The 138,531-nt window shown below is 38.6% G+C and overlaps 1 protein-coding gene across 1 annotated transcript; it reads left to right on the top strand.

The window, feature by feature from the left end:
* The first annotated feature begins 16,846 nt into the window (after positions 1 to 16,846).
* On the top strand, positions 16,847 to 127,813 carry PDSS2 (decaprenyl diphosphate synthase subunit 2). The gene is made up of 8 exons (XM_057390136.1): positions 16,847 to 17,299; positions 64,053 to 64,184; positions 87,326 to 87,524; positions 103,794 to 103,868; positions 112,169 to 112,342; positions 114,378 to 114,509; positions 117,809 to 117,844; positions 126,785 to 127,813. Exons 1-8 carry the CDS (start codon positions 17,073 to 17,075, stop codon positions 126,941 to 126,943), a joined length of 1,134 nt encoding a protein of 377 aa, XP_057246119.1. The 5' UTR covers positions 16,847 to 17,072; the 3' UTR covers positions 126,944 to 127,813.
* Positions 127,814 to 138,531: the final 10,718 nt, after the last annotated feature.

Raw genomic sequence — 138,531 nt, 5'->3', positions numbered from 1 at the left:
GTGGCGCTGCTGGCGGGCTGCCGCGGAGGGGGCGGCGGAGGGAAGGGGGAGGCCGGCCCCGGACCGCCGGCGGGCGGGGCTTGCCGGCACCGAATCGGCCGCCGCTGCCCGCCATGGGAGCCGGGGAGGGGGGAGGCGCCGCGCCGAGCACCGGGCGGAGCGGAGCGAGCGGAGCGGAGGGGGCGGTGCGCACCCGCCCCCGCCCCCAGCCCGGCTTGGGAAGGGGGGCTCGGTGCCCCCCGCGAACACCCCAAGGGTCCGCCCGGCCTCTGCCCCTCTGCGCAGCCCACCCGTCCCGTCCCGACCGGTCCCGTCCCGTCCGGTCCCGTCCCGACCCCGCCGCCTTCAGCCGAGGCTCTTCGCCCGATCACTCTCCTGTTTTTCCCTTTATCTGCGGTGGGGAGGTGCGGATGAATGGTTTGGTGGGACGCGCTTCAGCGAGGAGGTGCCGGATTACAGCACACACTGTGGGCGATACATTGATTATTCCTAGGCTCTGCTTTCCCGCTTTCCCTGGCAGTCCCTGATTACCCGGTACAACACATTACGGCACGGGGGTGTCCATTGTTCCGATAGTCAAAATTGTAATCGTATGGGGTTTCTCATTRTGACTGCGGTACACCTTAAAATGGTACATTTTTTATAAGAAMATCCAAACCCACAGTCCAAAGATAAACTGTGTTCCGTGTGGGCTTGAATAGGCTCCCCATAAAAATGTCTGTTTAGCCTGTCGAAGACAAGTTCGGTTTGCATGCAACAATGTCTAATTTACATTCTCTGTTTCCGAAGCTTTAAATCACAGGCATTTTTCAGAATGAAAAGTTGAGCGCAACTTTGTTCGTTTCGTGACTAAAATGAGCCTTGCCTCTCTGCCTGGCACATTTTCCCCCGTGGCTTTGAAAATAAGAAGAAACGGGGATTTTGCACAGTCTCAGCTGTTAGAGCATCGAGCATCAAAAGGTGAGATAGCAACCAGATCGTGCCTGCAAAATCCTCGAGCACATCCGCAGTGATAAGGTCGCGGCCGTTGCGAGGCGAAGGTGCTGCCACTCCCCTTGCTGCCTGAAAGAATCAGGCAGATGTTGGAAAAAAACCCAGCCCTGATCGTTTGTTTTTCACAGAGCAGCAGGACCTCACAGAGACCCTCGAGAAGGCTCTGCTGACAGCAAGGGTTGCAGGAGTTCAGCCGCAGYAGAGCTYGTGCTGTGGGCTCGGTCTGTTCCRCGCACCCCAGGAGCACAAGGTCTGGGCTCAAACCCACCAAGCAGCAAACATGAGAAGAAAGCAAGGTTTATTTATTTCTTCAATGTAATGTCTTAAAAACCAATAATTTCTCAAACTTGCAGAAACTTACTTGTGACTACAGGTAACCTCCAAAGGATGATGCTCAATAGGGTGGTTTCCCTCCTCCTGTGCCCCACCACCACCACCAGCAATCTCACCTCTATGTTTTGCTTACCATATTCTATTACAAACAAATCGGTACAGTTGAGCTCTCACTAAGTACAGCAGATATTCCCAGAATCTCTCTATTTTTTCACACAATAAGGATAAGACAGGCAGCACAAGGGGAAGCTGCTTTTATACACAACCTCACATGGCTCTTTGAAACCTTTGGCTGGAAAAAGCCAGCCAACCTCAGACAAGTATTCTGCTTTGAACAGCCACCACCTTGCTGATACATTAAGTCATTCTAATGAAAAAGGCAAAACTAGTTCTYGTATTAGATATATCACTAGTTTATCTGTAGAGTGGACAGAAGAGTAAAACCTTTTCAAGGAAAATCTTAGAACTTCTGCTAAACAGAGTATTGCCTCAAATGTTTCTTGTTTAGTGAAATATCAGATTACTTCTCAACATTTACTATGTATATTGTAAGAATGCACTGGAACTGTTTCACTGCATAAATTTAACAGGTTTGAGCTGACAATCTGACAAAAAGATTAATCTCAAACTCCCAGCATRAACAGAACTTGATTGTTGGAAGATACTTTGGAGAAGGAATTTGAAAGCCCAGGTGATGTGAATTGACTACAGCAGGTTACACTGAGTAGACCAGAATGAATTGTCTTCAGGATCAAGTCTGCCATTCCAGTTTTCCTGACTAATATCTGAAGGTTTGGCTGCAAACTGAAGCACTTCCCACCCCTCTTGCTACCCATTCTGAATGCTGATTCTCACTTCTTGATCAACAAAAGTAGCAGCTTTTAGTTGGTTTTTTTTCCACAGTATTTTTCMAAATGCTTTTGAATGGAGATGTGAATTTATTTCTCCTGACAGTTGGCTCTTTTTCTCAGTTACTTCTGGTAAGCTCTTTAAAAAGAACCTTCAGTCCCCCAGTACCTTATCAACCACCAGATGAAACCCAGAGTCTTAAAGCAAATCCTGTACATATCCCAGTATTTAATATAGGATTGGGATGGATATAGAAGTTCTACCTCTCTGTGTCCTAATAATAATATTCCCATCTGGCAGCAGGTTATTTCTGCAACTGTCACGATTCCTACTTTTCTAGAGCTGTTATTACCTTTATATATTGCATATTATTACACTGCATATTCTWGGGAAGGTGTTCTTCTAGGGATAGCATATGGAGGACCATCAACTGTCAACACAGAAGTTCATGCATTTAGAGTGCTCAGATGTTATCTGACACACATCGGTGGTACCAAAATAAATTTTGGAAACCGTCTAATTATTCCACTTGTTACTAAGGGGGAGGGAATGACTAACAAAAAGCAATGCTTTCAGGTTTTAGTGCTAGCTCGTGAATTCATWAGGGGAGACAGAATATCAGAATCTACGGAAGGCACACATTTGTCAGCCATACAATGGCATTGATCTGAACATCTCCAAAAAGTTATGAGAAAATAAATCTGCTCTGTACATTACAGGCACCCTAACATTAAACACATTTCCTGAACTGTGGCAGCACCATGTATTTTTTGTGTGAAGACCTGTGGTTTTTGGTAAAGAATCCTGGTTCAGTAGCTCTCAATACGGATTCTGCAAACATCTGACACAGGTGAATAAAGGTGACGGATTGGATCAATAGAACTGCTCAGATTTATTCTACCAGAGATACCAGGATATGTTGGATCAGTAAGCAGTTTGCAGCCAAAGATGAAACCCTGATCCTGTGGGAATCAGTGAAGTTTTTACTTCTGAGTTTAATGAGACCAAGTTCCTAGTGAAATTTCCAAGGTGATTTTAAATCGATCTAYTAGAGTGTGTGCCCTAACCACAGTRCAATAAAGAAAGTTCCACACTGTCACGATGGCTCAAGGGTTTGAAGTTGGTTGGTTTTTTGGTCACCTTTGAAATTGGAAGAAACTATGGGATTCTGGCTTTCGATCTCTAAGTCACCTACGGGACTGAGGTTCAGGATCCGAGTGTCTTCTGTAGCTGGGTTGTGCCAAGAACCTCAGCTTTTCCTTCCATTGCCMAAGCACATGCTTTACACCCAAAGCACTTTACCAAGCTCCATGATTTTATTCTACCATGGATTTGTTTCCAGCTCTGAATTTGCACTTGGGTTTTTGCAAGCACAGTAATTTGGACTTCTGAAAAACAAGTATCGTTGAAATCGTTGGACTTCAAATCAAAACAACGTTGCAACTCGTGCAAATGWGTTGCCTGAAATAAATCATTATTCCATTATTCATCAATATATTCCATTATTCATAGTCCTATTTATTAGTGTTTACATGTTTTAAAAGAGGACCTATCCACATACCAGAGCTGCTTTTTAGGTAACACAAAAGAAACGCTTTGCTCCAGGTTCTTCATTTCGGCCTTTATTAATGCACAAGTCTCTTTAATATTATTAATGAGCTATTTCTTCTCGGATTTTGCCTGCTGGGGAGGACGAGATAAACAAGCAGGCCTGATTTTTCCAGCTGCTAAATATGTAAGCAGCACGACGGCTTCAAAGCGAAAGGTTTTAGAAGGCAACAGCAACAAGCAAACGGTGCTCTGAGGGCACCCTGGAAACAACGTGACGTTTYCAGAGGCAAAACCGGGACAAGCGGGGTCATTCCCGGAGCCGCGGTGCTGCCCGGTGGGCGGCGGGGGCTGCGGGCGGGCGAAGGGGCCGCGATCCCGCCGCCCCCGGTCCGAGGAGCAGCATCCCCGCCCGGCGGCTGCGGCGAGAGCTCCCCCTCCTGTCCCGCTGCTTCCCGGCACGGTGGGAAACGCATCATGGAGCCTCGGACACCGAAACGTGTTTAAGCACCAGTCTGCGTGCGATTATGCACGTATAAACCCACACGTCCACCCACACACACAGGGGGAAAGCTGAAGGTAAAAAGAGAGGCCGTTGTCTCTTTTTTTTTTTTTTTTTTTCCCAAGTAAAAGCCCCAGACTTTGGAGGCCAAAGTAAAGGTGCGGCTCGTAACTGAGTTCTCTCAATATTGCTGATAATTTACCTCATTATTCCTTCTTGCCAAGGTGTTGTCAGCTCTCCATCAGGTTGCTTAGTAATGCCAGTCACCGTGGAAAACATATGTCTATGCAGTCTTTCACCTGCATCCGAGGGGAAGCCATAATAAACAGCAATTTAAATTCAGGTATTTGGTTTGCTGAAGTGTTTAATTAAACAAAGAAATTCATTATGTGAGTTCACAGAAAAGTTCCGTTACGTTGATTTAATTTTTTTTTCGTTTGACTTGAAGTGGAAATGTTCCTCTGACTTTTTGTGTGGCACGCTAAGATGATAGATCATTTATGCCATCAGAAGCAAATAAATGCAGTGAATAATTAAAAAATTGGCTCCCAATATTTTTTWAAATAAGTACACAGCCAATTTCATACACATGGAAAACATATATATGAACTCYTCTCTTGCTTCAGTTCCACCCAATCCCCACTTCCACTTCAGTGATGTTTTTTCACCCGTACCTTTGAGAAGGGGTACATTCCACTCATTCCTGAGCTTGGATGAACGCCCACAGCATTACTCACACACAGTAGTGTCTGTAGATTCCTTTCTGCTGTGGATACTAATCTCAATCCAGAGTTTCCTTAGACGATTAGAGGCTGCTCTGCAAAATGTCAAGAGGTAGCCTTTCCAAAGCAGACGCAGTATGGCAGTTGAAATGGGAGTAGTGGCGGCTTTCCAAGTACAAAGGTCTGGAAATGTTTGGAGATATTTTAATATTGATTAATATTTCATTTTTTGGTGCTGCTTTAGGGTATCAGTGTCAAATCTGTGTGGATTAATGGCAAGAAGATGCCTTAAGACTGTTAACGCTTTKGAAACTTCTGGCAAAAAGAGAGAAACTTTATTTAACTTATTAAATTATTAATGACGATTGCTCTTTTGGCCTGAATCCTCGCATAATTTGATAAACAGAAAGAAAACTTGTTTCTCTGATTCTTTGCTAAATACTTCCAAGTCTTCTGCTAAAATGCCTTTCTGTTTCTTGTTTTATTTCTCATGTTCCCTAAAACAAAAGTAAGCAAGAAGAAGTCTTTAGCATGAGAGAACACCCACACCATTAAAAATCAATCAATATTAAACCTTTTAAAAAGTTAGTAACACATTAAAAAACAAATTAGCAAAAATATACCCCGGACACCAGTATTGACTTTGGGGAAAAATCTTTATCATCTGTCTACTGCTACACTCTATCTATCTACTATGGTTATTCAGTGATTCTTCTGTGATGCCTTCATACTGAATACAATGCCAAAAATAAGGTAGAAAAAAATAAAGGACCCATGGATGAGAAAAAAACTTAAACACATTATACTAGACTTSAACTTGACTGTGACAAACTTTGGGTTTGCAGCTTCATTGTGGTTAAGGACTGAACCTCAGAATGAAGTTAATCTTTTCAAATGAGACTTTGTGAATATTTTAAAGTTTCATTTCATCCAAAATCTAGCTCTACTTGCTCTGTGATACAGGTTGGTAACACAGCAATATTCTATGCCCTAATTTCTTGCAGGTTTCTTCTTTCATTTGGGCTGATACCCAAAATGCTGATCTCCAAAGGCCACTTTGGAGAAGATCTGAGGTACCAAGGTACCCTCTGACTCTGTGTGTGCCATGCCCCCTGTTTCTCATACACCTCAAGAGCAGGGAACTGTCAAAGTCAGAAGCAAAACCAGAGAGGGGTGGASACTTGTGCTCTCTGCTTCAGTCATAAGGTGTAAACTCCTTCTGAGGTGAACTGCAAATATTTATAGCCAAGGCATATTCATTTCTTCACCTATAGTTTCTTGACAGTGACTGTTTCCTCCCCTTCCAATCCTTTTACTTCTCCATACAGAAGGCAGGAGGGGGACTTCTTTTTACTTTAATAAATAGGTAAGTGTCCCAGACACTACAGTGGCAGGAGAAGAGGAGGTAGAAATTGTATGGGATTGGGATCGAGCAGRAAGTTCTCCCTTCTTTTTAACTTCATAATTCTTCTTTAAATAGATTAATTTTGCTGATTCCTAAAAATGCTGTGACGGATTGGATCAATAGAACTGCTCAGATTTATTCTACCAGAGATACCAGGATATGTTGGATCAGTAAGCAGTACTCTACACCAAGTTCTTCCTAAAAAGTATCCCTCTTCTTTTTGTTCTTCTGTGAAAAATAAAAGAATTTTTACAGCAATGATAGTGGTTTATACATTTTCTCATAATCCTGTATTTCCCCTATAAGCCTTGTTGTATGATATAGTATGTCAGTTTAAGTAACATCTGTCAAGGGATGGAAAGCAATTGCAGGTTCTTTTCATTCACAAAGTCGTTCTGGAGTTTCTTCATCCTTAATTTTCTTGTCATTCTTTCAAAAACATTACATCATTTTGTCCAAATTACCCCCTGCATTGCACATGTAAGATACAGTGGGTTATTCATTCCTTTTCTGGACCCAAAGAAACATGTCAAGGTATCTACACTGATATATACTAAATTATTTAGAGTTGGGTAAAGTTGGGCTTTGACATGTCATTACTTGACAATTACAATTCTACAGCGATGCTTGTTTTTCTGCCAGCATCTCCCCAGAATCCTACATGACATGTGATCCAATCTCTTGATCTTCTCAGTTATATTTACATTAATTTTACACATCCTAATATGTAATGGCAATGCCTTCACATTGATGTGGTAAAAMGTCTGTCAAAAAATCCAAGTGTATCTTGGGAATGCATAACAGAGATATATTCAGAACTAGAATGGGGCATGTATTTAGCAAAACAAAGAATGGCTGAGATTGGAAGGGACTTCAGGAGATCACAGAGTCAAACCATCCTACTCAAAGCAGAGCAGGTTGATTCTGTGTCCAGTCATGTCTTGAATAAGTATGGAGACTCCTCAACATATCTGGGCTGCCTCTTCCAGTATTTGTCCACAGTCATAGCAAAAAAAAAAAAAAAAAAAAAAAAAAAAAAAAAAAAAAAAAAAAAAAAAAAAAAAAAACCCCAAAAAATCTTTTCCTTATGTTTACATGGAATTTGGTGTATTTCAATTTGTGCCCATGTGTCTCTTGTCCTTTCAGTGAAAAAAAAGCTTGGTTCCACCTTTTCTACTTGCCTCCCCCCACTCAGGTATTTATACCTGTTGATCATTTCTCCCCTGGGCTTTCTCTTCTCCTGGCTAAACAATCCCAAATCTCTCAGCCTGACATACGTCAGATGCTTCAGTCCCTTCATCATCTCCATGGCCTTTCATTGTCCTTTGTTCCAGTGTCTGTCTTGTATTGGAGAGCTCAGACCCTGACCCAGCAGCCCACGTGTCTCACCARAGCTGAGCAGAGAGGAAGGATCACATCCATCAATCTGCTCTTCCTAACGCACTCCAGCCATCTTTGCTGCCAGGCTGCACTGCTGGTTCATGTTCAGCCTGTTGAATGCCAGGGTCCTTAGGGTCTTCTCTGCAAAGCTGCTTTCTAGCTGCTCCCTCACCTGTATTACTACAAATATTTTTCTGATTTGGGTGCAGGATGTCGTATTTCTTTGCTGACATTCATGACATTCTTGTCAGTCTATTCTTCTGCATCTTATTAAATTTGTTTTGATTTATGATCTATTAGGTAATTAGTAATACTATTAGCTGGAAATATTTTGTTTTCGTGAACTGTGTGGCTTTTCCTAATTAAATCATGCATGTAACATTAATGATAATAATCCATGTCTCTTACCACCATAACCAAAATCAGATTTTTTCTCAAACACAGTCCTGAGAATTCTTCTCCATGCAGGCCTTTTGCCTTAAAATATGACCAATGTTTGCATCCTTCTCCATCCAAAATTCCAGAAGTCAAGTGTGATTATTAATTTCTTTACACAGTGTTACCGGTTAAAGCAGAATTGACATATTCTCACCACTGCCCTTCTGGTCACCAGAGGGTGTAGATGGGAGACAGTCACTACAAGATCCATCCCATCCAGATGGCTCAGCAAAGGCTTGCCATGAGACTTCAGCTTTGGACAGCTTCTGGGAGTAGAGGGTCAGGAACACCATGCATATTTTGACTAACACACATGGAAATCCTGTTCACAAGCATGGCAAACTCTGCCATGCTGGAGTTTATTCTGAATATCACTGGAGGTCCCTAGGTGAAACCACCATTCCAGCAAGCTCAGGCAGCAATGACTTGCAAAGCCAAAGCTCTGTWTCATTTCTCCCTCACAGCCCTCAGGACAATGTGAGAAGTTGCCTCCTGCCACACTGTGTGTCTCTTGAGCCCTGGTGCGTGGTCCTGTAGACTGAAGTTTACTGTCTTTGCCTGAACTGCCGGCACTAAMACCAAGTCCAAAGGCCAACTCCAAAACCTTGTCACCCATATGATTAGTTGGGAATCTTCCTGTCTGTTGCTAACTAATATTACAGCTACCAGTTAATATTACAGCTGTTTCACAGATGAGAAATCATCAGGAGAGAGATAAAGTGACAAAACACATGTACTGGAAGAGACCCGTGGCCTCAACTAGAACTCAGCTCTTATGTCTTGTAAGACAGTCCTGTCACCATTAGARCATGTAATCCAACCTTCTTGGAAAAAAATGAAATGTGAGACTCCCTTTGAACCAGTTTGACTTTGAGCTCCCTCATGAAAGGCCAACAACCTTTGAAAGAACACGGGGATGGCACCTTTGTCAGATTTTACCTCATCTGGCTGCAAATGAAGTTATTTGAAATAGCTGCCAAAGCTGTAATTTATCAGACTTTTTCACAGATTCCACAAAAGCAAGGAAATTCAAAGTTGAAAGGCTTTCTCCAGGCAGCACATGCCAGGCATTTGTGCATGAATTGCAAGAGGGGAAAYGATATGTTTCTTTTAGAGCTGTTGTTGCCATCATGGAAAGCGAACAAGCATCTGTGCTTCGGAAATCAGTGGATGGAAGGTGTTCCGTGAAAGGCAGCATGTGGGAAAGCAGCTTAAAATGGTGAGAGTGTACGAAAGTAGCAGGAGTTCTGAATGCCATTGGGGAGAAGAACTGGAACAAGGCTGACACATAGAAAGGTGGTGAGAAAGCAAAAAGAAATGCAAAGAGGAGTACACTGAAGCGAAAAACCCGCCCACTTTTGGCTAGAGAATAGGTCTGAACAAGTTCCAAGAGAGGAACACAGAAAGAGAAAAAATTATAGGGTAGATGGAAAGTGTATCTATTAGATGATTGTGCAAGTGAAAATGTAAGTTAAGGTTTTGGTGTTTTACTGTGGAAACAGATACAAAGCTGAAAATCAGATGTTCCAGCAGGATTCCTATTGTAACAAAGCTCTCTGCATTTATRGTAAGGAAAACCTGTAGGATGATTCTCCTCTCTAGCATTTGCCACTGATCCTGAAAAAAATGGGAAGATTCACTTTTAGCAATATTTAATTAAAGAGTACTACTTGTCTTAAAACACCATAAGTAAGGGCTGCACTGCCAGTCCTAAGGTTCTTAATTTCACTCCAGGGCTGACGATTTCCCGTGTCACTACATGGTGAAGCTGAATCCAGAGTAACAATTTAATACTTGAGTGCCCAGAGTCAGGCAGATGCTTCACATAAAAGAGTTCTCGTGTGCTTGTAGAGTGCCTGCAGCTCCCCCCGAGAGCTGGTGGGTGCGAAGCACCTCTGAAAACCAGGTCACTGTCACTCAAGGGCTCAGAAAGCAGCCGAGGTGCCAAAGTTTAAGACTAAACTTACAAGTAAGTGACATGAYTGTGGAAGAGTGTGTCTAGGAAGGACGGCTGTGCTTTTGGTCATTTGAATTTTGTTATGTGATAGGCATGCATCTGTGAATCAGATGCCTTATAGCTTGTAACCCCCTCCAGAAATTAGGATATAAAAAAGAGGGCATTAGAGAGGAAAGAAGAAAGGCGAGGGAAATTAATACAATAGAAATGGATGGAGATGTTTTTCAAGACTCTTTTTTACTGTTTTGGGAATGCTTCATTGGTTCTGAATGCAGATAGGAARCTTAAAATAAATTTAATGAAGTGGGGTTCTTTTACATAACACATAATAAAACTGGGGAACACAGTGTCCACAGGATGTTAGGAGCTTCAAAGAAGTGCTTGGAAGAGCCAGACATGGAAGATCTGAGAAACAGCTCCATTTTCATTTATTAAACATGATAGACTTGACAGAGCATCTGGCTCAAGAAGTCTCCAAAGYGCAGTCAGGTGGGAGCTGGGTGGACATACCACAGGACATATTTCTCCATATTTGCGTCATTTCTCATTCTATTGCCTTAATCATTTCATTCTGGCTCTTATGGCAGACAGGATGCACTACTTTAAATGTTCCTTTTATCTGACTCAATGTTTCCATATTCTATTTTGCGTTACTAGCTTATGTTTTCTCTTCTATAGGTTATTTAACTGCGCTGGCCTGAGCCAATTGTTGTTCCTCTTGTCCTCCTGCAGCAGTAACAATAATTGCTGTGATGTACTAATATGAACTATTTTAGASCATGTACTGAAGAGGTAGGCAGGCATTTTAATTATAGGGATTAAAAGGAGAACAGATGCAAGTGAGTCAAGTGCTAGGTAAATATAAATGSATCACCCCTTGTACCCTGAGAGTCATCACTCTTTGTCTCCAACAGATTGACATCAAGATAAACCCAAAAGCACAGGGAATAGCACTGTGAAATACCTATTTTTAACAAAAGTGTTTACCCAGACTGGGGTAAAATGCATAGACAGCACAGCATATTACAGATGGATACCTTTTTAATTTCCCCAAAGCCATTTAGTCAGTACTAATTAAAATGCATTATTTTGTTCACAGAATTACAAGGATGGATTCAAATGGTTTTAACTTGAGTCTTGCATCTCAAATTGAAGAAACATTTTTTCTATCATCCATGTTCACTTTCATATGTTGAGGTTTGGTTCCCAGACCAGCATTACTCTCCACCTGGTAAGAAGCCAGTGAGTGAGCACAGAGGTAGAAAAGTCCCTTAGAAAATTGTTTCCTCCAGTACTCTGGGCTTTAAAGCTGATCAGTAAACAGCAAGCCAGTGCTGAGCCTCAGGTGCAGAGTGCTCATGCTGTGCAGCACTGCTCAGGGAGTGGGTAGTGGCTTTCTTGGGAACTGGATCTTTCAGACATGTTTCAAAGRGGACTCAGAAATAGAAAGGTACAGAAACCCAGGTGGAAGTAACAAAGACACCGGTGACTTCTGCAAAGTTTACTTCAGAAGAAATGTGCAGCCAGCCTTAGCTTTCAGTCTAAGTAATAAAAAGAAAGAGAGAAAAATGTGTCCAAACCCAGGATTACCAGCAGAAAGAACATTTAGAATTGTATCTGTGTTTTGATTATGCATGTGAATAGCAGGCAGAAAAATACATAAAACATAAATTACATGTATTTAGTCCCTGAGAAGCAAGCATTTTAACTGAAAAATGATTCAATTTATTTCTTTAAATCCACATAAAATGTGCACATTGTGTATGTTTGCCAGTTTTCTGGCCATACTAGCACTTTAATCCCTGGGTCCCATCACTACCTGGTAACGGTTTCATGATTTAGGTAGAATTTTTCAAACCATTTTGACCTAACATAAAAAAATCCTTTTTTTTTTTTTTTTTTTTTTTCTGGAGGACCCTTCCAAATCACATAATCTCTGATTTTAATGGATACTAAGATGGAACCCACTGAAAAAAAAATCCATAGAAAATCTAGAAATTTGTGGGTYGGGGAATTTAATAGAGGGTAGATGGGTAGGCCTTTGTTCAGCATGGCTGCCCTTTCCTCTGCTGCATTTTACTCTTGTCCAAACCACGAATTCCTTAGGCAGGGSACCATCTCCTTTGTTCTGGTTTTGAATTGTGTCTGATTGGAGTTTTTCACTGCTACTGTTCAATTCAATTTCACTACTTAATGTTCAATTAAATACAAATAATAAATAGTTAATGGTTTGCCAAGCTGCAGAGGTGGGGCTAATCAGCTAAGACTTCATGGGATGGTTAATGATGGATTAGGAATGGGAGAACTGATAAAGCTGAATATTTAAAGGCTAATATTGTACTGGATGATGGATGTTTTGTCTGCTTCGATTGCATATGACCAGAAACTAACAATGTGCTTATCTTCCTCCTCCTTCTTCTGTAGATTACTCGGCTCCAAAACATTGCTGTTCTGAGAGTCTCTGTCCAAATTCCCCTGGGTRGAGCACTGCCCATCAGAGGAGATGGCATGAGAGGCTCTCACAATCGAAATTGGGTTGGGAGGTGAAGAAACAGTGACTCTATGAAGGAGGTGTGTTATCAGCTGCACACTTGTCTACTCCTGCTCATTCTCAGCTTGCTGAAATGGAGGGATTTTAATTGATTTTTGCTTCTTTTGCAGTGCTGATTGACGAGCCAGGGAGGAGGGAGCTATGTTCTGAGGGCATGTGGCACAGGAGGGGCTTGTCCCACTGCCTGTATGGCTCTGCWGGGACCCACGAGGAGCTTTGGCTTCTCCTCTGTGCCATGCACCGATTATCTACTGTACCCTCGATGAGCTACTGTATCCCTGAATTTGGCATGCAGAGTGAAAAGAGTAACATACGATTTCTCTGTCAAAGGATTCCTTATGTATCTCAGCTATATTTATTTATTTGGAAAAAAAATCTTACACATTTGTTAACATTTATTAGCCAGCTATATTGGTATCTCAGTAGGTATAATTAGGCTTAAAAATTAATACCTCTGAGTGTCAAAATCTGTCCAAGGGACGTGACTCCTACTGCAACCCACTGATGCTAAATGATGGTGTTTTTTCAGAGTCTACCTATAGGATCAATACGGCCTTYGCCCTTGTCAGTACTTCTGTCAGCTGCTAGGAAGACAGGCAGCCTTGTAGACAAGACACAGACAACGAGGTCAAGAGAAGTGGATTCTTTTCTCAGTTTGCCTTAGGGCTTTTGCAAAGCCTTGGACAAATCACACAACCTCTCCRTTAAACCTCCCGACTTCCAAAATGGAAATGATCATAACTGTCTGCTTCCCCAGGATGCCATGGAGTAAATCAATTCTTGGAGGAGGGAAAGGGGGGAATAGGGGTGTGTGGGAACAACAACTACACGGGTGCTTTGGAAGGAACAGACATATTTCTGTTAGCTTTTTTTTTTTTTTATAAACAGCCTTAGTGCATACCTGGGATTAAACATATTAAAAAATTAAGAAACATTTAGAAGATTTGGTTATGTAGACAGGTTATAGTTACTACAATATATTAACGTTGCTAGCCTAATTCTATGGACACTATTTTTTTTGGCTAAGGCCAGAGTAACTATGAAAAATTGAAAGTTCAAATGTCCCCAATCAAAAGAGAGTGCTTTGCAAATTTTTTAGTTTAGATGGCAGTCAGGAAAGTATTTTCATATTTCATTTGCTAGAAAAGATATCCAGAGTTGGCATTAGTAGTGGCTTTTATTCTCTGGCACATTGGTCCAGAGCATGCTGATGTAAACAGAACTGTCTCTTGACCTGTCATCTTTATTCTTCAACTTTGATATTGGSCCCCTCCAGTGGCTTCTTTCTCCGCCTGGGAGGCTTTAAAAAGTCAATTGATACAGAAAAAAAAAGTTTCAGTTTTCTTCTCTGCTTAAGACTCTAAAGAAATAGACATGTCTATTGTACAATTACTGAAGCTCTTGAAATAGTGTGGGTTTTTCTCTCCAATCCTGTGGGGAAAACAGCAAAGGGAAAAAAAAAAAAAAAGCATGTGATTCTGTCCACAACTTATGATATGATAAGTACATCATACTTTTATCTCTGATGGTTGTGGGTTTTTTGTTTTTTTTTTTGAGAAGAAAACGGAAAAGCTCTGTTTCAGAAATAGGCAATGCAAACAGCAATGCCTATGGGTAAGTTGGTCCATCATTGCCCATTATAAGACTCTTGCTTTTGATGCCTGTAACTGTCAAATATTAGCTAATTTGTAATGATTTTTTCCTGTGATTTGTGTGTCAGCCTGAAGCTGATTTTTAAAACAGCTTACTCCATTTGAAAAATGAGGTTAGCAAAAAAATACAYCCTCCTTGTGTTAAAAAATATCACTGAGTTGCATAACTGAGAAATTCTCCATGCTCTAAACCTGAAATTTGGCAAAGATGGGTCCCAGCCATAAACATGTATGATAAGAAGAGTCCATGATTAGGATTCAGGCCATGAAGACAAGAGGGTGATTGGAGGGTGAAATGAGAAGGCTGTGACAAGAATGAAAGAACAGTAGCAGGWAGGGATGGTATGTGGGACTGGAGCAAAGTGAGGAGATAGAGCAGAAAAAATTAYGAACTTGGACCAGAATTCGAAAGCGAACTACGGATGTAAGACTCTTTGCTAAAAGAATGGAAAGGAATGAAGGCATTGGACTGAGAGTAAGAGASAGAAAGTCCATAGGTATTACAGTACAATCTTCTCAAAGAGTCTCTGTGGTCAAAAAATGGTAATATAAATAGCTGGAAAACTACTGTTAAAATGTTTGCTTTATTTCTGTAGTGATTGCTGTTTTTAAAGAACAACAACTTACAGCCAGTGAATCCTGAGGAAGCTCTAGTGACAGTGTGCAGAGTTGTGGTTATTAAAGGTCTTGCCCTAGCTCCAAACCATTTGGACTTGGAAGAATTCTACACAAAGAGTGCAGAGTCATTCAGGTTTTTAGAATGTTAAAGAACAACSATTTTTAAAAGTTAGTCTCACACATTAGAAGATGGTAGGTTTAGTGCCCATAGAACCCTAATTCTCCTCAGTTTATATGTATTATTTTAAGCAGACTTTAATTGTATAATCATGTTAAGTTTTTYACAGAACACTAACCACATTAAGTGCAAGAATGGATACGGCTCAGGAAATGAATCAAGGAACTTGTCACCATTACAGAATGAGGTGCCTTGGAAGCTCCTCTTAAGTGCATCCCTCCGGCAATTTTCATTAACTTAGGCTTTCTGCACAGAAACGTGCCACTGCATTCTGTCATTTCTAAACTGTGTTTATGAGCTGAAACTCCCTATTTAGCAACAGTTTGTTCTGTGACACCAGCTAACTAAACTGCCTCAGTGGCAGCTACTTCAATGCAAAGCTTTATTCTCTCAGATAGGCAGCCCAGAAAGCAAAGATTTGATACCAGAAACTTAACCCTTATGTCATCTTTCCAGTTCTCACAGGTTTTCTCTATTCTAGTTTCTTCCCCTCTCCATTGGGAGAGGCCACTTATGAAACATCACAGGCATGCCCAGGTGTTGCTGACCCCACAGTCAAAGCCCTTCCTTAGGACAGTACCTTTTACAATTTTGGAGTTGTCTCAGGTGTCAGAACAAGAAACATCGTGTCATTGTCACTGAAAAACAGGTATGTGTGCTCCCTTTTAGCAGCTTCTCCCTTGTAACTCCAGGAGTTATTTGTGCTTTCCTGGGCATCCTTCTTCAAGATGGAATTGTTTTCCATTTGCATCTTTTACAGTATCCTTCAATGTAACTCCCTTTAAATCACATGGAATAATGCAAACAAAATAAAGCTAGCTGTATTGTRTCTTGTATTTCCAAAGATAAGAAATGTAACACCCTCATTTTCAACATGAATGTAATCAATAGGAGAGTTTTCTCATCAGAACTTTGCCWGATTTGTTGCAACAAAACCTTGAAGTTATAAAGGAATGAGTGACAGTGACAGTAAACACAGAACAAATCAGATTCTTCCTGAAGTATCTGTGGAATTGAGGAAGTCACTTAAATAAAATTTCTGAGGATGGCCAGTGAATTTTCCTCCTCTGGGGCACAGAAAATCCATTTTCTTGATTCACAAAAGATTTGGCAGCAGATATCTGCAAGGAGGCATCAGTAATGGCTGTACTCAGAATAAATGAAAGAGTACAAGATATACACTGGATCATATTGCAGACTTGCAGGACCCAGAAGTCTTCACTTCAAGCTTAAATTAGACCGTCAAGATCATCCAGTGCAAGCATCAGACCAGCACGACCACTGTCACCTCTACACAACACCACTCAGCGCCAGATCCAGGTGCCTCCTAAACACGCCAACGATTGGTGACTCCATCACCACCCTGGGCAACCCATTCCAAAGCCTGATCACCYTAACAGCGAAAAAATTTCATAGAAATCATGACTGTGTAGCTAAAGTCTACAGGCCGAGCACTTCAGGTGGGACCCTGCCCGCCCTTCCCCGCGGTACCTGAGCGCAACCCTGGGCTATCTCCAACCAGCCAGGAGCGCGGGCCAAGCGCGGGGAGCGCCCCCCCTCCAGTGGGAGCCTYCGCCACGGCTCTGGGAGGCGACAAGTACAGAATGTGGAAGGGAAGCGGCGCCCCTTTACCCTCTGGAAGCCTGAGGGCAGAGGGGAACGGGAGCGGCTCTCTCCTGGCGGGCACCGGAGCACCCGGCTCGACGCCCGCCCCGCCGCCCGCGCTTTACGGCCCGCCGTGTTTTGCGACGCCCAAGATGGCCGCCCCCAGGGCACAATGAGCCCGCTCCGGCCGCCGCCGCCGGGGGGGACGCGGGGCACGGGCAGAGTTGGCAGGAGCACGGCTGGGGCGCTCCTCCGGCAGCGGGACTCGTCAGCGACTTCTCGGCGTGCGGGGCCTTGCCGGCGCTCGTAGCGGAAGAGCGGAGCGTCCCCGGGGAGGCGGCATGTGGGGCGCCCTGCTGCGGCGCGGGGTCCGCGGCACCGGCGGGCTCCGGTGCCAGTCCTCGGGCGGCCCGCCCTGGAGCCAGGTGGTGTCGGAAGCCGAGAAGATCGTGGGGTACCCGACGTCCTTCATGAGCCTGCGGTGCCTGCTGAGCGACGAGCTCAGCAACATCGCCATGCAGGTCCGCAAGCTGGTGGGCACCAAGCACCCGCTGCTCGACACCGCCCGGTAAGCGCCGGGGGAGCCGGGGGCACGGCGGGGCTGGGGCCGCGGGCAGCACTCGGGAGCCTTGGCACAGCTGCTGGGAAGTTTTGGGCTTCCTCCGTGAGWCCCTAGGGAAAGGCTGCCCCGGGGCGGGAGGTTTCGCCTGCCCTCCGGGATCCTGGTTTCCTCGCCGCAACAGGTTTTCCCTGCGGTGCCCCGCTGTGGTTCGGAAGTTGCTTCGTTGTGACGCCACGTGCGGCGCTTCGCCGTACCGTGCGCGGAAAAAAAACCCCCAACATTCTCTTAAAAAGTGCGGCCGCCTCGCTAACAGTTATGTATTCTTTTAATGTTAAGAATTGCATAGCAAGGAAAACATGGGAAGAAAGCAGGGAGACTACTCAGCAGCAAAGCGGAAAATGACACTGCTCGGAACTGTGTATTTTGTTAMCAAGTGTTTTGGAATATCCAGCTGGGAGCTGCGAGTTTTTGTGTATTGAGAATTTTAGGGTTGCTAAGCTGTTTATCCGCTCTTTCATTTTAAAAGTAAACTAATGGAAGTCTTGCATTCTTGCCAATAAGCAGAAGTTGTGGTCGTTGAGTAGCGTTTCCTTTGACTGTAAAACAAGAACTCATTGGCAGAGTTTTTTTTACACAATTAAAAAGTTCTAGGAGCTTACCAAAATGAAGAAGAAACAAAGTGCAGTTTCCCATAGTCTTTTGGTTGTAGATCTGAGCGTTTTGGTTGTAGTTCTTGTTTCGTTTTGGGGGTTTTGCTGGTTTTTGTTTGATAGAACTGTTTGCTGTAACTGCAGCTATAGCAACATTAATAGAATCCAAGTTTAGTMTGCACAGTATTTTTTAACAGGTGTAAGACAAAAATTAGCATTTGTTTAAAGCAGATATTCTGCTTTTCTTTTAAGGAACAGAAATGGTAGCTGTGTAGTTGTGCTTGGCAAATCCAAAACTGTGTTGTAATTATATAAAAACAAGATTTGTTTTTCAAGCTCTGTCTCTAAATCTGGTTGTCTTGAGTGAACAAAATGAGTACAGGGGACAAACAGCTTTTTTTAAGAAACATGACTTCCAGGAAAGGGGATTTAGATATTGGCCTTAAGTAGACGTTTCTGGAAAAAAACCCAAATGAAATTGTTAATACAAATGGGAAATACCTGACTTTAGCGAATGGTGGTGGAGGGGATTTTGTTGAACTTTTTATAAATGAAAGTTGTGATATTGTGATAAATAGAAGGGACAAGAAGAACGTGTTCTTCTGTCTTAGGAAGGTCACTTGATGGAATGGAGRGAATAGGAGGACTGAAGCACAATGTATCTGGGCTTTTGAGTTTGCACTGCAGTTGTAGAAGTGTCACAGCAACCTGCATGGTAAAATGGAACTTTAGAGTGCCTGTTCAATGTGTGCTGGTTACTGGTTTATTTGTGGATGGAATTTAAACACAGTATTTTGGGGCATGATTGGAAGTTTTGTGGTGGAGCTGYGATGCAAGGGTTTGTTGKKKTTTWTTTTTTYATTCTAAGTGGGCTGCTTCAGGCTTAATTCTGTAGCCTGTGGCTTGTGGAACACCAGTAGGAATAGAGTCATGCCCAGGTTCAGCAGGATTAAATACATTAATTTTAAAAATTAATGTATGTTTCAGAGTACACTATTAACCTGATGTGTTGTGCTGGAAAGAAAAAATATTTACTCACATAAAACTGAAACCCTATGCCCTTCCTTTGGATCTTCTTATTTGGTTTCATTGGAATTTCCAAGGGCTTTGTTGCAGATGGATTTCCAATGGCCTTGACCTTTGTATTATAAGAAGAGTTAATATCCCGCTGCCAAGTTTTACTACACCCATAGTAATGCACTAATTTTACCTCACCTTGTTTTATGGTGTGATTTTGCAATAAGGTGAAATTTGACCTTGTTCTTTCTCGATAATCATGGTAATTTATTTCTGAAATTTAAGTGTGGTGTGTTTAATGTAAATGTGAGTGATTTTAGTTTTGGGTCTGAGATCTATGCCCTGACTTACCATAGCAATTTAGGAAACAGGTCATGATTTTTCAATACTAGGGTTTTTTTTTCAATACTTATAAATTTCTGGTTCATTACTCATTYGTAAAAGGCAACAAAGGTTTCCTGTTGTGTGTTCAGACAAATGTTTTAAAACATAGGTATCTAAAATATTTTGTTTGTTTTTTTTAAAAAAAATACTTAAATGATTGATATGTTCTGCAACTCTAATCTTTGAGACTCGTGAGTGAGGAAATGCTATATATATCTGAGAAGTACTCCAACATTTAAGGAGATTTTTGTATTTGGAAACACCTGAAAAATATGTGCTGTAAAATTGATTAGTTGATGTTCTGTTTCTCAAGTTTCTACTCATTAATTTTGACGTTATAAGTAGTAACAATCAAATTGATTGCTTGCTGTCAAACAATTTTCTTTAACCTTCTTTGACTGGTAGCATTTTGTCATCAATGGTTTTGTGTCTACCCTCCCTGCCTAAAGGCTTTGCCAGCTTTTGAAGTCTTCCTGAGACCATTAGGGGTTTCTTAAAGCAGAGGGTTCTCTACCAGTGCTTATCTGMATGGAATAGGTTCTGAGCTGAGACAGCATAGGACATAATTGCCACCACACTGAAAGCCTTTAGTGTAACTGGAGTTCTGATGAATGTTTTTAACATTTTGCCAAGCTTTGGCTCTCTAGGCTGTTGCAATGCAATGCCTGTGCTGAGAGCCTTGAAGAAGGCAGCTGAAAGGTATCTGTGCATGTGAGACAGGCCATGTGGAGAAACAGCTGTTGGGCCACTATACGTTTCTCTGATGATCCCATCCATTTCTTCCTCTTGTTTGGATGCAGCGCTGGCAGCTCCTGGGTGTAAATGCCTGCGGTGAATCAGGACTACAGCAGGTGTTGTTCTGGGATGATGTGTGACCCTGGTACCTCCTACCAAGCTTGTGCCTGGCTAGCAGCTTTAAATCTGAGAGCTACTGCTGACCCTCCTCTTGGGAGGGTAGAGACAGGTGACTGAGCCCTACAGTGACAGATTTGGGAGATCTGTAATCTGTGTAGCAAAGTCGAATTMAYRTTTTATTAAWTTTTGTTTTATTTCTAAGGTTTTGGTTTCTTAAAAGTCAGCCACATGAAGTGARCAGCCCCAGTACTAGCTTTGCAAGATTTGTTAGGAGGGCAAAATGTGAGGAAAAGGTTGCATTTCATTTTAGAAAGGCTTATGTCTAGTGGTTAATGGATCATTGGAAGCTGGGGTATCTGGATTAGATTCACAGCTGTGCTTTTGGCTCTCTGACTGGAGCAAGTCACTTAATTTTTCATACTTGCATTTACCTATCTGTAAAGTGAATAATGTAGCATTTGCTTTCTGGAGTTGTTACACTTTATTCATTGCAGCCTATATTGATCACTGTGATCTTTCCCTGGAAAATGGTGTATAAACAATATTAACAAAGAATACTTGAAAGAAATCCTATAATTAAAATATTTGCCTCTAATGGATACTCTGGAAAMAAAACTGCAGTCTGACTACTTTTGKGTCTTTCTGTTTGTAGTCCTCTATGTCACTGTATGGTTTTTCAGAGCTTTAAGATTTCTTTTGCTGTAATGAAGTGTCTTCAGCAGCTACTTGGAACTAGTTTTGGTTTTGTTTTTTTTTTCTCTCCAGGGTTTGCTGGACTAAAGCAAAATGTTTTCAATACAAGAATGTGTGACCTTCTTTTCACTTGAGAAGCAAAGAAATCTCCTATCTTTTCTCTTTCCCCTCTCCTTTCTGGGCTAGCATGTATCCTTCTTAGTGTAGAAAAGAGTCTTGAATTGGCACAGTGATCTATTTTTCTCAAATACATAGTGTGAATAACGTTTACGTGATTACTTAATCTCCCTTGAGAAGGGTATAGCTTGCTGCAGATTGTAAACAGTAAACGTTATGGCCAATGCATCACTTTTATAATATCAGTAAATGAAATGGAACACTTCATACACGTAAAATTATTATGGGATACCATTTAGCTCCAGCCATTCTCTCATTAGCCTGCGGGAGGAATGATTATGTTTTTGTTCTGTCAGAATTGTTCGTTGGTGATAAATGCTTAAGTATACATAGTTTCAGTTTTCCTRGATTATTGCAGAAATAAAAAGACTGGCTAGACCAAGTTTTGTTCTGTTGCAGCCTATTAACGTGGTGTAGATCTCTAGACATTTTAAGCACCAAAAGTGTGATCCAGAGCACCCTCAACATGATATGCTTTTGTTTAAAATGTCTGATAACGTTGGCTTCCTGATAGTTCTGCTTCTTYATCAGCTTGAGATGGCTTAGTTTGGTAACACATCTTGTAACTCCAGGTGTGGCATGCATCTGTGCTCCTTTGCAGGTGCCTAATTTCAGCATAGACCTAGGCATTTGTTCCAGCCTGTTGTTGATGGAGTTGTTACTGCCAATTTATATTTTGTCTTAACAGAATGGTGACCTTAAAATTGTCTTTTTTATATAAGTGTTGGTGCTGTGAGTGACTACGAGTAGCTTTTTAGCAACTTGTTTCAAATATTAATCAATTTTTATTTTCTGAGCCAGAAAAATGATTGCATCTATTTACTTGACAGTGGCTAATGAGGTACCTTTCCCTGAAAACAGCAGGCAGCTGGACACTCAAAGTGATAAACAGAAGGTCTGGCCAACTTTGAGCTTCTAAAACTAAAATTTACAATAGTCTTCCAAGTTCTACTGCGTTGCTTAATCTGTAACAGGCATGGGGTCATAAAGTCCTTCTCCTGCAATTGCCAGATTAGAAGTTAAAATACATTTGCTTTCACAAAATTTTATTCTATTTTCAGCCTGCTATAACACTTTGTAAAAAATATTATTGCAGTAGGAAGATGTGATTTTTATAATTGTGGTCAGAATGCCTGTGAGGTTAGCCATGATATGGCAGCAGTGTCGTTTCCTATGTTCACTGCATAAATCTGTTTGGCTTCCTGGAAGCACTGGCCAGCCCAGCTGGCATTCAGGGCACTTCTGCAGCAMGTCTAAGTAGTGATGTTAGAAATGCAGAAATATTTGTCCTGCTTGATATGTTTGATTCTATTAAAGTACCAAATTTCATTACCAAAAGACTGATGGTTCTAGGAAGTCTGCCTTTATCCAGGAAGACTATTTCCCAAAGCATTGTGTATAGGTAATGGAAACAGGTTTTTACAGGAGAGCTCCAGTTGATTGAAGTACCAGAACTAAATTCTTGGTTTGACTCACCCCATCAGGAAACTTTTCTCTTTCAAGAATGGCTGGTCCTTCTTGCTAAGTTAGATTTTGAGAATATCTCCCAGTCAGTTGTGATAGACTTGAACGGTAACTTAAAAAAAATCTTTATTATTAGAAATGTTTGTACTCCCTAGGGTTTTCTGTTACCATGCTYACCAGCAAGTAAACCTTTCTTAGACACCAAAACTCTTTTATTGTGTGTTTTGGCTGAAGGAACTCACAAAGAGCTATTGTGGAAARGTTAACTTTGGAAGGTAAAAAGACATGAAAGAAATTAAACCATTGCAGGGTCATAGGACTGAAGTTTTCTTCTGATTACTTCCATATTATTCCTTACTCCTGTGGCCTTCAGTATGGTTCTCRGTCAGCCACCACTTAATACTGTCTTGTACAGTTGAGAGGAAAGGAGAATCCATTTTTGTAGCTCATAATCTTCCTTTATGCTGTAATCAGGTAGAATGGGATGAATAGATATTTCTTTTTGTTCTCTCTTCCACATATTATTTCATTTCTCATCTTGCATAACTTCCACTAATGTATGTTTTTTATTAGTTTTCTCCACCAACAATAAATATTACACTCATATACTTAAATGCTTATAATTGTCAGTTATTACTGCTCTCTTGAAGAGCTGTCTGTAGATGAGAGCAGCATCAAGATTTGTACACTTGGGCTTGAGGTTCACAGTTCATGTTTAAGTTCTTTTTTGTTCTTTTAAACATTACATTTTGTTGGGTTTGCAATGATAATCTTGTTCTGGAAGGTAAAACATACTAGCCAGCTGTGTGTATGTGATATATACATAAATCCTCTCTCAAGAAGTCAAGGTAGCTATTGTCAGGATCATGGGTTTTCAGCTGTATCAGTGTTGAGTTCTTTCTTGTCATTCATTCATAGTATTTGTGTGGAGAAATTTATGTAAAAATGTTTAATTGCATGTTACAACACTTAATTTTGCCAAGTACTTTGCCACCATAAGCAAAGTAGGATTGAGTAGGAAATCKGCAGTATAAATGTGCAAAAGCTAGGCTGCAAATAAATTCTCTTGCACTTGAATAATTGTGGGGTTTTTTTTTTGTTTTTTTTTTGCAGTGATTCTCATTTAAATAACTGTGTTGAACCCAGGTTTCTGTGCTTATGAAGAATGTATTATTTCAGCATGTAGAGGTGGTATTTGTAAACAAGTGTACTCAGTAGGTGGTAATTCTGTTTGGGGTTTTCTGAAGGAATTATTTACAATGAAAACTTAATATGCTGTCATGGTACTGATAATTTCTGGTATTTTGCATAGGGAGTCTGAAGATTTCAGCAGAGTTTGAAGTACAACTTGGTCTGATTAAATAAAAGTCTGTGAGTTCTTAAGCCTGGGTTCTCAAACATGTGACAAAGAAACTGAATATATAATACCCAGGTCCAAGTGCCAGTCAGCCTGGAAAGGATGCAGTATACCACACCTASAGAAAACTTTGCTTTACTTTGGCTATGCAATAGCCTAAAATGAAGGTAATTGTTAAGGTTCACATCTGTTCTTTCCTGCTTTCAAATACTATTGATTTATAATGCATGTGAATACTGAATAGCAAATTTAATGTACTAGTGAATAACTGTTAGGTCAATGTTTGCTCAATGCAGGAAAAGAGTATTGAATAAGTGGAAATTGTTTCAAAGTAATTCTTTCTGCAACACAGAAGAGAGTTGCCAAATATGCCTTTCTATAAAATGAAAATAAAAGCCAATGTCAAAGAGTAATCAAAATTAATATTTGGGTTGCTCGAAGTGGTTTTCACTCAGTGAATCTTCTATTTGGCAATGGTAAGTYAACCTCTTTACCTTACAGAAATAAGGGAAAAAGTACTTTACCCAGGKCTTTTTCTGAGGTCTGTATTTTGTAGCTTGCAGATAGTGTTCTTCCTTGCTGTACTGCCTTCTTTGTTGATGCTGCCTCTGAATTGACTTCTCTTCCTGCTTTGGAGGTCTTGGCAATGTCAGGAGATGTCATTAACCGTGAGTGTTCTCAGAGCTCCTGCAAAAACCATGGGTAACACTGTATCCTCTGCAGCACTTTGTAAATCTATTGAGGAAAATACAAGTTCAGGGAGGACAAATTTAAGCTTAGGAGTTAGTTAGATGTTTCCATACTTACACTGTTGCTTTGTCCTAGGGGTGGSAGACCACTGTCTTAAATTATTAATATCTTTCCTTTACCCCACATCTGAATGTCTTAGTTTCCCTCAGGGTAGGCAGACTGTCTGCAGTGCTTGCCCTAAAGGAACTCCTGCTAGAGACAAACCTGACAGACTATAAAGGAGCACTATGAATTTAAAAATCGGATCTATTACAAAAAATAAGTTTAAAATCTGTAGCAGCTGCTTTGCTGTCCTTGAATTGTCCCTGCCAATTGTCTGACATTGACAATCACTTTCGCTTAATTTTTTTCCTTCTCTGTTGCTGTATGAAAGAGTTTCATTTAAGGAAAGAAAAACCGATCATATAGGAAAGCTGTTGAGAYTCATTATATATATGAGCTTTTATCAAACACATGCTGTGAACTACCTAGATTTTACTTATAWTTATAGATAAGGCATAGAAATTTGCCTCAATACTTTGTTTAACTGACAAACTCTATGACCTGTTCAGACTGCTGGTGGTTCTTCAGGTGAGCCATAGTCACCTTTTCTTCAATCCTCAGCAATTTCTAAAGAAACATTAGGGGTTCCTGCTTTTGCATTCATCTTTCCCATTTCTTTTCCACGTAAATKACAAGTGATGGTTCTTCCCATTTGCTTTCTCATTCCCCCAGTTCCTTTCTTCAGAATAGGACTAGTTGATTCTATTTCATGGCAGCTCTTTTGGGGAAAAACAAAGGAAGGTGTACAGGTAATCTTCAATTTCGTAATAAAATCAAAGTTTATACTTTGTTACATCTAATTTGTTTGGTTCCCTTCCTTTTTCCCAGCTGGGGAAAGAAGTAATGCACCTTGGCACCACTGATTCAGGTTTATTTTTCTGGTTAAAAATATGATCAAGCAAACCCTTTAGCTTTCATGTCCAATTTTTTCAAAAACTACTGCCTTTAGAAGGAGCTTTCTTCAAGATCAAGTGGGAATTATTTTTGATTATTTGTTGGTTAAATGATCTTATAAGCATGAATTGATTGACTTGATGGCTGCCACTAAATATGCCCACTTAATTAATTTTATAAAATCTGAACTCTTTAAAGAAAAAAAAATCTTCCTAACAGCTCCCATTGCTTTTTTCCTAGATCTTCACACTCATGGTGCAAACTTAATGGTATGACAGCTGTCTTTTTCATTTACTGCTTGTTTAGCACACTCCATGAAATAATCAAGAATTGATACATCTATCTGTTGTGATAGCTCCTTGAAATAGCATACATATTGCACCTTAAAAAAAAAATAAAATTCTGTATTTCAGTCATAAAGTAGGACTGGGTTTGTAGCAGGCTGTGCTTGTGTAGACCCATTCTGCAAATGCATAGTCCCAGTTCAGGCATTTTGAGGGTAAATGGTCCATGCCAACACTCTCTGTGTCTGGTTGTCATCTGGGTGATTAGCCAGTAGCAGAAGCACCATAATTATCTGATTGGGTAAGACTGCTTTTAATCAAACTTAACAGAAAGTTCAACTTGTTAAGAGCTAAATGAAATAATTGTTAGGCCAAATRCACAAGCAAAGCCACAAGTGGAAGAACCACCTCTTTGCACGTTTGACAAATGGTTGTGCTAGCATACATGCTTGTTAGTGGATAGTTTTTCCCTAAAGATTCATTGTTTGCCTGTTAAATTAGTGTTKAACTTTGAGACTGAATATGACAGAGCCACTGTGTTTCTTTATAATGGTAATTCATATATTTTCATAGGCTAGGAACTTAAAGGTTCCTTTGATATATCAACAGAACTTATGTTCATGCTTGTTATACAGGGGTAGAGCTTTTACCCCATAACCTTCCAGTCTCTGATTCCCAACTGCTTTCTATTTAATGTGGTTTGTGAAGATGAAGGTATACTGTGTGCATATTTTAAAAGKATTTCAGTGATGTTAATGCTCCAGTATGAAATTCATATTTGGTTTTCTTTTAGAAGCTGACTTCTGAATGTGATCTGTCTGGTRTGACTATATTTCAGTAATTAAAAAATAATCTACAGGAAAAACAAGTGTTCCCCAAACCTGTGTTGCCTCATGGAGGTGAAGGTGAAGTATTAATGGGCCCAGAGGCCGTTTCATGATCTGTTCTTCATCCCTAATTGTTACAGCCAGAAGTACCAGGGAGGATTTGTATTCYGTGTTTTATTGTCTACTGGAAGAACTTGTCAGTTTCTGATTATTTGTAAGTTCTGATAGTATGGGAATCATTGACAGGTTCTGGAAGAAATCAGATGTCATCTCTCAGTAGGAGTAATAACGTGAAAAGACCATTTTCAGAAATAAGGCTTAGAAAAYTTGAGAAAGCTGGAAGTGTGAAGACCTTTAGGGTAATTGTCAGGGGAAGCCCTGCTTCCAATTCACATTTATTCAAGGAATGGAAGACATTAAAGGAGTTTCTACTATTAGAATTTATWGTATATTTTATGTGTCTTTTGTCCATAATATAACTTCATAAAACCAGTACAAATAATCTTGCCAGTTGGAAACYAGGAAATGAATTCATGTAATGACTATAATGTGTCATAGCAACCAAGTTTTAAAATAGTCAGATTCCAAAATAATGTTATAAAAATTACATCAGAGGGGGAAAAAAAGTACTCTGTGTTATGGTATAGCAACAGAAACATGGCCCTATTTGTTTGTTTGTGAATCACTTGGGATCACATTTCTGCCTGTGGATTTTTGTGGGGGAGCAGGGCTGAAGTTTATGTCCTAACACAGTGTTTGTTTGAGGGGATGTATGAGGCTATATTTTTTTTGGTCATCTTCATTCCTGTGACACTTTGAGAGAGCTGAAGTTAATTTTTCCTGGTCTGAATTTATTTTCAAATAAAGCACCAACCAAATATTCACCTTCTTGATTGCTTTTCTACTTCTAAGACTTAAGGAGTTCCCTTGAATCTCTTTGAGTCTTTTACCAGGGCTTGTCAAGGAATAATTAAGTTTTAATAGCAGAACATTATGAACGAAACTTCAAGAAGTTGGGGTATTTCTCTAACTAATGCAAACATAGCAGTGTTGGTGGATGCCATCCTGCAGCACGATGTTTGGATGCTTCCCAGAGCAGCAGTGAGATTCACAGTGGGAGTAGGTGCATCCCTTTCATCCCTTGCATGTGCATGGTGCTCCAAGCTGGGAAGAGCTGCTCCCTGGGGCTGAKCCAGGCTCATTCTCTGCGGGAGAACTGGGCCTATGGAGATCTGTTGAAAGGAAGCAGCTCACACAATGTCTGTCCATAACTCTGTCAATGCAAGTGGTTGGCAGCATAGCTCTGTGCTGGATTCAAAGCATGGAACCAGAAATTGATTGGGCTGTCTYGCCCTGCTTACAGAAATGTTCTGCTTTATGAGATAAATGCTTACAGTTAGCTCCTTTGGATATGTTTTCATTTGAGGCCTTTGATTACTAATTTTGACAGGTCTCATCCTCAGTCCACAGTKTTCTTTCATATATGCCATCTTCCTAATAGTTAACTTAGAAAAAAACTTTTTTTGGGTAGTTGCTAAGATGTAAACATGCATTGCAACTAGGAGTTGAGGTGTCTTCATGACTATGGTCATTCCCTTTCTTTTTCTGTTGTAATTGCTAATTACTTTCTAGAAATATGAAGTCTGGATTAATACGTTGTCCTTGGGTGGTACCATTGCTTCATATTACCTTGGTGTACATGTAGGTATTAAATATTGAAAGCTGTTTTCATGTTCTCATGTGATAGAGCTCTGCGTAAACAAGTCTTATTTACTGAGCAGTTTGGGAAGCGTGTACACACTGGTTTGCCTTAGGAAATCTGCCTTTTAAGCCTTTGTCCTGTTTTTTGCTGGCTATACTAAATGGAGTAGTAGACAAGGAACCATAATAGTGAGTGWTATTGAGAGGAAGAACCATTGTCCTGACATTGTGAAGAAAATCTGTTTAAGCTCATGAATAACTTAAATGCTTACCGACTACTGTCACTTATCCTCATGTAACAGTTTTCAATCCTTTTTTTTGAATTCCTTTTTTTTCAAAGGAATTCAAAAGCAAAAGTCTCTGATATTGTATAAAGTAGTATCTTTGCCTTCAAGATTTCCGCATGTGTTCAATCCAGAGACAAACAAATATAAGCCCTTCTTATAAATGTAAGCACTAGGGAAACAAGAAAATACATTGAAGAAATTTGAAGACAAATTAGTACTTTAAATCTACAAAGAATTAGTATTGCCATGCTACGCAGTATAACATAAAAGTGAATCCTGTGAATGGTGTTGCTAATATYTGAGAGTGTAGTTGTGTGGTTTAAAAAAACCCCAAACAACCAAAAAAACCCATTTCAGAGGGTGATGATGTGCAAGTTTTATCTGTTTTATAATTTCAAATGTATAAAGAGAGGAGATACTCCAACTTTATATAGGTTTAATCTTMGCTTTGTTAACAGTAATTTGGAGATGTTTTTACACTTCCAAATCAGGAATGGAAACCCCTTTCCCCATTTGAGTGCTAAGTAAACATTTCAGCACTAGTCTAGCTCTAGACAGAGTTAAAGAAAGAGCTAGCTAGCTTTCTTTTAGCTTTAAATTTCCCTTTTATGATTTTTATAAATTCACAAACCGTTAAATATTTTTTATTTTACTACTGAGACACAAAATGCAGGAGCCTGCAGGCTTCTTATGGTGTGGGTAGCCTATTGTATTTCCATACCTGATGTAATTTTATTTAAAAATTGAATTTTGCATTAAATTACCTCAAAAAYGTCATCATTTGTTGATGTGAAGAATTTAAAATTCTTCTCTCCCCTGTGAATGATGAATTATTCCTTCACAAGAGACCTAAATTATTTTAATTAATTACTTTAGGCTTTAAATCTTTAAATTTTAAATTAAGTTACAGGTGAGTTAAGCTGGTCCCTGAGGAGCTTCTACTATGTTAGCAGTGGAAAGGGATAATATTTGCTGCATAATTCTCTAATAGGCTGTTGTATGCGCTCTGTTGAACAAGTCTGCTATTTTGCTTTTGATTTCTGGTTTGTGTCCAGCATTTCAGGGATCAGCTTGGAAAGTTAGAAGAAATCACYAGAAATATATTTTTCTGTCTGCTCTGAAGAGAAAGATTAGGACCCATTGAAATACATTGCTTTCTGAAGTTGTTGAAGACCACAGAAATTTAATGTAAAACCAAATGAGGCACTGATAACTGCATATATGAAATTTTGTAGAAAATGGACAAAATACAGAGCCAGGTTTATTGGTGTTAATTTAATATCCTGATCTCAGTACATATTCCCTTTGCTTAAACTATTTCTCATGTATGTATATAACTAGATACAGTTACAAGAAGGTAACCTAATCCTTGGCTTGTGGGCTGTGGGGATTGAACCAATGCTTATTTTCCTCTTCTCCTGTATGATTGCTTGTTGAAGATGTGATACATTTAGGTCATATTTGGCATGTGTTTAAACTGAGCTGGGGACTGATTTATGAAAAGGAGGGAGTAACAAACCTAAACAGTTTTTCCCATGGGTGACTCTTGTAGCCAAGTTGCAATTTATTTTGTAGTGTCTTAAGTTACAATAAAAGATACATTCACAAAATAAAGTAGGGTAAAGAGTTCAATCATTAAAGCTTTTTTTTTCTTTTTAAGTTAGCTTTCATCATTGTGCCTTTAACTGTGTTAATTACTTGAAAGAATTTTTGGAGGCTAGTTGAAAAACAAGAGGGAGGAGAAATTGCCTTAAGCAAAGACTTCTTTGTGAGAACATTCTTACAGTATCTTATGGGAGAGATATCACTAAAAGAGTCTCTTTTAAAATCCCCGTCTTGATGCTTTTTCTATATATGCAAGTATTTTTAGTTTCCTAATAATCTTTCAGAATACCAGATTTCAATGCCTGAAGCCAATGGGAGAGAGCACAATTATCCTGTAATTAAARTTTTATCATATGTTTTMATTTTATGTATCTTTTGAAAATGGGAGGCWAAGTTAGATGAGTTCAGTTGTTGAACTTGGTGTGCTCTCCCAACATTCAATGGAGTGTTGGCTGCTCACATAAGAGGCCCAGACTGGGTTCTTCATTCTGTCTCTGTGGCTGTTGGCAAGTCTTTTTCCTGAGCAAGTTGTGGCAACTTGATGTGCACAGCACCCCATCGGGTGTAGACTCAAAACCTGACAGGAGCAYAATGCCCTGGATACCTTGAGATCAGAACACATGTCCACGTTCTGCTTCCCAGCCTGTGTGTTGTGGAAATCCCCCTTGGGATTAAAAAARAATCAGTGTCTTCATCTGGAGTCTTTGCTTGCCAGGGTGCAAGAGCTGAAATATTAACAGAAAAGTTTATGAAAAACTTGAATGTGGGTAATTGCATGTGATTGGAACTTGACAATGATGTTGTACAACTGATAAACTTCAATTTTGTTGTAATGTTTTGGTGATCCTTTTTTTTTACATTTTTGCTATCTGCTGTTGTGAATTCCTCTGTTCAAACACTGCTGGCATTTAACTTGGAAAATGCTTCATTTTTTTCATTAGAAATGGTATAAGATTGTTTTGGCTGTTACAAATTCAATATAACTAGGTTATTTAAATAAATGCAGTTTGGGGTGTCAAATTGCGGAAACATTTACAGAGATGTTGAAAGTCATAATGCAAAGTAAATGGGATTTTTTTATTGGCATCCTATGATATTGAAAAAAAAAAAAAGAGAAAGTATTTGTTTATTTCATATGAAAAGAAAGTTGCATCCAACCTGATTTATTTTTTTTTGCTTCATGCACAAGTGGTCCTAACAAATTTTTAGGCTAAGGCAGAAAGTAATCTCCAGGTAACAATATTCTGTGCTRTTTTAAGGATGCATGCCCCACTGATGGTTTTTTAAGCACAAAATAATGATGGCATACCATGCAGAGGTCTTGCTTGCCTGAGGCAAATAGTCTGARTGCACTAGATGCAGACTTCTGTTGGCTGATGAAAGTGTTGAAAAGGTGCTTGGTTTTATTTTTGTTTGGGTTTTTTTGTGTTGATCTTTTTTTTTAAGTGGCAGTTATCTCTTTTAATTTGCTATTAATTATACTGCATTAAATTAACAGCTGAAATATTTTACACAGAAGAAGAAAGGAAGCATAAGGACTCTATGGAAAGAAGTTTGATGCTCAATTTTGGCAAAAGTTGATTCAGWTGATTGCTGGCAAGGTAGCTTTTCAAGCAAAGGAGAAGTCTCCTGACAGATTTCCTAGTAAGTGGGGAGTTTGAGTGTTACCACTAAGTTATCAGAGAAACAGTTAATGAGGGAGGAAGGAGTCAAGAAGGCTAAGAAACCCACAGATTTCAGAAGGAAAAAAAAAAAAAGAGGTGTATGTTACAGAAGTCAGATTGAAGAGGAGTCAGGGTGGAGTGTGCACACACTGAGGGCTCATCACAGTGTGGTTGTTAAAGATGCATGAAACAATTCCAGTTTGCATCCAGAGCGTTCCAGTGGTTTCAAGAGGTTTTTGGCTGTGTAGAGCATTTGAAAGCTAAGAACTGTATATGCTCTTTTCATAACTTTAAATTGGAAACAACAGAAAGATGTAGTTCAGCGGACAAGCAGCTCCCCTTACGGACAGCAGTTCATTAAGTTCATTTGTCTTGCCGTGCATGTCTGGATGGTGCATACACAGTCTGACAGCCTTTCTTCAGCATCAGCCTGTACCTGTCAAGTAAAGCTGGAAATACTTAGTGCTTTTCATACTAATCTCAGAGAACATATGATACATGAAGGAATGCAATGTAACTTTTTTAATTCAAAAGGGATGTGAGTAATATACTAGAAGAACTGTAGGGAAGAAGAGCCTTTTAATTGTAAATGCAGAAGTGCTGGTGGTGTCTGAGTGTGCAAATGACCAAGTATTAGCATGTTGCATATACACTTTTATGCAGGAATTGGAAGTGCTTTCCTAGTCTGTTGGGACTTAAAAATATTTACTGTAATAGCTTCCTATTTTGTAGTGAAGTAACTTCAATTTTAGACTCATGATTTGCTGAGGGTTTTAATACTTCATCTGAAATCTYGTATTGACTCTTGTAACAATTCTTTCACTTAAAACTTTTGTAAAGCTTTTCCTTTGGCAGGGGTAGTTCTTGGTTATAGTGGGCTCTAGTAAGCTTTATTCCTTTTTATTTTTGCCTTATTTATTACAGTCTTGTTTATCAGTCTTCTGGTTCAGAAGAGCACTATGAGAGAGAGCAAGAAAAACACAAAGAAATGTGATTCTTGTGAAGAACAAATGAAAACTGTACTGAAACGGAGGATTATTATGGAAAATGTTGTTTGTGTCAACCCACTGTTACTGTGTTAATGACCCATATATACATAGAGTTCAGAAATAAGCTAATTCAATTTCCTTTTTTCAATTTAGTATCAAGAGCATTTCTTCTGTAGAGGATTAATGCATAAGATATATTTATTATTGCTGTATTATTGTTATTTGAGTTTTAATTGCATCTTTTGGGAAGGAAAAAATTAAGGCAGAATGGAAAAGCCTTTGCATCGGCAAGTACACGACTAATACTTTTGTGAGCCTGTTTTTTTAATGATTCAGGAGAAACTTGTAGATAAGCAGTTTTATTAACTGAAAATCTTTCTGGATATATTGCATAGTTATTTCAGAAAGCATGCAAGAGATCTTTTTGTTTTGGTTGGCTCTTAAGTGATACAGTAGGATAGTTTTAACAAGTGGCTTAAGGCTCATTGTGCTGAGTGCAAGTAGCCGAGTTGGCCAGAGAGGTCTTGGATTGTGGTTTCACAAGCAGCTGGGTTGTTCTGGTGACCATTGCTGCCAGAAGGGAGAGGTGATGCCCTTTTCTTCCCTGCTCTTGCCTGTCCTCCTGTGCATTGGCAATGGTGTTGGTCTGACCTTTCTGTGAACTACTGTAACKCCTTCATCCAGGAGAAGAGAAAGACAGGTGTTTTCTTCATTTTGGGTTTGTYTTCTGTTGTGATCTGRTTCACTGATGGAGATGATTTATTGYTCACTCTCAATGCATGATGTTTAGGTTCTTTATCGAGGCTGTCTTGTGCTGGAGAGGTGACTACTTTCCTCTTTGTGTTGGCAGCTTGTAAGGACACTCTTGCCCTGGCATCTGAAGTAGCAGCTGAGCTTTAAACTGCAGCACCACCTGAGATTCCAATAGTCCTCTGCCAGTTTCTCTTTTAGCAGAAATGAAAAAAAAGCTTAACGAGTTCTCTSTTTCTCTCTTTGATTCCAAAATATGGGTAAATGGCCTTGCATATTGTAGTTGCCTTTCTTTGCTGTTATTGCTAGTACACTTAATTTTTGTTCATTAATGTAGCTCTGCAAACAGGCAATGAAGAGTGCTCCCAAATAATGAACTCAGCTTTTTGTCCAGGTTTTCTCTGTTCACCCCTCGCTCCAGGATTGAGTCAGAGGGGGAGCTCAGCTGTTGGCATTCAGCAARAGCAGTCCTTCTCTGTTTCATAATAATTTCATCTTAATGTAGAGATCAGTGTAGGAAAGGATGTGTTTGTCTTTCACAGGCCGTCTATCCTTGTGAGGTGAATAGATGTCAAGTATGCCTTGAATATTTTAACTACTGGTTTTGTCTTGGCCATGAAAAGAGAAGATTACAGATCTATTTTCCCTTTAAGGATAGCCAAGGTCACGTTCAGTCACCTCTATATGTTTTCTGAAATTTAATTTGCCTTAGGAACTAAATGAATTTAAATATTCTTTTTTTAATACTTTGTCTGAAAAATCTCAGATAAGCTGAGATGAGAATGGCTGCCCTCCCAGACAGGGTAAGTGGGATGCTTAAAATCTTCCAGCTGTTTGTCAGATACTTAACTTTCTGCTCTGAAACTGCTGTGCCATCTGTCTAGCTAAAAAAGGTGCTCTGAGCAAGAAGAAAAGAATCTTTCCAATTCAGATGAGTCTRCTGCATCCTGTGAGATAATCAAGTCACAGATGATTATGGGAACAGTGAATTTTAAATTTTATAGGAATAGCTTCATAGAAGCTATGAAAGATGAAATTTGAATGAATTAATCTTCTGGATATCTCATAGGAGTAACAATTCACCATCCTAAGTTTAAAGTCACATTTCTCTCTGCTATGTAAGTTTATTTGTTAGTTAACCATGTGTTTTTCTTCTGTAAAATGTGGCATTTTATTTAAATTTCTGGTGTTATGCATCCATTATTTTGTACTATCCATTACAAATACTTAATATTTGGTGAATAAAGAGGGGTTTTTTTTTGAAATTTCTGAAGTGATCTGAAAGGTGCAGCAGGAAGACAGGGTGATTGTTATAGATTTGAAGTAATCAAGATGCTTAAAAGATGAGTTCTATGATACARCTCAAGAAACAAGAAATGAATGTAGAGTAAAAGACCTCCGACAAGAAAAATATGAAATTAACTTTTTAGTCCCTAGTGCCATCTGCAGGATTACTACTGGAACAGGCACGGAGAGTAGAGGAACATAAATCTGGGTGACAGTTTGCAGTGTTTGAAAAGAAAACAAGAAAGTGTCACCTCCAACAAAACCTGAGAAAATACAATTTCTTTGTCATGCTGAGTTACATAATGTATATGTCAGTTCATTTTCAGCTTGTGAGCAGCATCAGGTTTGTTGAGAATACACCGTGTCATGAGGTTTCTTTACACATTTGGTTTTCTGTTTCTGCAGTAGCAGGTAGCTTAGCCAAACTTTCTTTCTTTGCACTTCTTGAAAGAAACATCAGTCATGTAAAAATGCACATCCACAAGGAACCATTTTTGGGATAACTGTCTCTTTGGCCATGCTTCCTTTTTGAAAGCTGTCTCTTCAGAGAGAAGTAAAGAACCCTAAATATTTTCCTAATATTCCTTCCATCAATATTTGTATAAAGTGCATATCTGAAATCATGATGTAAATCTGCAGCTCCCCTGCTAGATCTCTGATGTTAGAAAGGAATTCTCTTCTCCACAGACCAGTAGGCAAGCTGAGTGTAGACCTATGTGTTGGCARTAGGCAAATGTATACATGAAAGGATAAATTACAACCGAGAAGAATCAAAGTTGAGGTTTTGGGAAAGAGGGAGTGTAAGCTGAAACCAAATGTGGGTAAGATGGAGGTGATAATGGTGATGGTTATCTGRGAAATTGTTAAGCCCTACAAAGTTGCTGTGTGTGAAGAGTACATCCCTGCTGTTGGGCATGTGGCTTTGTCGGGAGAGTCCCCATCTGCGCTACAAGAACTTAGCATTCACAAAGAATATTTTCTCTTGCTGACAGAAAACTCTCCCTTGTCAGAGGCTGACCTGACCTCAATTACTTATCTATTCATCACTTTTCTCCTGACTATTGTAATGTGATACTCCTGGGCACGAAGCCTGCAGTTCCTCTGAAGTGCCAGCTGGTTTAGGGTCTTGTTGTGTGTCATGCCAGCAGCACTGGTAGCCACAAGTTGAATCGGATCTTTCTTTCTGTGTTGACTTTCTGCAAAACACCAAGCTAAGGTGTCTGTTCTTAATCTTCAGAATKCTTGCTCTTTGGGGTTCAGCATGTGTAAGAGGCTGCAGGAAGCTGCAKAGGGAAAGCTGTGGCTGCTTGCTGTGCTTTCTTGCATACTGGAGCTCTTAGGAGTGCAAGTCATGTGTAGCAGAACATTCTCCAGGACKGATCTCTCACCAGAGAGGTAGGTCCTTTTGGACCTAAGGATTTCTTAGGCCTTCATTGGCACTTTGCTGGTCGGTATCTGTTGTATGTAGAAAATGAATCATATAGGTTTTTGGAGTATCATGGACTTGGAAACAAAAGCTTCAGCYTATGTGTTTATGTATCTATCAGGAGTTAATTTTTACTGTGTCAGTTTCTATACCAGAGCTTGTTGCTGTGGACAGCCTTTATAATGAGCACAGGGAGATGAATGCTTCAGAAGGCACCATCTGTGGCATCCTGTGCAATGTGAGTTCGATGGYTATCTTTTTGAGAAGCTGTGCAGGAGGGAGATGAATGATATATGCTGACAGTGTTTCAGGTCTACAGGCATCACTACTGAATCTAAAGTTCAGTAGTCATTTTATTTGAATGAGTGGATCACTTTGGATTATTGTAAGGAAGTGAATATGTGAGGGAAATACCAGAAGTCCGTTGGGAACTTTGTTGCTACAGAAGTTGAGATCAGACATATGGTCTGGAAGTCATAAGTCATACAGGGTTGGTCTTGTGAGAGCTTGAACTGAGGGATTCTCTTAATCCCTTTAAAAAAGAGGATGATTTTCTCTTTAAAAAAAGAGAGATTATTTTTTCCCAGATATGTGCCACCAGAGGAGAGACCTCCACCTTGGGAGACCAAGGAGACTTGGACAACAGAAAGTGGGTTAGTAAGATGGTTTCAGCATTGAAAGAGTATCTTTACTCATGAGGCTGTTCTGATGATGAAAGCCAGAAAAAAGTACTGTAGCAGAATCAGGGAGAGGCAAAGGCCTTACTTTATAAAGACTTTCTTCCTAAGTAAGCCTTTGCTTGTTTAGAAGRAAGAAGAAAGCTGTAGTAGAACTACATGTGCATGTTATTGAAAAACTATGCTTCTCTGGTCTGATTAATCTAGTATTAGGTTTCAGAATTCTAAGAATTTTGCAGTTCTGCATCAGTTCTTTTGCTTGGACCASACTAAAAATGAAGTTCTGAAGTGAATTATTGCTCCTACAAGCCACCAGAGGAAAGTAAACAGATAGAAATCTTAACTGTATTGTATGTGCAATCTTGGTACATAATGCATATTGAAGTAGTAGACTCCTAGCTTTGAGTTCTCCAAAGAATGCTATGCCTTTTTATTTTGCCCTTTTTTGGATGAAGAATAAAATATGAAAGTGAACTTCTGATGTAGATTGGGTATTATCGCAAAACAAGGATGTGTAGAAATGGTGCTGATGCTAAATGAACGAATTACRGGAATGTTGCCATTGGGCATTTCATCATTTCTCATTTGAAAGGCAGATGTCTGCTTATATGAGAGCAGGTGTGATGAGATGTTTCCACACGGAAGCATCAGTCCATTTCTTCTGACAGTATATTTTAATCTGCAGGATAATGTTGACTCTCATTGTCACTTGTGTCCTGTTTATTTTGATTCCATCTTTGTTTATTATTGGTGTTTGGAGAACATGCAGGGATAAAAAACAGTCTAAAACAGCAGGTTGTAGTATGTGACATCTGTTCTGCTTCATTATAGAAAAAAAGTCCTTTCAAATATTTTAAAAGTCTAAAAGAAATTTGRATTTGTTGTTGCTTGTTAGATCTAAGTAGGAATCATAAATGGTCTGAGATCCTTAAAGCARTTTGGGCATAGCAAAAGGTGTTTAAGGATATGTGTACTGTTCTTTACTGATCTTTAGCTTTATGTATGTATATAAGCTCTCTCTCAACTTATTTCCAAGGACTTGTGGAGAAGAGAATAACTCCATTAGGCAAGTTCTTGTAATGAAAACAGATGTACTTTYGGCCCAAGTTCTCCTCTAATTTGAATTATTTTCTTTGACAAGAATTTGCCTATGAATGTGTGCCTACTGAAAAGCGAGGTTAGTGTAAATGTAAAAGCATATGCCGAAGTTGATCCTTGATTAGAAGAGCTTTTCTCTCAATTTTAAGTGACTTAATTAGCCCTTCACAATGACAAGGTGGGCAAGGCTTTCAGTGCAGCCTGCAAGAGTGCAACAGGGAGTTCGTGTTCACAATGGGAATGGTATAGTTAAGTCCTCACACATTGTGCTGAATGTCTGTCACATCGTGTCACTTATTAAGGTATGAACCTACTGGGCAAACTGCGAGAATTTCAGAGGGTTGCTCTAGACATTATTAGGACCAATAATTAAGCTTTGTGAGCTATACATGTATAGTCATTTCTTGTTCTTTGCTGTGCTTGGGTTGCAGTGAATAAAGTGTCATTTCAAAAAACCCATGCAGTAGGGCGCTTGTGTAGCAGCTTAAATAGTCAACATTTTGATACTTTTCTTCCAAAGCAAGAGCACAGAGGGAGATAAAAGATTTTTCTCTTTAACTCTGATAAGATAATTTGACAAAAAAGAATTATTCTTCCTTTCATGGCTGTGAAAGAGACTGCCTGGACTGAGTTCAGGGTTTTAGTTTCATCTCCTAGCTTCTTTACGTCTTTATTCTCCTCTTTGTCTTTTCTTGTGAAAGAAGGAACTAGCTAGCTGAAGTGCCTTTTTTATTATATTTTTACATTTTTTAATTGGTATTTTAAATGTATTCATGGCTGCAGGAATCCTGCCAGTAGTGAAAGTCCTGAAAGTGCATTTGTTTTTCTAGTRTAGGGCCACTTTCCTGATACAAAGCTTTCACTCAGCTGAAGAGAGAAGCACCAGCTGATRGAAGTGGAAGATTGCTCTATGGTCAGGAGTCAAGAAAACCCTGAAGCCAGAGAGACAGGGAGCTTTCCCTATGTGGACTCCTAGTTAAAATGTAAATAGAGGCACTCTCGTTTCCTCTTACATTCTCTAGAACCCTCCAAGAGACCCTGTATACAGAATTGTGGCCTGATGGGATGGTGTTTTGATGCATTTTTGTTAAAAGAGATATTTCTTTGGAGATAACCAACTCCCTTAAAATACTTTTTACTCCTCACTTCTTTTTTCTCTTTTCYCTTCTTATTTTTTCTGCAGCACTTTCTGCTGTTCAACAGTTGCATATTGTTCAAAAGGTTTCTGCAACAGCTTTCCAAAAGGAAAAAAATGAAGATCACTGACTAGGAGCAGAGGAGATTTTTCCTGGTTGTGGACTAYTGAGTTTATCTTGGAACCTCCAAAGACATGGGTGGATCCCTATAGAATAAAATACTTATAAARTAGACATTTGAATCTGGTGGAGTTGAAGGATGCTTTAATGGAAAAAATTCTGTTCTCTTGACTAAGTGGAACTTTACAAGCTGTCATGAATTCAATTTCAGTGTTCATTTGTGTGCAGGTTGTAGGAGTATCTCACTTGAAATTATAATCTACACTTACAAAAACAGTGTCACTTTTGTACCAATTCAACAACAAAGTAAATTTAAATCCACATGAGAAGAGGTAGGCAGATGTTAAACAGACTCCCAGTGGCGCTTACAGTGGAAATTCTGTAAATTCTTTCCGTGGTTTTTAGCATGTATTTAACTGCACAATAATATTGCTTTTTTTTTTTTTTTTTAAGGACCAGGAAAGCAAAACCGCATACTAAATTTTCAGGGCTTGTCCATTGTATTGCCAGTGGTAGTGTACTGTAATTGTATAACTGTATTTTATCTCAACACATAGGATTGTCTTAAAACCAGAATTGTTTATAAAGTGTGTGCAGTGAGGTTACTGCTCATAGGATGAGCTGTGAACACTGAATAATGTGCATTCACTTAGCCCAAAGCRAATGCAAAATAATGCAATGTAGCTTGACCTTTTCTCATTGCAGGTTAACCTGAGTCTAATTAGCCTGGGTTTGCCGCAGGCTAAAAGTGGACGGGAATCACAGCTTGGCTGAGCAGTAACTTTTTAACTCTTTGTAACTTGCTTTTGTGTTTACATCCTTTGCTRCTGGGGGGAAGCAAGGAATTGAGGGTAGAACAAAGGAGGACAAACCAAAAGTGCATGCTGCCGCAGTGGTAGTCACCTGCTATAAATTTAAACCAAAGTTCACCACTAAATATCTGCTTGGTGTTGTGCAGAGGCTTCAGTAACTTACAGTCCAAACAGTTTTAGGAAAAATAACCCTCCCCCAAAAAATGGGATCAGTAACTTTGTATCAGCTGCCCTGGGGTTTTCTTTTTAGTGTTCAGGCTTTTTTGCTTTTTTGCCTTTTTGACATTGCGAGAAAATGAAGGTGAATTGTGAATGTGAAGGGTCAAAACCTATATGAATGTCTAAAGCGAAGTTCATAAGTTTTGTTTGGCTTTGTGGTATTGGGTGAACGACATCTTAAATATCACGTCTATTTCCTTAAACTTGTGTAATTTTTATTAGCCATTATGAAAGTGATTTTGTTTTCCTTCGCTGACTCCAAATAAGGTCACTAAATGAGGGATTCAGTGCTCCAGGCTTAAAGTTTAGAACAAAGAAATATCCAGTTTTGAGACGCTTGTTTTTCTGTGCTCTCTAAATTCAGAAATTTGTTAATTTGGTCTGGAACTACTCTAGATAAACTTAGGAAATAAACTGTAAGTGGCATGCTGAGGTAGCTGTTGTGACAATGCACTTTTGGAACTTTCCCGTTCAAAATGTGAGTAGCAGGCTTTTTGCTTTCTTTTTTTTTTTAATGGTATGTGCTTTCCTTAYTGTGTGTTCTGCAGTGAGAGGTCATTGCAGCTTGAGATGCATTTGTAAAAAATGTGTAGCTTATACTATCAAGTCACATCCAGAAGTTCATGCAAATTTTTGAAGTGCATTTTTTTGCTGGAATAGCTGAAGAGCTGGACTTTAACTACCTTGTTTCAATTTATGTGTAAGGTAATCAAACCAAGAATTTTACAGCTACATCCTAAATTTGCAAAAGCACATGTAGCTGTCTTGAAATTTGGTTTTAGAAGTTATTAGAAAATTCCCTGTGTAAMGCTTTGAACCCCACGCTCGCAAATAATTTAGTAATGGTGTGAGCCAGGTATTCACAGTGTGTTTATGCCTTTATTTTGAGTGTGGTTCAAAATCTCCAGCACTTCAGTCTAGTTTTTGTAGCTAGGAATAAATATACCAAATACACTGCCTGCAAATAGAAATGGATTTATGCCATAGCTTTTCATGCAATCATGACTAAATGAAAACTGAGGTAAGGAGTTCTTGAGTGATAACTGGACTTCAAAACTATGTTAGTAGGTTAGCCATGAAGTATTTGAAAAATCTTTGTATCTGTGGACGTATGAGATATTTCATAATGTGATATGGATGATGTAATGATACACTTGCTATGTGTGCAGCATCCCTGGGGAATAATTGAAAAGATTCAGAAAAAACATTCTAGCTTTACTGTGAAGAAACAGTAGTTCTTTTTTTTTTCTTTTCTTGTTAAGATTGTGGCCACCATCCCATCCATGTTATCCTGTTCCTTGACTTTGCTTTGAAAACATAGTTTTGGTCTGGAAAATAACCAGTTTTATTCTGAAGAAACACATTACTGTAAAAATGTAGGTAAAGTCTGAATTACAGAACACTTGTAGTTTTGTTGCAGTTTTTTTTTCCTTTTAACTCAAAAAAACGGCCTTCTGTTTTCCTCTGAAACAGCTTTACTTGAAAGTATTTTCAACACCTCTTGAGACTTATGTAGGGTCTACAGCTGAAGAAAAAGCAGTGTAAGCCCATTCGTAGAAAAGCAGAACCCAAATAAGTTGAAAAATACCTTTGAGATCAAATCCAACCTATGACTGAACACCCCTATGTGAACTAGACCATAGCACTGAGTGCCACATCCATTCTTTTCATTGCAAGGGACAGTGACTCCACCACCTCCTTGGGCAGCCCATTCCAATGCCAGAAAGAAGAAATTCTTCGTCATATCCAGCCTAAACCTCCCYTGGTGCAGCTTTATTTAGGCTGTGTCTTCTTGTCTTGTCACTTTTGACTGGGAGAAGAGACTGACCCCACCTGACTACACTCTCAGGTGGTTGTAGAGGGCAATAAGGTCACCCCTAAACCCCCTTTTCTCCAGGCTAAACAGCTCCCTCAGCTGCTCTTCACAGGACTCGTGCTCCAGATCTTTCACCAGCCTTGCTGGCCTTCTCTGGATATGCTCCAGCAACTCGATATCCTTCCTAAATGTGGGGCCCAGGATTGGACGCAGCACTCAAGGTGCATTCTCACCTGTGCATTCTCACTGGCCACACTATTCCCAATAGAGGCCAGGACGCCATTGGCCTTCTTGGCCATGTGGCACACTGCTGGCTCACGTTCAGTCTGTTGTCAATCAGCACCCCCAGGTCCCTTTCTTCCCGGCCACTGTCCAGCCTCTCTKTCCCCAGCCTGTAGCACTGCAGGGGATTGTTGTGGCCGAAGTGCAGGACAGCACTTGGTCCTGTTAAACTTAATATTGTTGGATTTGGCCCATCTATCCAGGCTGTCCAGATCCCTCTGCAGAGTCATCCTACCCTCCAGCAAATCAACATCAAAGCCAACTTGGTGTCATTTGCAAATTTGCTCATGGTAGACTTGATCCCCTCATCCAGATCATCAGTAGAGATATTAAACAGGAGAGAGCCCAACACAGAACTCTGGGTGACACCACTGGTGGGTGACTTGCCACCAACTGGAGCAGCACCATTCATCCCCACTCCGAGCCTCGCCATCCAGCCAATTCTTAACCCAGTGAAAGGTGCACCTCTCCAAGCCGTGGGCTGCCAGCTTTTCCAGGAGTGTGCTGTGGGAGAGTGTCAAAGGCTTTRCTGAGGTCAGAGTGAATAACATCCACAGCCTTCCCCTCATCCACCAGAGGGTCACCTGGCCATGAAAGGAGATCAGATTGGTCAGGCAGGACCTGCCCCTCCTAAATCCATGCTGACTGGGCCTGATCCCACAGCTGTCCTGTAAGTCCTGTCCATTTGATTGCACTTMAGATATGTTCCATAATTTTGCCAAGCACTGAGGTCAGGCTGACAGGACTGTACTTTTCCCAAATCCTCCTTTTGGCCCTTCTTGTGGATGGGCATCACACTGAACAGCTTCCAGTCATCTGGAACCTCCCTGGTTAGCCAGGACTGGTGATAAATTATGTAGAGCGGCTTAGTGAGCTTCTCTGCCAGCTCCCTCATCACCCTAGGATGACCACCCTATCTGGTCCCATAGGCTTGTGAGCATCCAAGTGGCTCAGCAGATCACTAACTACTTCCTCCTGGATTACAGGGGKGCTATTCTGCTCTCCATCCCTGTCTACCAGCCCAGGACGCTGATTGTCCTGAGGATGATCTAGCTTATTGTTGAAAACTGAAGCAAAGTAGTTAAAMTGAGGCAAAGAAGGTGTTAAGTACCTTAGCCTGTTCCTCATCCTTGATAACTACATTCTCCACCTTGTCCAATTAAAAAAGGAAGTCTTCCTTGCCCTTCCTTTTGCTACAAATGTATTTATAAAAACACTTTTTATTATCCTTTACAGAAGTGGCCAGTTTAAGTTCTAATTGAGCTTTTGCCTCTCTGTTGTATTCATTGATACTTCCAAYAATAATTTTTATCCAAATTCTGATCATTGTTTTTTACATCAGGAAAAATTTCTGTTGTACTTTGCAGCTGACGTAGCAGTGTGCAGTAGTAATACACAGTATCTTGCCCTTGGCCTGGGAGACAGAAGAAKCAGCCTGTCCATCACTTAAATGAAAAACTAACCTATTCAAAACTCCCACTCATCACATAAAACTAACATGCTAGACCACGTGCATGTTTTTCTGGCAGTGGACTTTTGGTGGGTTTTTAATGGAAGGCTCCATAGCAATGATGCTTTATCTATGCACAGCAATTGATTGGCATAACTATAGTGCAGGAAGCTATTCTGGAGTAGGGGGTAGAGTGTCTTACAGAATAAAAGTGGTTYTATTCCAGACCAGTTCTGTTCATTTCTGACCAGTGCAATTATTTAAAATTTCTCTTAAGTGGAATTTGCCTATAGCTGCGGTCATGAGTAGTTTAAAGAGCTGCGACTCTGGTCCCAAAGCAGCATTTTGCAAACAACATCTTGCTTATGTGATTCTTTGTAGCCCTGGGAAAGGAAAAGTCAAAACTGATACTGCCACTGCTATATTGATATGAAGAGCAAGTTCCTGTGGTAACACTTTGCAGGCCAGCTTGCTGAACATTTTTCCTGGGTCAGCAAATGTTTTTGTATCTCTGCTCTTTAGCTATCATGATAAACTTCATCTTTCAATTTACTTAATTTTCTTGTAAGAGGAAACAGTTGTCATTTTTTCAGTTGATGCCTGATGATACTCAGGATGTGATATGTAGTTCCCTGTGCCTATCTGAATTTATCTGTTCTGCATATGTTACAGCATAAGAAGCCCTGAATAGTGAATTCTCTGAATAGGGTTCAGGAGGAAAGCACAGAAAACCAGTGGAACATTAGCTGTGCCTTCTGATAAAGGCCGATTTGGTCCCCCTTGAAAAAAAATCTGTGTGATTCCATAAACAGTGCAGAAGGTCACATCCCACATGTCACMAGTAGGGCTTAAGAACACACTTAGCTGCTGCCCATCACTAATATTTTATTTATTTTGCACAGAAATGAGATTGCTGATCACTGACCTGCAGTGGCACGTAACGTTAGCTTACACCCTTGGATATTCAAACTCTTGGTTATGAAAGAGACTTTACTAGAGGCAGGAAAGAGATGTAGATTGTGTTGGGAARGATCTAATTTGAGTTGCTGTGTGCTTTGCTACGTATTACTTACAAGAACAGTGTCCTGTTGATGCCTACTTTAGTAAGTCCTTTCTCTCCCTTGCCCTCTATCTTTACCTCTCAGGAAAACTCCGTGTCAACATTTTTGTGTTTAAAAATAAGGGTAAGTAGTAAGATGCATGATTGAACCTTCAACACTGAGGAGTTGCTGATGTGCTTGTAGTCTCACATATCTGTTGTGCTTATATTCTCGGAATAGTCATGCTACCCTCTTGGATGAAAGAATAGAATGCAGCAAATGTTTTTGGTATTCTTTTTAGYTGCAGATTAGCAATAGGATTGTTGCAGATCCCCAAGAGCAAGAAAGTCTACCAGAAGGAGCAAATCCTTGTTGTTTGAGGAAAGAGCTCAATTTCTTTTATTAATGGTACTTTATCCTATGGCAAATCAGTCCTGCAAGGAAGTACAATCCTACAGGCTTCAWCACTCTGTTAGACCTACAGGATGCAGCTACTGTCTCTGCAAAATTGGAAGGAARTACAAGGTTAGCAAGGGAGTATTTGTTCCTGTCTCTGCTCGTCTTGTAAGTTACATGGATAATTTCTCTAAAAAGAGAAAATTGTAAGAGACTGTCAGAAGCACTTTGGTTGTGCAGTGCTAAAACTGGAAAGCTAGTGTCACTACAAACAATTTTTCATGGGAAACTGATAGATCGTCATTGACTCAAAGGAAGAATTAAAGTCCTGAGAGAAGTTCTTTTTRTATTAGCACGCTGTATATTTACTACAGCGGTTTTAATAAGAGAATATAGGACAAGAGTCCAATTACACTATTCTGAGTGTTCATGTTCATGGCTACTATTATATTTGAATATAACAAGCACAGTCTATGTAGATATAAAAATACTGCATAATTTCTATATGATGAAAAGGGGAAGTTATTTAAAAAGAAAGACTTTGTGCTGTTTTATAAATTGTTCAATTGAAGTAATTTAAGTCATCAGCATCTGACATTTTGGTGACTCTGGATATACGTGGTATTACATATTATGTATGTTACTTGTCATTTATACCAGCTCATTTGAATTTTCTGCTTGATGTGCTGTCTCAAATGCTCCTCTGCTTCAGAGCTAACCTGAAGTGTTACAAATTCTRAAGTCTTTGTTTTTATGGATTTTGAAGATGTGTGCGGTAAATTTGATGCAGTATTATTGACTGGCAAAAAAGAATTGTGATGTTCCCTGTTTAGGTGTTACCATATAAATGCTGTCATACTGCTCTTGCATTATTTTGCAGAAAGAATACTTTMAAATATTGTGGTTCTCATGCTGCTGCATGCATTACAGACCTGATAAGATTGGAACAAAATCATYGTCACACATGGTATTTGCAAATGCAGGTTAAAGATGGTGGGATATTTGGCTTATCTTAATATGACTTGGAAAGAGATCTTGTCCTAATGCATGAAAGTGCACTGCAATTCTGGTCAAGGACAGTATATTTTAATAAATTTTAGTTAAAATTTAGTTAATTTTAGTTAAAATTAGCAGATGTAACACACCAGGAATTGGCATGTCTTCCCTTTTATTGCCCGAAAGAAGCATTTACAATAAATCAGGACACTGTCRTTCAAGTCTCTGGAAGGCATTAGAAATTTCCTCTTGACACAGCCACCCAATTTCTGTCTGATATGAAGGATGAATTCACTGCTTTTATTCTTTTATCAAAATAAGCCKCATGGAATCAGTTCTAAAAAGGTCAATAAGGGGAGCTAATTAAACTTTACTTGTTGRGAGTTTGCACCAGGATTGACATTTTCTATACACAGTCTATTAACATTTGCAAGTTCTTATTTTTAGATGGCTGACTTACCTATAACTGTCAGATGCACCCTAGACAGTTGAATTTTCATTTGCAGTCATTAAATCTAGAGCAAGAATATGATTACTTAAAAACTACACACTTTAATTTGATCCCAAGTTCTGCTCAGTGAATATAACTATTAACCACYGTTGTCCTTAAATGTAGTTAACATTTAGTGTTGTTCTAGATCATACTGTAATGTTAAGGTGCCCTCAGAAGTTTGTTTTCAAAAGCAATGGGTGATTCTATCTCCATTTGTAGTGGTTGAGAACATGAGATATTTGATAGAACCGGCATCTCTGTCCAAGATGGGCAAAACTGTGTGGYTCTCTCCAAAGATGTTGTTAGGAGTTATCTTGCTCATTGAAAAGTGTCACCATGGCACTATCATTCTGTTCTGTTGCACTACCCAGCAGAAGTGTATTTCTGTAGAGAGCATGTTGGTCCTCCAAAACCCCACCATGGGCCTGAACAATCCCATTTGATTTTTATCTGCTTCACTCTCTTGCCTCAGTCCCGAGATAATAGGACACCTGACTAGTAACTGATTTCAAGGTTTTGGGGGTTGAGGTTTGGTTTGTTTATTTTTTTTCTTGTGGCTTGCTGCTAAAAGCCCACTTTTCAGTATTTTATTACGTGGTGAAAGAGGAAGCAAGCTGGGGAGCTTGTTGAAGCTGAGGAGGCGCTGCCTGGCCTCTGGTCTGCTGACACAACAAAGCTTTTGCAAGTTTGCTTTGGGAGTGGAGACCATTTGGAGTGAACATGAGTGCAAAATTTTAAAAAATGCTTTTTTTAAATTTGGGAAAGTTAAGGAGGATGGTTATCATGAAATCTGGAATCAAGTTTGCGGTGGTGTTATTAGTCTATCATTAAAGTTGCACTAAGGTACTTTTAGAGTTTTGGAGGTTGAACTGAAAACTTGCCTTGCTGGTTATAGAGACAAGTCGGACTAAGCCTCAATATATAGTGAATGGCTTTTTTTTTATCATTGACTTTTGCAGGTGTATTTGAAGAATTATCTGGGTTATAAAAAGCAGAGTGTGTGTGTGTGTGTATGTGGTGTTTTTTCCTTAAGAGGTGGAATAATGTTTGGCAGGATGCTGTTGATCCACACTTGTCTTTCCACATAAGCACCTCTCCAGAGGCTCAGGTGTCAAGGAAGGGTATAGAGGGACAAGAATGCATGTAAAGGCATTTTTGTGAATTATATCTTGCTCTTGGTCAGATTGTTCATTGTGTCTGGAGATTTTKTTTTACAGTTTCTACTTTCTTTCTTCAATGAAGTGAAAGTGTTTTCAGTTTCCTCACAGCAGGCTTGCATGTCTCTGCAGAAATTTGTCGTGAGAGGAAAGATTTATGATTTATGTTTTGGTTTTGGGTTGTTTTTTTTTTTTTTTCTAGAGGAATGAGTAGCCAAAATAGAATAAAACATGGAAACAGATACTGGGTTTTAGTGGAGAATTGAATACCTTCATTTTTGCCTATTCTTTATCTCTGATCACTCATACTTCACCACAAAGTACTAATCACATTTCATTTTAGAARCCTCAAGATCCGCTGTGGCTGGCCTCATCAGCAGGAAGGGGATGTCTAAGCACAGACATAGAGGCACTGAAAGGTTCTAGCATTCTAGCTGGCTACCTCCTAGTCTGTTGAGGAGAGAAAATGAAATCTCTGAAATGTTTTTGGACTGGCATCTAACAGTACTGAAAAGCAGTATTTGCCAACTAGCAAAAGTAAAGCTGATAGGTAACGAAAATTGTTGAGAGCACTGTATATATTATAATGGTAGTGGTACCGGGTTGGGTTTTTTTTAAAAAAGCTCTGTATAATTCCAGTGGCATGCTTCTTGGATATCTGTACATTTTTCATTTACATTTTGACATTTAAATTTACGATCCTGTAATTTTACAGCTCATCTTACATACGCTTTTTCAATGGCAAATTGAAATCACAGATGAAGTGCGCTTGAGTATAGAAAAAAAAATGTTTAGTGGAATGGGGGAAAGAATGTTGCAGCACACAAACATATTCCTTGGCTGCAAGCTTGTATGTGCAAATTAAGCTCACTTATGAGAACGACCTTTTTCATTTTTTCTTGTGTTAACATATCCCAAGGAAAGTGCATATGGTTCCTCAAAGTATTWAAATGTATCCCACTGTTGGCATGGTAAGGAACACAGTTACCATACTCCAGAACTTGCCAGCAAACTGCTGTAAAGATATAACTGGACTATTGGATTTGTGGTGAAAGCTTAGCAACTTTGTTACAAGTTCTTTGGCTGTGATCCAAAGTTAAGTTCTGTCCTTCAGAATTAAGATAACATAGAAGGCAAAAAGTTGTTTACCACTTTTGTCATGCTCTAGCTCTTAATTTTTTTTAAGATACTTAATTTTTCSAAGTCAGATGTCTTGGAAATATTTTCAGCTGAAGTATTTCCCTTTGTTTATGTTCTAAGAAACTTAGTAATTAGACATTGGTACATTAAGAGCTTATAAATAGCAATATTGCAGGAAGTGTAGTGCTAAGAAAATTTTGCTTTAACACATAGTATTGTTTTGAATGTTGTTTTGACCAAGGACACCYAAACAAAAGAATAGAACAGGCTGGCACCCATCATAAATTTGAAATTTTGGGCGTGCAATCAATATTTCTTTCCCAGGCTGAAATTATGTATAGAGGTTTTCATTCATCATACCAAGCGTAAATCCAATTAATCAAATGATTTTATGTGTAAGCAGTACAAAATGGCTGTTGCTGAAATCCTGGTATAGAATGGTGTAGAAATTGAAGGAGAGTTTTAAGGCTGTCTAGTTGTGCTGAGATGGTAGTTCTCGCAAATTCATTCATATTTACGGGAACATTTGTAGTTGCATGTCATAATCAGAAAGTCATTAGCAGCATTGGGGTGATTAATCAAGTCACTGCACGTCAGGCAATGTGTGTATTGGATTTTTGTCTTCTTTTCCRTGGTCTCATGTGAACCAAGTGAGGTCAGGCACAGTTGGTGTTTTGCTAAAGGAGCAGCGGGAGAGCTGGTGGAGGAAAAACCGCTCTGAACAGGTAACTTGTTAACTTGTTTCTGCAAGTCAGCACTCTATTRATATTGACAAGGTATCATTTGGGAAAAACTGTTTCCTACAACCTGATACATTTGGGGTGAAAGTTTAAAAAAGATATTGAAATATGAGAGTTGTATATTTTTTTCCCTTGTATGAGATTGCCAGGCCTGTGCAATAGTTGTTACAGATTTTTTTGAAGACTTGATTTTTCAGAAGGGGGTGGTGATTTATCTGAACCCCCCCTTTTTATTTTTTTTTAAGGTTCTGCTTTAATTTTTTGAGAGTATTGCAAGAGGTGATCATGAAAGAATATTTGCGTTTCATTCCAGAGGTGGCATATGTAACTGGAGAACTAAAAGATAAAATAATGGAATACTGGAAATCATTGTCTTTTTTTTTTTTTTTTTTTTTTTTTTTTTTTTTTTTTTTTTTTTTTTTTTTTTTTTTTTTTTGAAATGTCAGTACATCCGGGAGAATAAAAAGCCTGGGAATTGTCATAGTTTCAAGTGAGTTATAGCTTTACATGGGTGCCTTTTGCTGTTGACAATAATAACAGTGTGCTTGTGGTAAAACTAAAGAATATTTAAAACACATACAGAATTACTTTCAGAAGATTTGTTTTCTTTTCTTGGTAGGGTGGTGTTGGTTTGGATAATATTACATTGCATGACTGAAGGCAGCATTTTGTTGATTTTCATTCCAGGAAAATGATAARTCTTTCAAGATTTAAAATTATTAAGAATACTGAACAGAAAGATGCTTTCAGATTTTTAAAGAAGAGGTAGATACTCCTCCAAAGAAGATGGACTTCTTGTAGCAATTTGAGTTGACATTTTTCATTTGACAAATTCTATCATTTGTTTAAGATTTGTTTAAGCTACTGCTGAAAATGCAGGTCCTGTTCTGAGCTACATGGCAAGATGTGTGCCAGATTAGAATAAAATATCAGGTACATCTCGATAATATATGTAATAATAAAAAAAACCACATGTAAACTAAATGTAAAGAAACATTAGTTATCTTCCTGCATATGTCGGGTTTCTCTCTCCTCACTCCCATTGCACTTTGTCTCAGCAAACATTTAATATCAGTGCTGTATTCCTTTGTCAAAGCCTGCCATTTCATTTTTATTGGTTTCTGTATCTCTTGGAGGCAGGATCAGATCAGTGACTTAAATTTCCTTCCTTGTGACTCCTAAWTCTGGGACAATTTTGCTTCTGGCAGTTTCACCTTGGGCACTCTTTCATTTTCCCTAGGTGGTAGACCTTGGAATCTTGTTTTCAGATTACCTGAAGCAGATTCCTCTATTTTCACCTCTCCTATTACAATGGTTACTTGGAAATTTTTCCAAGGTTGCCTCACATGTATAGTGAATAACAGTTTTCCTTGTACTGTTGGTATCAGAAGGGTAGAGAAGCAAATTGATAAAGCATAGCATGGCATTAATTTTTCATTTTTCTTTTCACTCTTGCTTCTATTCCAAGAATGACATTTTAGTAAGGTGTTCTCTTTTGGCAATTCTAGAGTGGTTCTTTTTACGCCTCTGTTAGCAGTGCTGCCTTCCACTTGTTTCCCATGCTGTCAAAATCGTTKGGAGTTGTGGGGAGAAATTAAGTTCCTGCTTCACATTCCAGCACTACTTCCTCTTGCCAGTTTTTTCTTGCGGACTCCAGTAATTCCTACAGACTAAGTTTCTTAACTTGCYCTCCAGACTCTGGCACCAGGCAATCTAGGAAAAACTGAGGTGRTCAGTACCACCAACACCTTTCCTGAGTAACTACATAACTTTAGTACAGCATCTCCCTCTCTTTGTTTGTGTTGGTGTTCTGCTTTGGAATTGGGAYCCATCTTTTTCTGTTATGTCCAATGCAAATAAAGCAGTCGGTGTGAGGGCTGAGTTGTCTTGTGTTACACATGAAGCCTACAGTCCTTTTGAATGATAAAAACATGTTTTTGCCTTTCACTCCCCACACCATTTGGAATTTAGTGCTGTTCCATGTACTTGCCAAATTGAAGTTCAGGCCCTTTGCACAAAGCTTGTTCTCCACTGCCATCCCTCTTAAAAGGGCTCTTAAATTGTAATGTGATTTATTTTGAATACTAGTTAAAGGTTTTACCCTACCTTTGTATTTTCAGCTGTCTTTGTAGCTTTCCAGCTTCTTTCTTGCCCTTCTTGAACACAGGAGTGACACTTTCTTCATCCTTGGGAACCTCCCCTGATAGCCATCACTTTCTAAAGATCATGAAGTGACCTAGCAATAGTGATAGGTGTTTTCTTCAGCACTTGTGGGTGCATCCCATTTGTTCGCCCTGACTTGCTTAAAAGTTCCCTAAACTTACCCTCCTTCACCTGCTACTGATCACATTTATATATCAAAGACTAAATTTGATTTAGGTTATTATGAAGAGAAATCACCTAAAGCATGGAAATGGTGAGTTTTGGTGCAGCCAGCAGGTGAACAACAGTATCCTAAAATGACAGAGGTGTTTGGGGATTTCTGTAATGTTGACCACTGCAGTGGCCAGTGGACTGATTCTCAAAGACATAGACAACAACAGGAACTTCTTGTCACMTGAATGTGTGTTTCTAAACAGGCTGGGCAACCAAACCACCCTGGGAATTTTATGCTAAGTAGTGTTAGGTATCTACAGTCTAAGCACTGCTGGAAACTCTTTGGATTTTGGCAGAATGGACCCTACTGTATTTGTGTATCCTTTGCCTGATACCAAACAGAAAAACATAAAACTACCAACACAAAATTTGTGTGTGATTATCTGTAGAACTTGTTGCTTAATGCAGTCTCATTTGACGTGCACAAATACTTCTCATCCATACCCTAGCACATTTCTGGCTTCTCTGTGCATATTGAATACTTGTTATCCTCTTGATCTTTGCCAAACATATTCRCATCTTTAGTAGTTCACACGTTTCCAAAATGTATTATTGGTTGTTTTGTGAAGTTGAGTGGGTTTTGAGAACTTTGGGTTGTGTGGTGATTTTTTTGAATCTCGCTTATTAGTGATARCTGCTGTGATATTGGGAGCAGATTGGATAGGGGTAGACCTGTAAATTTGTACTTTGTGTAAAGACAAGTTTTTAGATATTACATTTGTCCCTGAGATGCTGCTGTTCAGTGAAAAAAAAAAAAAACAAACCAAAACCCACCAAACCACAAGTTCCCACAAAGTAGTTAACAAAAATAAGCAATAGAAAATTTAGGTGTCATCCCTTATGGAAAGGACATGAATTTCAGTGGAAGTTGGATCAGAAATACTAATAATTTTTATACTACTTTGATAGTAAAGTAGTATCTAMTCTATACAGGGGGGAATAGAATACAGGGGATACTGTGATCTGAAGTGTGTGTTTTGGGCTCCTGACTTGCAATCAAAAACCTGATGAATTTCTGCTTCTACCTTTCCTCTACGTTACCCCCTCGTTTTTGGCATGAAACATGTTAAACAGCTAAACCACTGGMGGAGTCATCTGAATTCAGTAGCAGAAATCTATTTTAGCTTGCACTGCCAGCAGTTGGTACTTCAGAATTTTCCAGAGAGTTACCAAATCAAATGCTGTACCAAATCAAATTCTCTTGATACTTTCAACCACGTGTGGAAAAGAAACCATTTGTATATGATGTGCCATAACTATAACTGAAAGATTGAAATACAAAAATATTTTCTTTCTTTTACAAATCACCTGCAAGAATGAACTCTGCTTGTTATGACATAACAAAGATGAGCTTACACCTTGCTACATCTTCACTGAATAATTCCAAATGCAATACAACAAAAGCATAATTCTGAAGTACAGTTTAATACCAGTGGGTGTAAACAGTCACATTTCTATGTYTTTTTTGAATTAATTATTTTAATTCCTGTCAGATTCATATTTGTGGTAGTAATGTACCCTACGTGGCAAGTGCTGAGAAAACATTTATAAAAAGCTTTGCCAAAGAAATCTGCCTATATAGACTACAGTGACTTTACTGTTAAGAATCTTCATGTGTTTATAGAAAAAAACATACTAGTTGAGCAAGTCTGATTTGTAGAATTTCTTGCTTGAATACCCAAGTTACTTAATAATTGTAATACAAGAGATAGAATAGTACAGCATTCTATTGATATGTTGGCAAAGAAGCAAACATGACCGGTCTTTACCATCTGTTTATAATGCTATATAAAGAAGACCTTCCTAGTTGCCATAGAAACCAGCATTTCCAAAACCACAAGTGTTTGCTTAAAATCTCAGGCCTTCTGAAGTCTTGCATTTTCTGAAAAAAAAAAAAAAAATTGAAAATATCTAAACTTTTCCAGTGATTTTTATTTCCTAACAGTTTTTTTCTGTAAAATACTTTCAGTATTTTTGTGCTGTATCTTCTTTCAAGACTTGAGAAATTTAAAGGGTGCTGCTGGTAACTTTATGAGCTTATTTGATGCTTAGCAATGATCCCCAAAAAGGTGACAGATCTTATTGGGTTTTAGGTTGATCTTTGTAAACGGAGGGGTTTTAGTTCAGATGAACAATCTCAGTTGTGATATTGACACAGTGGAGTGACAAATACAGATTTTGGGTGGAGCTCACATCGAAAATACTCCTTGACCTGAGTAAAAACCAAGATTCATCTCAATTATCACAGTTAGTCACTTGGGTCTTGCTGAAAAAAAAAAAACCAACAACAACAACAACAAAAAACCAAAAAGACCCTCTAGAATCAGAAATTTGTAGAAAAAACATCAAATGAAGATAAGACAGGTAGGAGTTATGGTCTAAGTTTGCCTGAAATTGTTTCTTTAAAAGTTTTCTTTGATTGCTTGGAACTTTTGAAAAGCCTCAAGGTATAGTATTTATAAGTATATACATTTGTCACAGAATCTGGGAAGTTTTATTTCTCATTTGCGACTGTATGTTCGTATTGCTGCCTAGCACTTTGTACTAATCATCCACWATGTTTTAAGGTGCTTTTCCCCCCACCAACTTACAAAAGGCTTCTGCTATGTATAASCACTTAACTCTAGTAAGTGGTGACACTGCAGAGTGCTGCATTTGGAGAAATGCTGTTGGTTGATTTTCAACCACTTAATTTCTGTTTCTGTCCAGAAGGAAGTTTTTTGTTTATGGTATTCTTGGCATGTGTTTGGCTGAACTACTTAAAGTGAGAACAGTCCATTGAAGCACAAAACTTGGAACCTCTTTCTCACTACTAGTAAAGAGCCCTCARCATTTTTAGGGAAGAATTATTCATAATTAATTCATCTGAATGTGTGATTTCTTTTTTGTAATTAATTCATCTGAATAGTTCTGAAAACCAGTGAAGTTGTTATCTTTAAATCTTTTTCATTATGGAAGGTTAAAAGAACTTTTTATATCATTCTGTCATGGCAATACATATCCTAACATTTTTTCCTTTTTGTGTTTCATCCATTTGTAAAACATGCTGTGAGCAATTTAAGTCTGAGATAATGGCCAGGAGTTGACCTATTTCATTGTTACATTTTCCTAGTAAAGTTTATTTAGTGCAAAATACATTTTTATGACAGGCTCTACAATTACTGTATTGCTGAAGTGACACTGGAGCTCCAGAGGTGTCTGAATTCATTAGCCTTCTGGAGCTAATCATCTTTCTGTCATTCACTGAACTCTTCCAAAATATTTTTATTCCTTTCACTTAGCAGATTATTCCTGGATCTGAGAGAGCCTGTTCCCAGAAAGGCAGTCTTGTGCCTGAGTCCACCTGTTGATATTGGTTGAGAGTGGGGTGTTAGACCTCCCACAAAGTTTAAATAAAGCAAATATTGATGGAGAAATCAGACACACAAAAATTAGGCTTCTGTCTAAGTATTTGTGGTCAGAAAGATAAGGGTGCCAGACCTGCAAGCTACTCCTGGTCAGAGTAATTGCACTCAGACACTAACTGCATTTTTTGATGTTAGCTTGCCTGCTATCCACATCACATTCCAAACCAAGTCGCTGACCAGGAAAAACAGTGRAGACTGGCACTTGGTTTAAAAATACATTTTGGTGGTTTGTTTCCTGTGTGGTGCCTTTATTGTCATCCTTAAGGTGGTCCTGCCCCTATCACTCATAAGATCTGCTGGGTAGAGAGTAGGAGGTCTTAAAATAATAATAGCAGTAAATAATATTTTTTACTGAATAATCAATGTCTTTGAGATAAATGTCTGATTATCGCCGTCCATTATTTTTATAGTGTAGTTTTTTTTCAGTTTCCATCGTAGGTATTTTTCAGATCTCCCTGCAACCTCCAAACAACCTTTTTCACACTTCAGTCTCAAGCTGTTGCTGTGTATTTGCACCTTCATTCAAATGAAAAAGATAATGGTTTTCTTCTTCTCACCAAGCAAATCTTTTTCCYCTTTGTCTTCATTTGGTCATAAGTTCTGCAGAAAATTGGAGTTGATKATGTGTGGGCTTTTTTTGTTTGGTTTGGGTTTTTAGTTGATTGATTTGTTGGGGCTTTTTTTCTTTGTTTTTGTTTTTAAAAGTAGGGAATATCCTACCCTAAAGGAAATAAGTGCATCAAAAAACCTGAAAATAATATGCAACTACTGATCTTCATGGGAGTGATTCAAATAACCTCTGCCTATTTGGGAAATCAAATAAATCTAGTAGCAGTGGAAGGTAGACTGATACTAGTGTCTAAATAGGGTTCTACAGTCTCCAGGGGAAACTTAGTGGTTTTTTATTTCAAGAATTCGAAGGCTGTATTGATTTCCAGGAGCTGTAAATGCTCAGTTACAATTAACTCCAAGTTACCAAGAAGAAGTGTTTGAATTTTTTTTGGTGCCTGATCAAAAACCTCTAGTTTCTTAAACTTTGTGTTTTGCATAAGATTTGGGTTTTGTGGGATCTTGCCCATTTGAATCTCCACAATTTTATCTAACCTTCTGACTTTTGTAGTTTCCTGGAAGGCTCCATCTTTTGTGATCCTTGTTGTGTTTTAGAAGTTGTTGGAATTTTCTACTTGAAAGTACTGCAATATTTAAGATAGTTACTAAAGCCTGAAGGAATAAGTGCATTTTGCAGCTCCAGAAGGAGATCAGTCTCTCTTCCGATCTTGAGGGGGGCTGTGGCTTTTTCTAGAGATTCTTGAAAAAATAATGTGCAAGACTTTATCTTGTGATAAATTACTTCWGGGAATTATGTGATTGACCCCAAATTCTGTGTATCTTCTACCTGGGAGTGTAGTTTTCCACACTTCCATATGAAGATCACATTTAATAAGCAATAGTGATGGAACTTTGGATGGAATTTTTCACCATTTTTTAAGAAATATTTCTCCTTGTAAGCAAGATCTCATGAAAATTGAGCAGCTGGAGTCMCTCCGGTTGGAAAGGACCCTAGAAATTCTACTCCAGGAGTTTTCTGTTCTRGAAGGTTTGCTTTTGCAACTTTCTTCCAAGAGAAAGCAACAAAGATAATATTTGTTACTCTTCTATCCAGTTTRTGTGAAGAATACATTTAATATTTCACAGATGCACTTTGTGTAGATTTCTGGGACCCTTGAATATCTGAATTTCATAYCATTTCTATTTTAAATGTATACAGCATGATCTTTAGTCACTGTCTCCAGCCAAGTAGGTGTCTGAGATGATATCATAAMTGGTAGAAAAGGTACCCAAATTTATAGAGTTCTGGCGTAGAGAAAAATCCTGCAGCTTTTGTGGAACTGAGCATTTTGAGGCCTTTTTTTAACTGAAGACCTTGGTTGCAGTTCATTCCCAAGTACTCCTAAGTCTAAGAGTTGCCAAGTGAAAGCACAGATACAACGTTTTCTGTGTAAGTTTTTCAGTGACTCTGCCTGTAAGTGTGTAGTTATGAATCCATAAATTTCAGACAAGTATTTCCTCACTGGACCACAACCACTCTTGATTTGCACATGACTAAGTTACTGTTTTGGCTTACTTTTAACTCTCCAAGCATCATACCATATAATGGTTGAAATTATTCAGAAGTTTCTTTGTGTTATTAAGTGAACTTCTAAATTGCCTTTTAATAATTTTTTTTTGCCTTTGGATGAAAAGCCATTGCAGRGAGGTACATGTCATCTTTACACCAGAGCTGTGCTTGGCTTTTTGTCTGTATTTCTTTGTGATTGGCTTCACAAAGGTCCTGGGTTGAAACCCTTCATTTCTCAGAGGCGGAGAGGTGGAGCAGGAGGATTATTAAAGACTCCCTTGTAAACTGGTGTAAGAGCATCTTCCCACAAAGTGAGACGGCAACTTCAATTCCTCCAAGCCTGGTGTGACTCATTATASAAGTCTGCCCTTACTGGATAAACCCTTTAATTACTAGGCAGTTGCATAATGGTGATGAACCCCATCCCATTTATCACAAGCCTGTTTTTCAGGTAAGGAAGTACTCCAAAACTCAATACTCATTTTCCATATGCAAAGAGATGTTCAGTTGTCCAAGTCCAAGAATAAGTTTCTAAAACAAACATTTTCATCTGCAGCCTCTAGTGGACTTCTAAGCTGAGATGGCATGTGGGTTGCAGAGCATCCCTCCTTCTGTCATTTCGTGTCAGCTGCATATTTAATTTGAATCCCATTTTTCCATTCTCTTCRCTCCATGTGAAGTAAGTTTGTCTTCTCTCCCCTTCTGAATCATGCTCAAAGCACATGTCATGACAAGGCTGATTCTCCTCTACAGATCTGGCTGTGAATGTTGGAATGGGCCAGGGTTTTTAATGTGTTCTGGAGAGATGTACAGAAGGATGCTTAATAAATACTTGAAACTTGAGTAGCAGGTGAAAATAAATTGCTGTAGACTGCTGTTAGCATATACCAAAGGTATAAAATTGAATGCTCTCAGTTTTCAAATGTATGCATGTTTGAGTGTGATCATATGGTCAGATGGTGAATCCTATGATTCAAATATGCGCATCAATAATACAGAGGTTTAACATCCATTTTAAAAATGAGTATGTCAGAGAATTTTCTCTTATTTACTTCTGACAAGTCATTAATACAGCAAATTGGATAAAAGCCCTGAGGCTGGTATTTCTTGCATTTCTAATAAGGAAGCCAACAGTCTTGCSAAGTAGCTCCATGCCTTACTTCTAGTGCTAGATATAGAATTGTCAGTTATAATTAATTTCAAAAAAGTGAGTTGTGTTATTTTTAAATGTACCTGAACCTGTAAYGTGAGTGCTTCCTGATAACCCTTCTATATTGAGCAAAATTGAAGGTACTTTCCTGAGATGCCACAGATTTAAAAACTCTATCAATTGTCRCATTTGGAATTGTCAGTTTGAATATAGGGATTTCTTTTTCAGAATAGTTTCTAATTCAGCCTAAAACTAGCCTGTGCTTTCAATGACTCTATCCTATGCTTATAAATCTTCTTCATCAATGTAATTGATTTTGGTTGTGTTACAGACTTTCACAGCTGCTTTTTATTAGAGCTGKGTGAACAGGCCATTCTTTCCCCCCTCCTTTTGTTTGACAGCTGAACAGGGAAGGTAAAGGAATGGAATTCCTCTCTGTTTTCCTTCCCCTTGTAACTACACGGGGCTTGTGTATGGCCTGAAACAAAATGATTAATCTTGTCAGTGGGATGCCTTCGATAGAATGCATGGAAAGGAAGGGCAAAAATTACCGGAGGAGGTGAGAAGGACAGTGATCCATCCACTTCAGCCCCTACCAGCAGTGCTGTGGCCACCAAACACTCTGGGGTGGGGCTGGAGGGGCTCCTGTGGGGTAACTGATGAAAGGGCTGCTCCCTGCACAGCTCCTGCTTGCTTCAGTCGTGAGCAGAACATTTGGGAAGTAGTAACAACGTTTATCCAAACATTTAATAATCCCTTTTTGTCTCTTCTAAAACACCTTATCACATCAGTTTTGTTGTAAAATTTGTTCTGCATTCTTCATAATTAATTAAATTTGAATTAGCGCTAGTACCCATAAGTGTGGTCTTTTCTGCTACACCCACTTGCAGAGTCAATTGGCTTCGAGTTGCCTGTGCAGGTTGTTTTTTGCTGCCTTTTGGTACCATGAAATTAGCCCCATTTCCAGCTCTTCCTTACAGTAACTGTTTTAGTTGCGATGTTTCCTCTTTATTGTTTAAATTCACACTTTAATATAATGAAAAGAAGTGCTAGGAACGTGGTTTTGTCTCATGCAAATAATTTTAAACCTTTGTGRTATTTAAATACTTAAATACAAATGGTGCTTGCAAAGAATAGCAGATTTTTATTTTAATCAAAGTGTAAATTACCGATGGAGTTAAACCTGACAGTTGTTGGAGGTTAAAATTCTACTGAAATAGCTGCACGTGTGGAGCAATACACAAAGCACTAAGTGAAACGTTTGCCTGATTTATTCTCTGCAGCAGACGGACTGTGGTAGTAGGAGGTGTAATTTGCAGCACATTAGCTATTAGCCRGTGTCACTGCCTGAGTGGGTGGTGTGAGTCTCCCGTGCGTGTGCAGTGTCACACCGCGCATGTGTCGGAGCCAGGCGCTTCTCCCCTGTGCTCTAAGATGAATTTTTTTTTGTGAACACTGTGCTGTATTTRAAACTGTGAATCTGCCAGTTTTCAACTGGGTTACTCTGTCACACGGATAATATCTAGAGTAAATGGCTTTTCCTTCCCTCCCCCAAATTCTGAATTACAAAACGGAATTGTAGGGGTATTTGACTTTCCTGCCTTCTTTCGGTATGCAGTCCCCCGAGATGAAGGATGTCATTTGCAGATATCCAGCCTGTAAACTTAACAGGAAGCAAAATTGTGCTAATGATTGAGGGGGGTTTTGAGTACCCTATGCATGCACTTGTGGTGTTCAGCAGAGGTTTTTCTAAAAGAGTGTCAGCTTGATGTATCTTTTTTTTGTGTGCACAATTTCACTTGGGTTGCTTTTAGTTCACTTTTTTCCCTGGAGGCACCTGTCTCCTGCCACATACCCATCAAGACTAATTGCACCATCTGGAAGACTTTTGTGTTGCTGTTACTGTTGCAGGTTGTCCCTGGGGAGCTTAATTCAGAATGTGAATGTGACCCCTGAAGCCATGTCAAGTAGCTGCAGTAGTTTCCAGTGTCTAAAGGATGATCACCGGAGGCTTTATTTGTTTGAAGTCTAATTCGGTTTGCTTTAGTGTGGGTATGTTACGTGTCAGTAACACAGCATGTTTTGAAAATGGAGTTAAACTTTGACTGCTGGTTTGGTAATTCATAGAAATCCTGTCTAAAATCACATCCAAACCATATGTAACACAGAGGCTGTATGATTAGGTGTAGAAATGACAGAYATGTTGCTTCTTTATTACTTGATTTTTATGTTCTGTTCTTCCCCCTACCCACAGCTGCACTTTTCATTAACAGTTTTCTGCTAAGAAAGTAAGGTATTCATTGCTAATGGTGTTRCAAACACCCTGAACAGCCCTGATCATTTGTTTTTGCAACAGAACTGAGTATTTTCAACGCAGGTAATTTTCTTTTCTTCTTCACCTAGTCTGAATCAGGTAAAAGTGCTTCACTTCTAGTGTCTGTCCAGGCAACGGTTTAGTTAAAGGCCAGTGCCCCATGTTCCTGGGATGAACACTTTTTTTCTCTACTTTTGTAACATCCTGTCCCTTGACAAGCTGTAGGGCACTGGGCATGAAAAACCAGTGTTCTTATTGTTAAAAGTATCACTATAATGTTTTTAACCATTATTCATTTCTCATGAGATCCCACCTTTAGTAAGACGCTCTGGTTTTACCAGAATACATACATGGAAAAAAGCATTTTTTTTTCTAAAACCACTTTTCTTTAAAAGTGATAGAGTTTTGAATAGTGTTGAGGAAATATGTTTGAATTCAGTTGCATCATCTGTGTAACTTCTGTGGTTGTGAGTAATGTGGTCAACTGAGGTTCAAGCCAGAGAAGTACTTACACYACCACAAACAATTATGAATTCTGTATACAGGAAGTATACACACTATGTATTATTCATTATATGAWTTTTCTGTATTTTTCCTGGGTAGTTTGATGTTCATTGTGGCTCTGACTTTGGAAATCTGTATAGTTCTAAGTGTATTATTGTCTCAGCTGCATTCTGCTAACTGTATATTGGAGCATGGTAAGAAACACATTATATATTTGTGTGCTTGGTGAGAATAGAGATATGCAGGTTAGAAATTCATGAAAGGGGCTGAAGGTAAGTCCTATCCCCTTCCTCCTTAAAATCCCTCACTGCATGTAGCCAAAAGCTACGTAAAAAAAATAAAGGTGCATGTTACAACACCACGGTGTGTGTGCCCTTGAGTAGAGATCTGAGCTTTCATGTRTTTGAGTGGCTGGGGAGTACTGAACTAAAAAAAAAAWAAWTTCTMRTTTGGRAAGTTGTATAGWATCTCCCTTCTACTGCTTTTTATGGTCAGGGCTTCTGTGAGCATGGGGTGTCCTGAGCTGCCAGGCTCACCGGGCACTTGTGACCTATGCAGGGTGGGCCAGCCTTTCAGTCTGCAGGTGCAGCAAATAGGATGTGGAGAGATTAAAAAAGCACAGAAGTCATGGCCTCATTTGGCTAGTTAGATCTCACCAGAGCTAAAAGCGTTGTGGGTTGTGGTAAAAGGCCATATTGGCCTCCTTTAATCCTAATTGATCATGGCATTCGTAGGGTGTAGCTACCCTGAGAGGGACCTTAGGCATCTCTGGAGGGAGAAGTATTAACCTACAATCGGGTGTGTGAGAGTGTGAAGATCAATCCCAGAGGTGGACTAGCACCAGCTACCTGGGTGGACCTGCTCTTTCTCCTCTGAGCACAGTTCAGACTAATTCCCCATCACTGTAAAATAGGATGGAAACACTCAAAAAGTCAAGATTTTATTTGCAGTAGCACAGGAACTTCCACAAAGAAAGTTGCTATTTAAATTATTTTTCTTCATGTTTTTGTGTCYGTGTAAATGAAGCAATGTGCAGAAGATACTCTTGCATTGTGAAGTGTACATGTAATGAAAAAAGTCCAAATGAAACCTCACTTTGCATCCACTGTTTCCTTTATTCTTTATTCAGACATAGTTGCAATATCAATATCTTGGATTTTTTTTTTTGTTCAGCTGTTTTAAAGACAGTTTTGTTTTGATTTCCTTCAGTTCTTGGGGGTAAAATTATACTCTGGGRTAAAATGAGTTCAAGTGCTTAGTAATTTATGATGTAATTCTTTGTATGATTTATTAACAATCATTTATATGATATCAGAGATATGGGCTCTTGCTTATTGGAAATTAGTTTACAAATTTAATAGCATCTGGAATGTATTATCCTTTTGTCTAGCTATTTAGCTGTATTGATGAATGTAGGAAGTAGAAAGCAAGTTTGACAAGGACAGGAAGAATACAATTGGAGACATTGCAGTCAAAAAGGAAAGCCAAACTCACTTGAAAATAAATTATTTTTTGAGGTGGTATTTCTAAAGGGTCTTTTGGAATTGCTCCCAACAAATATGATTTTGGGGACAGTTTCCTTCCCAAATTTAAAGTTGTAGCATTTGAAACAATTCCTTTGTTTAAATCAGCTCATCTCTGCTTCATTTATCTCTCACTTTTATTGTACATCTTTCATCAGTTTCTGCATTTTCATTATTCTCCTGCTGTTGTTAGACCTGTTCTATGCACTGTGCCCTTTGTTCACAAACATTAARCAGTTTTCTTTCAGCAGGTTATAGATTTCAGTTGTACCTTTCCTCCTTTGCCTTTCTTCTCATGAAGAAGGAGGCTTATTTGGCTTTTTTTCACTTCAGACAAGAAACTGAAAGCTTTTACATTGCTGTTACAGTAGATTACATTGAATTATTCTGAAATACTCCTGTCATGACATGATGTGAAATGCAAGAGACATGCTGCTCTTTGAAAATAATCAAGATTTAATTCAATCCTAAATACCTGTTTTTCTCTGCAATAGTAGGATTTCAATGTAAGTGTCAGGTAAAGGATGACAAAAGATCATGATTCATAATTGCAACTTATTTCCCTCAAACATGAATATTAAAGACTTGATGAAGGGATGGCAGCCTGAGGTCTAAGTCTTTTTCTTTCACTTTAGTACAACCAGTGAGCATGGGTTGTGGAAATAAACTTTGTTTTTCCTTCTTTTTTTAGGGGTTTTGTGTATGACAGCCGAAACAATTTACAGATGCGAGGTTTGGTCATACTGCTTATCTCCAAAGCTGCTGGACCCAGCACAACAGAACTCTCTTTYCAGCATGACATGGTCAGTGGAATTTATTCCAGGTATGTAATATGATATTCTAAGGTATATTTGAYGGGCAATTTCTTGGTGGTATCAAAGCATCTTAAGTGGCTTGTTCACCTGTTAAGGAAAGTCAGTACTTGCCTAATCACAAAGCTTTGTTCCTCRGGTTTATTATAAGCTTTCCACAGTGAAAACCATTTCCTAATGTTTGTTTAACTCTTATTGTGTCTTATTTGTGGCTTTTAGGCACGACCAAATTGAAAATGTTTGGGGCAAGATAGTTAGTTGAAAGTTTACATTAAGAGGTACTCAGAATAAAGAAACCCCAATTCTAGAAAATATTTTTAAATAGATATTTGCATTTTGATTTGCTCCAGTGTTATTTGGGTACTCCTGTTAACTAGAAATTTCAGAGTGAGATGCCAGTCTTGTGGGACACCAGTTGATCTCACTGAGCACATAAATTTTTGTATAGCCCATTTTAAGGATATTTTCCCATGCAGCAGCAGTGTAGAATAAAGTTTTGTACCTCCCACACAGCAGATCTACTGAGTCTACCATTATGGTTCCTTAGGCTCTCAGTGAGATATTTCAGCTTCATTGAGTTCCTAAATATTTTTTAAGCTTTTAAACTAAATTTCTTAATACTAGTAACAACAGTAATCAAAAACAGTGGTTGCTGTCCTTYGCATATTTGACAGTGAACTATTCAATTAAAGTAAGTAATGAGATCTGGTTAAAAAATGTAAAATTTGGATTTTTTAAAATCCTTTTGAAAATTTGTGTGTTGCTTGGTTTAGGAAACAAGACTGTTGTAATTTTTATTAATTGTGTTTCTGACCTSTGTAATATATTAAACAAAGATGCACAAACTTAGTGACATCTTTGCATCCTGATTTGTTTCAAAACGCARCGGTAGGATTGTAGAATTGAAAAGACCAAACAAATAAAAATTTTAAAATATATGTAGTATCTTAAAATAGCAGAGAGGGAAAATATGTATGAATTGGTACAGGCAGAAATAACAGTAAGWAAGAAAAAGGACAAGACTGTAAAATAGGCTTGTCATGGAGGGCTRTGTTGTCCCTTTAGCTTTTTAATTCTGTTCTTATTTTGTTTCATTTGTAATGCCCCCTTAGGGCTATACAGTTTTTATATTTATATGCAAATTATGCTGTATGAAAGCATAATTCTAGTTAGTTAATTATGGCACAGGAGGTATTTTAGTTTGTTTTGTAAATGATTTAAAAAGTTTACCGTAAATATGCCTCATAAAAGGAGAGAAAAAGCATTATTTTTTGGATAACTAAATTCTTGAGTATGATGATTCTGACCATGGAGGTAAAGTTTGAGCATTTAAACCTGCCGTTGGGAAGGTGACTAGTGGAAGTATTCATTAAGGAGCAAATAAGACCTTGAATTAATAATGAGCCATTTGGTGTAAATGGACATCACTGGAACAATGCCAGTTCAACCAGCTGAAAATCTAGCCTAATAATCTAAGTTTGAGCAAGTCAATAGCCATTATAATATCTAGTTCAGAGTTACAAAGGTACTCCAAAAAAGAAACAATTTTGAATACGCCCACACAGGTTCACTTAAGGTTCATTACTGTCTGCAAAAGTGATGACTGTGGAGTTGTTAATTTAAATGGATTTTCAGTGACACTTTAAGTCCTGCAGCATGGTGTAAATAGGAGCAAACATGCCACTGTGTTGTTTCATTTTGTGTCATAATGGTCAGTTCTTGCTCTCTACTGAAGTCACTGTGGGCTTTGGCTTTGGACTTCTTTCTTTATTTAAGGCATTTTTCCAACTACATTTTTAAATGTGAGTCTRATTTCTGATTTTGATTGCTCCATTGTATATAGCTAAGGGAATAGGCAGCTTGTAAAACTGGGATCTGAAAGGGCTTTTGTGGTATTTTTAACATGTATTGCAAATAGTGTTTTACAAACTGCCTTCTCCTGAAGAAGAACAAAGGATGTTGTTTTCCATTTGTGCATTTTTGTCTGCTATCTTGGTTGCAATGTAATTATATATAGTTTGTGTATATTGGATWTATATATGAAAGGCAAGATATATCCCTTAGTGATATGAAGTGAAGAAATATGTCTAATCCTTTATGGCTTGTATGTCTCTAATACTTTGGAAAGTATTTTTTGGAAATAGATTCTTACAGATTTTCAGCTCAGCTGTAATCTATACAGCTCTTTTTGTTGCCATGCCATATAATTACTTCATCTTTATATATAATATTTTGCTGGAAATATTATTTCTGGCACTGTAATGAGCATCTTCATTGCCTGATASTTACGTGCTGTGAACATTATATTGTAGACTATTAGCTGGGATATGGCTCACTTGATTTTAGGATACTTAGCAGTGATTAATTAATTGCATTTCTGAAATCTGAGCATGAGCTAAGTTGTTCCAGTACTTGTCAGCAATTGCACCAGCCCAGTCTTTCTTTTCCCAGTGTTTTTGTTGGAACCAGTTCTTGTGCTGTCTTTAAATATTCAATCCTGCAGTAGATAGCCAGGTTACATCAGTCCGCTGTAACTGGTACTACTCTAAATGTACAATGTGTGACCTGAAAGATGTAACAGTGTGATAACCATTTAACTTCAAAAAAACACCAAAAAACATGGTGGACTCTTTCATCCTGGAATTTGGCGCATTCTGCGTAACCTCATCTCACTATTTCATATTCTTAAATCACAATAAAGCAATACAAAAATTACAATTAAAACAGAAAAATACTGAGAGCTGAATATGGAATAGAAAAAAAAAAATATCCTATTCTCTGTTCTCTAGATATGTCTATTCAAAGGACAATTGACCTAAATATACAAAAATAGATTTATCTATCTTCCTAGCTGGCATCTGTTTTTCACTGGTACACAATGGAACTRAATCGATGCCTGCTACCAGGGAGCAATCTTTTCCAGAATAATGAGGATTACAATTTAGGTAGTTACAGGAACAGGGCTAGTGTAGTTAAATGGTGCTGCCTCTGGCCAGCATTGCCTCCAGCTTTAGCACTTCATAATTTGCAGGAGTCGTGATCTGCCTGCATTATTCTGGGGCCATGGGGGTCATTGTATGCCTGGGTATCATAGTAACTGCTGGTTGCCTTATGAGCCATGCTGAAGATAAGAGAGGAAGTGTTATAAAAGCCTGCCTGGCAAGCTTTGCTCTGTACAGCCACCTCCCTATCGCGTTGGCAGCAACCTGACTTTATTCCTATTGGCGGGGAAAAGAACCTGGCTTCACTTCCAGCTCAGCACCAGTGATCCCAAAAGAGGATGAAGAGAAGTAGCAGCATGATAAASAGCTCTATTTCAGCTGCTGGACAGATTTCCTAAAGTTGAAACTTTCTGCTGGTCTCTTAGCATTAAAGAAAATATTTCCTTGGCTACAGAAGCATTGCAAATATAAGGATCAATTGTAGTGCTCACTACAGAGTATGCAAACAGTATCTTGTGAGGGTTGATGTCATTGCCTGTACTTAAGCAAAACGTGCATCCGATATTCCCTTGAAACTCCTTACTCCCGTGCTGAAGAGAAAGCAGAACTCACTTTGGGTTTAGGCAGAATCGAAGTAACAGTAATTTATTGTGCTAATAGTATCAGAGAGTACCTTAGATGTGACACAGGAGGCTAGAACTTCATAAGAGCACCATTTCCTCACTGTGATTATACTGGAGTCTGACACTGCATTTCCTTCTCTCAGAGCAAAACTCTCTTGCACAGTGAAGTAGGCAGCTTGCTGTTATTTTACTTTGCTGCTGGAAGTGAGGTTTGTAATTGAAACTCCAAGATCATGTGGTTTCTGAACACTGACAGCTTTATGCTTCATAGTGGAGCTACATTCTCACATTTGGAGATACCAAGCCTGGCTTGGGTCCTCTCTCAAAGTACCCAAAGGGGTATCTTTTTCTGTTCACGTCTGGCACTGCCAGACACTATGGGCTGGGGACTGAGCAATTTCCTTGGCTTTATACTGGGTAATGAATTCCTGACATAGCCTCTGTATTGCAGTTTAAAATGCAAGTGACACCAAAGAACAAACCTGGGCCATCTCTTCAGCCCTCGGTATCCTTGGCTCTAAAACAGCAAGTTATTTTCTTCTATGCTTTGCCTTTTTTCTTTTTTTTTAAATTAGTGCCAGTTAAAAAAAAAATACCCTCTAGTATTGAAATCCATTGAATCAGCTCTGCAGATTTCCTTGGATGGAGGTTTAAAACAATCCTTTTTTCAGTCCAGTCTGCTTGTGTGTTTATTTACGTGGATGGATCCTATGGTCACTGACAAGCAGAGACCTTTTTATTCAATAAGTAGATCAGAATATAGAAAGAACTATTTCATTTCTGTATTAAAACCTGGYAAATCCAGCAGATTGCTGGATTTGGACTATCCCAAGGACAGTGCTGGGCTCTGTCCTTACAACTTCTTCCTCAGGATGATGCAGCTGACCTTTACAGCTCCAGGAATTCATTCATCACTTTGCAAGATGAACGTGCTTTACTACAAGAAGATACTCACTGGATAAACTTGTCTCAATCAGAATCCTTTCTGCTGCTTGGAAGAGTGGTGGCAATACTGTAGTGRCAGGAATCATGAACAACTTTTTCTCTGAAGGTTTCTTTGGTTTCAAAAAAGTCAGAGGGGGTAGTGGTCTTTATAAAGACCATAAGGACATACTGCTCTCTCCCTTTGCAGTTCTATCTGGCTTTCTCATATCTTCTTGCTAGATATGAAAATAAAGCTTTGCCTAAATTTAGATTCCTTCCCCTGTTCCAAATGCCATCTTCAGAGAAAGTTTGACCTTCCATTAACTTCCTTTAGGGTTAACCAGATGCTGCTGATGGTACATCTAGGTTCACAGGGTARTTCAAGTTGGAAGGGATATCAAGAGGTCTGTAGACCCACCTCCTTCTTAAAGCAGAGTCAGCAATGAGGTCAGCTCATTTAGCATTCTTTATGAAGGTCAAGTCTTTCAAGAACAGAGTCTTCTTCACAAGGTGATAACCAAGATGTGTTTTAAACAGATGACTGAACATTCTGCTCCCAGCCTGTAGCCTCATGCTCTGTGTCTAATGTTGTCATTGGTGTGCACTCATGAGTATGGAGCTCATCAGAGGCCATGATGATGTTGGCATAATTTAGCCTCTAAGGTGTCTTTACGGTCATTTGAAAGCTGAAGTATCCAAAGAACTTTCCATGCCAAGATTTTCAGAATTAGAAATGGCRACTGTGTCAAGACCTGCTTTGAGAGCATAAGTGTAACAGTCTTCTCTGTCCTAGGGATATGCCACWGTGTATTAGGGACAAATTGCTGTGTATTAATGGGGACACTAGGAATCTCCTCTACTTCTCACAGGTGACAGCTCACCATCTGCAGCTCTATCTGCTCTTCTCCAAACYCCATGCCATGGCAGCCGTAACAGAGGTGATGCTGTGCTTGTTAGAGCAGTCTTTAATCGCTGTATGCATGAGGAGCACTCAGGCTGCCTCCAGGGTAATGAAACTTATGTGAAGGATGATCCTTGGGCAGCTTCAGTTTGCAAAGATAAATATGGACTAGGGTAGTCTAAAGCTTAGAGGTAATATWCTGATTATAGTATGCTTTTGTGACTGCAGTCTGCAAAAATATGCACAAATGAACATTGGTTGGTTGATTTGCCTGTGGCCTGGACTGCTGTTGGACTGGGATTTTATGGGTGAGAAGGATCTGAAAAGGCAATTCTCTGYTTTATGTATTTAGCATAACAGCATATGAGGTGTGAGCATACCTTCTCTGGAAATTGAGAAAATGTAGAAGGTGTTCCGCTTTGAGTGAAAAACAGAATAAATGCTGCACAAGGATGTGCACCTTCAGGTCTGCATTCCCTGAGAATTGCAGCTATTGGAAAGAAACTTCTGTCCTGTGCTTGTGAACGCAACCAAACAGCTGAGGGATGCTAATGCTCAGATGGCTGTCACATCTTCACTTGGAGTAGATRGCTACAATAGCAGAGGGCTGCCTTCTGCTTTAGAAACAGATCAATACTCTTGGGCAAAACAGGTCTTTTACTGTGTATCTTCAATTGCTCAGCTCACCAAAGAAGTTTTGCAGCAAATTTTTCTATTGTAGACAAGCTGAAAGTTGTTTGTTATTTAAAATAGTTGTTTAAGTGCTTTCCAACACAAATGTGTCTCCACATTAATCTGTATTTGAYTATCTGTTACTTCTATGGAAAGGAATCAGATAGATCCCCTTTACAAGTARGAAAGGAAAAAGCAAATCCATTATRAAGCCTCTTGGCTAATTAGCCATGGCAAACATGAGAAAATTTTGGTGAAGATGCTGAGGTATATTGTATTACTGGAGTGCAAATGACACTTAGAKGTTGCTTTGACCTGTTGGCTATTAAATTTTTCAGAAGTCTTCTTTTTACCTTGCATGGTGTAGATACACTTGCGGACAAATTCTCTTTGAGAGTTATTGTAAAAGGCAAAACTCAAATGAAATAAAACCATACAAATTATAAGAAAGACCATACAAATTATGATTTCACTACCTACAGAAATACAAAGAGCTCAAGTGTGTCTCTTCACCTTATTTCAGATCTTGCCCTTCTTTCAGTTTCTGTACTCTGAACTGCATAGCRTGTTAACTTCAGAGATTGGATTTGACTTGTTTCTTACTTTCATATTTTCAAGTAAAAAATGATTCCTAACTCTACAATGGACTTCTATCATGTGAAGAGTACTTTCATATTTGTAAGAAGTTGGGGTTTTTTTCCCATTACTACTTTGCTGAGTTTACTAGTAACRGAAACTAAATTAAATTTACCTTGACCTGGTACAATACAGAGGGAGTGACTGTGAACCAAAGTTTGGGAGAACTCATGCATGCTCTGTTGTACCTATCCCCATCAATGACTGCTAAATCATGTTTAAACAAAATAAAAAGCAATAAATGAAAAAAACATAATAAAGCCAGTAATGTATGTAGGTATTCAAATGTATGTAGGTATGTAGGTAATGTATGTAGGTATTCAAAACTCAAAGAAGGCAGAGCTTTTTTTCTTTTGCGTGTTGTAAATAAACCTGGGAGTTTTAGTGCAGAATAGCTGTTGCACTTTAAATTCACACTGGCTTATTGCACACAAGCCCTGGGTCTCAGCTGCAGATATTGCAGAGATTAATCTTATTAATGGAACTGCTAATTGGTGTTTGACTTCTAATTATAGTAACAATAGGCCATAACAATCAATCCTCACCTTTACTGGGGCACATTAGGATTCTTTATCATAAAAATGATTTCCTTTGGGACTTACTGTTCTTRTTCCTATCTTCTGGAAGGCTGGCTTTCAGCAAAGGTACAGTATTCCAACTACCAGATACTTGGAAGCTTAGCTAATTAACTGGTAGAGAAAATGCATGGTCCTAAAATATTCAATATCAAAGTACATTAAGAAGTACAATGCTCTTGACAAAATTGTTTGAAAGATAATGGGAAAAGTATGTCAAAATATGAGCAGTGATGTCTTTTATAATCTTTCAGAAATACATAATTTTGTCTCCCAGTCCTTGGTAGCTTTCCCACAGCTTTTAGCGAGAGGAAATCCAAGCAGTTATTCTAAATTATTCTATTTAGCTTTTTCTCTCCAGGATAAATCCTGTGAGATTCATCAKCTCATTTACAAGATGAGTCTCAGGAGATGAAAAGCACATACAACTTGATTATGTATTCCTATTGATCATCTTCCATCCACAACAATAAAAATCAACTCCAAATACAAATCTAACAATATTACTAATTCATTACAACCAGTACTTTTCTTCATTAACTTTTATTGTTTTCAGCATACTTAGCATGTGCAAATACAGCAATTACATATTGAATAAGAAAAGGTCTTCTCCTTACACGGTAGAATAAATGAAAAGGCACTGCATTAGATCTGATCAAAGACTGTTCAGAGATATRGGCTCAAATCTTGTTCAAAATAAGTCTGTATAGCACTAGATAGCTGAGCAAGGTAAACTCAGCAGGTACATCCCAAAGTATGCTTGATTTCCATTTTAAAAAGAAAGTAATTTATAGTATCAGGAAAGCATGGCAGGGATAGCTTATCTTGGGGAAACTGTAATGTTACCTCTGTCTGTCTGTCTGTCCCACCCTTTTCTTGGAGCTTCTTCCTCCCACTGCTTGTGAAGTGAGAGCTGGACTGCCACGATGTGCAGCGCAGCATACAAAACCAGAGAAGCAYTGCTGGAATTCTGCAGTGGGTCAGGAGCTGCTGTGGGAGCAACAAAGAAGCACACAACAGCTTTGGGGGCTGCTTATCCGTCAGAACTGTGAAATTTATTTGTCCTACAGTCGCAAAAGATTTCCTCTGCATTTCTACCTGAAGTACCAGCTGTCCTCTTTCTGTCCTATTAATGTCCCCCTTGACAAATTTTACAGCACATTTTACACACAAATTTTACAGTAATGCAATTTCAATACAAATTTCTGCAGTTCTTGAAAAATTGTAACAATAGGAAGTATTACGAGGCATACTGTACTAATTAATTTATTTTCTTAATATGATTCGGTCCATACTCTGATGGAGTATACTRCAACATTTTTCATATGCTGGAGTGGAGCTGAGAAATACTTGTGAAGTAAAATGAAGACTATGTGTACAAAAATRTGAAACTGTATAAAGATTATACAATGTTCTTTCTCTTCCATTTGAAATAGTGTTATGTTCTGGACCCTAATCAATCTGAGTGAATGAATATTTCTTGTGGCTTCATTTATGGCTGGCCTTTAACCTTCAGTAGATTTTCATGTGGAATTTGACAGCTCTGCGATGCTTCTAGAGCAAATAATAATTAAAAAAAGGCAGCAATAATATGCTGATGGTCTAGTCAGGGCACTGTGTTCCTGGACAGGAAAACTTGGCTATTTGTAATATATTCTAGTATAAATTCGGGTGTGTGAGTACATAGATGAGAGTGATTATTTGAGAGGAGGAAGAAGCAGTTGGAGAACTAGGGTACAGATTTCAAGAATATGAATACAATATGGTATTCCTACTGTGTTGTATTTGAAAAGGTGTTTATGCAGTCAAAAGAGAAATCAGAGAAATGATGGTCTTTTATAGAATTTGCAGCAATTGAAAACTTCTGATCAGCAGTGCCAGCATGRTTATGGGACATGTTTGGTGCATGTGAGATTTTATGAGCTTGATTGCCCAGCTCTTGAAATCCTTTTAAGTATTTGGAGTGGTAGCTTTTAATTTTTCCAAAGACTTGGCCAAATTTGTGTACATTTTTGTGGAAAGAGAAGATGCAGCCAAATAAATTATGCATCTATTATTGCCAGAAAGGGAAGAAACATGAAAAGGTTTCATTTTATACTATGTAGTATTTCTGATTTCTTTCTCATAATTGTTGTGTTTCACCTAGACACGGTTGTGTAGAAAGCTTGCTTCAGTCTTTTGCAGCTGAAGTTTCATTCTGATTTTTAATATCYGTTCAACAAAACCAGTACAAAAAGTTCAGCTACATTCATATACTGTTCCAGTAGGAAAATTAAATTTTAGCAAAGCTCCAGTATTAGCTGCAGTCAGTAAAGGGATCCTATTTTGTGGACTCAGGTAAGAATTCTGCAGAAATAAAGTTTTTTCTTGAAGGTGGATTATTAGCATATAGCTATTTCTCCATCATCACTTGCTTGGGGTTAATGTTGCTTGAATTGGTTGATGTCAYTTTATCCCTTATTAAAATGTGTAGATTGAATCATTCTGGGATGAGAGAACCAAAAATGAAAAAATGAAAGCATGAAATTTTCAGATACCTTATAAAACTGCTTTTAATAAGATAAAAATAGATGGAAATTGTGCCAATGGTATAATAGTAAGTAATTTTTTTTAATCAAAGGACACATTTTTCTCAATATCACACCGTACCTCATTTGCATAAAGTGTATATGAATAATAATGACAAAACTTTGCAGACCTCAACAGCACCAAATGCTTGTTACTGTGCTGATATGGTCCCAGAAGCAGCAGTTGTTGCCGTGCTCCAAAAGGTTTATTATCCTTTCCCTGCTGGCAATTCTGTCAACACACCTGGTGTAAGGAGCAAGGTCTCTGAGAAGTCTGCTGTCTCCCTTTAGCTATTACTCTCTTTCCTTGTACATGGCAGGCAATACCCATCTGCTGCATACTTCAGCTTTGTGAAAAACAAAGGTATTCCTATTAAAAAAAAAACATTTTAATATGTGGTATTAATGTCCCTATCCAATTCTGTACTCTGGAAGTTCAGGAGGGGGAAGGAGAGCACCTGTGATAACCATMCTTTTAATTGCTGACTAACAGAAATGTAGTTATAGCTGTTCAGAATAACAGGTTTACTTCATAGGATGAGCTATCTGTGGTTGTGCAAGCAGTATATATTTTGATTTTTTTTATTCCCCCCTGTGTCTTAGATATTTACGGGTATTTCAGAATACACAGTTATTTTTATATAAGTATGATAAAAAATATATATAGTTATAAAATAAACCCCAGCTCTACCTGGTACATGGTATTCTGGTGGTTCACATTTTTATTTTTTAATGCCTTTTTCCTGTGCAGTGAGACATATGAACAATCTATTCTCTTAACAGGAGTGCTCATTTATCAAGTGTTCATTCTTCATGGCATAAAAAAGGTTACCTTCTTTGCTCTCACATAAAAAGGTTCCATGTATTTCAGGTGTCATTAGTACTAGAGATTTAATGTCAAGGTTAGTGCACCTTATCTTTCAGCTACATTGAATACAATTACAGGCAAACTCTTCAGAGAGATTTCAGAAAAAAACTGGAAGTGATAAGTCAAGCTGGCGGTCTCAGAACAGCTGACAGTGCACAGGAATGGRAATTTCTGTTAATAGTGRTTCCATAGTCATTGCAAATAAAATKATAGCCATGCTTCAGTCTTGCTGGGCTGAGAAACAACTAATAAAAGGTAGGAGAAAGTATGTGCATAAAATTAATTGTTAATAGACGGTTTCTTCCATATACCCACAAGTAAGACCTTTTATTTCCCTTCATATCTTTGTAGTTGGTTTTAGTGCAAGTATTTAAATGTTTTGGCCGAATAGACCACACAATAGTATAACTATTTTTAAACCATGATGTGAAATTTCTTATGGAACAGATGCATAAGACGTAATTGGAGGATATGTGTTGTTGAGGGGCTAGAGAGCAAATCTGGATAATCCTGGAGGGAAGGGCACCCTGGGTGGTGYCAACAAGCAGTCTGGCTGACACAGGCTGCCATCATATGGGAAGGAATCTTGATCATTTCCATAACAAAATATGTGACTTTCTCCTTCTTCCTGCTCCTTTTGATTTCTGCTGCAGTGATAGCAAGCTCATCCAGTCTGCAAATGAATCCTTTGGTTCATATCTCATCTTTAAGGGTTTGGTCAATAAACCTTATTCAATTCTGAGTTTCACTGGCTATTGTGTATCCTACCATAATTTCCCAAGGCAATGCTACAGCAGCTGTTGCCAAAGCTTTTGATCACTTCCTRTCTTAGCATTTTTTGACTCTTGTTTACAATACCAAAAACTTGCCCACTTAAAGGAAGGCCTTAATGCTAACTCCATTGTAAACTCTTCTTTYGGCTTGCTCTTCTTTTACCCTATCAGTTTTAAATATCTTATTTTTACCTTTGATAATTGGAAAAAYAATACATTTATTTTAAGGAAACAGCACTTGTTTTGTTGTTTCTAGACTAGTTGTTATTGTGCAGAGCTGGCTTGTGAGCAGGTTTTTTTTGAGTTGGCTACTGGTGTTAATTTTTGAATTAACATTACAGAATTTAAATGTCATCTGAATTGTCTGGAAACTAAGCATGGAAATAACTCTATAAAACTTTTGTATGATGTTTGCTATGTTCAGTTTAGACCTTTAAATTAGCCTGATGCCCTTTGGGTCATATAATGAATCAGGACTTGCATTTGTTTCACATTGCACAAGTTTCATATTTGTTTCATATTTGCTGGTGTCTGCCTGCAAAAGTGCACCTTGTTAGGGTAAGTGGTTTTGTCAGTAAAAGAATGAATTGTACAAAGGGCAAGTAGTAGGATGACCTTTTTACAAAAYATTGTTGTTGATAACTAAATACACTAAACCGGTTTTTCACCAGAGTACCTGTTCAGTTGTCATAAGACTGGYGCTGCCTGGAATGAATGGAATTCCTTTTAGTTTTGTAAGCATTTTTTCTTCTAAGACCCTACTTTTTTTAAAAAAATTGCTTTTTATCTTTCAAGCAATTGCAAAACACAGATAAAATTTGTTGGTTAGTTTAACTAGGAAATTTTGTAAGGGGGTTGTCAAACTGGAGATTGATTTGTTGTTGGCATGGGTCCGTGTTCTTTAGCCCCTGGGTAAGCATTCACTGAGGATGCAAGAAGTCCAGGTTTGGTTTACTCGAGAACTTGAAARGATGCAGAAGTACTCCTCTGTCTGAATTTTCAGAATTTTTTTCTAAACACAAGGATCTAGGACATCTAGGTCAGGGATGCCTGAGTTTGTAATGTTTCCCTCCCAGTAACTTACTTAGCAGGATCTGGAGACCAGGTGTCTCACCTTTCTCTCCCATGATCTCCTGGATRCTGACTTTTTTCACTCTTTTGCCATCTGGCTGAATGAATAATTCAAGATTTTGTGTMATGCCAGAGTAACTCGGCAGGAGTGGCTGAGGAAGGAGGTGTGAGGATGCCCTGGCCTTGAGRGCTGGGTGGCTCCGATGGGAGACCTGGATTTCTGAGTGATGCCCTGCGTGCTTCAAAAGAGGAGCTTGGACTRAAAAGACAATTCTCTGCAGTCATGTTGTCAGGTGGCACGTCCAGTACTTAAGTTCTCCCTCTCTTTCACAGTTTTATGACTTCCAAATGCTGGCTGTCACTTGGAGTTTGGGGGACATTGGCAAGTTTTTAAGTGATAAATGTATCCATGCTTGTGCTGACAAATGTTCAGTTTTGCCTCGTTACATCTTTTCACCCCCATACCATCTATAAACACAAAAAGSCAGGAAAATAAATGTCTCCAACAGGAGTTTTCTAACTGGAAGTCAACATACGCAGCTGAGTAGAAAGGTACTTTAAATCATCTTATAGGTGTTTTCTCAGAAATGACACTCTAGTTATTTGAGACAACTGTTTTTTCCACCTGCTGTGAAGGATGAGTTGCCTATTGGACACTTAAATATTTTCATGCTGTTAAAGCAACAGATTGAAAAGCAGATGAGAAAGTTCAAAGACGAGGCTGAAATTTGAGTTTCAACTTTTAGTTTTCTGGCTTTTGTCACTTTGTGTCACAACCTAACTGTTGTTTTCACTTAGAGTTATTAATTAAGTACAGAGTTTACCCATTTAAAAAGGGTTATCTTTCTTCACAGCAAGTGACAGTGARTTTCATCCCTTTCAGTATTCTGTGTTAGATAATAGTTGAGAGAATAATAGGGACCTTTGATCTTCCATTACTGTAAAATAAAAATACAACTTAGGTTCTTTTTTTTCCCACTGACCATAATGATTTTAACCTTGTGTACTAATTTGAATGTGCTTGTGGGGGCAGAGTCTTAAATGAGACACAAATGAAGGAAAAATTGCTAATGCTGCCACTGTATATCTAATGAGCACTGTGTAATAAACCATAACCTCTTCAACATTTCTGTGGAAAATGGTGTGATTATTTTGGATGGCTGGCCCTCTGTGTATGGCTCATTACCATCTGGCATAATGTGTATTGATATAGCCTGTAATTGTCAACTCTTATTTGACATGCTGCCTTTAATAAATGTGACTTGCATGGTTAGAACCCCCTAATGGTTATATGGAAAACTGTAATTAAAGAAAATATGTATACTTAGGTAAAATACACACCCTTATATCCATAAAATAATTTTGTAGAGGTCTCTGTTTTTCTTTATTACCTTTGTGGTATTACCTTTGTGGTTCTTTGTGGGAATACTTGTATGTGTTCCCAGGTTAGTATTGCATTACCAGTGGGGATACTCAAATATGCAAAGACAGACATGAATCTTGAATGTAGGTTGTTTTCTCKTGCAGAACTTGCTTCAAATAAATTTTGAAATATTTATTTTTGATGCACTGTAAGACAGAATTAATATACCTGCTATAATAGAGCAGGTTCCCAGCCTCATGGTGGCTTAGTGTGCTCCTGCACTGGGAATGGGAGGTAACTGTAATGGACTGAATGGCTCTAGTTTTGATGTTTCTCCTGAACAAGGTGGCTGACATAAATGCATTTGTAAATCTCAGTGCTGGAAGTATTTATTCCTTCTTAATAGAAARCAGGCTTCTGGCCAATAATAAGTTTTCAGATACAGGGACCAACATATGCTGCCAAATCTAAGTAATCTTTTGTTTATTTTCTGAAAAGTTTCCTTTCTTTGGCTTTACTGTTCATTAATAAATGAATAACTGAGATATCAATCTGGTTGTCAGATTGGTTTGCCTTACAAGACATAGAGYTTCCCCAGCTTTAATCAGCTTTAATATTTGTGCAATGGAAGTTCATCAGGTGTTACCTTCCATTACACTGTGGATGGAGAGCCCATTGTTGCTCTTACAAAGAGATTTTGGAAAGTGCTTTCCCWTTATTCTTTTTGGATCTCCCTAGGTTTAGGCTACTGGATCTTATTTTATGTTTGCTTGATAATSAGCATATTCTCTTGATTTTGTTTTGTGCTTACACTTGTTTTAAATGTCTGTGACCAAATCTAGTGATTCAGTATCAGCCTTCTCTTTTCATTAAATAGCTTTGGTTCCTCACTTTGTCTGTTTTCTTCGCTTTGATTGTTAGTATAACTCTTCTCAACATTTTTGTCCTTTCCCAAATTATTCTTGTCTGAAGTTTCCAAGTAATAATTTTTACTGGTATCAGAAACTCAACAGAAACTGGCTGACAGAAACATGACTTTTGCTATTATTCTCTTMATTCATCAGTGGATCCTACGAGTCTTATTTGACCACAGTCGCATTCTGTATCTTAGTTGGTTCTCTGGGATGACCTGTTCCCTTACCTTCCTCCCACCCTTTTCCAAACTTTGGGTGTTTTATTCTAGAAAGAGTCTCTAGTCCTGTATGTATGTGTTCTGCATTGAGATATTTTGATCTTTTGTTTGCATTGCGTATTTTGACTTGAGCAAAGCATATTGAACCAACTCAGTTGACTCAGTATAAAGGATGATTCACTCTCTTTGAGGTTTTTTAGCTGTGTCATTCCTTTTTCATTGCCTTCTCTCCTGAGTGCAAGTTCTCTGGACCAACTGTAAAATCTTCCCCACTGCYACTGTTCATGAGCATTATTCACTTACGGGCTGAGAAATACAAACGCCTGCTTGTGCAAATATATTGCTTTAAAATATAACAGGCTTTCTAAAATGCCTTGCCTTTATGAGGTTATGTTTCTGCCCAACCTTACCTAATGGAGCAGTTATTAAAGTTCTTCTTGGCTTTGAGGTTTTTTTTGTGTATCCTTTTTTAAATTGCCATTACTCATCTCCCTGCCCATCTCTCCATTTTCTCATCCAGTCCTTTATCAGTTTGCTTCCTTGCCTAGTTTCTCTGATTTTATTTGTTGCTATCAGTTTTCCAGTTTGTCTAAGCTAGATAGGGAAGGAATTATAGCTGATTTGACTTTGTCTGAACCACAACGTTTTGGCTTTTTTTTTTTTTTTTTTTTTTTTTTTTTTTTTTTTTTTTTTTTTTTTTTTTTTTTTTTTTTTTTTTTTTTTTTTTTTTTTTTTTAATCAGCTTAGTCTTTTTAATTCGGGATTTGTGGTTTTTTGGTGACAGAGTAAAATATCCATAAGGAATTCCCAAAAAGTATTCACATTTTTCTTTTTAATCTATCTAACTGATTCAGTTTGTTTTATCATTGAAATTGTTGCATATGTATAATATTATATGCTTCTGAATATTATCTGTCATATTTATAAAGAATGTTTGTATACTGGTTTGGATTATGTTGTTTTCATYTAACAGATGTATTGAGCTCATATTCACTTGTACCTAAATTTTTCTGACATGAGGTCTTTGTAGCAAATTGAATCTTTAATACAGAGAATTCAAGTTAAATGCAACATTTCTYGAGCTAGCAAAATTGCTTTCAGAAGTTCAACCTAGTGTCAATACATTAACAATATGCATACATATTGCCAGTATACTTTATTGCATGAGCATACTGAACACTGAATATCTGCATCATTGTTCACTAAATGAGAGAAGTAGATCTTTAAAGAAGTAAATATCTTTGCTCGTGCTATTACTTGGTATAGTGCTTAATGTGGTCCACGTAGCTGTTCCTATAGTCTATAGCAGATACCAACTGGAATTTTCAACTTTTATTAGAAGTTTAAATCTTGATAATTGCCTTATAAAATCACAATATTTCATTTGACAGCTTTASTTCATTTTGGAAATGTGAATATTCCCATAGGGATAACCAGTGATTTTAAAATACGATTATGAAATGTGATTTTATAAGTTTGACAATATGCTTATAAATTAGTAGGTTACATTTTATTATTGATTTTTGGCATCAGTGTTCAAGTAATCGAAGACATTTTTTCCAGATAACTACTTTCCATTTTTTCTTTCCATTTTCAGGTGAATACTCTTGTTTATTCCTTTGGTTTGAGCAGTTAAGTTTAGCTGGAACTCTTTCCTTTAAAAAAATTAAAAAGCTATAAAACCTAAGCGGTAAARCTTTTTTTTTTTCTTTTCAACAACACTTACATAAGTACTGGCTCATGTCTCGAGTCTGTTTCTTCTCTAGCAGTGTAGGAAGGATCTCTGAGAACAGGGAAAGTAATTGATATTTCCCTTTTTAACAATTTCTAGTGCTTTTGAAATCTGTAATAACTGAAATAAGACACAAAGCCATWTAAGTTTCTCATATCCTGGTTTGTGGGGATTAAAAAACATACCTAGGCCTGCCACCACATCTCACATTAGACCAGTGCAGATGTTCTTTTAATACCTGTCCTTTGTAGAAAGTCCTTTGCATTCTTCTTGCTGTTAAAGTCCCAACATGACAAGATTTGACTCTGCATTGAGTGTATCTGGATTCTTACCTTGTCAGCCCAGCCCACCTGCTCCCCATTGTTCAAAAAGCTGCATTGCCACTGGTTTCTGGATCTTACAGTAGCTAGGTACTTCCTACTGAGCAGGTTTCCTCTTCAAATTCCCTTCTTTATTGGTCCCAGCCTGCGTGTCTGCCTCTGGGAACTGGGAAAACATCACTTCGAATTAGTGATTCTGGTGGTATTTTTCTTCTGGCTTTTCTGATGAACACCTTTTTAACTTGAGGTAGTGATCCTTACCAGGTCTTTGTCTAGATTCTGTCACCTGTTTTCCATAATTGTTTCTTTTTATTTTTCTTTTAGGCTGTGTGACTTGAAAGGGGAATTGTCATGATGAGGCCATCCAACCCCAGAAAAATGTGCTGTAGTTTGTGATCACTATTCTTTGGCCTCTGATGCTGATTATAGGAGTAAGCCAGACACAGCATTCAGACCAAGGTCACCAGTTAGGGCTTCATTTTGCAGGGGATGGTGATGCAAATGTGGATTCTTCAGCTTGGCACAGATAGCTGGCTCCCAGGCTCCAGAGCTGCTGTCTACGCTGTGGTGATGCAGTGGTGGTAGTGTTGTCACGGAGTGCAGAGTGGAATTGGTTGTTCTCTGGTAGTTCTCTGATGYCTGATAGACCTAACAGCAAAGTAAGACTTGCAAAAACACTTCTTTGCAATTCCTGCACTAAGGAAAGGAACAGGACCCTGACTTCRAGTCAGGCTCCTCACTATCCTGTGCCTATCACCCACAATGCTTAGGGAAACTGCCTTGCCAAGTTCAAGTGAACAACTGCCCACTAAAAATCAGAAAACATTTTCAAATCCTATTATGGGCTRAAGGAAGATCTTACTAAGACAAATTGCAAGGAATGGAACCTAAGCAATAATCAGTGGYGGCAATGATTAGTGAAAATGTAAAATCTTTGTAAAAATAAAGGAACATGAAGGAATATTGGTAAAAATTTTACTTCATAAACTTTGTGATGCTAGGAAAGGAAGGAGATTAAAGAGGTGGGATATGTAGCCAGTTTAAAAATAAACTGGTTGTTAGGAATGCAATTAAACATCATACTCAACAAACTTCATAGAACTGATGCCTTTCAGCTTCATTCATCCCTCTGGTGGATGATGCTCCTACAGTAGCTTAGTGACCAAGATAGAAGGGACCACAGAAGTCTTAGCCTCTGACCTTGTTAAAAGATAGCAGTGGGTAGGTGTTTTCTGCTGGATAATGGATACATGAGTCATGGTAATGCAGTGAATATTTGGTGCTCTGCTTAAATCTGCTGCTTTACTCTGAAGATTTTCCTTTTAGTGAAATCACAGCATCTGCCATACATGTTGGCTGGCTTGAACATCTGCCCCCCTGCCCTTTAATTTCTTGTAAAAAAGACTATACACAGAAGATGGGAATGAGACTTTCCAGCACTGTGATGCTATTTGCTACTCACTATGCATTGTTCCTCTAATCGTGGTTTATTAACCATGGCATTGACTTTGGCAGGTGAATGGATTAAAGAACTGTAAAAATCCCTGCCATTACTTGCTGTGTGGTCTATCTTGGTGCACCACCATCTAACTACCAGAGCATACAGGATCAACYTGAACGTAGTTTAAGCATCTTCTTGTCTTTGTAAAACTTACCTTTCTGTTCACTGTTCACAAAATAAGTAAAATCAGATACCAAGTGCTGCCCAAATACATTGTCAGGACTTGAGATAATTACTTTCATTCTTTAGTTAATGCTTTTTCATATGTAATTTTCCATTAAAGCACTACTTCTTTCTTTCAGATTCRTAGGTGTGTGTATATATAGATTATTATAGTTGTCACTGAAACAGAATGGATGCTGGTATTTTTTGAGTTTTTTTAAAATCCTGAATGTAAGGCTTTTCTTCCAAATTAATCTTTTTGTATTGAAAGGAAACTATTGAATTGACAATCACAAAGAAAATGTTTCAAATCTTGGGTGTGTACTGTTAGTCACTTTAATTCAGAGGTTCAATGATAAGAGTTCTTMAAGAATTTTTGATCTATCAGTTTCATTATCTTTGTTCATTGTAGTTATTTCAAAAATTTTCAAATATGATTTTTAATGGCTAATTTAAGTCTTTGGCCCATTTCTGTGAAATATCATGTCTAAGAATAACGTTTTTAATTATTAAACATTTCTTTGCATAACCTGTCATCCTTTGAGAAGCCCAAAGGATGGTTAGCTGATAATGAAAGGTAAACTAACTCAAGTTCTCTTGCTGTTATTGAGAACTTGAATTTCCATCACAAACATTGCAGAGGAGTATTTAAGCTGAAGTATTCTTTTGTTCACAGCAATAAAACTGTACTATTTCATATGTCTGTTTTATCATATGTTTTACAGAATCCTAYTTTTTTCTTTAGAGTAGGACTTGAAATTAGGAACTGAAGTCACTTATAAGAAGACTTGGAGCAATCGTTCTGACTTCTTGAAGGCTGCTCAGAAGTTCATCAAAGTTCAAAACATACTGAAATGTCAGTGTGSTTTCATTGCAGAATAGGAGCAAAGAGAGGGAATGGAAATTGCACTTGTTTTACTTGTTGCAGGATCTAATTGTCCATATAACTTAATATTTATTTTCCTAGTATTTTCCTTCAAGCTGGTGTTTCGCAGTCCTGTTGTCAGTGTAGCTCCAAGGGACATTGCTGAAGGGTTTTTTAATTACTCCTGGAGCTAGCTTTTCCTTTGTGTTTCCAGGATGACGTTGACAGCTTGAGGAGCTCATAAACTAAGGGATACTTTACAGCAAGCAATTTACCAGAGGTTTGGGTTGGGAACACCAGTACTGAAAGTGCAGGAGTAAGCAGCCAGTTAGATTAGTGACCCATCAAAACTTCTTAGTAAGGTGCCTCCAGGTATTGTCCAGGCCTCTGYACCATTGTCTTTGTAACAACCATTTTTTCATGTGTGTCTGCATGCAGATTAATTTTTGGAAAGGGAGAAAGAAAAAGTGGTTATGGCATATTTGGAGATCAAAATAGTATCATCTCTTGAAACGTGATGCCTGTAAGTGGAGTCTCTGGAGCATKTGGTGGTGGTTTGCAGGGAGTTCTTGCTTCAGAGGTGAAAGGCGTGGAAGTGTGTTAGCATTTGGTGAAAAAGCTTTCCTGATTCTTAGCCCACTTCCATTTAGGGACTTGGTGTGTTTAGAAATGTTGGCTATTTTCTCAGTGCTACCTTTTACTGAGGTARATACAGGTAATTCTAGCAGCAACCACTTCTTTGTTTTGTGACTGTAGGATCTGGAGTGAAAACAGGATGGAAACAATCAGTTTGTCATCCCATTGCCAAGTTTCTGAGTCCAGTGTTGCATAAACATTTTTTTTTTTGTATTTTGGGATTGACTGCTTTCAAAGATGATATTATTTAATCACTGAATTGTATTCCACATTGAGAAAGATGTGTGTAGTATTTCTTCAGCCATTTAGCAGTAACTTCATARCAGCAGTGTTTATTTGTTGGATACTGGTCTTTACAAAGTCATGTCAAGCATCCTCTTTTATCTGTAGYAGCACTGTGGACTTGTTATTGTGCCTGGGTATCATGGAGATTATCACAAAAAGCATTAAAAATGCATTGCCTGAGATTTCTGCAATAACATTGATTCTTGTRTTTTCAGTCTGCTAGGGAGAGTGGMAGAGCAGTGTGAAAGATCGGAATTAGACATAGATTATCTGCCTAATATGGTTCTTGTTAGTACAAATAATATGAATACCATTTGAAGAACAAACGGATTATAGAAAAAGAAATGAAAACATCCAGATCCTGAGCATTTGGAAAGCATGGCACTGATRTATTTGTGTAACCTTTTCATGAAGAGCGATGCTGAAGTCAAAGAGGGGATTTTGATTTCCTTCATTAAAAGCTTATTAAATGAAGAAATAGGACAGTCGTTGTCTTGCTTCAATAGTTGGGGGTCACAGAGGCGGGCCTGGTCTCCTCAGGATATTAATGCCTGCTTTCAGCTGGGGGAAATGAGCCGTCGCCTGAGTTAGCTGCAGCTTTATGTGCTCGTCACTAGGGATCCCCATATGTCCTGGGATCTGCGGCAGTCGCAAATGGCAGAGCTCGGCAGCGGGGAGCAGAGGGCTCTCATTGCTATTCAGAACAGGTAGCTCGGCTCAATCTGCCCAGAGCAAGTCTGTTTAATGTTGATCAGCTGTCCATCTGATAAACCGAATTGATATGGACATTTCCTCCAAGGGCTGCCCTGACAATGACAGCAGGAGCATCGGGATGTCTTGTTAGTCTTTTTCGCCGAGCTTGAAAATTTATTAACCCTTTGTTAGAGCCGAGCCAAGCATGATTACAATACTGCAACTGGGCTATGTGAGTTTCTCCCTCAGTTCTTTGAAAAGCAGCCTCAACCTTCAGATTTATTGTCTTCATGGAGAATGACTAGCAGTTTGGTTTTTGAATTGTTTTTCTCTGCATGGCGCCAACAATGTGTGAATTATAAAGGCAGCTTTTAAAGCAGCTTAGTTTTTTTTTTTGTGCATGGCAAAATACTTCGGGAACCTCTATTTATTCGCTCCCTCTGGCTCATCTGCCTTTTGTGTGCCTGCCCAGGCCGTGTGACTCTCCCAGCTCTTCTCTCTTGCTAATTGGCACTGACCACTGCCCTGAAACAGTTGCTGCTGGAGCTCTTTGCAGGTCACTTGTGTTTGAGGCAGAAGGTTACTTTCAATTAATGTGGTTTGGGGCAGTTGGAGCCCATCTGTGCTGAGCAGAGGAAAGAATTAATTTGCTCAGCACTCTGTTAGGCAGAATCTAACTCGAGTATGTACCAGCAGGTATATTTGTGTGTGAAGGTATGGAGCAGTTTGGTTACTCAGTGAATCAGTGCTTGGCCACTTCTGAATAAACACAACSTAACACGCCTTTGTACTGGGTTGTAATTAATTGGAACTGTAAGGCCTTTAGTCATCTGTGTAGTTGAGGGCATGGATTGTGGTTTTGCTCATATGTGAAGTGTCCATGGCATAAAGGAACTGCTTGAGTCAGAGAGGATGTGAATGTGCTGATGATTTCATTAAAAGGAGCCCTGTGTGTATCTAGCATCAAAAGGATGCTCCAGTGCATTGCTCTGTTTCCCCTTGTCCCTGCTCAGTTATTATGTCTGTTCAAYGCCCTGTTGTTGTTCTGAGCTAAGGTGACATTTCTGGGCTCCTTGGGGTGACAGTCACTGTCAAGGGATACTGGGTTGAATTGGGGGAGGAGGGGAGGAGAGGCATGTGCTGATGACTCTTTTCATGCTTTTTCCAAAAAATGAAAATAGAGGGCAAGTCTCTATGGAACAGCGTCTGTGAGAAGCCTGTCTTAGGGATTTGTAACCCCTATACCCAGAATGTAGCACACTGTTGGAATAAGAAGTGATTTGTAAACCTATCCAGTAAAATTGGCCCCTTTGCTAGACAGTCACCTTTGCTGCTTCTGACTAAAACAAGCATTGAAATACCATTTGTACRCAGTTCTAAAATGTTCAACTGTTTTTCCTCTCCTGCCTGAACCCTTCCCCTTTGGTAGTATTGAACTGCAAGGTATCCTGTTATTAATTTAACTCTAATTTGGGCAGTCATTGACTGCAGCATTCTTACAGTGTTTGGATTGGCTTGCTCAGGACACCCGTACTGACATGTCCTTTGTTTCTTTCCATCAGTACTTTCTGCTTGGCATTTTCTTCATGTCAGTGTCCCTCAAGCTTCTGGTAGACAAAACAAAAAAAGAAAACACCATGAGGACTGTATTGATTAATTGGCTTTATTTTATGAAAGAATTTAAACCATGGGCAACATTCCTCCAAGTACAGTACCTATGGTAACTCTAGTTGCCTGGAAATACTTAAGTTGTCTGTATTTAACACCTCCTGGTTGTGGCTTCTGGAAGTATACAGAAGAGCTAATAGATAATTAATAGAATACCTGTTTAGCACATGTGGTTGTTTCTTTTCACTAAGAGTCTGTTCTATTCATAGCATCAAGCATAACTGTACTTTTTCTGTCTTTCAGTCAAAGAAGTCTGGCTGAGATTACAGARCTGATCCATACTGCCTTCCTGGTGCATCGTGGCATAGTGAACATYGGTGAGCTCAAGTCCTGCGATGGCCCACTGAAGGATATGCAGTTTGGGAATAAAATGGCTGTTTTGAGTGGAGATTTTCTTCTAGCAAATGCTTGCACAAGCCTTGCGCAGTTGCAGAATACCAAGGTAAAAAAGAAAAAAATTCTTCTGCTGCCAAAGCAAGTAATTATAAGCGAGTCTTTTGAAAGAGAAGCCCTCGTAAAAGTCAGCAGTTACATATATATATATATGTAACATCATTTAAAAATCAGTGTACTTATGTTATCGGTGTAAATTTGACAGGCTGCTGCTGCTGTGAACATATTCACCACTCTCCTATAGAATCACTGTGCTGAGGYCTTCAGTAAACATTCTGAAGCACTGTAGGAATGGATGGGTGTTAATTTGGTAAATTTAAGGTATATGCGGTGGCATTTTCGTGACACATTAGGCTACACCAGCTCTGGCAAACTACCAGATAAAGACATGTTTGGTCTGTCATTTTCTTTTATTTTGTGTTTTGTCAAAGGTTTGCTGTCTTAGATAATTTTGGGGGGAAAAGGCTTTAGTGCTTTGTCTCGGGTGACTTTTGTGCTTAATGAAGTTACTTTGTTAGGGATTTGGATGCCCCTGAATGTTGGGTTGCCCTATTAACGTGGATGTACCGGCTTCTAAAGGACAGCTGCAACCCAATTGCTCGACCAAACTGTATGAAACTTTGCAGGGAGATATCTTCAATGAGAAATAATGTGTGTATGTGTATTATCTGAGAAAATGAGACTGATGGAGACATTGAGATCATCTCTCTAGTTGGTTCTTCTTTTCCCCAGATAGGATCAGTTACACAAAATCATTCTTGACCTGCATTTCAAATCTCCAACAGTGGAGAGAGATTCTTGAACATCCCTGTGCTGACCTAGTCTAACACCTAATTGCATGTATGGCTGAAGAGCTAAGTGTGCCATTCCAATGGAAACAGGAAACAGTTTTTTTTTTCAGAGGTGCTTTTCATACATTTGAAGATTCCTGCCATGTCATAATGTAAAATAAATATTTGTCATRTCAATTGTCAATAATCAGCATAGTTGTAATAGTGAGCCTAAGGAGTCTTATTTTTTTAGATTCTCATGCTAAATCTCATTGTGGTAGTTGCATGTTTCTGTACTCCTTTGATCGCTAAGTATGACAGTTTCTCTCAGAAGTGGTGTCATTTTCTAACACAGAGCTGAGATTCAAGAGCAGAGACAGAAAATTAGATGTCAATCTACTGGAATAGTGGGTTAAGCCAATTATGGTGCTAACTTGTAGTAAGTATTAAAAAAAAAAAAAAAACCAAAAAACAAAAACACTAAATAGTCCATACCCTAACCAAAATGGAATGTAATTGATTTTGCCAATTATTATTGATTCGTATCAGTTCTTTTTTTCAGTACCTTGTAAGTTTCTCAAGACAGACCAAAGGATTTAATTTACATCAATTTTCTKTTTCAACATCAGAGGAAACTTTTATAAAACGTAGCAACTATTACTTTGCATTTAGTACATCATTAAGTATTGCAGCAGGAATGTATAATCCCTGAAGACTTGCCAGGAAAAAAGCCTACAGTGAAATGAAGCACAAGTGCAAAGAAATCCTATTTTTTTTAAAGCAATCATTATACTGCATGTTGGAAAATTCTGCCAAAACATTTTAGCACTTTTTTTCATTTTTCTGACATCTAAATACTTTCATAGCTTCTACATACGATAAGTGGGATGCCATTATGGAAACTGATTGACTTAGTAAATTATTCTTTTTCATACGTCTAACCCTACTAGCAAAGTTAGAAAAATTGAAATACAAGCTATAGAAATCTCTTGACAGGTGCAATGATTTAAACATACTGTATTTATTCTTTTGTAAATGATGAATTTTCAAATCTGGCATCTGTTTTTTAGCAGTGTGAAATAACTGTGACTTTTTTCCTTCATAATGTTTTGTGTTCTTTGAKGTAAAAAGTAAAAATCACAGTACTGCTTTTTTTGCTGGCATTTAGCAAATTGGCTAATGAAATGAGCAGCATTTTATCATACGTGGTACTGACCGTGGTAGCTGTAACCTCCATAGGCATTATATAGACCAGAATTTAAATTAAGGGGGGGTTTAACATTAACTGCACTCACTGCTACYGAGATAATTTTATTGTGATGTTAAATTCTTGTCTGAGCTTGTGTATGATGCGTTTATCTCTGTGCTTCTCTCGGGGCTGACAATTAGACGTGAAATTCTGTAGTCATAATGAAATGCAGAGCTATTTTATAATTGCCAAGGGTAAAATTAGCAAAGTCAATTATTTTCCCTTAGGCTTTTCCCTATAGATATTAAAAGGCTGMAAGGTAATTGCCTTAGGTAACACTTTGATTTTTAAATAACATTAAATATAGGAATTGTTGTTGTTAATTCGTAGTAATTTTCCTCTTCTTGCTGCTGTTGTAGAATATAACTGTAATGATGCTAACAAGAATCAAGGCTCAGGGTTTGTGATTTTGGGGTTTTCTTTTAAACTAGTGCTCATACCTCTCATAATTTTGCTAAAGTTATGMCRAWGAAGGTTTTGGGGTGRTGTTTTGGGTTTTATGGTTTTTGATCCCTGGAGTATAAGGAGTCTAGATTTCTTGAAATGTCAGTTAGGAAGCCTTCTGTAAGATAAACTCTGCTGCTGTGCTATCACAGAATCATCTCAAATTTTATTTTTGAATACATAACAATTCAAAAGAAAGTGAAATCATGATACATTAATTATGAATACAAAGTTGGTATCAGCTGAGGCTTAAAGTATTGACAGGCACATGCAAGTGTGTGCTACATTTTGGTAATTGTGGCAAAAGTTCTACATTTTTTTCAGTTAATAAAAACTGTTGAAAACAACACTAATTTCTTCAAAAACCTTTACAGTACAAAGTATTAGATTAGTCAGATCACAAGTATCTACAATTCTTTCATATATCCATGTTAACTTTTTGATCACCTTATATAAACTAATCTTTTGGATGGGGGCTCTGCTCGGCCTGCTGATTACAGTGATAGATTGTATTGTAGATTGTAAATTATATGGATGAAACCCTGCTTCAGAGCTGATTTTGTAGCAGATTGTTTATTACTAATCCATGGATTTTAGAACAGAATTGAGCTGAAAGATTAATTGGTTTGGGATTTTTTAGTAGTTGTTATATCAGCAGTGGAGTGGTGATACAAGGAATATATTTAACAAGGAATATATTTAACAAGGAAGGGCATGCTTGTGTTTGCTTCTTAACTAACAATGCAATAATGTGTGGTAATGTGCCGACTTATTGGATTGGGATGTATTTGTATGGCATGACAGGGTTATTTTGATAGGCTTTCCCATTCCAAGGTTGCAGTGCTCTGATGCTAGGGTTGTGTGAAGATATATGTAAGATATATGTAGAAGTCATTGTAAACATGTAGGTGTGGGAGTGATGGAAAAGTAAATTATGTTCACCTAACAAATTAGGGTACCTCCCAGCTATCTTGTGGGATATGTGACCATAAGCAGTTTTAACTAAATGTTCTAATAAATTATTAAGAAGTGTAAAATGATCTGTTTAATGGTTGGTTCTTTRTTGCTATCTGAAGACAATATATCTTTAACATTTGTTTTATCTTGCTATGCCTAGCCAAGGATGTGGGATGAAACTGCTAAAAGCAAATCTTTTGAATGGAAATCCTTCTTTGGTAGTAAAAAGTGTTTGCTTTGTCTTTAAGTTCTGCTTAAGKAACCTGCAATTCTTATAATGTTTTTAGGCTGGCATTTAGATGCAAACATAGCAAAAGTAACAAACATTAATGGGCATTTTTCGTCACCTGTCAGCTGGATGTGGGATACAGCATTCTACAACAAGTGATGTGTGGATACTGACCATGAAATTATCAATGTGCTTTTACAGTGTTTATAGCAGACAAGTTGGAAGGAATCTTCACAGCATTAAAGCTGGAGCTTCCTGGAGCATCTGAATCATCAGTTGTCTTATGAAACTATAGAAGGGGTGGTTGAAAGATGTAATTAAAACCAGTTTTGATGCTCTTACACTCTAAMGAAAGTGATGCATAGAACTTCAGAAGGCTGAAATGGTGCATTTTAGTGCAATGCCTTGAAAACAATAAAATAATCTGTAAATGCATTTCTTGCAACTCCATAAACTGATAAGAAGGCAACCATTTGTATTTAAAGAAAGAAAACCCACAAACCAGCCAAACCACCAAAACCCAACATGTACAAAACAAAAAATAAAACCCCCCAAAAGAAGAAGAGGTCTATCCCAAAACCTGAAGTACGTGTAATGGTTTACAGTGTTCTCTGTAATTCTTATTGAAATCTTAAGAGTTGACTCAATTTTCCCCACTATAATTCAGTGAGTTCTTGTTGAAATGATTAAACTCTTCATAGAAACACTTTAAAATATACAGRCTGAAAGCTTGGAATTTAATTTAAGGATCTTGTCTGTCAGTGCAGAGCTCTGCCAGAAGATCACATTGTAGATCACATTGTTTTATTAAGCATTATTTGTTTATAAACAGTAGCACAGATGTAGTACTTATATGGTRAATCCTTTTCCTTGTATTAAGTTTATGTATTCCTAATGGCATAAGTGTGTTGTTTATCAAATAAGCCTTGTATTTACATAAACWTCAATAAGTTACTCATTTAAGTCTTCCTATGTCTTCCTATTGCAACAGCCTGAAAGTTGTTTCAATAAGTACAATTTCTCTTGAACTTTGGTTTCTGCTCCTGTAGCATCGGTTGTGGTCCTATGGGGAAGGCTCAGTTTGGAACTTAAACAACTTGGTTCCTTGATATCCAGGGAAGGAGACAGAGAATATCCTCTTCTGAAATTACTCCAGTTGCTCTTTTGATGTAAATTGACATTTTTGAGAATTGACAAGTAAGTCAGTTAGAATCTACAGTTTTAATTTTTAAATGTCATTTAACAAAGGTGGTACTTGTATCAGACTTTCTCTTTCCCTGAATGTTGTCAAGAGAAGAACATAAACTTATTAAAAAAAAACCATTACAAATCTGCCAAAAAATACCCTTTGTTAATGGAAACTAAATGTTAATAGTTGCYAGTGTAAAGGCAACCATTAACAGCTACTGACTTGTAATAGGTTCAAATTACCATCAGTGCTGGGAACAGTGCTTTTTGTTTTGTTTGAGGTAAGTAGAAGGTCCTTCYTCATAAATGTAGTTGAAATTAGTTACTTTCAGAGCAATGAAAGGTATTTTGAAAGAGAGATTCTTCCTTATTTCCTCTGGTGGAAGAGTTGAACCATAAATATCTGCTAAGTATATTTATAGTGTATATTTTTATTATATTTTACATAAAATAAACAGAGACCTTTATAATTGAATTTTCCTACTGCGATTCAGTAGCGGTATTGATCAGAGAAGGCAAGATGAAAAAATCATGGAGAAATGTTGAGAACCAGAAGTAATGTGTTTGCTCCCAGTKACAGTACTCATATAGAAGAGTGAARCTGTTGATAAAACCRTTTTTTAATCTTTTATGTACTTTTAATTATTTGTATTTCTTTGCCTTTGCAAATTTCTTTTTCTTCCCTAATACAAGCTGCTGTTAGAGATGAGTATCTTTAAAATGATCAACTTACAGAGCAGCTAGGTGGCAGGAATTTGGTGAGAAGCTGAGATCAGATTAGATCAAATTAAATTAAGAGACACAGTTTATAGTTTGATAGTGAAATTGTCTTCTGAGAGGAAAAAAAAAAAAAGAGAAGAAAAACAACTTTCCYATTTTTTCTAGAGAGCTGAATAAAGAGCTTTTCTGAAGCACTTTATCATGTTTGTCTTGCTGTACCTTCCCCTAAGGCACTGTTTGATGATGATGTACTGGACAAGATAGGGAGTAGTATCTGTATTGCTGAGTATTTTTATCTTAATTTGGTACTTTAGAGTGCTGCAGGGGCGTGTCTCAAAACCAGATACTAGTGAAAAATACAGATAAGCTTAAAGAGCTCTGAACTAATTTATAAAAAAGAACACTTAAGGGACACTGCTTTGTCTGGATACTGGGGAAGAAGAAAAACTAATGAAGGAGTCTAACATATTGAGCCTTTAACATAATGTGAGATGACACAGGGCAACATGATCAGCATGATTGAATTATTACATAATAAAGCCCTTCTTTGGGCAATCCTAAATAAGCAGTTTTATATCTTAAGATACTGAGATACACACTGCATATTGTCATACAACCTAACATAGCTTTTATTGGAGAATGCAAGCACACTCTGGCTACTGAGAACTACGTAGTAATTGATAATTATGTATGAATCATAATGAAGAAAAGTGTTATTTGTTTTAATTATTATTTTTAGACTGCACCAGAAAGTATTAATTTACATACTCTTTGAGAGGTAAATTTCAGTTTCATTTACTGTAAAGTAAAACATAAAAGAGATTATACTTGAAACAAACTTTATGTTCATTTAATGGACATGTATTGCTTTTTCTTCCCAATGTTATTAAACACTGGATTTTTAATAAGATTTCTTTACTAAAGTTTTATTGGCAATCACGTGAAATTTCTTTGGTAGCACAATAGCAATTTTTTTTAATAGTTCATAAAAATATTGAAGCATTAGGGGAAAAAAATCTTTTATGTTAGAGATCAAAGGTTAAAATCTATTGGAATCAATAGATTACAATACTAGTACCTGGGAATCACATTTTTCCCACAGTACTGCTGTAAAAATTTTGTCATGCCAGGTAACAACTTTTATGATATTGATGATGATGATGAAAYTGTAGAAAGATGCTAGTGAGTCTCCTAATTACTGCATTGTATTCTACTCATTGTCTCTTTTCATGCTTGCATCCATGGAACAGCTTCTTAGCAAGTGCATCTTTTGCCATTGTTTTCAAGAAGTAGCCCCTGAAATAACACCTGAACAAATGAAGCATTCAGTTTTTGARTATTTCACAGGGCTTTTTCTGTTTCACTTTTGCTCTGTGTAACTGGTAATATAATTGAATATTTGTAAAATTTGATTACCTTAATAGCTGTGGTTATATATTTGAAAACTAATCTTTTAGAGAGCTTAAATTAGAGGATTAGGTGACACAGTTTATTAGCTTATTAATTTAATTGAAATTCTAAAAATTAGACTTAATCTGTAATTGTGATAACATGTTAGAAATAGTCTCCTTTTAGATCAGTTGCATTGCAGTGAATGTCAGTTTTGAGATTAAAACTGCTTAACTTTGCGTTAATTYCTAATCAGTGCATTCCTCAAATAGGTTTATCCTTTACCTTAGTGKCCTTTTGCACCTGTAATGGTTTTTAAAGCCACTGCTTATGTTAAGCTTTCCCARAGTTAGACTCCACTGGGGTTAGTATGTGTCTGTATAGAAAGAGAATATTTTTCTGTGATTCTTGGCCATGGCCCTACTGGAAAATTTTATGTTTAGATTTCAGTCTGTTTTCTGTCCTCCCACTTCTGCATGAAAAAATAGCTTCAAATAAAAGAGTGGTTTCTGCCACTTCTCTCATGGACATGTATGACTTCCAACAGTGCCTTGTAGCAGAATGTTTGCTGCAGAACCTGGAAAGACTGAAACTGAGACTGATAGCAGAATATGTATCATTGTATCTTCAAGTCTTTCCCAAAAATTACACTGCAAGAATATTTTTCAAGCGTCAAGGCATGCTGCTATTGAGAACAGAATTATGAGTATTTGAGGTTTTGTCTCAATGCCATGTTGACTAAGCAACTAACAGTCAGGAAAAAGCCTTCTGCTCCAGTTCTGATGRATTTTCAGTGGCCTACTAAAGATGGTTATACAGATTTGCACAAATCTATGTATTTCCTGTTTTTCTCTCTAAATCATCTCTCTAACCAATTCCTCAACTTACATCTGAATTTGCCTGCCTCATAGTGGCAGTCAGACACGTCTTTCTGCTTCTCTGGCCTGCCCAGCAGAGCAAAGTCAGTGTTTACTGCTTGAGTTCTTGAATCAAATACCTGTCATTATTCCAGGTAAATACTGTCTTCCTCAGAGGTAAACTGCACAGCTGCCTCTAACACCTGGCTTAGTAGTTCTTTTTCTTATAGAACTGCTGTTTGCCTTTTAATTAACAGAATAGTCTGGAAAATACTAATAGGCTATTGTGCATGAAAGAGAGGGCTTTTCAGAGATGATTGAGCATCAGTGAAGAAGAAAATAAAAACTAAAGAAACTGAAGAAAAGCTGAATCTGATGAAAATCAATGGTCATTCAGCATCTCAGGACAATCACTATACCTGAGTATAATGAGTTCTGGGTRGCTGGAATGTGTTCCTCTTACATTTGCTCCCTTGGTTTACAGCACTGAATTAATAGCTGTCTAGTGGTGAACACCAATACTTTAAGARTCAAAAATACTTGCAGGCTTTGAGATATGTATGTCCATATTACATACTCGTCGTGTATGTGTGTGTATACATATACAAAAAACAAATTTAATTGAATGTTAAAGCCAAATTTTGGAAGAAAGGGTTTTTTTTTCTTTCTTTAAAGCCAAACTCCCTCACTTTTCAGAGAAATTGCCTTTGAAAGATGTAAGGCAAACATTAAAAAGTGTCTGTATTTAATATTTCTGTAACTGTTAACAAGATGTATCCAAGATCAGTGCCAGAATATGTRACAAACAGATATTCAAAAGAAAACAAAATTTATTCTAAGAAATTGAAGTGATGAAAACTTTTGGGTATATGATGTTTTATTCTGCATGAAATACATACTTTGAGAAAGGACTCTCAAGAGCCAGCAGTTCTGCTACTTCATTCACCACTAAATTAGAATAGGTATTGGCACTGCCTGTGTTTCTTTAACAGAGATGTTTGTTACAGCTTTTTCTTTCACAGCTGTGAGTAATCATCATGGAGGAATTGGTTGCTAAATAGCCTTAGCCCTTAAACAAATTATAAAATGAAAATTAATTGTCACAGAACATGTACACAAAATGAGAGTACCGGTGAAACTTCTTCACCAAAAGCACTGGAAGGGGCTGCACAGGGAAGTGGTGGAGTCACCATCCATGGAGGTGTTTAAAAGATGTGTAAATGTGACACCTAGGGACATGGTTTAGTGGTGAACGTGACAATCCTAGGTTTAGTTTGAGCTTGATGATCTTAAAGGTCTTTTCTAACCTAATGATTCTATGATTCCAAGGTGATGTCCTCCAGGAGTGATATTTTCTATGTCAACTTCATTCTTTTCATAGTTGAAGGAGAGGAAGATCACAAATTCAGTATTCTTGGCTTTATTTGAAGTCTGRTTCTCTAACATAGTAAGACATCTACTGAGAGTACGTGGTAGGATAAAAAGCAATCAGATCTGTATTGGGTGAAATGCTCTCCCAAGATTATATTAAACAGACTTTTTTTGTTGACTATGTAACATATACTAACTTTCGTCTTTGGATGTGTAGCATATCTGGTTCCAGAGGAGGATTTTATGACAAGGCAGTTAATATACAGTTTTGCAGGACAGGATGTTACAGTGGTTAGTCTGTAGTCAACTGCCACCTCGAGTATGGCCTCAACCAACAATACACTGCTGAAAACTGAAAATATATTTTGGTTATGATTTGGTTGCAATTCAAAGCTGTTAGCAGTAGTGATAAGAATCTAAGATTAGTTCTGCATGACCTTAGTCTCCCAAGAATATAACTATTTAAAACAGGGAAATCTTGTGTTCCTASCACAATCAGTAAACTTTATTCTCTAAGAGATTATTTGTCACCAGCTCTGTAGCCCTGATTGTAATATTTCAAAAATGAGAAAAGTTGTTATTGGTGCTGCAGATGTAAATATGTAAAATCAGCTGTGATCCTCCTCTAGCAGCTGCTGGTGTCACAGAATTTGAGATTGACAGGGATCTCTGGGGATCATCTAGTCCAAGCCCTCTGCTCAAGCAGGGTCAGCTAGAGACTATGTCCAGACAGATTTTAAACATCTCCAAAAATGGAGACTTTGCAACCCCTTTGGGCAACCTGRCCCATTATTGGATGCCCTCACAGTAAACTGTTTTCCTGTATCCAGATTGCATTTCATGTTTTCCTTTGTGCCTGTTGCCTCATTCTGTTGGTGGGCACTGCTGAGAAGAATTTGTCTCCCTTATCTGCRTTCCTTCCCATCAGGTATTTATACCCATTGTACTGTAGGAGAGGCTAAAATAGATGTGCCTTGTAAATAGGGCAATAGATTATGTTTCTTCCCRTCTCTTTTCACTGCTGTAAAGCTTCTGTTTAAAATGAACCTTTCCATGGTAAAATTTTTAGTAAAAGCGCTTTTACATCTGGAGTGGTTTCAGTGTAATAATATAGTAAAATGCATACAATTTTAATTGTAATATAAATTAGGTAATTGTATTTTTAAATAAAATGCTGATTTATTTATTTGACTTCTTGTTGGCTAGCAAAAATATTGAATTTCTGTGTGAACTGTAACTGCTTGTTAATAGTGTTTTGAAATTCAGTGGCATTTCACTTTGAGTCTAGAATCTTATTGCTTCTGTCCCTGGTARGGTTGGTGGTTTGTTAGATTAACAAACATCTGCAGCTTCATTAACTTGATTCCATCTGTCAGATACTAAATGGTCTTACTTCTTACTCACATTTGTTCAGGTACAGACTGTTCACAATAGTTAATGCTGCTTGCAGGTACAATTTGTGTTAGTCCGTTTAATCCTCAATTAGTTTGTGAACATATCCCAGTTTAGTGGTTGTCTGAAGCAGCATGACTGGGAACAGTGTCTTATAACTATGCCTCTTCTGTATCACTTATTGATGGGGAGGGGTTTATACCTACAGAACCCTGTAGTCACAAAACCTTCTTTGTTCACTGTTTTTTATAGAAGAAAGTTATAATGAAATTACCCATCCAAAAGGGTCAAGCTGAGGCAATCAGGTATTTCTCTAACCTGGGTCACTCAGCAACAGTTGAGTACTTCAGTGCAAGGATCTGCTGCAGTGGAGCTGCAAAGGTGTTAAGAAACTGTCTAAGGTATCATGTGGAGGTAGACAAGGGAAAACATTAAGGAAAAAGACTGAATTATGCACTAAAAGTCTTTAMACTGATGAAATCCAGTTCTGTAGATAATGCTGCATCAGCATAAAAAGGATAATGCTGGTGAAAATCCCTCAGGCAGACTGACCTTAAGGTGGATATTTAACAATATTAGCAATTWTCAAATTGACAGCTGCTGATTATTTTTTATGTCTTAGAAGCACCTTTTTAACAAATAGTGGGGCTGGGTGATCGTTAATACTGTATTGTTATATTGTATTTTCCTACTAATTCATCATTAGCAGAATGAAGAAAACTGTTAGCTGTGTTTTCCAAGACCACTTAAARCATGCTAGAAAGCAAATCGCTGTCCTTTCTGTGTGTTTCAACTGAGAGAGACCCAGCTTCAAAAACATAAAGCTCAAGAGGATTTCAAATAGTAAATCCAATAGGATTCAATAAACACTAGGTTTTTAAAAACATTCTGTAGGCTGGCACACTTGATTACCTGTATGACTAATGATGTTCGAGGAGATTACCAGGAAAGAAAATTGAATTTCACTGTTATTGGAACTCCTTACAGTTTTTGCTCCTTTTTTTTTTTGTCATTATTAAACAATTAAAATCCAATTTTGGCTCTTCTGACTTTTGTGTTTAGTTTCCTAGCGTTGCAATGTTGCTGTGTCAAATGCAGAAGAATATTTAAGGACTTGCTGTGGAATTTTCAAATGTTGCAGTGTTTTCCAAATTAGCACTTTTTTGGGGAGGGAAGTCAAATGCAAGCTGAAAGAATTTTTATCTATATATTTAATGGTTCCTGACTGTCTAATTTTCTTCTTTATTTGTGTGGAGAATTCCTGCTAAATTTTCAAATCTATGCATCAGCAGCAAGGTTTAGGGTCTGTCATAGCAGATGTGTAAGGAAAGGATATTGTTTCATTGTAAGGATGGAAGGATTACTTGTGGTTCTTCTCAGAAGGAATTTGGCAGAGCTAAGGAGGTTTCTCAAATAGAAATTGTGCGGGATGAAGAACAAAGATATGCCCATTGCTGTGTTCTTCGTGTTGTTCTTCCTATAGTGCTGTTTCCTGTCTTCCCATAAGAGCGCCATTCTTTCTGTGATGTTCCCCTTGAAAATATCCAATAGAGTCTGCAGAGACACCACATTACTGCTCTGAAATAGAGTAGTCTGTGTAACCAATTCCATTTCAGCTGCTGAATTTACAATAAAATGACCATTCTTTGAATGGAGCTCAGATTTGTAAACTGGAAGGAAAACCAGAAGAAACCCCAGAAGCAGTGTTATGTTGCAGTAAACTTTGAACAAAGTATTTTGAAGGCAAGTGAAGGGAGCAAAGTGCTTGAGTTGCTAAACTGATGGCACCAGTGTTGTCTTTTCATCCAGGTTATTTTAAAACTCCATGAAGGATGAGTGGGGCTCAGAATCTATTCATTTTACTGTGCTTGATGGAGTCTGAATCATATCTTATAACTTTAAAGAAAGTATTCTACCAGAATATTTTATGTTCTGTGATTTCCCTGCATTCCTTCTAGCACAAGTTTTGCTTTCATCAAAATACATCTCTTTTTCTATTAGCTGGGGTTGAATCTCCCAGGACAGTCAACTGCAGTCATGAACTGGGCTGCTGTACCTTCAGCAGTGAACACATGTGACATCATGTATGATATTTGGGAATCCTGAACTCTGAATTATCTTAAGTCCTCAGTAAACTACACGTAATTCCGATTTCAGGAAAAGGAGGGAGAACCTTCTTTTAAGTGATTGATTGGATGTCCTGAGTAATTTTCTGAACTAAATGAATTACCAACATTTTTATTTATGTCTTCAAGTAATATATAGACATTTTCAGCTTGAGTATTTGGGCTCAAAGTAAATTTAAAGACCCTTGAAGGGCTAAAGCTGTGCATTTTTGACAAACAAGTTACTGCACCAGAAAACGGTAGATTAGGCTTCATCAACTTTTTGATCTTTAACCCTACAGAACTCTTCTGGAACTGAAACACACCACAGTCTTTTGTACTATTTCATATTTAAATGAATTGGAGAGGTCAGAGCATGTGTTCTACCTTTCTGTGGAATGAGCAATCAAATGGTTGTGTCCAGAGCTTACATCATGTTTTACACTTAGTCTGCCTAGATGGTAAGAGAAATTTTAGCTTTAACAATCCATCTCTTTTCCCTGTATTCATCCTAAACTGATGGCCCTTGTGTTGACTTCTTAAAAGCAGAAGAGATCACAGCCCTACAAAAAGTGTCAAAGTGATACCTCCTTACAAAAAAATAAAAATAAATACTGGCAGAACTGTTGCGAAATGTTTAAAGACTGTGAAATCACTCGAATGTGCACTTGGCACCTGTAAGTAATGGGTGATCCCCTGGGCCATACCCAGTCCTGGGGACACTGGAGGAGCAGAAAACAGCACTTTGGAAGATGCTGATGCAGAGTGGAAAATGATAAATAGAGTGGAAGTTTGTTTTCTCTCAATGTGATGCTGCTTCTGATCATCTTGAATACATATGAGGAACCAGGCTTCTCAAAAACACGTTGAGGAGTGGAAAATAATGGAAAGACAGGAAATATGCCTTTGGTCTCTTTTGAGTTGCTGCTGTTCTCAAGCACTAATTCTGGCATTCCTTTCTTCTCTTTCCTTGTCTCTGAACCTTTTTAAAATGGAGCTCTACTGTCAAATGAGAAGAGAAGCAGTTGGGAGAACTTCATTTTTCATCTAATTTTCTTGCTCCTCAGACTTGCAGCTCAGAAATGTCAGCACTGGTCAGGCAGAAAGGCAGCAATGAGAATGAAGACAACTTGGATACTGTTTTCTATTCTTACACTGGCATGCTGCATGCTGATTTTGTAGAAAATCAGTTCACTGTTGCCATTCTCCCCTTATATAAAAACAGTAGGGAATAAATTTAACAGGGGATGTTGATTGCTTTCAAATTTTCTGATGAAAAGTGCTACATAAGAGCTAGACAGTGTATCATTCTGTGAATACTACTGAATCTGTAATCATTTTTCTTGGTCTGTCATTTTGGGATGCAGCGGAATATTGCCTGGTTTCCTCGTTTCTCATTTCTTTCCCCAGCGCTCAGGACCCCAGGCCACTGTTGTTAAGCAGGAGATGCTTTTCATGGATCAGATTTAGAGTTGGTGAGGTAACAGAGCCTCATGCAAGCATCCCACTGTGCTCTTGAAACTGGAATTTCATTCCCGGTAGTGATCTGTATAGCATTACATTTACCTWAAAAGTATTCTTTTCATATATATTTGGAAAGAAAGGAGGTAGTATTAATACTAAATTCTCCCTAAAATATAGTGTTCAATATGTCACTAAATGTTATTTAATATAATAAGGATTCTTCTAAATAGCTGATGTGTAATTCTCTTAAGATGTTTTATAAACTCTAAGAGGAAGAGGTRCAATTGTTCACAAATGTTTCACCAAGCTTATTTTGAGTCAGTTAAAATTGCCTTTGAGAGTAGAGTTGCACTAAAAAGAGGGAGGAGAGAGGGAAAAAAGAAACCCCAAAACAGGGTCCTGCTCAGTCTAGAGTTTCAGGCAAGAGAGGAAAAGGTCTAGTTATCCAGAGCCAGCTGCATTGTTAAAAGTTCWTACTATCACTTTGACATTTAGAGTAGGACTCTGTGTCTTTGTAAATTCCTCTTCGTATTACCAGTGTAGGTCTCTGAGCTCAGACCATTTCACAAACCATAACATTTTTGAGTGAGTGATTGATCTGTATTATGTGTCYTAGCCATCAGAAGAATCTTGGGATGTTGCTTGTATAAACTGTAATACAATCTGATCCTGGGCATTTAGTTACAGACTTTCATAGACCTATTGGCGATACTCAGTCCTCCTGGATTTGGGAATAAGGCTTATCTGATACCTTAAAAAAAAAGGAGCGGGGAGGGTAGTGAGGGGGTGAGGATTGTTGTTTAAAAAAAAAAAAAGAAAAAGCCCCTCATTTTCTCTGTTCCCCACTTAAATAACTCAACACATCTGGTAACACTGTAGGATCATTGTCCTTTCAGTTCCTTCAAAGCTCATATTGCTACAATATTTCTTCAGTGTCTGGTTTCCTAAAGGGCAATGTGATTTTTTTTTTTTTTCAGGCTGTTTTTGTAGGTCTTGCAAATTAACCCATATGCATTGCAAGAAAAAACATGACTTTTAATCAGCACCATTTCTAAAGTTAGCGCTTGCTGTGTGTATATGAATATGTATATGAACCAGTGTTTAAAAAAAACACAACCTTTCTGCTAGTACTAAAAACTAGCATACAAATGTGTTTTTATTATCAAATAAAGCATGCCTAAATGTTAGAATATCTTTCYGTTAGGGTTTTTATCATTTGGCTTCTTGTCTTCAGTTACAAGAATGATAAAAATTGAAACTAAATCTTTTAATTCAATAAAAACTACATTGAATTTTAGGAAGCAAAAAGTGGAATCAGATATAGACTCATATGCATAGGAAATTAAACATTCAAGAAATTAAAACTTGGTGAGCAACCAAAGAGGTAGCCTTAAGGTGTGCTTATTTAAAATGCCTGCATTTAATTTTACAATAAATCTGAGTATTTTGTTCCAATTAAGACAGTTCATGTGCACAACTTTAAATTGTACAGTAGTTCCAGGGAGACCGTGGACTGCTTGTTTTACATTCTGGATCAAGTTCAGATTTTTAGGCTTCGCTTGAATAAAATAAAAAGTCTGAACCCTGAAGATAATACAGATTGATAAATCTGATTTAAACATTCCCGTGTTGCAGACTTTGAGTGTATGTGGTACAGCTGAGCCTCAGGCCATGCACTAAATACATCCACAGTGCATTCCCAGGGCACCCGAATACCAAATGATCACGTTTGAAAGGTTACCTTTCTATGGATTCTGACTTTTCTGTATTAGCCACAAAGATTAGAATTTTAACAGCTCCCAAGGAGAGGTATTGTGAAGTATTTACTTGGCAGGAAAAAAACAAAACAAAACAAAGCCCAGATGAGGTACTGTCTCATATTCATGAACTGGGATTTATTAGTTCTGTGAACGTCCTTGTGAGAATACACTCTATAGTTCACACTTTAGGAAAAACAAGTCTTGTTTTTCATTTATATGAACTTAAAACTTTGATAGAAGAGTTACTGCAGTAGAGGTTTTAGCAGAGACATAGTAATATCACAGAATATATCTCAGTAAATCCTGAAGTCTTTCACAACTAGCTTTCTTCGTGGTTTATCTCTCTGGAAATCTGGCAGTAGCTTTGTTAGTCAATTTGGTGATAATTGAAGATGTAAGGCTTTTTCTTCTTTTCTTTGACAGGTTGTGGAACTCATTTCAAGTGCTATTGGTGACTTAGTTCAAGGTATATATTATGAAAACTCAAAATCATCTGAGGTAAGAATTTTGCTACATTTATGCACCCAAGGCATTTGGTGATATTAATGTGTGACTWCAGTAAATATGATGACTTTCTCACCTGTTTAAAARRAGGGAGAGGGAGGAAAAGTTGTTAGTCCTAGTGGGTTTCAGCAGTAACATCATTATGACACCTGTAAGCTCTGATGAAAGTTTCTAGCAATGCTCAAGGAGGAACTCCTTTATTTTTGTGAGTGCTTAATAAAATACTATCATGTGTCCTGCTCTAGACACATCTTACTACAGGCTTTCCAAATGCTTCCAGAGGTTCCTAATCAAGGTTCTGTTAGAGGTATTTAGTACAATGTTGTCAATGTCAGTAATATTTCATGTCAAACATGTTGTTTCCAAGCCCAAAGAGATTTACAAAATGCTTCTTCCCAAAYTTATAACATGTTCTTTCTTCTGAGTTTTGTCCTGGAGTGTTAGGAGTGTTGYACTGTATTCTTCCCCATCAGAAGTCACGATGCATATATTTCAGAAGTCAGCATCAAGATAATATCAGCATATCAAGATAATAACTGCCAGCACTTCACAACAAATAATCTTGTTTCTTGTCAAGGGCAATTGCAAATATTCTGTGTTATTGTTTGTCAAGAACTGTAGTGAAATTTGGTCAATTAGATCTAGGTATTTTTGTCTTTACTGGAATATTTAAGGAAATTTCTAGAAGCTGTTCTTGAAGCAGGCATGCATGTTGGAGACAAAAAGAGGTTTTTTTCATTTACCATGACTGCATCTTAAYACATGCAATAAAATCGATAATTTAAAGTTGCCATGACCTCTGCAGGTTTTATGATAGCAAGTTTTCAGCACTGATGAGCACTGTATATTTGTGAGTATCGATCTTGTAATCCACTGGGGTAGATAGATCCCCTTCTAGAGGCGTTGTCTCAAGGGCCTTGGAGACTGAATCTTACGGTTCAGCAGGTGTTGTATACTGAAATTGCAGCTCTGTTTTACTACTGCTGTGCTGTTGTATGTAGCAAAATTGATACTGTAGTAAAGCCTGTTCTCATGGGTTGCTGCTGCAGTAGATGCCTGCCCTGATGCCTGTGCTCCAACCAAACMACAGTGGGCAAGTGGAGAGTGCCACTGGATAGCGGGGCTGTGCTCTGGAAGGTGCTTGTCCCTTGGACACGTTCTGTCTCTCCTGCTCTGCAGCAGCAAAGACATCTCACTAAAATGAGCCTTGCTGAGGTGTATCCCTCTTATTTTGGTTGAAACCAGTTAGGAAGGGAATGATCACACTGCCGAGATGAGTGAGAGCCTCCAGTGCTAATGGCATGCTCAGGAGCTGCCTGGGGCCCACGGCTCCTGGGATACATGGAGAGAATGGCATGCTTGGAGTGTCCCCTGGCACCTCTCAGGAGTGGATCCTGAGTGGAAGCGTGGCACGAGTGCAATGTTGGGATCTTGGCGGTGCTTCTGCACCTGCTGCCTTTACCCTTTGGATAAGCTGACTTCAGCCTTTAGTGTGCTCCTAAATATTGTGCTCAGGGTTATGTGTTAAAATAGATGACATCTTTGAGAACTTTGCAAAGAATAGTTAAARTTTTGTTTTCCTTATTCCAGCAGGTTTCTAAATACAAGTAGATCACAGGTATATTTAAAAAATACCATCTGCTTTCTACCTTTTCATACATAGAAGTAAAGCTCTGCATGTTCATCTCAGCAATGAAACTGCATTTTATTGTAACCATGGCCCCTGTATAAATGAGAAGTCTTGTGGACTCATTGGGTTCCTGCCATTGCAGATCTTTTCTTTCTTACTCATTCTTTTTCTGTTTTCTGTTGCCACCGAAGCCCTCCACATGTGTAGATTGCAAGGGGAAGTGTGAGATAAACCATGTGCAGCTGCATGACATTTACCCTGCCCTGACCCAATGACAAATAGCAAAGACTTATTTTGTTTCAGTGACTATTTCTGTCTAAGGAGAGTTGAAAGTACACTGTACCCTTCCTAAGGGGAACACAGTTAACTCAAAACACATTTAGTGTGGTGGCGTAATAGAGACATTTACATGACACTGTCAGAAGTTTAGTTTTTCTAATGGGTAATGTGTGGCTTCTGATGAAGCCTACARCAAGGTGTGGCATCTACTTTAATTTTTTCTGTCTTAGTCTCTGAGAAATTTAATTCCATGTTGTGCTGAGACATATCCCTGCTTCTCTCCTCACACTGTTCTGCTGAGGCAGTGTCCCATTCATGTTCTGAACATCTTTTTAGCAAAAACTGGCACATACATTAGGTCAGTTGTTGGTCTTATTTGTGTCCTTTATGGATCTTCCTTCTTTCCCTAATTGCAATTTGATTGAAATGAAATTGTGAACTACATTTCCCAGTGGTAAAACAAATCCTTTAATCTGCTCTGCAACTCAATCTCAAATGTCAAACTTCTTTTCTTTTTAAGAATAGGGCATAGGGATGTTAGTAATGGCATTTTCATTGCTGGGAATGTCTTAAATTTGGAAAAGCAGGAGGATATCTTCTTGCTTTGATTTTCTTTTTTCCCTGAGGCAGGAAAACTACTTCATATGTTAAATGTCCTTAATGCAGTTGTTTTAAAGCTCTTTATTACCATAAAATAAACTAAMTTAGCACTTGTTTTGAGCTTTGCTGAATGTGTTCCTGAATGGTTGTCAAAAGTACAAAAATTTCTCTGCAAAGTTAACCTTTCTTCTCTGCAACCTAAAGTTCATGCTTACAAAAAAAAAAAAAATTCAGTCTTCTTCATGTGGATGACCCAGTAGGAAAGTTGAAAGAATCATTTGACCTAGCAAGAATGACCTGATTTACACCTGWATACATATAATGGATATAATTATTTGACAGCTCCATTACCATGGTTTTTTTTCCCTCTGCACAACCACGTGCAATCCTACAGCTGTCCCATTTTAGTGCATTCTGTTTGATCATTCTTCATCTTTTCTGCATAGGTAAGTCGTTAGATCTGTGCGAAACCAGGAAAGAAAAAGCTAATATTTAACTTTTCATCATTATTTGAAGTGATAATTCAAACTACAAAACGTAGGCTTCAACAAAGCCTGAAGGTTAAGGYTTGTCACTCATATTGAAAGTAAAAAACAGCTGCTGTGGTTTAAGACACTGCCTTAGCAGTATTAAGTGAGTATGTTGGACTTTAGGTTGGAGCTGRAAGGGGTGATAGGATAAACCATTGCAGCTTTGTGTGCTAAATCCCCTCTCAGCCCAAAATTCTGCAAGTGAAGGATATTCTTCCCAGTTTCTCATCTGTCTTTGCTAAATCTAGGTCTAATTTTGGAGTAAAAATTTTGCCTTAGTGAGTGCAAAGGTGAAAGTTGTCTTGTCTGGCCTTCAATTGTGATCATGTTATCTATTTTTTACAGAAAAAAAAAACATTGCTCTGAGTGTCTTTGCAACTTTTAGGAGGCTGAAGGCTTCTAAAATGTTCCCTAACTCAGAGAATACTGGCATACTTATAAACCGCCTCTATTTTAATATACCAGATCATTTAACAAATACTAATGGGGGTTACTTTAATATTCTTGTCAGTTCACTGAACACAGGCAAGCAATACAAGGAAGCTCAAGGTCAAACAGCAGAATCAAGAGAGGGACTTCAGTGTTTTGATTCTTGTGCTTTACCTTCCAGAATATTCTTGTAATCGTAAAGCATGAGGGACTTTGGTGGGAAATCACTTGGTTGGATTTTGGYGGTTTTTCCTTGTCTCCAGAATATCTAGCTGATGATAATGTGCATTAGTAAAGCTYATTATAGTGTCAGAATGGGGATATATACTGGTATGTAAGTATATAACTTATATACTGGCTGTTATATAAGACAGGAGTGTTCCCAACACGCTCCACTGATGGCCAGAAGAGCTGTTAGGAAATTTTGGTGTGCAAGTTGTGCATAACTAATATGTAAGACAAGTTTAAAAAATAAGTGCATTAGTAACAAGTATTCATTGCATCAAATAGTCTGTTGTATGKTTTTTTAATGAAAATAAATTTCTTTTCTGGGCTACACACAGTGAGCTGTACCAATACTTCCTTGATGTTTGGTCCCTGGCCCTGCTTTGAGGAGTAGTGTTTTGGAATACTGTACATGTCCATCARTTGGACTGCTATGAGCCTGTTTTATAAGTAAGGGATTTGTTTAAAGTTTTACTATAGGAGGTAAATCAAATGTATTTTGCGTCATGTAAACCACCTTTTAGCAGGGCAGCAGAGTCAGAACTTTGTTTAAACATATGCTTCTGTTGCAAGACAAAAGAAAARCATAAAATAGGGAATTTGAGTAAAGAGCATCTGTGAAAAGAATAGGAAAATGTGTTAGGGGAAGAAAAGCATAGCTAGAAAGAAGGCCAATGMTATTTATTTATTGCTTTTGTTCTTTTAAATACTAAGTTTTTCCAGAGAGATTTAGAAGTAACAGATGTGAAGAGATATTTATCTTTATGATAAGTTTACAAACTGTTTTTTTAAAACCATGTGTTGTTTTTTTTAGTGTCAGGATAAAAGTAGTCAGTAGCTTGCTTTATTGACCCATTTGCAGACACCCTCATTCCTCCAAAAGCAGTGAAGACGGGTATTAATAGTCCAATAAAACATGCCCTGTCATGTTCAGCAAGCATGAATACATCTGCTGAAAGCTTATGTGAACCATGTGTGAGATGTTTTGCAGGGTCTTGCTGCTGGTAGTGATTCATAGTTGCATTGGATTTTATTTATGTAAAATAGAAGTTCTTGAACTACCWAATTTAAAACTTGAATATGCAATGTAAAATTATTTCTGTGTGTTTCTGTGGATTATTTGCCCATTGAGAACTGAACTAATGTTTGATRTGAGTGATTCAGACATTTGGATCATTTTGTACAACAGCAGATGGTTAAGAAAGAGCTGCTATGGTATGGAAATAAATTAAGTGCTCCCTTACAAACTATAGCTGAAGTTTAAAGTCTCTGGCTTCTGCTCCTTGATTTTGTAAATGGTTTTTTGCACTTTTAGGACACATTTTTCGTTCCTATTTCTTTAGTATGTGTTCGGCTGAACCACATTTAAGAATCTTTGTCAGTGTGATAAATCAAATTGAGTTATTTTGAGTGTTGCTTTTGTGCTGGGGACCCTTGGTACTCTCATGGAGAGCTGCCCTTCCTGATGGTTATGGTTGCATATTTTGTCCCACAATTTAAGTTTTTTGTGTCCTGAGCTGATTGTTTTTTAACAGTTTAAATTATGGAAGTAGCTTAATTAAAAAAAGAAATCTTGAATACATAATTTCTAACACAGCAATTGACCTTGCCGATAGTAAAATGGGAGCACCCTCAGCTGTTCTTCATTTCCCGTTGGAAATKATGATAGTCAGAGCTGGATTTAGATATTTTCTCTGTACTCTCATGTTGACATTATGCAAACTGTGTCTGGAGTTGGCTGGTTTCTTCCAGTGATGGTGAGGGGTTCACCTCTCTTCATCCACCACTCCTGCCACCCTGACAGCATCAGGGGTGCTTGTGATCTGCACCCATTTCTTGGTGACAGAACTTGTGAAKGAGGTCACTCCACAGGCATTTAAACAAATGTCTGAGCACTGTCAACTAAAACTAGAACTAATTTGAGCTTAGAGAGGTTTTCATGTGAAAGTCTGAGGAGTCTTCTGGGCCAACTAATGTCCATTTCTATACCTGTGCCTGACAGAACAAAATAAAGCTTACAAAGTAGTGAAAATTTCTGTGAAAGTAATAAGAGCTGTCATGATGTCAGATTTTATAGCCTTTGCAATCTAGAACTAGTTTGGATTTTCCCTTGATGTTTTTAAAATTATGTTTAGGGTCCTACATCCCCTTGTAAGAATGTTGTGTGGTTGGTAGACGCTCTGTGCAGCTTGAGAGTTAAGCTTGGGGGAAAATGGCATTGTTGGACAATTTTGCTGAAGAAAGGATGTGTCTGCCTCTGTCTAGAGCAGCAAAGGYTTTAGGGGTATGTGGTCATAAGAAGTTCTGTGATTAAAATCAGCTAAATTCTGGCATGCAAGTTTCATGCTAAAGCACATCCATATAGACATAATGCCTTTTTACAGCTGGCTTGTGTCTGTAACCCAGACACTTATAATACTTGTGTTTTTAAGATTTCAATGCTATATCTTTAAATACATGTTCAATTCTTGTGGGTTTTTGAAGTTAGATGCTCTTTTTGATGCTTGAAGCTTTTATGTAATGTTCATGTAGTAGACAGTAACTTTTTCTGCCATATTTTCAATCTTAACAAAATTCAAACTTGTTTAAGAATTTAATTTTGTAACAACTCATAGATTTCATTTTTTTTGTATACACTGAGTTGCAATGACTGTTTAAGSTTCTTCAGTTCCTTCAGCTGATATTGGATTATGTCTGCATTTCTCTTGCTACTCAAAGGTTCCAGAAATCAAAAATTTTCAACTTATGGGTCTTCTGAAAGATTTCTTTAACCTCAAAATTGTTTYAGGATACCTTTCTAGGTTATTTTTTTCTTATTTGGATGTAAAACAAATGATTATAAAACTCACTGCCAATTTTCAGTATCATCCAGCGAATTTTAGTAAATACTGTTTTTTCASTGAGCAGATTGGTTGTTAAGGAAAAGATTGTGTTTCGTCTTCCAACAGCTCCTSATTTTAAATTTAAAATAAATTGACCTATATCTGAGTGGAAAAAAAAGAGACTTGATATATAGGAAACTACTTGAATTAAATGCTCATTTTGACATTTTGCCAGTCATGGGAATTTGCACATGCTCTGGGCTGAGTTAAGATATTAAAACAAAAATACTCAAACAGAGGAAAGTTTAGGCTTGACTTTGTAAGTTGTCATATGCATAATARCAAACATGTGGTTTCTCTGTTCTTCACTTTCCTTGTATAACTTAATAGTATGTCTGAAAGCAWAGGCATTTTGATACAGCTCTGTGTTACTTGGCATTGCAGAATTCTCCTACTTTTTCCATTAGTCTCAAATTATCCTCTCCCTTGTAACACAGCACTTCTGGGTGATATCCATAAGGGAGGAAAATTAGAGCTGAACGGATGGATTCTATTTCATTTGTTACTGATTTCATGACAGATAATACCTTGCTAGAAAACTATAGGGTCACACAGAATTACTTCTTGCTCATTTCTAAGTAATTTAATTGACATTTCTTTGAGGAAAAAGATTTGTTATRTAAGAAGGGTTTTTATATTACTCTTTTAAAGAATACCTTTTGGCTTACTGTATGTTACAGATTTAGCTGAACTGAGAAATTACAGAATTTTTAACATCTTTGTGCCCTCAATTTTTTTCTGAAGCTTCTCATTACTGATTATATTTTTTTCTAAACAAAGCAGCTGTGATATTTTCTGATTTGAGTTTTTTTCCCCTCCTTAGAGTGTACCTAAAGGCATGACAGTATGTGAGACAGATTAATGTCTAGCTTTGAAGACATGAGTGAATTAGTGGCATATTAACACCTTTTGAATCAAAGGAATGGCAGCTGAATTTGGATTTTGGGAGAAAGTATTTGATTTGTGTTAATTAAAGCACCGTGGAAAGTAATCCAGATTAATRCTTTGGATACAAAAGACTTTGAGACAGATTGAGCATCTCTGACCTTACAGTGAAGGAGGTAAAGTTCAATAGAGGCATCACTGAGATGTCTATCAGCCTCTGAGAAAATTAATCCCTGACACTACTAAATTGCAACTTTATTTTTTTTTTACAATTCCAGTCATTCCTCATCCTTAATATGAGAGCAGAGGAGGTACAAGTCCTCCATCACASCTCTTCATTTTTTCAATGCAGTCTATAAGGATTTTTAACATCTTTTATAATTTGTTTTCTTCTTGACTACAGAGGAGAAATTGTAGGGACTTCTCAAGTTCATTTGGGATTGTTGGTTCTTAGTAATTGGCTGAAGTGCAGGTGTACTCTGGGGGTTATATTTTTTGGGTTTGGAGTTTTGGTTGGTGGGGKTTTTTGCTCCCCAGTGTTCAGTGAGATGATACAGTCATTTAAAAAAGATTTATRTTGAATTTGTTGACAGCTCTATATACTTTGCATTGTACTTTGGAGAAGAAAATGAAAAAAGTTTTTGTTTGAAGCTGCCAGCATATTTATTCTGATACTTTCCTCTATTCATCTCCAAAACAATTTATTTGGCACCATGGCACCAGGGTTTTTTGTTATTTACCACATATTACTCACCTGTGCCACACTATTAACTTCTGTAGGCTGACACATGTGCAGTTTTGGTGTTTTCATGTTTGCCTTTGTTTCCTTTTCAGGAGAACTGTCTCACAGATGATATTGGCATATCGAGGTGGAAGGAGCAAGTTTTCCTGTCMCACAGTGCCTTGCTGGCAAAGAGCTGCCAGGCTGCAATGGAGCTAGCAAAGCACAGCGCTGAGATCCAGGACATGGCATTCCAGTATGGGAAGCATATGTCTATGAGTCATAAGGTACACTTTTCCTTTTGTTCTGGGAGCTTAAATACAGAAAGGCTTGTAAGATGTGTTGCTTGTGAGCTCTGCTATATACTGCATGACTTATGCTGTAGACTTTGACCAGCAGGTGAGTGCTGAGAGATTTGGCTGCTGGATGGTGTCAGGATGTTTGCAGAAACTGCTGGTATGAGAAGAGCAAAATCACACACCAGGCAACATAGCTCATTACATTCAAGGCTCTGTTAAACGTCTCTCTAGCACGTCTTCCTGCAGCAGCTTAAAACTTTACCTTTTCTGCTCCTTCATTCTTCCTCAACCCACTGTCCCATTAACAGGAGTTGCAGGAGGAAGCATGTCACAGAATAAGCTGAGTTGGAAGGGACTCACAAGGATCATCGAGTCCAACTTCTGGCCCTGCACAGGACCATCCCGAGAGTCACACCATGAGAGTATCCAAGAGCATTGTCCAAACGCTTCTTGAGCTCTGTCAGGCTTGGTGCTGTGACCACTTTCCCGGGAAGCCTGTTCCAGTGCCCAACCACCCTCTGAGTGAAGACCCTTTTCCTGATATCCGGCCTAAACCTCCCAAGCACAACTTCAGGCCATTCCCTCAGGTCCTGTCGCTGCCACCCCAGAGAAGAGATCGGTGCCTGCCCCTCCTCTTCCCCACATGAGGAAGTTGTAACTGCAGTGAGGTCTCCCCTCAGTCTCCTCCAGGCTGAACAGACCAAGTGACCTCGGCTGCTCCTCATCCAGCTTCCCCTCAAGACCCTTCAGCATCATCATAGCCCTCCTTTGGACACACTCCAATAGTTTGCTGTCCTTTTTTATATTGTGGCACCCAAAGCTGCCCCCAGCACTCGAAGTGAGGCCACACCAGATCAGAGCAGAGCAGGACAATCCCCTCCCTTGTCCAGCTGGCGATGCTGTCCCTGATGTCCCCCAGGACAGGGCTGACCCTCCTGGCTGCCAGGGCACTGCTGACCCATGTTCAACTTGCCAYGGAGCAGGACACCCTGGTCCCTTTCCACAGTGCTGCTCTCCAGCCTTTCACTCCCCAGTGTTGGGTCTTGGCTGCCTCCATGCAGARATTTGTACTGTGAGGCTCATCTGTCTGCAGCAGCATGGGCTGAGGCATATCCCTTCTGAATAACCTGCTGTGGAGGWAACTTCCACAGAGGGCAGCTAGAAGATAAGGAGGGAAGTCACTGTATCTGGGCAGGAGCACCTACAGCTCTACACAGTAGGATTTCCTGGAGAAGGTCTCTGACCTCTGCTGAAAGACTTTCACCCAGCAGCTAGAGTTAGTCCMGAGGAAAACAAAGATCTGCTTCTATTGTACTGCACTTGCAAGGTTAGATGTAGCTTGAGACAGGCAGACAGACCTTCCATCTGCTTCAGCTGAGTTGATTTACACAGTTTCTTGTTCCTGCAGAAGGAAGTGGTTTTATAAAGCACAATTTTACTGCCACGGAAGTGCCACTATATGCTATTACTAGGTACAACTCTACCAGTAAATTACTTCTAGTGCAGTTATATCCTTAATATTTTGTGTATGCTTTAATATTAATATATTCACCATTGGCACATGGTTGTGTATTAGGGATTGCGTAATTTTCATAGAAAGCTCCTAGCTAGGTAGCATTTACTTTGTGAGAAATAGGGTCATACTGCATTTGCTTCCTGTGTAGTACCCTGCACAGATTAAAACCTGATCTTTTTCCCACCAAAGAATGGATTATTTTCTCCTTTATATTTTTTCTGTTTCTTGCCACTCCACAGTCTCCTACCTGGCTGTGTCCCATGGCTTGCCAAGCTCTGCAAGCTGTCCTTTATTTGTGTCTTTGCAGACCCTCTCCATGCTTTTCTTYATCACATCTTTCCACCACTGCTTTCAACATCTTTCTATCCCTCCCCCAAAGTTGAAAAAGTGCCAGCAAAGTAGGAAGTGGTGGGTAGATACAGAATCAGGATATGGACCTCAATTTGGTGAGTGGGTGGATAGGTATAGACTGTTCCTGAGAATTGAACCTGTGTTCTTCTTTTTCAGCTACATTCAGACCTGCAGCCCTTTGTTAAAGAAAGTTCTAGCGACACCATGGCCTTCAGTTTGAATTCTGCTCCTGCAATCCTTCATCAGGAATTCCTTGGAAGGGAAGCATGGCTTAAACAGATTAGAGAGGTAAATTAAAGCGCTGTTTAGAATTTCCTGGTTTTGCCATTTGTTTATCTCTTCCTATCTATACTTTCAATCTGCAGAAGAACCTAGAAGTTAACAAAAAAATTAGCTATGCTCTCCAATGCTTATCTCTCTCATCACACTAAACAAGGGGAAATTTAGGRATCTGACACTCAAGCTCTGTCAGACTTTTGTATGTCAGTGTAACAAGCAGATTCATTTGCATGGAGCCTATGCCTGTTACTGTGTGTTGCTTGTGCAGTCCCATGTCTTAGCATAAAGCTACTTTCACTGGCAGCTCAAAGCAGAGAACTTGGACTGTCTCAGTGGTTGAAAAGTAGGCACGCGTTTCCTTCTGCCAGCATGACACTGGGAGCAGTAATTTTCAGAGAAAGAGGAAGGATCTGTGGGATTTGGCTTTCTGACCACCACAATATAGTTTTGAGATCTAGCTGTCTGATGCCCTTATTCTTCATTCTCTTATTCTGCTGGTTTTTTCCTCTGGTTTTTACATGTGGAAAGCAGTAAAAATGAAATAAATATATGGTAAATAACTGTCATATACCACAGCAGAATTCAGGTCCACAAATAGCTTCCTGGGTGTTGCTGAAGCACAAAGAGATAGCTGTAGAACACAGCAAGAAGGGAAGGGGGGAGGGGAAGCACCAAAATGGCAAAAATTAAGCATTCTGTTAAGTTCCTGCATCAGTTGGACATGTATTGTCTGTCTAAACAACAGTGATGAAGGCCATTTGGAAATTTATACTTGTTGTTATACGGTTTGTTAGAAAGACTGGTGCCTTCACTAAGAAGCTGGCTGTGTGCAAGGATATTTATTCAAGATRTGATTGCTGATGGCTCTTTTCCTTGCTGGTTTGAAAGCAGGAATCAGGTACAGGATATGGAGTCTAAACCTCTGCCTGATGCTGCATTCTAACCTGCCTTCACATAATGCAAGCAAGAGACATAGTCCCTCAGCCATGAAATTTTGAAAAGTATATGCAGAAGCTACAGCCTTACCATGGTATGGAGTTGGGGGATCTTAAAATGAAGCAAACCTATTGTCATTTTGAAATTAGGCACTGGTAGTTCATAAAGCCTGATGAGGAATTTTGGATTTCAACAGTCACAACACAAGGCTCATATGTGAGTTGACTGTAAATGGATTTGGATTATTGCAGTTGGAGAATAATGGCATTTCCACAGCACAGTGTGTGGAAGCTTAGAAACAATTTCCCATCTGCAGAATCTAGAGGAGGTTGCAGGACTCCAGGGGTGCCGTCTGTCTGCTTACTAAATTTTCATACCAAAAATGGGCACTACAGAAACAATGAAGCAGTTCTCTGTGAAGCAGGCRGGRGTGCCAAGGGACATGTACTATGCAAAAGAATTTGCTATCTACTGGTACTACTGTACTTCATCCATTTATATTTGTACATACACTATACATATATATACACTCAGCCCCTGTCAGAAGCTTAACCAACTGAGCAAGTCTGATGTAAAAGGTAAAAAAAACCTCTTTGTGTCTGAGATGAGGGTCAGAAAAAGAGAGTCAAACTGCTACTGTGAGGATAAAAAAAGAAAAAGAGCGATTGTGCAGTTGTAGTAAAGCAGGCTTAGGAGCCAGATTGGATGAGGTTGCTGCTGGAGGAGCACAACAGCCATTGACTTGAATGCTTGACTTCAATGCTTGACCAGGAGCAGATCWGGAGAAAATGCTCTTGCTTTTGGTAATGAGAATAAGCACAGGAGGAGGCACACTGAGCTCACCACTCTTGTGAGACGTGTCTGAAGAGCATCTTCCTCAAAAAATGTCAGGTTTTCTGCTGCAGTGTGAATCTTCATATAGGCAATTACTTGTTAAGGAACAGGTTTCTGGTATGTTCTCATATACAATATAATTGCTAGATATATTTTGAAGAAGCTGTAATATCCAATCAGGTGAATAAAAGTTGGCAAATCAAAGAAGTTGAGAATACACAAATAAGGAAGCAGTTATTGGCAGTGGTTTTGCTACTCCCAAATGCTACCAGGCTGTTTTTTCAATGTGCGTTCCAGAAAAGCTGGCTCTTGAGAAGACTAAAAGAGAGAAGCAAAGAGGTTTTGTGGATCAGTCCCCTTTCTCCTTCAGAGGAATCAGTTCTGTTATCTATTGTTCTCCTTCATGTTCAATTTGCTTTGTTTCTTGTCAGTTCTTTTCTCTATTTTATTTTTCCTCCCTTACAAAAATTAATTTTCCACGTCTGGGCCAGCTTGGCAACATCTCTTTAAAGCTGTGCTTGCCACRTAGTGTTCCTCCTCAGTGCAGGCTTCAGCTCTTCTTCTTGGTTGGTCTGCTCCTTTGGGCTGATCTCTGAAGTCCCCACAGAGGACATGGAGAGGTAGTGATCCTAATCTACCTCTTTTCAGGAGACACATTCCAGAAGAACTGAGTTTTGTGGTCTTCCCTTGTGGAAGTTAGAGGGAAAGAGACAGGTGATTTTTTTTTTCCTCAATGTGCCTGAAAAGAGAAGAGCTGAAGTTGCTTGAAGTGATAATGGCACAGCTGGATCTGATCTCAGGGAAAGGCTTTTAGGTTGGTTAAGTGGGAATATTCTGGTTCTGTCAGAGCACTGCCATTGAGTGAGAAAGACATCTTGTACATCATGCTGTGACAAAATTCAGAAAGTTTGWCTATGTATTTGTCTGCATATGGGCAAGAAGAAATTTAAAATGTATTTKTATTTATTTGTGAATGTATTGGGAGGTACAGATTGTATTTATCTGTTGCTTACTCAAAAGGTGATGCTGATACTTAAATCCAATTCTAAGTCAAAAGCACCTCTAACCTGGGTGTAACAGCTCTGACAGGGTCAGCCCATTTTGAGAGCTCTAGACTGTTGCCTTGTACAAGTCAGTATAGGCATACAGAGAGTTCTCTTTAAAGAAAATATTGTTGAAAATATTCCTGTTATTGCTGATAGGARGAACAGTTTATTTCAGAGTCTCATGGGAGAGATTAATTAATGCAAACAGCAAGATTTCTTAARACCAAAACATTTTGGATTCACCAAATGTTTAACTAGAAGTCATRATAAAAAAGCCTAARAATTACAYTGAGTATCTGCAGTTCTCATCTGAAACAGAACCATGTTGTATAAGCTAGTAACACATTTGGTTGTATTTTAGGGTTTTCTCTGTCAGATTCCTAAAGAAAGTAAGTTATGTTTAAAGTAGTAGCTCATTTAATTGCATTCTTTATTCTTGCAACTCTGATTTGTAGTATGTAGTGTCTGATATAAAATCTCTTTCTTTTTAAGGCACAAGGAAAAGGAAATATTATGGACTATAAGAAGGTTGGTAAAATTACATTTATATCTCATTTTTAACATTTTAAAAAATATTTTCAAGGGTGTTCCTGACAGTTGAGAGAATCTTCCTTATTAAAGCTAGATTGTATGTTGTGTGTGTGCATGTGAAAGAAGGGAGAATAGCTCATGTAATTTCTTGATTTTAAAAAGCCACTCACAGACAGCTGTACTGTAACTGTGAAATGTAGCTATTTAATAATAGTATTTTAATAATGTATCTAATAATAGTAATTTAATAATGTAGTTGTTGAATAATCATTTTTACTGTCATYTCTCCCATTTATTTTCCCAAACTCTATTTTGAAACCAGGCTTCTGATGGCTTTTGCAGTCTCTTTTTTTCCTGGAACCATTTGCAGCTTAGGTCCTATCCAGTGGTCTCTCTTTATTGGTAGAGTACACTGCTGACTTTTTWTTTTAATCTCACCTTACTTCCATGCCATCTATTAAAAAATATACACATACACATGTTTTACAGTAATTTGGTTTATTCCAGTGTCTGTTACACCTTTACAGCACTGTGTCTGCTACTTCTCTATAATAAAGGCAAACCTGAACTAAGCAGYTTAACTACTGGAAGTAACTGGGGACACTTCAAAACTCCTAAAGGGCTGCAGAAGGTGGCTGACAAGGTTCCCCTTGTTAAATAAACCTTGTAAAGGTCCCCAAGGTTACATGTTGGAGCACAGCATGCTTGTGGTGGAGAGAGAAGATGACATTGTGTCCCCAGCTCACTGATCAGGAGCCTGACTTACTCTGAGTCTCAAGTAGATCATGAAGTCTGGTCAATTATCTCCAGCATGGGTGGAAATAATGTATAAATTACTGAGCCACAAGCAAGATTGTGAATTGCCTCTTGAAGTGAAGCCTGAAAAGTGTTACAGCTCTGATTGTTGCTCCTACGGAATGCTAGCACACAAGTACTGGTCAGATTGGTATAATTATTCCGTATTAAGAAAAATTGCAGTTTAGATTATTAAAAAACCTCTCTGCCCTTCCTCTTATGTTCTAAGAAGGATCACAACCTTACTTTGCTATTTAAAATCATAGTGCTTTTAGGTTTTTCTCTACAACAGCTCCAGTTGTATCAGTTTTCTTTCTTCTAAACCATCATTAGAGCACTAAATTTGTTCTTCAGATGCATCTTGGGGACACTCYTGTGAACGTTTAAGATAGGCTACTTAATTTTGCAAGTCTAGAATGGGTTTTCTTCTTTGAATTGTTACAACTTGTGATTCACACAATGTTATTTCCATACTTAAAAAAAAAAAAAAGACAAAGGTGAAAGAAAAGCATCTGAATTTGTTTTACTTAATTAAACATGTCAGAATATTTTGTTTTGACTGAAATACTTTCATATCTTGGATCCTTCACATGAAATTTAAAAACTTCTAATACTTGAATAAAAGGTAAAGGAGAGAAAGCCGTTCAGGTTTTGTATTTTAAGCAATTGACTTCTGCCGGAAAGCACGATATTTTTGCTAGCTTTGGGTTATTATGTCTTGTACAAACACAGATACTATGAGTTTGTTAATGTTATTGAAAAACTCTGTGTGGTTTTTGTGAGTTCAAATGGCAATCAGCTATTTTTTCCTTTGTTTTGCTTTTCTTTCCTTCTTTTTTTTTAACAAGTCAGTTTCAAAAAACTAGGCTATCGTGTCTGTCTTTTCTATGTTTGTTGGTTTAAAGTAAAATTGGTCATTAGTTGTATCCATGCTAAGGAACCTGTAGCTCTCCCCAGCAGAATAACTTGACCAGCACAGTCAATTAGAGGGCATGTTGTGCTGTACAAATTAGTATTTATTTTTTTTCTCTTTGCTGTGTTTTCTTTTCTCCTGCAACACTACAGTCAGTGCTTTGCACATTGCTCAGTCTTTTCTTCTCATCATCACAGWCCCTTCTCATCTTTCTGCTCAGTTGATACAATTACTTCAGTGTTCCTAATCAAATCTGGGGGCTTGTTTCTCTTTGAGTCTTCAAAGTATTTCCTCTTTTATTTTGTCAAAGCAAAGATCACCAAAACTAGCTGTAGCACTTTTGCAAATTTCCGTTATTTTTCTTCTCTTGGTTTTTATTATGAAYTTCCATGTTCTACTTACTTGAGACWGAAATATTGTTCCTTTAGTTAAATTCATAAATATATGTATACAAAAGGTGTTAGCTATATAGCCTACTTAAGAGTTTTACTTTGCTTGATGCATTTTCAATTAAAAAAATGAAGGTAAATTGGAGAAATTGAGATCCACATATTTAACGTGCATCTTTAAAAGGCAAAAGTCTCATTTCAATTTTGAAGCTGCTTAAGAATTTTGAATTGTTCTTTTGATACATATTATACAAAAAGGGTACCCTTGGTTTTTTTTCACTGACAAAAAATACCTTATACAAAAATATATTGTATCAGCCAGTTTAATGAAGTCACTGACACAAACATAGAAGTGAAATTCTTTCTATGAATTTMATTAGGTCTGAGACTGTCATGTCAATAAGGTTCTGCAAAATTTTTTAAGTTTTTTTTCCTCCCAACTTTGCTCAATCTTTTTATCAGAAAGATTTTGGTATCACAGAAGAAGTAAGGTCTGTGTTTCTGAATATATTTTCTCACCTTAGTGTTAGAGTGTTTCACTCTGTTTTTTCCTGTACTGTCACACCGYATCCAGACAAATTATTGATCCATCATTGTGGTATTTGAAAGTCTCTTCCAGAGATGAAAAAATTGTTTCAGCTGTTTTGTGGTGTTTCTTGGATAACAAAAGGGAAAGTACCAATATATGGCAGGGACAAATTTCAGTTAYATCATTGAAAGAAACAGCAACTTTCCTCCTGTCACCCTCATTTGTATGTGGCAAAAATCTCAGACTTCTTATAATSAAAAAGCTTATATCCATTTTATATCTGCCTTGCATGCAAAATAAACTGTGTAATTCTCAAGCAGCAAATTGAAATTTTCAATTTAATCATTACCACTTGATAATATTGATTACAAACTCTCTGCTAAAGTCAAGGCTTTAATGGTGCTTAGCATTGTACAAGCTTGTTAAATTAGTGTAAAAAAGGCACAACTGGTAGCAGAAATTAGTAAGCTGGGAATAATTCTTGTTTTCCTGCCAAGGCTGTAGAAAAATTATAACTAATACTAAATAAGGAAATAAATCCTGTATTTTGCAGCCAATGACTATGCTRTGCCAGGATTTGTTACTTTTCTAAATGAAATACTCAGAAGAGTTAAATTAAATCACATGGAAGAGGTTGTAGCATTTTTTTTTTTTTTACTGTAGCCCAGTCCATTTGCTCTGCTGTCTGTTATAGAGGCCTTTCATCCAGTCTGTCATGGGAAGTGTGGCATAGTATGCTGTGACATGCTTTCTTAGTTTGTATATGAAATATTGTGCTCTGCATGAACACCGGGAGCTGAGTTTGTGCAGTGCTGGAAGAGCGTGAGTCAGGATGGGGTAGATCCAGCTGTTCATGCACTGCATGGCACTAAAGTCTTGACTTCCCTGTGTTAAGAAAGAGAGAAGGACAATGGGAAAGGTCACATTTGGTTGTAAGGAGGTTTCTCAGCAGTATCCCACTGCCGTGTGGCTGATARATGACAATAGCACGGTGCCATCCAGCTGTGCCAGCCAGAGGTGGGGCTGCCCTTCACCACTGCACTCTGCCTGGTGAGAGCAGCCATCCTGTGCAGTGCTGGCTGCAGGGCTGCAGCCCTGTCATGTGTGTGACAGTCATCCCGTGGCTTTCTTTACAYGCCAAGGAATCATCCTGAGCTGTGTCACAGCATTGGAGGCCACAGACTGTTCACTCTCTYGCTCCTGAAATGTAGCAAAGAGTTAAAAACAGAGGGTTGTTGTTTGTAGATGTTTATGACCCATGTTGGTTTTGCATGAAGATTTGTCTTGTTTGTTTTGGAGCAACCACTGCCATTAGTTCCTTTTGTTATGTATAATAGGAAACACAACATAGTCAATGATTTAATGAAGATGGGTTTTTTTAGATGYGTTAGTAGTATTACAAAACCATCCAAAACCATTCAGATGTAGCAATTTTCTTTTATTTTTTAATTAATATCTGAATTATTAAGGTGTACACCCAGTACCAACAATCAGTTGCATTTTTGTTTGTAATCAGTGAGTATTTTCCCGCTTCTTTGGGGTGAGAATCCAGCATAACTTTTGTTTCATTAAAGCAAATAATCATCACATGTTTTAACATAAATTCAAAGTTGATTGCTTGTGCTAAGATGACAATTAACAATCACTATTTGCTTTAGTGGGATTTAAGAAAATTATGCTTTTTGGTAAAGAGTCTTCACAACTGCCATTGTTTAGATTTAAACACTAGTGGGTCTTGTTAAGTTCATTGTGAAAGACATGCAAAGGCATYGATGTCCCTTCCAAAATAACCAAGAGTTTGTACAATCAATCAGTGTCTCGGGATGGCTTGTAATTTTTTGGCAAAGCATATTCTAAGAGCTGTGTAACAGCAGTGTTCCCTGGAAGCTGGCTGTCTTTCCTCTAATGTTGGGGACGACCCTCTCCACATTTGGTCTCATCCTATATATAGTKTGGGCTTCAGTTTGAAATAAAAAGAAAAGAAAAAAAAAAAGAAARTTTTTCTTGWCAGATGAATAAAGAAAATAAATTCTGCTCTACTAATGGAGGCTTCTGCAGGGTGTTTGGGCCCTTTGAAGATGCATTTCTTTACCTTTTGTACAGAAAAAGTTTCTAAGAAAATATTGGATAAGTACTGCCCCAATTTCATCTCTCATATCATGCTGCATATAGCCAACAACGATTTAAAAAAAATAAATTTAAATCCTATGATGTTATGAAGTGATGCAAATAAACTATTGTCCAGGWTTTTTTGRGAAGAAAGAGYTCAACYCTATGTCCAGCCACAAGAGTGGATSCTGAAACATTATGAAKTGYTTCTTTAGAAAACAAAGGAAAAAACTGACAAAATTGATCTAATACCTATGAAATATGTTGGTACTTTAAGGTAACATTTCAGCAGTCTAAAACACCAGTRCTTATTGAGCATGCTGTTCCCACAAAAGAGAAAACAAATTTAGAAAAGCCAGTGCAGAACACTGCAGACACTTAGASCATTATTCAGTCACTCAGCCACAAATCAATTTAGATTTGAAGTTYTGGGTTTTCTTTTTGTTTCAGCAAGTACTGTGCACTTCAGAAACAGAATGTTTTAGCTCACTTTAGGATCAGAGAGAATGCATGATGTTCAAAGATTTCAGTATAACAAACTATCTGGTTTAGGATCATCCTTCTGAAATAGCATCAAAAAATCTGAAGTTACTTTTGATATTTTGCCACTGAAATAATTAATCCTAAGTTGGACTGTTTAAAAGAATATTAGGAATTTCAGTGCTCTCTTTCTCCTATTGCATATAAAGTCTACCATAGCCAAAATATTCACCATATATTYAGTGAATCTTCCCACCCCACCCCGCCCCCGATTTGTTGCTCCCTACAGGTAGCACTCTGTGAAAGGAGTCTTCTTCCTTTGSCTCATGAAGCAAAAATGTCTCAGCAGAGAAGATTTGGAATTAGTTGACTTTGTAGTTGAACACCTGCTTAGTTTTTGACTTCTTTAGTTCTTCAGTCTCCAAAATCCAGCAGTTCCTAACGTGCCTCTTTGACCTCTTACTGCCCTCAGACCAGCTGTTCTGTCCGACAGCAATCCAGAGCAGTTGGTCTGAAAGGCAAATCCTTCACCTCTGTGGTATGGATGAGAAATCCTCTCTTTGCCTTTTTAAAACAAACGGACAGGGAAACATGGTTCTTTGAACTCTATTCACAGCATCACACAGTAATTGAAGTTGTAAGGGACCTCTGGAAGATGTCTGGTCCAGCCTCTTGCTCAAAGCAGAGCCAGTATGGGTTTGTTCGGTTAAATTTTGAGTATCTGCAAGGGCACAGATTGCAAAATAGTGCAGATACGTTGTGGAGGAGATCACATCTCATCTGAGCCTAAACTTGGCTGTGCTATTGCAAGACTATTCTTTAAGTTGAATTTAAATAACCAAAACCCAGTTGGTGATTTTTTCAAAGTCTTGGCACTTCTAGAATGAAGTAGGGCTTTAATGCCAATGGTCTGAACAAAAGCTTAAAAGTAAAAATGCAGTATTCCAGCATATCTAGCAGTTCAACTGGAGAAAAGTGGAGCTAAGCAATCTGTGTTTTGACTTGTATTCAGTTTTAATTACTGAATATCATTCTGTAGAAGGTTGTGTGGATTAAATTGTTCCAACAAGTGGAAATATGCACAAAATGTTGCCATATAAGTAGAGACTAAAAGAGCGGATTCTTATATTTAGAAGATATTAATGAAGCAGCCTAAGTAAARTTTATAAAGTAACAAAAGCTTTTTTTGTTCATTTGCTGTAAAAATTAGCTGCTTCTATCCAAATTTTAAAATAATACATCTATACTGGATGTATTGGGKKTTTTTYTCTTCTGCATCTTTAGTTTRTGAAGTTTATTACATAAAATTATTGAAGCTCAAAATTTRAGAGAGTCTGAAAATGTAACTGTAATACARCCAAGAGTGCAGCTGCAGTCTTAAATTAGGGCGCTTTTGCATACAGCAGGGCTACTGAAGCCTGGTTTCTTATGGAGTTATCTCCTGTATTTCTTTAATAACTATCCCACTACAAAAAGACAAATTTGTACTTCTTTCTTCCCTTTTACAACCTCAGCAGAGATAGAGGTAGCATACAGTCTGATTAGCTAAGACTGGTTTGCCTCTGTGTATGCTTATTCGAGTTGCCAGCTGCTTCTGCAAATGGAATATGAAACAGGTAAGTTTTTGAGGGCTATAAATTGTTCATTACACAGGATGATCTCTAACTGAAAAGCTGGGGAAGGAGCTTGCCATATAAGCAGGTATTTTCCATTTTGACATTCCTTGAACTTTGCTGGGAAACATTCGACAGCGGATTAGTCTGATTTTTGTGTAGTGATTTCTCTGCCTATAGTCTGACACGAGCTTTGCGATTGTATTGGCTTCAAAGCAGTGTGTGTGTCTGAGGGCTTACACAAGACAAGCGTGTAAATGGATTGTGTCCTTGTGTTAGGRTTCTCCCCCTTTCCAGACTCTGCTCTTTCAACTAAGTCATGGTACATATATGTGACTATAAAAATGCCTAAGCTAAGCTCCTCTGGCTTTTGACCAATTTGAAGACTTTCTAGGAGCTATTTTCTTTCCTRTTTACATCCCAACATACACTTCCATGAGTATTAGAAGGTATGCTAATCCTTCTTAATAAGCTTTAGCAAATCAGCAGTTTGCTTCAGGGTGTGTGGGTTCCACTGTCTCGCAGGGTTGTGCCTTAAAGAAGGGGGAAAGGACACCTTTGCATGCTGCTAGAGCAGCTCATCTCACCTATGCTCACCTTTGCTGCTGAGCCCTGGAAATGTGGCTGATTCCCACTCATTAGGAGACATGTTGAATTAGCTATGTGATGCATTTATGCCTTCGGGCAAGTTCCTTTCCAGCACAGASTGCAGGAAGATTCCAGCTGAAGAGRAGAATAAAATTTTTATGAACTGGGACTTGAACACTCAAGTGCTGTAATATGCTTTCAGCTAATTTAATCTTTAAATACAGATAATAAATCCACTTTTAGTTTCAGATAAGAGGCATCATTCATTCTGTATGAATGCAAGTATGTATAGAAAGTGGTGACTTACAATTTGGTCATATCTAAGTTATATATATATATATACACTATTTAAACTAAGTAAGGAAGGTCATACTGATGTATTTTTAAAAGAATTCAGGCACTGAGCTGTGTATTGATGGAAAACATGACTTAGAAAACCCTGTATAGTCTGTTACTGTATCTGTAGGTACCTGTATCCAAGAAAAGTAGTTTTTTTAAAAAAGCTGCTACAGTGATGTAAGACCATTGTGAAAGCCAGGTGGGTCATGTTAAAGATCATGAAATGCTGTAGTGCGTTAGGAATAAGCAAATCCCAAAGATCCACCTGGCCTTTATTCCCAGGCTCTGGCATGAGGCATCAGGCTGGAGTTGGTCTGGGAATACCTGTATTTTAAAGTAGAAAATGTAATAGTGTTTCATGACGGTCTCATGATGCTGTTCAAGAAAAAAAAAAAAAGGCCCTTAATAAGAGCAATTTAGAGCTTCTCCTAAGTTCAGGTATGGGGAAAAGAACATGGGGGTTTTTGTCAATTTCGTTAGTATTATAGGAAATTTAAGCCCTCATTTCCCCAAGATTTTTAGGTGCCAAATCTTTCTAGCAACTTGCCATAAAATGTCAGTTATTCCATGAAAATACTTTCTTTTTCATATGGTTTATCACTGAACCTTTGTAAAATTCCATAGCCTTACTGATAAGATGGAGTTTTCATAAGTTCAATATGATATTTTACCACATTTTACTGACAAAATTTGCCTTTGTCCACTGTGACCAATATAATCACATGGTTTATAAATAGTAACTTCTATTACAAAATACAGTCGTTCCACTTGTGTTGACCTATGCTGTTTTCCAAAAGCAGGGGATGGAATGGGTGTTCATAAATTGACGGTTTTCACTGCAGAAAACAAGAGTGCGAGGGAATGGCTGGTTTTCCAGTTCTGCACAAAAGCTCTCAGGGAGTGGCTGAGCTATGAAATGCCCAGATTTTTTTATTTTTTTTTTTTAATATAAGTGTGCCCTTTGGGGAGCACATCTTTCAGATGATGAGGTAATGGGTGGTGTAGTTTAAATTACACACAGTTTCGCTGCAGTGGGGTGCTAAATACAGCAGCTGAGTGGATTTAAGGGCTTTGTCTGATGGTTTCAATTTTGCCTTTACTTTGGGAAGAAGCGGTGGAAGCCCTGTGCTCCCAGAGAGAATTGTGCACTGCTGACATCCCGATGTGCCTGTTTTCCAACAGCTGCWGGAAGCGATCAAGGCTGGCAAAGGTGTGACTTCTGCCATCGACCTCTGCCGCTGCCACGGAAACAGAGCGCTGACAGCCCTGGAGCGTTTCCCTCCCTCGGAGGCCAGGGACGCCTTGGCCAACATCGTCTACGCCATGAGCAGGTTTCCCTGAGCTGCTGCTCCAGGAGGAGCATCTCTCCCTCCACAGGTGGAAGCGACCCGGCGGGGACACCGATGCTGCCTCACACCTCTGATCACCTCATCCCATCCCGGCAGAGGAACGCGCGCTCGCTGCCGCCGCCACCAGCAAAATTGGGGAGAGGAAAGAAGAAAGGTCACAGACGGTTTTCGCTTGTCGTGCCAGAAGCRCACTTGAGGCTGCACCGGTAGAAATAATTAATGAGTCCCGTTTCCGTGACCTCAGCAAATGGACAGGAAATAAGTCGGTATTGATTGGGCACCAGCGGGGACGGCGCCAGGGCGGAGGCCGGTGGTTTTCCTGCCAGAGGGAGGGATAGAAGGAGGGAGGGATGGAAGGGCGTGAAGATCCAGGTGTCACGAGAAACCCACTCAAACCTGCCCAGAGAGAGTGAGCTGCCGAAGCTGGGAATTAACATACCCTTATCCAAGGGGAAGGGCACTTCGGGGGATTAATGGGGGAAAATCCCTCTCTGCACGCAGTCATGTCTCCTCACACTGTTTTTATGTTTTCAAATGTAAAATTACCCTGTGCCTAATGAGTTCTGTATTTGAGAAACTTGCTGAGAAAATGTGTCAAGCATGGTAAGTAGGAGCTTTAAAATATTTAATCAAATATTAATCTGGCTCTGTTAAGGGAACTGAGTGCCTGGAGTTTATACTGTGCCTATGTAAAATGTTCTCTGGGTCAAAGAATGAGATTTTTCCAACTCTTCTGGGGGAGAGAATATCCCTCCCTCATATCCAGCAGCTTGTTTCAACAGAGTCTTGCACAAAATAATTTCCTATGTTTGTGACACTTGTGTTAATTTAAGCCAAATAAATGTTAATTTGTAAGGGTAGACATCAGCCTTTGGCAAAAAGAAAGCAGGAATGCTTCTCTGTGAGTAGTCACCGCACTGAATGAAATGCAGAAAATACTGGAGAAGTTTTGAACCTCAGTGTGTTGAATTTTCAAGTCCAATTACAGACAGCATATAAAGTGTATCAGAAGCCTGCAATYTGCGACCGTCTCTGTTTTGTTCATAGGAGATGATTTTTGTGGTTTGCACGCGTGCAATCTGAGAATGCCGTTGACAAGAAGGCTGAGTTTACATAAATGATCTAGATTGAGACTCAGCTACCTTTCTTCCTTCTGTGGTGTAATTACAGCCCAATCTGGAGACAGCTAGCACAGCAAACAGATTTCATTACATCCCTCAGTCAAACACTAAGTGGAGTTATTTCTGTTAAATTCTTTCCTCCCTCCTTTTCCCCCTGCACTCCCTCCCTGTTGCACAGCTTGTTTGTCATAGATCAGCGTGTTGCATTCCACCAAATACAAAATATAAATAAAAACTCTATCCTCTAAAAATATACTGAAAATACATCCTGTGTAATGTACATAATATTCTGTGTACATTCTGCCCACATTGTTCCATGATATTTTATGTATAATAAGCAACCTTCAGTCATTATTTTTGTTTAGGAGCAGCATCCAGAACTCGGGACTCACTTTGTTCTGGAGAATGGTTTCAACACCAGACTCCTCCTTACTTKCACTTTCTCTTGCCTGGCATTTTCTCTCTTCCCAAGATTCTGGCACTTCTTCCTGAGTTACTGTTGTTGTTGCAGCAGGAAGGCTGGAGACAGAAGAGAAGCACTGAGAAGCGTGCTTTATTCCAGGCAGTTACCCATGAAGTTCCCTGAAGTTCTCCTAATATAAAATGTGCTTGAAAGAAATACCTAAATTCAACCAGAGTCATATTTCAGCTTTCTTTGGCTCATGGTTTTGCATATTACATAAAGTAAGAGCCATTCATCATCTTTTCTTTGTCTTACATCTATGTTAATTGGTTTATAATGATTTAGAGCTGCAAAAAGGTTGGGTTGCTGGAGATGTTCTGAGTCACCTCACCTCAGTTGTGTGAAAGAAATATCAAACATGATRCAAAACGGTGTGCACCTCATTTATTTTTTGACATAAGTACAAGTTTTTGTTTGTACTTGTTACCAATAAAGTGGAACCATCAAAAATTCATTACCTTTTTTTGTATTTTTATCACCAGAATGTTCTGATTGTTTATTTTTTTTTCTTAAATTAAGGTTGAATTACTCAAGGACAAACAATATGAATTGTCCCTTATCAATATTATCAAGTAATCTTATRTTTAAGGTATTTGCCTGTAATTGTAATTCTTCAGAGATTTTTGTTGTCTTGTTTCCTCCAGGTAAACTACAAGCAAAGTATTGTACCAGTCTGTCACACTCTGGGTGAATTAGTCATTGCTTTGTACYAATACAGCTTATGAGCAATGTGTAACCTTAGGGCTGTTCTGGTCTTGTTTTTGTGTCCTTGGTTCCTTTTCCCCACCCACCTCTAAAGCAGGTCAGGGAGAGAAGGCCTGTGGTCTGAGGAAGGCATTCGCACCATTTACTTCAGTCACCCAGCTACTCAACCAGACATTCCTGTTGGCTGCTCCTCTGAACTTATCACCAGTATGGAATTGCTGCACCATTCCACAGATGCACAAAAYACAGGACACGGTCCCAGCTGCTTTTTAAACCAAACTAAAATAAAAAAAAAGTTATCCTGATCTACTGCATCATACTTGTGATGGAGTTCATTGTCTGCTTAGTATCCTACAGAATCCCATGTTTTGGATGTGTAACTAAAACAGCGTCGCTCACCTGCTGTGCCCAGCAGTGTTTGCACAGTGCCAAGGCTTTCTCTGCTCCTCACTCTGACACCCAGCGAGGGGTTGGTTGTGGGCGAGGGGCAGAAGGGGGCACAGCTGGGACAGCTGAGCTCAGGGATAGTCTGTGCTGACAAGATCCCACTCAGCAGTAAGAAGTGGGGATGGGGATGGGGATGTTGCAGGGGTTTGTTGCTTGGGGACTGTCTGGGCATCAGTCGACTGGTAGTGATTGCTTTTTCWTTGCTTGTTTTTCATTGTCTTGTTTTTGGTTTTTTTTCTCCTTTTATCTATTAAACTGTTCTTAACTCAATCCACAAATTTTCTCGCTGTTGCCCTGCTCTAGAGTTTGGAGACACTTCCCTATCTGTTAATGGTTCTGAATTTTTGACTATTGTACTAAAATTGTTTCTTTTATTAGTGGCATTAATTTCAGTTTTCCACAATATTTTTGACCCTTAGGATTGTAGCTTCAAACGTTCCAGTTACAGAAGTAGTTCAATACTCTTTCAAAAGTASTTCAAAGCTCTTTCTCTTCTGGTCTGAGACTCCTTACCCCCACTCATGCTCACTGAGCTGAARCAYCAGCAAAWACCAAGRGGAAATAGGYTTTTAATCATAAGTCACTTTTAGCAGACTATCTTTATACTCCTCAGATCCCCCTCACCTGCTTGTAAACACTTTGAAYGATTTTGCATTTATTTTTAATAAAGGACCAAGTCATGCSAAATACAAACCCCCCTTGTTTGCCTGCCTGTGGCCTCACACTGCCTCAGCTGGACAGAGAGGAATGCTGCTCCCTGTYCSTCTGTGCTGRGCACTGAGGGTGGGATGYACCACATTGAACTTGGCTGGACATRTCTAACTCCACATGTGCTTCATCTTACCCCAGAAAATACCTCTGTGAGGGACTGTATCCATCYTGTGACTACAGAGAGCTAAAAACCTCCAGTGCATCCCCCTGTGGGGGACAGTGAGTGAGCAGCTCTGAGGTGCTCAGCTGCCATCAAAGACAATTCTTTTTGGTACCCAGGATGAGCCGTGTAGGGCTCAAGATTATAAAATGTTTAACCARAGAGTGCTAGAGGGAATCTCTTACACCTGTTTAGCTATTGCTGGTTGTGATGTTGACTTATTCACTCTCCATGCAGGTTTATTTGTTCCCTTGCCCACTCTGTGTCATGCTCATGAGCGAGCATGGCAATTTGAGAGCTTTCTGAAGGCTGGGTTAGTCTTCTGCAGTTTGCTGTGCTGTGTAGCACTTGGTTGTGTTTTCCCCTGAAGAACTATGATGAAAGCACTGGCCCTGAGCCTAATCTGGTATTTGGCTCTGCGTTCCTGCTGTCCCAGTACTCTGGGAACCATCTCGTGGAGATAATTAACAATTACACCTTTTCTCTCTTTTCCTCTGAGAGACAGTTTGTGGAGGAAACAGCACCTTCCCCTTCACCTCCTGCAGGATAGTTGCTTTCCACCTTGTTACAATGACTCTTCAGTATTTTGAACACTCCTGGGTAATCAGAATGTTCACATCAGTGTGTCTTAAGAATCTGTATCCATCTTTTCCTAGGATTAACTGAGTATTTAGGAGTATCACACAGGGATTTGCCTTGAGGCTATGTGGTCATGGGTGACAAGGTGTCTAGCAGCTTTTCCCTCTGATGGTGTGGGACCTGATCCCAGACAAGTGCAGGATCCTGATGAAGTGAGAGGACACTGGAGAAAAGGATGCCTTGGCTGTGCTAAAAGGACACAACTTCTCACACTTTGCTGGGCCTGGCCTAAGCCTGCCAAGAACTGTTCAGCACCCATGGAGGGCAGAGATGGTCCCTGAGTCTGAAGACACGCAAACAAACACCATGGCTAAGCCAGAGACCCACCTCTCACCTGTATCAGTTGCCCTTATTGTCAACAAGAAACAATGGAGGCAGAAGTCAATTCCCTCAGTCAGGGRGAAATCTTCTCCCAAGAGGGATCAGGAGGAGAAATGGGAGAGGCAGCCTGCTGTGCAGCAGAACAATCACAAGAACAGGAGAGAAAGAGAAATCATGAACAAGCCAGAARTCATCAACTCCTTATCCCTGAGTAAGCAGCAAGATACACACAAAGATTACAGCCATCAACCTGGTTAGCTAATTATCAGCTGGCTGCTGCAGTGTTGGGGTACTGGAGCCAGGAATTAAGACAGCAAGGAAGCCCAGCAGCTGGAATCCCTCTCAAGGGTCTGGGCACCAACAAAAGGATTGGAAAAAGAGCAAAAATCAACAGCCTCTGGAGGCAGCTTGTCTTGAGTGTGAAGTGGAAATATCCCCTTGAGAAAGTTCTTGTAAACTATTGAGGCAAGAGTGGACAACCACTGRGAGCAGGATCCAGTGTCTGAGGGAACTAGCAGTGGCAGAGGTKATCTACAGCAGCCATGAGTACAACCAGGCATCTAAAGACCCAGATGAGACCCAGTGCCTGTGGTCCATGTGAAAGTTTGTGTGGAGCACACGGTCACGGTGAGCCAGCACCTGGGACTCGTGGCTTGGCCCAACACCAAGGCCCCAGCTGTGGGTGGATTGGCCACGCTGTTCCAGCGATTCAGAGAATCTCTCTGCCACCCACCCCTGTAGGCTTGTCTCTGCTTGGGAGAGACTGTCCCAACAGTTCCACTATTCAAAGATTCTGTGTCTTCCTCCTTCTCCATACCAGCCGTCATCTGGGCTAACAAGGGAGCTGCTCTCTGCTCGGGAGGGAGGGTACCATGTGCACATTTGTGTGCCACCCTGGRGTTCTGCCTTCATCACCATGAGGAGAGTATGGGGCAGTGGGATGCCTCAAATGTGGAAGCTGGGGTATGGGAATTGCCAGGAATTTGGTGGCCAAAAAGAGCCCATGCAGGAGAATTAACCACTCTGGCTGCAATTGAGCAGTTCCCCAGACAGTAAAGAAGGACTGACACTGCCTTTGACCCCAGTGAGGAGCTTCCAGTTTGCAGAAAAAGAATCAGGTAATGAATCCACTATCCAGGAATTGAGGGGCCTTTCCTCTGGTGGARGAAAGYRATTACTGGGTTTATTATAGACTGCRTGGAYTTGATGGCCTGGCACACCTGATCAGCTGGCTGTGCTTCTCTTCCTGTAACACTGCAYGTGCTTTACCTTATTGGCTATAAAGGGTGCACATGTGGCCCACATTTAGTGTTGAACTCGATAGAAGTTGCTAAAAGATTGAAAAGCTCTTTTTGGCTTAATGGAAACATTAAGGAAGCATTCTCTGGAGCTGCTGGGGAGTGCTTCTTGCCCCAAGCGGTGCTAGAGATGCCAGMCCAGTGTTCTCAGGGGTACACCTGCTGGTGAGATCTCCCCCTGGCTTTTTCTTCTGAGCCATATTTGAATTTTCATCAGCACAAAAGGCTAACTCAGGCAACTGTGCCGTGCTGCAGATTTGTCAAGGAAGAGGCTTCTGGGTTAGAGCACTGGCTGTCGCTACTCTTGTCAGCTACTTCAATCTCACAGAAGARTGAGGCATCAAACTTTTTTTTTATTCCTTGTAGTCTTCAAAGTCTTTTACTTGCACAGTGTCTTACCAAAATATAAAGAACTAAAGCTTTTCAGTCTCTCAAAGCAGTTCAAAGGAAAGAGTATTTCCAGTTCTGGAAGTCATCTGTTCTATGGTCTTTGAATTAAATTATCCTTTTTTTCTTCACCTTGTGGAAATCAAACACTAAAATGCATTAATTATTTACATAATTAGCATTCACGTGTTTCTCTTTTAGGCTAAGCCTCTTTTTCTAAAGCTAAGAGAAAGTCATTAAGCTAAAATGCTTACAGCAAATGCCTTTAAAATAAACAAAAAGATAAAATACAGAGCTTGCTGTGAGTTGCGAAGGGGAGAAGAGGGTGACAAACAAAYTGTCATCGATACACGAAAACCTCGTGCAATCACCTCTGTCCCCCACTTCGTGCCCTTGCACTTGTGCGTGACTCTGCCCGCAGCTCCCGGCGTTGCTTCCCCATTCCCAGCCCCGACAGCAGCCGGAGAATGCTCGGGCTCCCCCCTGTGTAGGAGATTCCTTCTCTGCAGTGCGTGAAGTTGACTTTAATTCATGCCTATTTGCAAAATGCTTTTGTCAGTGTGCCTCTCTTGAGGAAAGGCAACCTTTTTCTCCAAAAGAGAAAGAGCAACAAGACGTTTTACCTACCAAACTGGAAAGCAGTGTTCTGCCGACTTCACATGGTGAAATTGCAAGTCGGTGTGCAGGAGAAAAGAGCGTTTGGATCACACGAGAACATTCCTCATGGCTAATAGTGGCAGGCAGGTGTCCCACTGAAAATTAAAACAGTAGTTCTCATATTTATCTCTTTTTTAAGCAACTTCTATATTAGATTCCATTTTGAGGCATATTTTGATGTGTAGGAGAATTGCAATTTTGCAGCAACATTACAAAAAATCTTACTTTGAAATTTCCTTCTTTGCCCTCTTCCACTTCATCTTCCTCCACCCCTTGCCCCAAATATTAGACTGAAAATACTCTGCTTTATTGTTAGAACAATGCTAATAATTTTTAGTTTTAAAATTGTACCCAGAAGTGAGTATTTTGCTTTCAACAAAAACAGTATCTTAAAACTACTCTTTTTAATGCCTTCAGTGACTACAGCAAATGACTGGCCTCAATTGCAAGGTTCAAATTTTAGCAGTTATTAAATGTGAAATTATAAAAATCAAATATTATGCAGAAGCAATTAGAAAAATCTAAACCAGGTACCAATAAATTACATTCATTTTTTTTCTTCCCCCAGAAAAAATATAAACACTTATTTTAAAAAGCTTTACTCTCTGAAGAGGAGTGTGATGCTTTTTCTATGTGACCAGCTTATCCGAAACACAGCGTGGTTAGGAAATGAGGCATTTTTCCCTCTTGGCTAGTTTTGATGAAAGCTCTCCAAGTTGCACATTGTGTCTGAACATTTCTTCATTCATAGCATGTGCCCATCGAAAACTGTTTTCTGTTTGCAGCATTTCAGCTGTACTATTTATAAGCTCGTTGAACAATGCTTCTAGAGGCTGTAAAAGGTGTGTATTTCATATGCAAATCACWAGCAATAATTTTCTACAATTACACTTAGTTGCTTGCATCATTATTTTCATAAAAATGGGTTTAGCAGGAGAACGTTACAGAAAAAATGTCTGTTTTAGTGAGATTTATTTTTAATCAAATGGTTTTRTTTATATCCAAAGTATAAAAACTATGAATGTCCCTACCTCTGTTCACATGCTGTAAGACCAGAAGCAATATACACAGCTTTTAGTTGTAATATGCTAAGATAACTTTGCAGAAAAATAAACAGGGTTTAAACATTTAGTATTTCTTAAAGAAGACTGCTGCTGCTAAAAGTGGTCACATTGCTAATGATTAGAATTTATTGCATAAACTTTTATGAAAAGTAATTGCTTTCAATCACATTCTGTTGTAGAAATAACCACTAAGCAGGTGCGTTTTTTTCTTYTTGTAAACCGAGGTCCCCACACCTACAGATTTTATTAAAAATTCAGTCCAGATTGAATTTTCACCAATTTCAAAGGGAAATTCCTGTTGGATAAAATGCATTCACCTTTTAAATTCATGACTGTTCTCAAAGTCACTGCTCTAGGGTATGACTAGGTTATACTGGGTGGGCTGTAACTAAGTGGATTAAGGCATTGTGTAGCCACGAGCCAGAAATCCATGTTATTACAAATTCAGAAGGGAAAGATTCCTATCCACCCAAAAAGCAGGGTTCAGGAGTAGCACCCCAACAGTAGTGAGGGTAAAAGCCAAGAAGGGTGCTCTTAGCTTCTTCTAAGGCAGTGACTCTTTTGTGAAAAGGACTGTATAACACGTTAGCCTTGACAGAGGAAGCTGGAACTCAAAAAACCTAGAAATGCTGTTTCAGTTTCAGGACCTGAAACAAAGAGGATTCCTACAATCTGAATATTGCTACTTTGATTTAAGAAAAAAAAATACATTTACAGACAAAAAAAAAGAATGCAAATCATCCATCTGAGCTGTCAAAGGAACGTAGTTTTCTATATTGCTTCACAGGTTTGTTTTTTTTTTTTTCTAATATTGTCGCAAGCATTTGAACTTAGATATCTTAGTGAGGTATGAGACTATGCAACTGGTSCAAAATATTCTTTCTCCATATAATGGGTAAGATATGGAACTGTGTTAAGCACACAAAGGGGAGTGTGCTATTTGCACTTCGTTGGTAGATGTGGGTGTCTTTGAGAGAAAGGACTTTCCAGGCTGTATTTACCTGTTCTGGATGTAAAACAGCCCTTGGCAAACAGACCTTTCTGGGATACATGTTTGATCGTTCCGAGTTAGTTATGGTGTCGATAATAGGATGACTGTGCATTAAGTGAGCATTACTTCCTTTTAAATGCAAAGCTGTGAAATAGCGCACAATGGCRCAGTTCTTGGCTGAACTAACATAGAGTACAGAGAACTGCGATTTCATTGCCAAGAGATTGAAAGAGGCTTATGCTTCCAAGAGTGAAGTTGCTTAGATTTGTCAGTTTTTGAACAGTTATGGATGCAACTGATGTCTAAGTAAACTGCTGCAGCTCAGAGGGAGAATTTAGGTTGCTCACTGGGTTAAGTTTCTCTGTTCTTGAAGCTCCTTTACATTTCTGCTCTACTCTTCCACTGTGGCTTCGATCTGATTTTTATTTTAAGCTTTTATATCAAATTCTTCTTCCTTTGGCACTCAAGTGTTACATATCTGCTGTCTTGCTGGTACGCTCTGGTGCTACTTCAGGCTAGAAAAGGRTTTTCTTATAATGAGTGTTCATTTTTCTGAAACTTTTTCTCTGTGAGCGAAACCCTAAGATTTCCAACCCACATGCGCTTGGAGRTGAACCAACTTGTTTTTAAAATCCGAAGATGCCATTTATATTCTCTGTTTTGATATCCTTGATTCAGCAAGCAACATAATTACGATATTTCTTGCCCATTTCTGTGAAGTTTAGCTAAACAGCAAATTTTGAAGTTTCCAGTGGCATCTATCATTGTATCTAAAAACAAGAAGCAATGTTGCTGCAAAATTTTTAAAAAACAGTATCATGTAACAATTCTGTTTCTTGAGAAAARACAAAAGCAATTATATTAACTGGCACTCTAAACCAGTGTTTCCCAGCTAGTGTAGTATTTTGCTGGCAGAACCCTCCAACACTGCTTGCAGCCATAGGAAATTTAAAAATATAAATAAAGTTCAGGTGTCTGCCACTGWTCATTTCTGCCTGGGTTACAGCAATGTATGGATATTGCCCGCAGCATGTTACTTGTWCAGTATTGTTGCCTGTGGGCCAACAGAGGTTCCAAATATTCCTGTGCAACGTGTCCATACATGTCCTTTCAGTCTGACTGGCAGTGGAGAACATGAAGGTACGCAGTTTGTTATCAAGTTGCCTTATTTGCCWTTAAATATTTTAGTTTTTTAAACATTGAATTGCAGAACATATTTTACTGCAAAGCAGATGAGTTAGCTGGACTGTTTTTTTTTAACAGTGCCTTTCAGACCTTTTTAATTCAAGGCAGAAGATTTTGGAACCTGCACTTTTTTTTTTGTTTGTTTGTTTTCTTTTTTCCTTTTTCTCTCCAATACATTCAGTCTCTTTGAAGTTTATTTATAACAAACACACACCTAAATAATTCAAGGTGAATTCCAAACTGCCTAATTTAAGGATCTGCCTGGTCTGGGTGAGTCAGTGGCTGACTGCTCACACGGCTGGAGTTCCCAGTCCAGCCGGACACCCGCGGGGCCAGCCCAGTCTCCCTGACATCCCTCTAGAGGGCAATCCTGCCCGTTCCATCCAGCCCAGCTGAGCCCGAGCCAGCCCGAAGGAACCCGCAGTAAATATGAGACTCCATCCATGCGGCTGTCYCCAGGGACAAGCACCCTTCCAGCAAAGGCTGGAACCACACTCAGGTTACGAAATTGCACTGTATTCCAGAAAACAGCCGCTTGGCTCTGSGCTGCCTTGCGAGAGGGGGCACCTCCCCTGCCTGCTGCACACACATGTGACCGGCAACGCAGGAATCACTGAAAGTCAGCCCAAGAGCAGCAGAAAGTAATCTGGTTACCTGTATGGGCTTGTCTTTGCACAGGGGGTCGTTTTCCAATTCGAGTCTTAACATAAAATTTTTGTAAATTTCGAGGAACTGGCTCCACACACCGCTGTCTCTCATCTCCTTTCCTTCCRGACTCCATGACTCTTGTGTCTGGCTGCAAGGTGGCCTAGTTTCAAGATGTGGTGAAGTAAAGTGATAGACGATGTACTGGTACCATAGCAATACTTCTTAGAGAATTGTGAAACTGCCAAAATTAGTTCCTGCTGAAAGTGCTTTTGACATGTCATGCCACATCTCTGCCTACTGAACACTGTAGGCTATTGCAAAGATCTACACCAAAGAAGCCTTGCTGAAGGTTTCGAGTTGGATTATTGCTTGTCCCAAATGTTTGCAGCACAGGAAGCAAAAAGGCTKCTAAATTTAGGATCATTCTTCTTCTGCTCCTTGTCGTCGTACCAAGCGTCAGCACACTGAGCTATTCTGACTCCCAGCTCAGGGACAAGCACTGCCAACCCTGCCACCTCCMTGCTGGCCACTGGTTCCTCACCCCTGCCCAGAGGAATCTCTAGCCGACCAGGAGGGCTGGCACCTTAGAGTTTCTACAGGTACACATCTAGGGAGCTGCCATAGTSAACCCTTACAGAACTCCATACAAGGGCAAACAGCGCTTTCAGCTCCCCTGGGGCTCTCAGCACATCTGTGTTGGTGGCATGGCTGAAGTCTCATTGCGGTTTGGTCAAGTCAGAAATGGCCCATTGTATTCGAGAGCAGTGGTGATTTTTTCACTGA

Source organism: Malurus melanocephalus, unplaced genomic scaffold (genome assembly GCF_030028575.1).
Source record: "Malurus melanocephalus ecotype Western Australia unplaced genomic scaffold, MMel_1.1 scaffold_23, whole genome shotgun sequence".
NCBI lineage: Eukaryota > Metazoa > Chordata > Aves > Passeriformes > Maluridae > Malurus > Malurus melanocephalus.
The sequence above is the reverse complement of the archived record's forward strand: the minus strand, read 5'-3'. Positions and strand labels throughout refer to the sequence as shown.